At 42.4% G+C, this 133,474-nt stretch overlaps 6 protein-coding genes and 5 long non-coding RNA genes across 22 annotated transcripts; 4 read left to right on the top strand and 7 right to left on the bottom strand.

Annotated features, from left to right (window-relative positions):
- The first annotated feature begins 18,119 nt into the window (after positions 1-18,119).
- LOC115577068 (uncharacterized) lies at positions 18,120-21,313 on the top strand. The gene is made up of 3 exons (XR_003983018.1): positions 18,120-18,282; positions 19,034-19,147; positions 21,257-21,313. It is a non-coding gene; the product is annotated as an uncharacterized LOC115577068 (long non-coding RNA).
- Positions 21,314-32,629: 11,316 nt separating this feature from the next.
- Positions 32,630-35,223, bottom strand: LOC115577060 (uncharacterized). Its single transcript, XR_003983004.1, has 4 exons — positions 35,081-35,223; positions 34,218-34,504; positions 33,798-34,137; positions 32,630-33,666 (listed from the first exon to the last, which is right to left on the bottom strand). It is a non-coding gene; the product is annotated as an uncharacterized LOC115577060 (long non-coding RNA).
- Positions 35,224-35,775: 552 nt separating this feature from the next.
- On the bottom strand, positions 35,776-43,045 carry LOC115577035 (kynureninase-like). Of its 2 annotated transcripts, none has more exons than XM_030409813.1 (14): positions 42,853-43,045; positions 41,068-41,262; positions 40,852-40,972; positions 40,676-40,758; positions 39,598-39,659; positions 39,419-39,490; positions 39,100-39,174; positions 38,613-38,759; positions 38,300-38,398; positions 38,144-38,217; positions 37,993-38,045; positions 37,761-37,846; positions 36,968-37,198; positions 35,776-36,881 (listed from the first exon to the last, which is right to left on the bottom strand). In XM_030409813.1, the coding sequence occupies exons 2-14, from the start codon at positions 41,234-41,236 to the stop codon at positions 36,765-36,767; spliced, it is 1,389 nt and encodes a 462-aa protein (XP_030265673.1). In that variant the 5' UTR covers positions 41,237-41,262; positions 42,853-43,045; the 3' UTR covers positions 35,776-36,764. The 2 variants fall into 2 exon arrangements, with proteins under 2 accessions (XP_030265673.1, XP_030265672.1); XM_030409812.1 differs by having other exon boundaries at positions 41,068-41,280; positions 42,853-43,027.
- A 3,150-nt stretch (positions 43,046-46,195) lies between these two features.
- LOC115577063 (uncharacterized) lies at positions 46,196-64,707 on the bottom strand. Its single transcript, XR_003983009.1, has 4 exons — positions 64,589-64,707; positions 64,055-64,189; positions 57,657-57,825; positions 46,196-47,026 (listed from the first exon to the last, which is right to left on the bottom strand). It is a non-coding gene; the product is annotated as an uncharacterized LOC115577063 (long non-coding RNA).
- LOC115577009 (von Willebrand factor D and EGF domain-containing protein) lies at positions 48,956-76,454 on the top strand. 3 transcript variants are annotated; one of them, XM_030409757.1, is made up of 33 exons: positions 48,956-49,146; positions 54,396-54,580; positions 54,779-55,007; positions 55,330-55,395; positions 55,884-56,116; positions 57,449-57,538; positions 57,677-57,818; positions 58,490-58,707; positions 59,882-59,955; positions 60,711-60,987; positions 61,164-61,366; positions 61,454-62,352; positions 62,728-62,864; positions 62,950-63,111; positions 63,196-63,300; positions 64,087-64,201; positions 65,345-65,613; positions 66,120-66,339; positions 66,542-66,679; positions 69,627-70,103; positions 70,410-70,580; positions 71,331-71,689; positions 71,774-72,269; positions 72,384-72,479; positions 72,562-72,657; positions 72,779-72,874; positions 72,973-73,068; positions 73,155-73,250; positions 73,336-73,431; positions 73,698-73,793; positions 74,994-75,089; positions 75,168-75,265; positions 75,786-76,454. In XM_030409757.1, exons 1-33 carry the CDS (start codon positions 49,065-49,067, stop codon positions 75,804-75,806), a joined length of 6,234 nt encoding a protein of 2,077 aa, XP_030265617.1. In that variant the 5' UTR covers positions 48,956-49,064; the 3' UTR covers positions 75,807-76,454. The 3 variants fall into 3 exon arrangements, with proteins under 3 accessions (XP_030265617.1, XP_030265618.1, XP_030265616.1); XM_030409758.1 differs by having other exon boundaries at positions 69,624-70,103; positions 71,777-72,269; XM_030409756.1 differs by having other exon boundaries at positions 69,624-70,103.
- On the bottom strand, positions 65,542-78,975 carry LOC115577065 (uncharacterized). Of its 3 annotated transcripts, none has more exons than XR_003983014.1 (8): positions 78,368-78,975; positions 77,015-77,974; positions 74,138-74,235; positions 68,559-69,536; positions 66,417-66,552; positions 66,201-66,332; positions 65,778-65,875; positions 65,542-65,677 (listed from the first exon to the last, which is right to left on the bottom strand). It is a non-coding gene; the product is annotated as an uncharacterized LOC115577065 (long non-coding RNA). The 3 variants fall into 3 exon arrangements; XR_003983015.1 differs by lacking the exons at positions 77,015-77,974; positions 78,368-78,975 and adding exons at positions 74,649-74,873; positions 74,969-75,059 and having other exon boundaries at positions 68,559-68,836; XR_003983013.1 differs by lacking the exons at positions 77,015-77,974; positions 78,368-78,975 and adding an exon at positions 74,969-75,059 and having other exon boundaries at positions 68,559-68,836; positions 74,138-74,873.
- A 36-nt stretch (positions 78,976-79,011) lies between these two features.
- Positions 79,012-81,238, top strand: LOC115577052 (transcription factor 15). The gene is made up of 2 exons (XM_030409842.1): positions 79,012-79,782; positions 80,548-81,238. The coding sequence occupies exons 1-2, from the start codon at positions 79,090-79,092 to the stop codon at positions 80,581-80,583; spliced, it is 729 nt and encodes a 242-aa protein (XP_030265702.1). The 5' UTR covers positions 79,012-79,089; the 3' UTR covers positions 80,584-81,238.
- A 2,015-nt stretch (positions 81,239-83,253) lies between these two features.
- Positions 83,254-91,208, bottom strand: LOC115577039 (basic leucine zipper and W2 domain-containing protein 1-A). Of its 2 annotated transcripts, XM_030409819.1 has the most exons (12): positions 91,075-91,208; positions 89,882-89,955; positions 89,600-89,776; positions 89,128-89,222; positions 88,931-88,996; positions 88,158-88,293; positions 87,580-87,689; positions 87,326-87,496; positions 86,709-86,855; positions 84,708-84,846; positions 84,165-84,287; positions 83,254-83,977 (listed from the first exon to the last, which is right to left on the bottom strand). In XM_030409819.1, the coding sequence occupies exons 2-12, from the start codon at positions 89,943-89,945 to the stop codon at positions 83,946-83,948; spliced, it is 1,260 nt and encodes a 419-aa protein (XP_030265679.1). In that variant the 5' UTR covers positions 89,946-89,955; positions 91,075-91,208; the 3' UTR covers positions 83,254-83,945. The 2 variants fall into 2 exon arrangements, with proteins under 2 accessions (XP_030265679.1, XP_030265680.1); XM_030409820.1 differs by lacking the exons at positions 83,254-83,977; positions 84,165-84,287 and adding an exon at positions 84,595-84,617.
- A 455-nt stretch (positions 91,209-91,663) lies between these two features.
- On the bottom strand, positions 91,664-106,363 carry LOC115577012 (aldehyde oxidase 1-like). Of its 3 annotated transcripts, XM_030409767.1 has the most exons (36): positions 106,235-106,319; positions 105,616-105,679; positions 104,234-104,291; positions 104,015-104,111; positions 102,880-102,988; positions 102,616-102,742; positions 102,433-102,494; positions 102,104-102,181; positions 101,337-101,417; positions 101,112-101,256; positions 100,399-100,491; positions 100,167-100,318; positions 99,914-100,007; positions 99,719-99,828; positions 99,294-99,478; positions 98,852-99,014; positions 98,701-98,778; positions 98,452-98,621; positions 98,250-98,376; positions 97,797-97,919; positions 97,570-97,666; positions 97,366-97,490; positions 97,124-97,257; positions 96,928-97,015; positions 96,426-96,512; positions 96,138-96,329; positions 94,020-94,247; positions 93,843-93,938; positions 93,605-93,733; positions 93,441-93,515; positions 93,301-93,353; positions 93,109-93,223; positions 92,954-93,019; positions 92,582-92,770; positions 92,340-92,507; positions 91,664-92,096 (listed from the first exon to the last, which is right to left on the bottom strand). In XM_030409767.1, exons 3-36 carry the CDS (start codon positions 104,259-104,261, stop codon positions 92,046-92,048), a joined length of 3,915 nt encoding a protein of 1,304 aa, XP_030265627.1. In that variant the 5' UTR covers positions 104,262-104,291; positions 105,616-105,679; positions 106,235-106,319; the 3' UTR covers positions 91,664-92,045. The 3 variants fall into 3 exon arrangements, with proteins under 3 accessions (XP_030265627.1, XP_030265625.1, XP_030265626.1); XM_030409765.1 differs by lacking the exon at positions 105,616-105,679 and having other exon boundaries at positions 106,235-106,363; XM_030409766.1 differs by lacking the exon at positions 105,616-105,679 and having other exon boundaries at positions 98,250-98,373; positions 106,235-106,363.
- A 2,725-nt stretch (positions 106,364-109,088) lies between these two features.
- Positions 109,089-111,346, top strand: LOC115577064 (uncharacterized). Of its 3 annotated transcripts, none has more exons than XR_003983012.1 (4): positions 109,089-109,355; positions 109,450-109,863; positions 110,371-110,518; positions 110,669-111,346. It is a non-coding gene; the product is annotated as an uncharacterized LOC115577064 (long non-coding RNA). The 3 variants fall into 3 exon arrangements; XR_003983011.1 differs by having other exon boundaries at positions 109,450-110,518; positions 110,669-110,857; positions 111,016-111,346; XR_003983010.1 differs by having other exon boundaries at positions 109,450-110,518.
- A 2,756-nt stretch (positions 111,347-114,102) lies between these two features.
- On the bottom strand, positions 114,103-126,245 carry LOC115577014 (aldehyde oxidase 1-like). Of its 2 annotated transcripts, none has more exons than XM_030409768.1 (35): positions 126,146-126,245; positions 124,879-124,936; positions 124,660-124,756; positions 123,542-123,650; positions 123,279-123,405; positions 123,096-123,157; positions 122,766-122,843; positions 122,066-122,146; positions 121,841-121,985; positions 121,142-121,234; positions 120,910-121,061; positions 120,657-120,750; positions 120,462-120,571; positions 120,037-120,221; positions 119,596-119,758; positions 119,445-119,522; positions 119,196-119,365; positions 118,992-119,118; positions 118,500-118,622; positions 118,275-118,371; positions 118,071-118,195; positions 117,829-117,962; positions 117,633-117,720; positions 117,101-117,187; positions 116,829-117,020; positions 116,530-116,757; positions 116,354-116,449; positions 116,049-116,177; positions 115,886-115,960; positions 115,746-115,798; positions 115,553-115,667; positions 115,398-115,463; positions 115,028-115,216; positions 114,775-114,942; positions 114,103-114,518 (listed from the first exon to the last, which is right to left on the bottom strand). In XM_030409768.1, the coding sequence occupies exons 1-35, from the start codon at positions 126,197-126,199 to the stop codon at positions 114,468-114,470; spliced, it is 3,999 nt and encodes a 1,332-aa protein (XP_030265628.1). In that variant the 5' UTR covers positions 126,200-126,245; the 3' UTR covers positions 114,103-114,467. The 2 variants fall into 2 exon arrangements, with proteins under 2 accessions (XP_030265628.1, XP_030265629.1); XM_030409769.1 differs by having other exon boundaries at positions 118,992-119,115.
- Between the last annotated feature and the right edge of the window lie 7,229 nt (positions 126,246-133,474).

Genomic DNA, 133,474 nt, shown 5'->3' with positions numbered 1-133,474 from the left:
AATAGTGACAATCATTGTGTTTCTCTAAGTAGCCGGTTTTAGACAGAGCACCAAGCCGCCAATTTGCACGTCCTTTTGGCGGTTCGGTCCGCAGTTTTAGACAGAGGGCGGCAAATTGGGGGTCTGTTTTGGTCCTCCGATTTTCCGCCTCGGAGGGTACACTTATTTCTGCCTCGCCCCTTATGTGAAAACGAGGCGGAAATGTGCCGGCCTCTGCGTGAGGTGGGCAGAGGTTTCGATGACCTGCACTGTAGTGTGACCCACAGCCAGGGAGTTTTAAAACCAGGTAACAGCTGATCACAGCAGTCAGTCCATCATTTCATCCGCGGACATTAAGATGAGCAACTGGACAGCCGCTGAGATCCAGGAGATGCTAGCGTCTCCTTGGTCTCTGTAGCTGTTTAGTTGTGTTCGCTTGTTGTTGTGTCCGCAAACTAAGACTGGTCGCTACTTTCAAATTAAAAGCCCCCCGCTAAGAAACCAGGGGCCGTATTTATCAAGCGTCTTAGAGTGCCATTTTACACTTAAGTCCTGAGAATTTGTGAAATTTAGTCCTACTCTCAAACTTAAGAATAAAAGCTATTTATCAACTTTCTTAAGTCTAAGAATCACTACTACTCTCCCAGATATTTAAGAGACCTCCAGAGGTGTCCTAAGTGGTTAGGAGTTGCCAGCAGGGGATGGCACTGAGGCGAGATTGATGCCCGTTGCCTCACACGAAGTGCTTGCGCCTGGCTGCACCGCGTCAAAGCACAGGGAGAGTGCGCGTCAGAGATGCCCGGGGACACAGGAGACTCTCTTAATGCATCTCGATCCAAACTGAAACATAAAGAATATGGCTGAAATATCAGAAATGCTTCTATTGTTGTTATGGTTAAAACTTGAACAAACACACATTTTAGACATTTACTGAACAGTGGCCTGGCAATTATCCAACAACAATTACGCACGTATCTCTCTCATCAAAACACACCAAGGAGCAAGCGCAATATCCCTAGAGTTGTAACAGGAATAATTTGTGAACTCACCCTTTTGAAAGCAACTCGAGCTTCATCGCAGCTGGATCCTGGCCGCCGTCCAACACGGAGATGCTGGGGTTATCTTCTCCAAGTATGCGCTGCACAACTTCTGCAACTGCGCTCAAGTCTTTGCCAGGTGGTCCTCCACCTGCATAAGAATATAAAAATGAATTAATTAGATATGAGCGAATAGGGTGGCATGCAAGCAAATGAAAAAGAAGCACTACATACCAGTGCGCATGGAGCAGGCCGTGAAAGCTGCGAGAGAACGTTATACCACTTTTTCTCGCAGTCAGCTGGTGACAGATGGCTGAAGGCTTGAGAAGTGTATAGTTGATTCCCTATGTCTTCCCATGCCTGTTTTTTATCGTGGCTGGTAAGCGTTGGGCTGAACTTGCCTTTAATGATGAGCTTCCTTTCCTCAACTAGCTCCACTAAGAACAGTATCTCCTCCTCTCGCCAATTGCGTTTTCTTTTTGATTCCATGTTGATTTCTGTATGTGGTTGCAGTAGGCTAGTATATATAGAGCCACCCACACCAGTTTCAAGTTAGTTGCCTAATTAATTAACGAAAGAAAAGGAAACATGTATTTTTGATTATTTGCCAATATGTTTTGTATTATTTTGTAGATTATTGTCAAAATATACACTCCCATTGTCCACTTAAATATTTCTAAAATATTTCTTTATTCTTAGACAAGGGATTCCCTTCCGTGATTGGTCATTTCTATGGACACAGAAGTGACGTCACCTAAAATTCCGTTTACGGCACATAGTAATGTCGTAATTCAGCTCTGAGAGTGACACTTAAGATTCAGTCCTACACTTCGCTGAAAGTGTGAGTAAGACGCTTGATAACTAACTTTTAAGTGCAGCTTTCAGCGAAGAATTTTTTTACTCATAAGTCAGCTCTTAGCAGGGTTCTTAGGAGTAATTCTAAGAAGCTTGATAAATACGGCCCCAGTTCTTAACTCCAATGGGGTGCAATGTAAAGCTCTTATTTTGAAGACAAATACGTTGTCAACCGTTCACAGCCAAATTCGAGCTTCATGTCACGTCACATGTTTATGCCTACCTCAGAGGCGGCTTTTGGAGAAGGAGAAATATTACGTCTTGGTTTTAGAAAGACAGGCCGACACATTGCCTCCCTTACCCTGGAGCAAATGTGTCGCCTTTTCTATCTAAAAAGGGCTAGTGTTTTGTGGCTGTTAAGTCTGGCTGTATTTTCAGGACGTTTGTTGGATTTGAATCTGGTCCGTTAAACTAAAAAGCTGTGAGAAAAGTCTGAATTAGTGGCTCCACTTGTTACAGACCAGTTTTAAAGTCCAACAGCAGCGACGGACCGAAGAGCCCAAGACCAAATAATCCACACAGAACCGACAAGCTGCAGAGTCGACGGCTCAGTGAGCTGAAGAAGTTCTGTGAAGTTCTGATGTTGTGGGTTCAAGTCTGGAGTCAGAACCAGTAAGAAAGGAAGGACGAGTATCTGATGACGTCGCTTCCACTGTTTCACACACTTACTTTGTCGTCAAAAGAAGTGAAATGCTCAAAGAAAGTGATTCATTTAAGACTGATTCATCAGCTCAGGATGGTGAAGTGATGCTGTGAAGTCTGGAGGGTGTGGGTTCAATCCCTGGGTAGTTCAGTTGATTTTAAACCTGATGTCCTCAAGAATAAAAAAAGGACAGACGTATTCAGGCCCAAATGTGTTTGTTAAGAGTGGTACAATCCCACCCACAATCCTTTGCTGCCATAAATAAAGAGCTGCCACACAGTAAAAGTAGTCAGTACAACAGCACAACTTCAGCAAACCTGTTTCGTTAACACGTATGAACGTATTGATTTGTTATTTGATCAGCACACATGAGATCAGATCAGATGATTGAACAGATGTCAGGAGAGATGAAGAACCACAGACCTTCCTTCCATCACACAAACACTCAAACTATTCACATTAAATCATTTGGAAAAATGCAACAAACCACAAATAACAAAATTAAACAATAAACAGAACAACTGATGAATCAATAGACAATAATCCAAAAACAACATGGAGGGCATTAAAACATCACAGTTACATATTAATGTGTGTGTATATGAATCATCACTGACGTCCGTTTGTTTGAGACGGTTAATTGCATCATTAGTTGAAGCTCACTGGTGCTGAGTTCTGACTGTGTAATAATAATAATAAACTTTATTCATACAGCAGTTTTCACAGTTAAAAAGGGTTTTACAAGGTTGAAACGTGATTAAAACATGTCAGAGTTGAGGCAGATAACATATATAAATAATACAATAAATAAAGAGCAATGTGGATGATAAAAAAACAGATGAGACACGTTGAAATAAAGCATTGTGGTGGCAGCATTAATAAAAGACTTCCTGCTGATTTAAAAGATGTCAGTGATTGTGTCGCCTCAGAACACCAATGAACATTTCCCTCATTTGATTCCAGGACGACAAACAGTGAAATCTATGCAGTGAAATGTAACAGACTGAGATATATACAGACTGAACAGTGTGATATGAGCTCACTGGATACACAACAGCTGTGGTTTCTTTTCACCAGCAGAGGGCGGCAACGTCCTCCAACTCCAGCAGAATAATGCTGAATAAAGAGCCAGAAAACTCAGAAAGTGCTGAGAAATACTTAAAGCTGAGGCTTCACACCAATATATGATTTCTACTATAATAAACTTTATTTAAACACAGAGTTTACAAAGTGCTCTGACAGTCAAGCAAAATCAAGCACATTAAAGAATAACAGTCAAAGCAAAAGGAATAGATGAGATAAAACAGGTAAAATCACATAAAAGAAAAAAAATAAGAAAAAATTGATGCAAATAAAGAGATAAATAAAAGGATGAGACCAATAAAGGACGATAAGAAGACGACATCACATCACAGGAATTAAGAGCAGATTAAGAAATTTAGAGCAGCGTTGGGACCAGCAGATTAAGTCGTTCATTGTGAATTTCAAAATGGACTCTGAAATGAATTCCCAGCATTCCCCAGTCTTCACACCGGTGATTTAATGAAAATTGGATCCTATTGTTTATCACAACTAATGATTATCACTGATAATCCTGAATTATTATTGAAAGATAACTGTAACCCCAAATTTCCTATCAAATTTACTCGACGCACTACATATGGTGCCCTGTGTGTGGCAGTGTACTGCTGGCAATCATGAGTAATTGTAATTTTTTTTCATCAATCAAATGTATAACCCATTTGATTAACCAAAATCTTTTAGGTTATTAACTGCCACTTTGAGCCATTTGCTATTGCTGCTATTGATCCCAGTTGAAGGCCCTCTGTAGAAATTTCAAGAATCTCAATTCAGAATTTGAATATCCCGTGCCTTTCATTCAGGCCTCAGTGAGAAGTAGAGCCACAGGGTGCTACCCGCCCTGTGAACAGACGTTTTGTACTTAGTTGTTACTACCACGTGTTTCAGACCGAGTCAACTTTAAGAGACAATCCTCTGACTGTTACTTCCCTGCATTCCAGTCAGTGCATGTACCCCCTTAAGCAGTGTTGGGCATGTTACTTTAAAAAAGTAATTAGTTATAGTTACTTGGTACTTGTCCCAAAAAGTAACTGAGTTAGTATCGGAATTAGTCCACTATAAAAGTAACTAGTTACCAGGAAAAGTAACTATTGTGTTACTTTTATTTCTTGCCCCTTTTGAGCTCGGCATTCATTTTAGCGTACTCGGCATCTATGTATTTAGAAAATGTCTTTCTTGCATGGCGGACCGGCACCTGCTTTCCCCGGTATTTCACCAATGAGGGCTCTGAAGGAGTCTGATTCAACTGTTGATAGCTGGAGCATGTTCTCAACAACATACCTGCCTATTATTGAATTCAGCTCAGTCTGTGTCACAAGTTTTTGTGAAGCTGGAGCAGAAAAATCCAGTTTTAGCTGCTTGGACAGCTGGTGTGTGCATGTGTTGTTTGTGTGTATACCGAACACTGCCTCTGATTGGCTTACGAACTCTCACTTTAGCTTAGAGAGCCAATCATAATCACTTATGCGGTTGTTTCGCCCCTCCTTCCTCTCTCACTAAAGCGGCAGCATCCGTGGCTGAGAGCCGAGTCGGAAGACATGATTCAATGAGTAGCTTCAGTTTGTAACGCGACACATTTAATTGTCAGTGACGGTAACGGCGTTGTAATGATGGAAATAGTAATTAGTTAGATTACCCATTACTGAAAAAAAGTAACGCTGTTAGTAACGCTGTTTATTCTAACGCTGTTATTCCCATCACTGCCCTTAAGTGAAGGCCTGCACACTGTCTGGTTAGGCTAGTGTACTTCCCAAGCTAAGCTACAGAGTGTCTGCAAAACCTACACCATTGCTAATCACATTGATTTTTGTTTAGAAGACTTGTTTAACAATAGAGAGCCCCTTTGTAGAGCAAATTATTTCTTCCCTGGCACAGAGTGTAAAACCTGGCTGCCCTGAAGTCATTAACAGGTTACTTCTCAGTGAATGCAATGAAGAGATAGAGTTCCTACTTAAGGACAGGTGCGATGCGCAGACCACATCCACAGGCCAGTTGTTTAGATGTTTGCTTCTTATCTTCCACAGGCAAACCAGGTTTGCTGTTGAGAGGAAATAAGCCTGAGAACAGGAAGTAGCACTCCTTCAAGCGCATAATTGTAGTCTCCTCCATGAAGTTCAGATGGCTTATCAGAAAGCCATGCGCTATTTGCATGACCTGCATTCAGCACTTAGATCTTTGCTCACAAATGAAGGAGTTGTAAAGGCTTTGGTCAGAATGTGTTTCCCCACCACCGTCGTTGAGTCAATGTGATTCTGGTTCCTCTGGTTCACACTCCTACCTTGGTTGACTCCCTCTCCACTCAGACGATGTGAACAGTTCCTGACTGACCTCCTTACCCCGAATTTCCACTGGATACTTGTCCGCTGCATTATGGCTCCGATCTGGTTTTATTTCGCCGTCCAGCAATCCGCAACGGTTGCGTTTTGAGTCCGCCACGGTGCAGTACGGCAGACAGCTGGCGTTGCGAGGCCTAGAAGTTCCTGCGATAATCACATGATCACTTACGACTGCAGGTCTGTGTTATTAAAAACAACAACACGAAGTGCAGAATAGCTTGTGTTTGTCTCTTTTTTGAGATTTGTTTGATTTCAACACAGAGTGTTTTATTTTGAAAAGTAACCGGATGTTATATTGTTATTTCGGTGCTTGACTTCCTGTCTGCTCTGTGCTAAATTCAGCTGAATTGCTGCGTCGTGCTCCAGCATCCGCCAGAAATAGAAGTCCTGCGTACCTGTGCCGGAGGGCTCCGGACTGCCGGAGCTGGGACGAAGTATTTAGTGAATTCAATGTCATAATTATATTGTTTATATGGATTTTCTTTTTCTTTGTGTAACTTCTGTTCTTGATGTTCTGTTCATGATTCATGCTTAGCCGAGATAGAGATTAAGCCATGCCCAGCTGATTACTGAACTGCCCAGATGTTACCAATGTTAATGAACTGACAGATGAAAACTATGGATTATGCAAGTTGATTTGTGCTCTCAAGATCACATGTGAAGCAACATCCTGAGATCTAAGGGGGGATTTGTGGATTTAAAAAATGTGACTGACAAGGTGGTCAAAGTTCCAGCTCTTTTCTTCTCTCTCCTCTCCACCTTGTTCCCTATGAGGGTCCCTGCCATCACATTTTTTTTTTTTCATCCAGGAGTCTTCTGGGCCCAACAGCTGCTGAGAGCTGCCAGATGCATATTCAGACTTAGATAAGTATTTTCTTAAAACAAACGAAACACGTAGAAGCCGTGAGATTCTGACCAGTTTAGTGTAGAAACAACATTTGTTTCAAAAAATCTCCTCAGAATGAGTTTTTGTCCTGAAACCAGACAGAAGAAGGCAGTTCGCTGTTTAAAATCAGGGAAAAATAGTCTCAATATTATTGATTCATTTGAAGATTTGTGATGAAAATAAAATGTTATTGTCCTGTGGGAATGAAACGGTTTTGGATTCAGGTATCAGCAGTGTTGGGGAGTAACGAATTACATGTAACGACGTTACGTAATTTAATTACAAAATGTATGTAATTGTAATCCGTTACATTACTGGGAGAAAATATGTAATTAAATTACAGTTGCTTTTGGAAATTTCAATGATTACAACTTAAGTTACATTTGAAAAATCGCCGCAAAAGCTCGGATTTATCAAATAGTTTTTCGCCCCCCTGGATTCATGTTTGTTTTTAGTTATTTTCATATCAACATCCTCCTGCCAAAACTGACGCTTGTGATTGGCTCTCTCTGGTCATGTGCCATTCGACTCAACCGACAAACCGCACGGCGGCAGTCAGACTCAGCAGCAACAGTGTCGGCGGCGCACAAGATGTTCCTGGGCTGGAAATACAAAAAACACTTCATACAGACAGAAGCCAGGCTTCCCTGTATTACAAAGGTGGCTCTCTTTTAACCCGGCTAGATCACCATGGTAACTTATGCTTAGCTCATAACCTGGTCCCGACCAGGTTCTGTTCAGAGTTTAATCATAAAATCGGCTATAAAAGCGCCGCTGTTTCACTATTTAACTCATTTACAACTGGCGTCACCTTTACTTTGAAAGTCCAGTGGAGCTGGATCAGAACGGAGCATTTGTGCGGGGGGAGAGATCGTGCTGATCCGCTGCTGTTTACTTTCTCTCTGAGCGTCTCCGCCTACAGATGTTCAGCTGAGGGGATACGCTGCTCAGCTGTTGATCCGACTCGCCTCAGGAGGTCATTTATTAGGCTGTAGCCTATTTACTTTATATACAGTCAGTCACCACTGAAAGAAGTTGTGCGCTCGCAGCAGGACAGATAATTTAACTTAACGTGGCCATGAATACATTCATTGTTTCGCCTGTTATGTGTTGCCCAAACGCAAATCTTGAGTAGTCTACTGTGTTTTCTCACATTTAAAAAGGTCTTTGTACAGAGACAACATGAGATTTGCTTGTAGCTACAGCACCTAAAAAACCCACTGTAACCTATTTTCATACGCACACCAGCCTCGCTTTCAATAAAACACACACTGGCATTTTATAATTGCGATCAGTGAAATATATGAAAACAATATAAAACACAGTTTAAAACAACAGTTGTTGTGGCTCTAAAGCTTCATATTTAAAAGCAGCTCAATGTAGAGCTGTCAGAAATTAAAATCAGCCTCCTCTTGTCATATTTGCAGCAACACTGTTGCTTCAGGCTGTGATCAGGCTTTTTTGTATCGCTCATACTCTCTCCATTAAAACAACCTGCTCCTCTTGGCTGAAATCAGCCCGTTGTCGCTCCATTTAGTGAGGAAGTGAGCCTCCTTCAGTACAGGCCTAAGGTCAGACTCATAATATATGGTTAAACCTTTGAACTGAAAGGTTAATCACACTATAGGTCTTAAAATGTGAAAATGGTTAGCAGTTGAGAGATTTCATTCAAAATTAAGAAAAGTAATCATAATGTAATCAAATGTAATTAGTTACATTACTTTGAGAAAGTAATTGAAATAGTTACACTACTATTACATTTTCAACAGGGTAACTTGTAATTGTAACCAACTACATTTCCAAAGTAATCTTCCCAACACTGTGTATCAGTGTACGGATCAGAACATATCAGGATGTGAGAGGGGATCCTCTTCACCTGAGGTGTTAACAGGAAGGTAGAGAGGATGAAAATAGAACAGAATAGAATTACTTTAATGATCCCAGACTGGGAAATTATTTTTGTTAGGGTCAAAAAGACACCATCAACACAAACATCACAGGATCATTGTTTTGGGAAAGGCTTGTGAGCAACTGTCATGAAGTATGTAACCAGTGTTCTGTTGTATAGAAGTCCAGACACTCTGTGGTTCTTCTCTCTGTGCTGCAGGTCTGAAAGAGTTCTGATTCATCACAGCCAGCCTGAAACTCTTCAGAGAATCAGCAACTCTCAAGGACTGTTTTATATACTAGAGGGTTCACCCTGTTATAAGTCAGTGTCACAGTGGTTTTGAAGCTGTTATCTGAAGGTAAAGCAGTGACATGATGTTACTTTAAGGCCTGAACTGCTTTCACACACAAAGCAGCCTGGAAACTGCCTGGTCTTTGAGCCAAGATGGCTGCCTGTGTGAGCAAGCAAAGAGAAGCTGTGGTTTGTCCTGGTGCTTTGAATGATGACACTGTGATCAGAAGGTGAGTTCAGTCTGATCTGAGGTCTGTTGTGTTTCACAACAGTCAGGACTGTTATTGATGTGGAGGGGAAGGCAGCACTGGGTTGAGCACTAGGACCCAGCAGGCATCAGGGCGTGTACACAGTGTGAGAGCTCACCTGGGCTCCTCCTCCTGTGATGAAGCTCACCTGAGAGACCGTCAGCAGCTGAGGACGGACTGTGTTTACTCTCACCTGCTGCTTTCAGTCCTTTAAAGGTAAGATATGATTTAACTTTACAATAACATTCAGCTAACAAGCTAACATTCAGCTAACATTCAGCTAACGAGCTAACATTCAGCTATCCAGCTAACATTCAGCTAACATTCAGCTAACGAGCTAACATTCAGCTATCCAGCTAACATTCAGCTAACGAGCTAACATTCAGCTATCCAGCTAACATTCAGCTAACCAGCTAACATTCAGCTAACCAGCTAACATTCAGCTAACCAGCTAACATTCTGAGCAGAGTGAAGAACAACAGTGTTGACGTCCTGTCAAAGACGTCTCTGTGTGTCCGTCCTGTCTCCTAACAGCACTCTGTAGCTCAGAGGTGACAGTCTGACAGCCTGTAGCTTCAGCTGGAGATGGAAAAGCAGCCAGTTCACTACTGAGTCTAATAAGTCAACAACATCAACTCACTAAATGTCAAGAAAGGAAATATTTTGACTCCTATTTTCATTCTAAACAGAAAAATCAAACCGTCTGAACTCAAGTTTGTGTCTCTGACTGAACTGAGATCAGTTTAATCTGCTCGTTAACTCGTCGTCAAACTCACTTCATTCAAACTGGACCTGAACTGAATCACAGTCACAAACACTAACATGTAACTTTACTGTGTGTTTGACGAGGTTCTAGTTAAAAACTCACAAAGTATCTGCAGCACAGCTGAAGGATTTTATAACACAAGTTGTTACCTGAATGTTTCTTCATGACAACTTGTGAGTTGTGTGTGAGTTGTTGTGTAGTGACCTCATAGAAACTAACAGTCAGTTAAAGTGATGTTGGTCTGTAAAAGTCACTAAAGCTGCTTTGTTGAACCAAAGTACGAACAACTGAACATGTATTTGACCTTTACACTCTCATTAAACACACAAGTCATCAGATTTCACTGATATGATTCATACGATGTGGTTAATGTGTAACTCTAACAGCCTCTTCGGGCGGCGCCGGTCCAAAGTCTCATTCACTGTGATGGTTGTGGTGCAGACAGTCGTGTCCGTGTGAACCTCCAGCTGAAGGTAATGTAACACATTTAAAAACTTTGACTGGTTAACAAACATCATCCTCCATGTTGAGAGGAGAACGGTGGAGGAAGAGCAGAGGTGGAGTTAGTTTGTCGTCAGTAGTTGATTTGGAGGCAGCAGGAAGCTACATTCAGAGGACGGAGAGCAGATGAAAGCTTTTATTTTGTAATGAAAGAATCTAAATGTGTGTCACTAAATGAGCTGTCAGAGCTGTGAACACTCCTCCAACAGGAAGTGTCGCCTCGTTCTGTCTCTGTCCACTGAAATGTGATCAATAATCAGATCAAACACATTTACTCTGTTTTACATCAAGGGACACGCTTTTATTTTGAAAGTAACTAAGTACATTTACTCCAGTACTGTAGCTGAAGTATTTCTGCTCCGTTATACTTTTCCTGCGCTTCATCTCAGAGGAGAGATTTGACTTTTTACTGCATTTAGTTTAAATAAATGAAATGTGAGTGTTGAACACTGAAGGAGCTCAGAGTGAAGAAACACTTCAGCTGACTCCAGATCAGTCGTACAGTCGTATCACAGACAGAGAGGAGACGTTCTCAACAGGCTGCTGCCTCGTCAGTTTGTCTCAAGTTAAAGTTTAACAGCCGCGCTGCATTCAGCTTCTTATCAAGACTCAACGTTCAGCTTTATTGTCTTTATGACACAGACAGAGATTAAATGAACTGTTGAGTCTCTGATGAACGAGTTGATTTGGAGGATCATTCAGAACAGAACTGAAACTTGTTGAACTGACTGAATATTAAAGAAACTGAAGCTTCCTGTCAGATTCAGTCTGTCTGACTGCAGGGATCCTGCAACAATTCTCATCAATATTTCTGAGTTTCTTTAACATTCATCAGATTTATCACATTTATTTTAACATGTCAGATTTATTGAACATGTTTTTTAAAGTGCAGTCTTCTTAACAAACTGCAACATCTTCATTTTTTAATTACATCAGTAATTACCCATCGTCACTACTTCAGCACGTTTATGAGCAGCAGTGAACCAGCATGTACTTTAAAAGCTTCAATACAAATCTGGATATTAATGAATCACCAACACTGAAGAAGAAATAAACTCCATGTTGAGTTAAGTCAACAACATAAACTCACTAAATGTCAAGAAAGGAAATATTTTGACTCCTATTTTCATTCTAAACAGAAAAATCCAACCGTCTGCACTGAAGTTTGTGTCTCTGACTGAACTGAGATCAGTTTAATCTGCTCGTTAACTCGTCGTCAAACTCACTTCATTCAAACTGGACCTGAACTGAATCACAGTCACAAACACTAACATGTAACTTTACTGTGTGTTTGACGAGGTTCTAGTTAAAAACTCACAAAGTATCTGCAGCACAGCTGAAGGATTTTATAACACAAGTTGTTACCTGAATGTTTCTTCATGACAACTTGTGAGTTGTGTGTGAGTTGTTGTGTAGTGACCTCATAGAAACTAACAGTCAGTTAAAGTGATGTTGGTCTGTAAAAGTCACTAAAGCTGCTTTGTTGAACCAAAGTAACAACAACTGAACATGTATTTGACCTTTACACTCTCATTAAACACACAAGTCATCAGATTTCACTGATATGATTCATACGATGTGGTTAATGTGTAACTCTAACAGCCTCTTCAGCAGCGCCGGTCCAAAGTCTCATTCACTGTGATGGTTGTGGTGCAGACAGTCGTGTCCGTGTGAACCTCCAGCTGAAGGTAATGTAACACATTTAAAATGTTTGACTGGTTAACAAACATGATCCTCCATGTTGAGAGGAGAACGGTGGAGGAAGAGCAGAGGTGGAGTTAGTTGGTTGTCAGTAGTTGATGTGGAGACAGCAGGAAGCAGCATTCAGAGGACGGAGAGCAGATGAAAGCTTTTATTTTGTAATGAAAGAATCTAAATGTGTGTCACTAAATGAGCTGTCAGAGCTGTGAACACTCCTCCAACAGGAAGTGTCGCCTCTTTCTGTCTCTGTCCACTGAAATGTGATCAATAATCAGATCAAACACATTTACTCTGTTTTACATCAAGGGACACGCTTTTATTTTGAAAGTAACTAAGTACATTTACTCCAGTACTGTAGCTGAAGTATTTCTGCTCCGTTGTACTTTTCCTGCGCTTCATCTCAGAGGAGAGATTTGACTTTTTACTGCATTTAGTTTAAATAAATGAAATGTGAGTGTTGAACACTGAAGGAGCTCAGAGTGAAGAAACACTTCAGCTGACTCCAGATCAGTCGTACAGTCGTATCACAGACAGAGAGGAGACGTTCTCAACATGTTGCTGCCTCGTCAGTTTGTCTCAAGTTAAAGTTTAACAGCCGCGCTGCATTCAGCTTCTTATCAAGACTCAACGTTCAGCTTTATTGTCTTTATGACACAGACAGAGATTAAATGAACCGTTGAGTCTCTGATGAACGAGTTGATTTGGAGGATCATTCAGAACAGAACTGAAACTTGTTGAACTGACTGAATATTAAAGAAACTGAAGCTTCCTGTCAGATTCAGTCTGTGTCTGACTGCAGGGATCCTGCAACAATTCTCATCAATATTTCTGAGTTTCTTTAACATTCATCAGATTTATCACATTTATTTTAACATGTCAGATTTATTGAACGTTTTTTAAAGTGCAGTCTTCTTAACAAACTGCAACATCATCATTTATTAATTACATTAGTAATTACCCATCGTCACTACTTCAGCACGTTTATGAGCAGCAGTGAACCAGCATGTACTTTAAAAGCTTCAATACAAATCTGAATATTAATGAATCACCAACACTGAAGAAGAAATAAACTCCATGTTGAGTTAAGTCAACAACATCAACTCACTAAATGTCAAGAAAGGAAATATTTTGACTCTTATTTTCATTCTAAACAGAAAAATCCAACTGTCTGAACTGAAGTTTGTGTCTCTGACTGAACTGAGATCAGTTTAATCTGCTCGTTAACTCGTCGTCAAACTCACTTCATTCAAACTGGACCTGAACTGAATCACAGTCACAAATACTAACATGTAACTTTACTGTGTGTTTGACGAGGTTCTAGTTAAAAACTCACAAAGTATCTGCAGCACAGCTGAAGGATTTTATAACACAAGTTGTTACCTGAATGTTTCTTCATGACAACTTGTGAGTTGTGTGTGAGTTGTTGTGTAGTGACCTCATAGAAACTAACAGTCAGTTAAAGTGATGTTGGACTGTAAAAGTCACTAAAGCTGCTTTGTTGAACCAAAGTAACAACAACTGAACATGTATTTGACCTTCACACTCTCATTAAACACACAAGTCATCAGATTTCACTGATATGATTCATGTTTAACAGTCATCTCAACTCACAAAGCATCTGCAGTGCAGCTGAAGGATTTTACATGGTCCATCAGTTTAATACTAGCTTTTACTTGTATTTTCTTTTTTCATAAAAAAACAAGAAACAAGTGAAGAAACAACAGTGTTGTTTTTGAGTCTTTGAATCGACCATCACTGTGAAAACAACTAAAGTCAGAACTGAAGTCGTGCCAACAAACCAAGTCGACCTGTTTGTTATCTTGTCATCAGATATGGAGGACAGAGAACATGAAACTATTCCAGCCTCTCTCTTTGTTTAAACACTTCCTGAAACTGTCACTCAAACACAAACTGAGAACAGGTCGCCATTTTGTTTGAACTCCACAAAAGTTCTTTCTCATGAAAACTGATTCTTTCCATCAAACTTTCCACACAGCTGTCATATAAATATGTGACAGCATCATTTAGACTCTGGTGTGATGGATTTAAACAGCAACATCTAAATACTTGTGTCTTCATGAGGTCATCATGTCACATATTCACCTGTATAAAACCTGAGCTGCTGTTTTATTGTCACAGTCACTGTAGGTTTGTTGTGTCTCTGAATAGGTTTAACTGTGATGGTACGTACAGTAGAAAGACTGTTGTCATGTTGTTGTACAGTAACTGTACTGACAGTTTTCTGTCAGACTGAGTCTCTTCATGTTTACTGTGATTGAATCAGTTTTTCCTCGTGTGCTTTGAGTCGATCTTCACTGTGAAAACAACCAAAGTTAAAACTGAACTGGTGTCAACAAACCAAGTCGACCTGTTTGTTCACATGAAGGTTTGTTAACTTGTCATCAGTTGTGAAACGCAGGAAAACCAGATTTCATTCTCGGCTCTGATGCAGCATGTAATCTGTAATTGTACGATTCTGGAAAAAATGTGAATCACATTTTTTTGCTTAGAATTGAGTTCACAATTCTCTGGCACGATTTTTTTCACAAAATGTTTATTGCACTGATGTACTTGAAAAAAAACAAAAACACATTGTAGTATGCCTCTGCTAAAGCAATGTTTTTTTTGTTTTGTTGAAGTTCTATCATTGGATGAGAAATTATTTTTACAAAAGACTGACGAGAGAGAAGCTGCAGGCTGGAACATGAACTGATGTTTACTGCTCACTGTCATGGTGCTTCTTCCTCTTCTGGTGACCAGATGTTCCTGATGAGATCAGAGGACGAAGCAAAGCATCCATCAGAGTTTGAAACAGTCACACCTGCATTCACACGAGGGGAAGACCTGTTGTATCATTTCTGGGCCCAACACAACTTGAATAGTCAGAATGCAGCGACGTTATTGGATCGCTGTGGGAATGTAGCCGGTGAAATAGGGTTAGAATTAGTTAGTTGGTCAGTGTGTGAACACAGAGTGGTTGTCACTGTGCAGCTCCACTTACTGATGACTGAAGCAGCTTCTCCTGCCTGAAAACGTTGCTGTGTTACAATGTGTTGGGCTCGTTGTGGGTCGTGCTGCAGCATCACAGTTGCCAAGTCCGCTTATTATAAGCGACTTTGGGCTTGTTTTTCTGTAAAGTCGCTCATAAATATTGGTATTCGCGGGTTGCGGGTTGTCAGTCACACGCCTCTCTGACTGCGTGTTTCCTCCTCACAGTTTAGTTTCACTTTCTCTGACAGTCGTGGCGCAGATAGTTTTCTCCGTCTGAACCTCCAGCTGAAGGTAATGTAATGAATCTGACATGTTCGACTCGCTAACACAAGCTCTACTTTTCATTGTTACACCGGAAACAGCACAAAAACTGAAGCTCGGTTGTTGATTTCTCAACGAACTCGTTTAAGTTTAAACTCGGGACGACGGAGGAGAAACAACTGCCGATAAGAATATCCACCATTTTGTGTCGATACATGCGGAGTGTAGCAGGTTAAATAATAAAGTATAATAAAGTAGAAGTGGAGTTAGTTGGTCAGTGTGTGAACACAGAGTGGTTGTCACTGTGTAGCTCCACTTACTGATGACTGAAGGCAGCTTCTCCTGCCTGAATCAGCCTGTGGAGGAGGCCGAGACGAGCCGCCGCTCTCCCGCTGTCTGACGCACTAAACGCGGCTTGAGAGCAGCTGTTCGCCTGGATGCGGGAGCTGGAGATGCTGAGGGGGCTGCAGCACCCCCTAAAACGAGGCTGTAACATAGGCCGAATTTACAAGAAGGCCCGAATCATTAAGAATGTGTCATTAACAGCGTTTCAAACAGTTTATAAAGGTTTTCTGAACTTAACAAGTCTGGGGATTTCCTGTCCCTCCTCCTCTCCCTGCTGCTGTTGACTGTAGCTGATGTGACTTTAACATGTTGGTGTTCTGGTTCTTGTTCAGTATCATTAGATACATGTTATCCTGGAAATTCAAATGAGTTCCCACCATTTATGGAATTTGAGTTGTGCCAAAAGAAACAAACAAATTCTTAAATGTCAAACAAAAACAGGCCTAGGAATTTGAGAGGTTATAAAACTAATTTCAAAAATAAAACTTACAACTTGTAATCAAATAATGTGTCAGATAGTGTAAAGTATTGTTCTTTGACTCCTCTAATAAAGCATTATTTAGTTTATGTTCCCTCTGCTTCTCTCTCCGCTCAGCTCTGCTTCTCTCTGCAGCTCTGTCTCGTTTGCGCTCCCTGACTGTCTGTTTGCAGTTTGGGCACAAACCTCTTGGGTGGGCGGGCTTTATCAGCAGAGCGTTCTCATTGGCTGATTAGTTTTTAACTGACACAGCTCAGTACCTATGTGTAGGCAGCTGCAGAGACCCTGGCTTTAAAGTGGAGAGAAGGAGAAGAAGGTGACGACGACAGTGAAGAACAATAACAATCCACAACATGAAAAACTAATGAGATGGAAGTAGTTATTACATATATTGTTCTTCATTGTCGTCATCATCTTCTTCTCTCCGTTTTAAAGCCAGGGTCGTTCAGCGCACCAGCTGCCTGCACATAGGTACTGAGCTGTGTCAGTCAAAAACAATCAGCCAATGAGAAGGCTCTGCTGATAAAGCCCGCCCAAAACGACAAACAAGGTGTCAGAGAGAAGCAGAGGGAACATAAACTAAATAATGCTTTATTAGAGGAGTTAAAGAACAATACTTTACACTATCTGACACATTATTTGATTACAAGTTATAACTTTTATTTTTTAAATTAGTTTTATGTTCTCTCAAATTCCTGTTTTTTTTTTTGACATTCAAGAATTTTTGTTTGTTTCTTTTGGCACAAATCTAATTCCATGACCATTTATAATGACGTCATCATATAGACTGAGCCCTCAGCATCAACAGTCTCTTCTTTATGTCACTTTGACCTGAAATGTGAACAATAATCAAACACATTTCCCCTGAATTAGTCTTTTAGTGTTTTCTGGAAGCTTTATCCGGAGGAGCCGTCTTATTTTGGAAGGATCTGACTCACTTTGAAAGTAACTAAGTACATTATCTGAGTACTGTGCTGAAGTACAACCTGGAAGTTCTTGAACTCTAGTTGAGTGTTTGTGCTCCTTCACAGTTACTGAGCTGAATCTCAGCCCTCTGAGATGCTGAACGTTTAACTTCTCTACATGTTGTTGTGAATATGACAGAGAATCCTGACAGACAGATGTGTGACGGCGCCCTCATGAGGTGACAGTTTCTCGTCTTGGGAATAAAAAACATACATTCAGATTTTACGGACCTGGGCGTAAAATAATGTTTGTATTGAGCCGTTTAATGTTTAATATTTAACATTTAGATTTAGATTTTTTATTTTGATTTAACATTGACATTATATTTTTTACAAGAGAATTAAATATCACAACGTTCACTGTGATATTGTAAATCTGGTCAAAAGTCACATAAAAACATTTACATGATTTTTATTAATTTTTTTTACGTGGTTTGTTGTTAAATGTCGCAAAACGTTGCTGTTTATTTTAACATGCGCAACTTTACAATGTGTTGGGCTCATTGTGGGTCGGGTTAGGGTGCGCAGGTGGTCGAGTGGTTAGAGCGCATGCCATATAAAGCAGCCGACCCCAGTTCCATTCCGGCCGGAGGTCCTTTGCTGCATGTCACATCCCCCTCTCTCTCTCCCATATTTCCTATCTGTCTGCTGCTTAATAAAGGTGTCTATGCCATAAAAAATAAATATATAAAAAAAAAAAAAATGTTAGAAGAAGAAGTCTACTTTCACACATTTTGTCCTTCAAGAGTGTTTCTGACCCAAAGGCTGATTTCAGTTGATGTGCAGATGAATGATTTGTGTTTCCTCTCCAGGTAAAAGTGTGTGTGTGAGTTGAGCAGCATGAATCAGGGTGAGGACAGAGAGGAGGGAGGCCCTCCCTCTAACACCACTGGACCTGGACCTGAAGGTGGACCTGGACTTGGACCTGGACCTGGACCTGGGGCCGGGCCCAGCTGTGTGTCCTTCAAAAGTGGCTGGTCAAATGAGCATCCCATTGATTTTAAAGGACAACCAGCTGCTGCTGTAAAGAGGTGAGCTGTTAATAACATTAATATGTGACTGATTCATATTTTAATTGTGGAGAAAGATGTTTTTTGAAACCTGATGTTTATTTTCAGCTTCGTTCTTCTTCACTTAAATTTATATTCTCACTTTAGAAAGCTGCCCAATAGAACCATGGTTTGGATTCCACCAGATACGTATCCGTTGTGTTACGGGTCAGATCCGGTTTTGCAGTGCCGCAGTTATAGGTATATATGTTATTAAAACAACAACACGACGTGTTCCCGACTGAAGGATTGGTAGAAGAGCTTGTGTTTGTCTCTTTATTGAGATTTGTGTACTAGCGTCAACACGGGGTGTTTTATTTTGAAAAGTAACCTGATGTTATATTGTTGTTTCGGGGCGTGACTTCCTGTGTGCATGGTGCTAAATTCAACTGAATTGCTGCGTAGAAGTCCTGCGTCTCTGTTTCGGAGGGCTTCGGGCTGCCGGAGCAGATACGCAGCGCAGCGTACCTGCTGGAAGAGCCGTCACACAGCGGACACGTATCTGGTGGAAGCTCAGGAGTTTCTTTTGCCATTGCTCACTGAAGGTGAAACATTCTCCTTCCGCGCTCGGAACAACTTTAGGACCTTCCCCTCTTCACACACATCGGCCTGCCACCAGTGATTCTAGATTCTTTGATTTGCTCATTCAGCGTGCCAGTGTAAAAAAAACAAAAAAAAAAACACCGGCAGATTCAGTCAAACATCTCTGGTGGTCTTCTTCTCTGTCCAACAGGAGACCAGCTTCTACTGGACCTGGACCTGAGCCCAGCTGTGTGTCCCTCAAGAGTGACTGGTCAAATGAGCATCCCATTGATTTTAAAGGACAACCACCTCCTGCTGTAAAGATGTGAGCTGTTAATAACATTAATATGTGACTGATTCATGTTTTAACTGTGGAGAAAGATGTTTTTTGAAACCTGATGTTTATTTTCAGCTTCGTTCTTCTTCACTTAAATGTATCTTCTCACTTTAGAAAGCTGCCCAATAGAACCAGTCTTCAACTCTTCATTTCACTTTATTGAATTAGTTTGGTCCAATATTCTCTGAAGGTTTATTCCTGATGTTTTCTACTAATTTATGGACAGAAGCTTCTGTGTCTGAAGTAGGGATGCACCGTGCACTTTGTGTATCTGTCAATACCCGATATCAATCCGATACCATTGTTGAATTAATAATAACCTGTATACCTTCCACCATGTGGAAGAGACTAAAGGCAGCAGACTTTCTTCAGACAAAATAATCAAACAGTTACCAAACGTAGTAAACATGTAAAAAAAAAAAAAAATAGCAGCAGAGCCAACTACAGAAGCCCATGGGGAGCGGCTGAGCAAGTTAAAGAGAAAAATGCCTTTCTATCCTCACGTGTTGTTTCACTTTCCACTTCCTCCCTTTGTTTGTTTTCCCGCTCTTTTTCTGTGTCTCATGAGTTCATCACAGCAGGACGACTGTGCACAAAGGGAACAATTACTTTTAACCTCTTCATCATGTTTGACTTCATGTAGTGTTTGTTTGTGAAACGTGCAGTAAAACAGTTTGTAGTTGTTATTCTCACTTTGATTCAGTTGACCGCAGCTCAGTCTCAGTCTTTGACATTATGTGTTAGCAGCCGACTCCTCCTGTCTTTTCTTAAAGTGCCCTCAACTGTTAAATCAGCTGCTGTAGTTGATCTGAAGTTCACAGACTTTCCATTCAAACACCTGTTCGCAGCGAGCGTCCATGTTTTTTTTTTTCCAATCAGATCCACTGGGAAGCTTTTAGATTGGAAGTTGTGAATACTGACCTCCGGCTTGTAAAGGAACGCACCATGAAGCCAGTGTTTTCTCCTCAGTGTTCTCTGTTGCGTCTGTTTTGCTCCTGTGTTTCCTGCAAGTCTCACCTGTTCTGACTGATTTGCCCTTTGGACTTTTCTCTGCCTTCCTTTGTTGTTTGCCTTTTCTGTTTTCTAACTGCCTGTGTCTGTATGTGCATTTGTTCCCTCACCATTTAAAATGAGATAAGATGAACATTTATTGATCCCCCGTAGGAGAAATTAAATTTGGCACAACAGGAGAGAAAATAATCTGTGTTGCTACAAGTAGCAGTGTGAGGTAGGAGTTGACTAAGATAAAAATAAACTAAAAATATGTCCAGGATGTTATAAACTCCTGATCCTGGTCCTCTGTCATCCATCCCTGTTGATTAAGGTGACCAGATTTCTGAAATGAAAATCGGTGACATTTTCAGTGCAGTGGTCAAAATTCAAAATTCATCCCTGCTGATGTTCAGACAGACCTCCAGTTAGCAGCCTTAGCCGAACTAGAACCAGACCTCTAGCTGCCCACCTCCAGTCCTGCTGCTTCACAGGCATCAAGCCTCAGTCCTGTTAAACAGTCTCTTGCTCCGTTCACCAGCCACTGGTCTCTGGTGCACTCTCCAGCCTTGCCTGCTGAGGGCTTCAGCCCTTTGTGCCATCTTGTTGCCCTACTGACCTCCTCCGGCCTTTGCCTCAGCTTCCTTTTCAGCCAATGTCCACCCCGAGGCCTTGCACCTAAAAATACACAGTTAGTCGTTGTGGCGATTATCACCCAAAAGCAACAAAAGAAAAAGTTGATAATTAACTTTAAACTCACACAAATCAGTCAAATTAAATATCAAAATCAAGTTTATTGAGACTCTTCACCACTTTGCACTGGACAGTTAGCATCCAGCTAGCTTGTGTTAGCTGTGTGTTGCTGTCCACAGTATTAAACGGGTCAAGAGCTGGAGGGACTAAACCAGACAAGCTGCTGAACCGACTCAGTAAACTGACTGACTGTTGATTCACAGTGGGATCAGCAGTACGACCAACACTGTGATGTCAGAGGAAACCATCTGATTCAATGATGTCATCAACACTTTAACTCAAAGGACCTTCAGCTTGTGTTTGTCTCTGAGTGGACAGACACAATGTGACTGATTCTTCATGATTCCTCCACAGAGTGGACCAGGAGAACTCAGAGGTTCCCAGAGGTCCGTCTGTCCAGCAGCATCAGACACACCTGGACTCCATATTTATGGTCTGTACATGAACAACAACTACTTTTACATCCAGTCTGTTCACAATAATCTCCATGCTGCACTTTACAGACCAGTGGTGAATCTGTCCAACATGAATCTGATGTTTGGCTCCATGATGTTAAATGTTGTCATTCACATAATATTCTGTTTCAGCTGCTGGAGGAGAACATTGTGACTTTTGTGAAGAACGAGTTGAAGAAGGTCCAGAAGGTTCTGAGTTCAGATTACCCAGAAAGCTACCCAGAGAGTCAGAGGGAGGATGAGGAGGATGAAGAGCAGAGGAGGAGCAGCAGAGAGGCATTTCTGAAGATCACACTTCACTTCCTGAGGAGAATGAAGCAGGAGGAGCTGGCTGACTGTCTGCAGAGCAGTAAGAGGATTTCTCTAAAGATTTAACATGATGGATCAATGAGACATTTACTGAAGTCTGATGATGATCAATCTGTTTATATATACAATCTTTAGAGGAAGGAAATTGTGTTATTGTCTTTATAAATAACTTGATGATCTTTTTTGTTGTGTGTTCATTTAGAACATCTTGCTGCAGTTTGTCAGCGTAAACTTAAATCTAACCTCCAGAAAAAGTTCCAGTGTGTGTTTGAGGGGATCGCTAAAGCAGGAAACCCAACCCTTCTGAATCAGATCTACACAGAGCTCTACATCACAGAGTGGGGGACTGCAGAGGTCAATGATGAACATGAGGTCAGACAGATTGAAGCAGCATCCAGGAAACCACACAGACCAGAAACACCAATCAGACAGGAAGACATCTTTAAAACCTCACCTGGAAGAGATGAACCAATCAGAACAGTGATGACAAAGGGAGTGGCTGGCATCGGGAAAACAGTCTTAACACAGAAGTTCACTCTGGACTGGGCTGAAGACAAAGCCAACCAGGACATACAGTTCACATTTCCATTCACTTGCAGAGAGCTGAATGTGCTGAAAGAGAAAAAGTTCAGCTTGGTGGAACTTGTTCATCACTTCTTCACTGAAACCAAAGAAATCTGCAGCTTTGAAGAGTTCCAGGTTGTGTTCATCTTTGATGGTCTGGATGAGTGTCGACTTCCTCTGGACTTCCACAACACTAAAATCCTGACTGATGTTAGAGAGTCCACCTCAGTGGATGTGCTGCTGACAAACCTCATCAGGGGAAACCTGCTTCCCTCTGCTCACCTCTGGATAACCACACGACCTGCAGCAGCCAATCAGATCCCTCCTTGGTGTGTTGACATGGTGACAGAGGTCAGAGGGTTCGCTGACCCACAGAAGGAGGAGTACTTCAAGAAGAGATTCAGAGAGGAGGAGCAGGCCAGCAGAATCATCTCCCACATCAAGACATCACAAAGCCTCCACATCATGTGCCACATCCCAGTCTTCTGCTGGATCACTGCTACAGTTCTGCAGGATGTGTCGAAGACCAGAGAGGGAGTAGAGCTGCCCAAGACCCTGACTGACATGTACATCCACTTCCTGGTGGTTCAGGCCAAAGTGAAGAAGGTCAAGTATGATGGAGGAGCTGAGACAGATCCACACTGGACTCCAGAGAGCAGGAAGATGATTGAGTCTCTGGGAAATCTGGCTTTTGAGCAGCTGCAGAAAGGAAACCTGATCTTCTATGAATCAGACCTGACAGAGTGTGACATCGATATCAGAGCAGCCTCAGTGTACTCAGGAGTGTTCACACAGATCTTTAAACAGGAGAGTGGACTGTACCAGGACAAGGTGTTCTGCTTCATCCATCTGAGTGTTCAGGAGTTTCTGGCTGCTCTTCATGTCCATCTGACGTTCATCAACTCTGGAGTCAATCTGCTGGTAGATGAAGAGCAGTCAACATCCTGGTGGTCTGACGCCTTTGGAGGAAGAACAACAAGTTTCTACCAGAGTGCTGTGGACGAGGCCCTACAGAGTCCAAATGGACACCTGGACTTGTTCCTCCGCTTCCTCCTCGGTCTTTCACTGCAGACCAATCAGAATCTCCTCCGAGGTCTGCAGACACAGACAGGAAGTAGCTCAAAAACCAATCAGAAAACAGTAAAGTACATGAAAAAGAAGATCAGTGAGAATCTGTCTCCAGAGAGAAGCATCAATCTGTTTTACTGTCTGAATGAACTGAACGATCATTCTCTAGTGGAGGAGATCCAACAGTACCTGAGATCAGGACGTCTCTCCACATGTAAATTGTCTCCTGCTCAGTGGTCAGCTCTGGTCTTCATCTTACTGTCATCAGAAAAAGATCTGGATGTGTTTGACCTGAAGAAATACTCTGCTTCAGAGGAGGCTCTTCTGAGGCTGCTACCAGTGGTCAAAGCCTCCAACAAAGTTCTGTAAGTGTGGAGAAGTTTCTTCAGAATGCAGTAAATGTGCTGTTATTGACTCAAATAAAATTCATATTTTGTTGTTCTGCTTATTATTCTTTATCCAGACTGAGTGGCTGTAACCTCTCAGAGAGAAGCTGTGAAGTTCTGTCCTCAGTTCTCAGCTCCCAGTCCTCTAGTCTGAGAGAGCTGGACCTGAGTAACAACAACCTGCAGGATTCTGGAATGAAGCATCTGTCTGTTGGACTGGAGAGTCCACACTGTGTCCTTGAAACTCTCAGGTCAGGATTCATTATTTTATTTTATTTTAAATGTGCTTTTATTGACCCAAATAAAAAATTTTTTTTTTTCATTATTCTTTGTCAAGACTGAGTGTCTTTAACCTCTCAGAAAGAAACCATGCTACTTATTATTGTTTAATGTCTGTTTAATCCAGATTTAGTTTTGATGATTGTTCATATCTCTGACATATTAGAGTAAAACAGAAAGCAAGTTTACATGTGCTACAATGATATTATGAAAACTGTATCACCTAATGTCTTTTTTACTGTTCACGCTCCAGACTTGGTGTCTGTAACCTCTCAGAGAGAAGCTGTGAAGCTCTGTCCTCAGTTCTCAGCTCCCAGTTCTGTAGTCTGAGAGAGCTGGACCTGAGTAACAACAACCTGCAGGATTCAGGAGTGAAGCGACTTTCTGCTGAACTGAAGAGTCCACACTGTGTCCTTGAAACTCTCAGGTCAGGATTCATTATTTTATTTCATTATTTCATCTAAGAAGTACTCATGTACAATTGGAGCTGGTCTTGACCCAAAATGGTAAAAAGAATATATATCATATGCCAGAGGATAACGGGGGATGAGGAGAATGGAGGGATGGTTTCATTCCACCTCTGATCCTCCAACAGAGGTGAGATGACATCTGTATGGACAGGAGTGTGATGTTCTGATAGTGTTCACAGTCCGACAACTTAACAGATCCTTCGCTCATCAAAGTAACAATACAAAATCAATGACACCCCTAATCTGTATATACATTTTAAAAATGTGGGTCAGTCAGTCTATTCTGCACTTTAATCCTGATTTGGATGTTTCAGGCTGTCAGGCTGTTTGATCACAGAGGAAGGCTGTACTTCTCTGGCCTCAGCTCTGGACTCCAACCCCTCCCATCTGAGAGAGCTGGACCTGAGCTACAATCATCCAGAAGACTCAGGAGTGAAGCAGCTTTGTGCTCGACTGGAGGATCCAGGCTGGAGACTGGACACTCTCAGGTATGAAGAGTCCTGCTGCAGCCACAGACAGTCAGTGTGAGACTCTATATCTGTATTGTAGATGGTTCAGTGTCGGGAGGTCTGCTTCGGTGACTCCACCTCCAGTTGTTCAGTTCAGTTCTGGAGAAAAGGCAGCATAGCTTGAAGCCAAGAATTACAATTATACAAAAAGTAGTTCCGACCAAGCAATCTGATTGGTCAACAAGACATTTTGACCGTGCTCAAATCAGCATGACAGCACGCCTGACTCATTACTCAAAATATTACTCCACCAAGTCTGTGTGTCCATCTCCATGGCAACATAGTAACTGTCAGAGCTGGGGCAAAAAAAATAAAAAGTACGGCTTGAAATTCAAACTTTCTGCCGTAAAATATACAGAGGAAAAGCCGGGAGAAGCAGCCGCTAGACGTTTCTCTGTCGACCCCGAGAGTGAGAGACTGGCGGTAAAATAAAACGGATCTGTCCGAGGAGGACAGCAACAGGGCCAGGCTGCCTGCTGGAGGGAGGAAGAAGGCTAGAGAGGAGCCTGAGATAAACATGCGGGAATTAGTTATCAGCAAACGGCCACGCCACAAGAGAGTGTCCCACAAAATGATCAGGGTGATGGTGAAACAAATGTACGCCACAGTGAGTGACAGCAGAGATGAGAAGTTTGCAGCGAGTGCTGGTCGGCTGAATCGTTTCCTCGCCGCACCAACTTCACTTGCAGAAGACAACTGTTGCCCAGCAGGATGCCGGAGAATTCACCGAGAAGCTGGAGAAGTTTGTGACATTTTCATCCCGGATTTTTTAGAGGAAGGAATTAAATGTCTGTCCCAAATTGCCGTCTGGTCGCGGTGAAAACGTTTTATAAAAACTATAAAAGAAAAAAAAAAATCAACATCTTTGCTATAACTAGGGGTGCACTGATCCGATATTAAGATCGGATATCGGCCCCAATATTGACAGTTTTTGTTTTTTTTTCTCCGTCGCAGCACATCCTACGTCATTCTTCAGCGTTAGTGTGTCGCCTGCTGGGAGAGCGCAAGTTGTTGTTTGACCAACTCTTGATTAGTTTATTCTCAGGTTCGGCTGCTATGTTTTATTTTGTATTCCTGTTTGCAGGACGTTACACTTACTCACGTCACATTTCTCGCTGATTAGCTAGTAGCCTCACCGATCAGCTGTTAGCCTAGCAACGCTAACTTTCAAACCGACGTACTCAATACTCTATGGGCTGTCCAGCGTTGCTCCGTTGGTCCTCCCTCCACCACCACCTCAGGGTTATTCACCGCCGGGCTGCTTTGCCTCCTCCTCTGCTGCTTTGTCTCCCCGGCTCGCAGCGATGCTGGATGATCGCCCCCGCTGTGTGCACGGAGCCTCCAGACGCTAGTTTGTACACGGACGGTGCTGCTGACTTCGGTGCTAGTTTTCCCTCTGTGCTGACTGACAGGCGCTACATTCATTCTTTGTTTTGTTTGTTCCACTTTGTTACGTGTGTCCTTGGGTACCCTGACAGATGCTATATAAATTAAATGTATTTTTATTATTATTATTATTATTAATGTTACACATGTTTACAATGTTCGGTAACTGTAATGTAATGGTAACTGATTATTTGTCTTAGTTAGGAAAGTCTGGTGCCTTTAGTCCCTTTCACATGGTGGAAGGTATACAGTTTATTATTAATTCAACAACGGTATCGGATCAGTAACAGGTATCGGCCGATACGCTCAGTCCAGGTATCGGGATTGGATCGGAAAAAACTGGATCAGTGCATCTCTAGTTATAACTTGAGCGATAAAAATAAGCCTTTTCTGTTTATCTGTGCAGTACTGATTTAGTTTGGGAAAAACAGGAGAGTTTTGACACAAACACTAAAGTTACACCAACAAGAGGTTTGTGTGTGTTCTCAGATGTTGTGGTCCTCTTTCACACACACCAACATCCTGTGGCTCACTCTCAGTGTGTGAGGAGAGTGGCAGAGGTGAAGAGGTTCAGGGAGAACAGGGAGAAGCAGCCTGATGGACAGATTGTGTTTCTGTGTATGAGAGTCATGTCATGTCCATGTTTGCATGCTGAAAGAGGATGTGCTGCTCTGACCCCCCTCCTCCTTTCAGGGTGGAGCCTGCTGGAGTCCGATGGTTGACACCAGGTCTGAGGAAGTGTGAGTGTCTTTTTACTGTCATTCATCAAAACACTGTGACATCACTCATTCACATCTGTGATGTCATCATCACACTGATGATGACACATTAATAACTGCAGCTGTGTTGTGTCTTTTTCTCTCCATCAGATTCCTGTGAGCTCACAGTCGACACAAACACAGTCGACAGAAACATCAAACTGTCTGACAACAACAGGAAGATGACACGTGTGGAGGAGGATCAGTCATATCCTGATCATCCAGAGAGGTTTGAGTCCTTCTGGCCTCAGCTGCTGTGTAGAACTGGTCTGACTGGTCGCTGTTACTGGGAGGTTGAGTGGAGAGGAAGAGTTTCTATATCAGTGAGTTACAGAAGAATCAGAAGGAAAGGAGGCAGTGAAGACTGTGTGTTTGGATACAATGATCAGTCCTGGAGTCTGTGGTGCTCTGATGATGGTCGTTACTCTGTCTGGCACAATAACAGACAAACATACATCTCCTCCTCCTCCTCCTCCTCCTCCTCCTCCTCCTCCTCCTCCTCCTCCTCTGGTAGAGTAGCAGTGTATGTGGACTGTCCTGCTGGCACTCTGTCCTTCTACAGAGTCTCCTCTGACTCACTGATCCACCTCCACACCTTCAACACCACATTCACTGAACCTCTTTATCCTGGATTTGGACTCTACAGCTCTGGTTCTGTTTCCTCAGTGCGTCTGTGTGGTGTTTAGTGTGCAGAGTCTCCTCCTGTCACAGAAACATTGTCAGTGCTGAACAGTTGAGTCTGTACAGGATCACAGTCACATCAATCTTTCAGCTTCTTGGAATAAATTCATCAGTCAACTTTGTACAAAATGATTCAAAGTGATTGAAAAGATTCTTCATTTCCATTTGAAACTTCTTCTTCCATTAAATTGTGGATTAAATTGCGTTGACTTGTACTTTCTGTCATGTGTTGTTTTGAATTCTGGCTCTTGTTCCAATAAAATCCACAACTATTAGTGAAATGTAAGAAAGAGAAAACATTGAGTCGTCTGCAGCTTTAATTGTAAAGAATCATTGTGAACAAAGTTGTAAATGGACAGTAAAATCTGATCAAATGTACTCGACACTCCACCTGAAACACTCTGACTTATTTCATGTGTTTCTAATGATGAAACTAAAAGTTTGATGGTGTTGGTTAACACATGTAATTCTGTCCGTAGTGACAGAGTCAGAAACTGCACAACATCTCTTCATTTCTGTCTGATTATTCTATGAGAAGAAAACACATTTGAATGACAATCATTGTGTTTCTCTCAGTGTTTTGTGGCTGTTGAAGTCCGGCTGTATTTTCAGGACATTTGTTGGATTTGAATCTGGTCCGTCAAACTAAACAGCTGTGAGAAAAGTCTTTCTCTGTCTGAGCCGGTTGGCTGAAGATGTTTGGAAGTCTGAGAGCCGGATGAAATACTGAAACACTTTCACACATCACAAACTAAACTGTCCTCATGAAGTTTTGAAACAAGTGCTGAAGAGATTTGAGCTCATGTTTGATGCTTCTGAACGTTGATGTTCAGAGCAAAGAGTCTAAAACTTGTACAAATTGTTCCTTTTTGTCTCAATCTGACTTTGTTTGTGAAACGATCAGCTGACGAGTTTATAATCAGACTGAAAGATGTCGCACAGCATCACTGAAATGTTTCTCCTCTGATAAAGTAGCTCAATATAAAAGTCTACTTGTGTCCTCATCATGTTGTCTGTCAGTGTGTCCAGCGGAAACTGTAAATAATTCATATTGTTTTCATGCTATATTAAAGGAACCAGAACATATGAAGTGACATGTAGTGTGTTGATTTGAGATGTGGACCTCCAGAACCTCGTCAGATTGTCCCGACACATTTTAGATGCTTCCTGTGGTCGTTAACAATCATTTACAACAGTTTGACAGCGTTTTGCAGACTGAGTGTCACAGAGACAGTGAGGTTTATACTGAAGCAGTCTGTAAGAGGATGACGTCATTATTCTACAGACGTCACACTGTGACATCACTGTGACATCACTGTGACATCAGGACTTACTGCACAGTGAGAAGTTAAAGTCCTCAGTGTTTCTGTTGTGAACTGAATGTTTGTGAACTTTTGAACACTCACACAAAACATGACATCTGAAGACCAACAAGTAATCGATTACTTTAGACAGTAACTATAAGTGAATGTAATCTTGTTCAACAGGAATTCACAGGAAGCAGCTCGATTGACAAACACAGAAGATCAGCTGAAGATTTCATTCAGCGTGTTATTGATCTAAACATGTCACATGTTACAAAGACACTAAACAGGAACAATATAGGCTCCTTCTTTGTCCCCGTGGAGAAAGTCCCCAGACTCCCTTAACAAATGTGTCAGTTTAGTGAGTTGCTGAGTTGGAGACACTTTATAAAGTGTGTGAAACTCTGTCTCTGACTCATTCTGCATTATTTGGACCTTGTTGATAATTCAGCAGATGTTCTACATGAAGAATGTTTTCCTGTGTGTCCGAGTGATGTTGGTGTTCAGCAGGAGGTGACAGATGTTGACACCGGGTCTGAGCCGCCTCTCGCTCCTGTCATTACAAACCAAGCCGCCATTTCTACAAATTCTCCACTTTTATTGACGTCTTCCTTTAATTCATCTGAATACTTATATTCAATACTTCACTTTCTCACAAGATCCCAGAAACACACACCAATATTTTTCTCCTTGATGCAGTTTGAACAGAACAAATGTGTGATAACACAACTGTGACGTCAACACACACACACACACACACACACACACACACACACACACACGTGAACACATTCCAGTGTGTCCTCTTCCTCCATCTTCTTCTTCGTTGGTGTCCATGCTGTCTCTCTGCAGAGCACCAACAGACCCAACACATGTCTGCAGGGGCAGAGCGCCCTCTGGTGGCTGCACACACACACTGCATCTCTGTGTGGAGAGTCACAAAGCCCTCTGGTTTCTATCACAGCAGCTAAATCACACAGACAAATATATTGTGTCTACAAGCACAATGTGACTGACAGCTTGACACACCTGCAGCAGGTAGCTCAGTGTGCTGGAGGACTGGCAGGAAGTTGTGACACTGTGACTTCAGTCCTGGAGTCAGTCTGAGCTTTGAACACAGCTCTTCAAATAAAAGTAGTTCAAGTCATTTTTAAAACACGATGTCCAAAACAAAGAGTGAAATCTTCTTAGAAACAGAATTATATCTCCAACAAATTAGCTCAGGGAGATAAAGTGATGCTGTGAAGACTTTGTAGGTTTGATTCTTGATTAGTTTTCGAGTGTTGAGTTTCAAACTTCGAAATGTGAAAGAAACAAAGAACATCAGTGAGGTCCAGTAGCTCAGGCTGATAAAGCTCCTCATCAATAGTCTTGAGGTTATGGGTTCAAGAAAAGAATCTGATTTTCTTACTTCATAGATTTCAAAGCTTTATTGTCATTTAGTTTTCCCAACAAAAGTAGTACAACAAAAATGAGTTTACTTTTCTCCAGGATCAACAACACAAACACAAACACAATAAACACACAGTCAGTTTTGAATGCTGCTGTTTCCACCTTTCAGAAACAGGTGAGCATCATCAAAGATTGTATAGTCTTAGGGTTGACTTTCACTCTAAAGACAACCCTAAGACTATACAATCTTTGATGATGCTCACCTCTATCTAAAAGGTGGAACCCTTTTAGAAACAGGTGTGCATCGGATCTGAAGTGCTGAGGATGTGAGATTCATACTTTTGAAGCTGAACACAGAGAAAAAGTCTCAAAACCTCCAAGAAACACATTAGAAGACTCACTGATCAGGTAGTTCAGGATATTTGGGAATTTCTTTCAGTTTTTCATGATGTGGGTTTGATCCTCACTCAAACCTTTGACTTTGGAGTCTGTTATCAAAAAGAAGAAGTGAAAAGCCCTCATGAAGGTGAATTATCTCAGTGCAAATAGCTCAGTGAGTAAGATGATGAAGCAGCAGTTCTGAGGTTATGAGTTCAAGCCCTGGTGAAGCTGAGGTTTTTGCTGATTTGTCCTCTCAAAAAGGCCCAAAAAATGCTATAAAGCTCAAAACACCCTGATGGACCAGCTGAGATTTGATCCCTGAACCTCAGAACAGCAGCAGCATCTCATCTTACTCAGCTATTTTGCTACACAATAAACTCACTTCACAGTATATATAACACCAATAAATGTGCAGGAGAGCAATAATTTGGTTTTCACAACATAAAGATTGTCAGAGGATCAATCCCACAACCTCCCAGTCTGAAGGCAGCAGTGTAACAAACATTTACAAGCATGAAAACATCATTTCAGCCGTCGACCTTAAATTCTGCTTCTAGTGGTTCTTTGCTCCCAATCCAAACACGTCCTCACATAAATCAGTCTGGTGAAACATTCAGCAGCTGAAGCTCGACCTCCACACTTCACTGTTCGCACAGTTATAGTTCATGATCCTGGTTCAAGAAACCTTTGTGATACTAAATTTGGATACTTTTGTTCATAAACTCCACATTAAATTCTGTCACAGCCAAATAATTATTTGTTGTCCAAAAAGTCTTTGCAGGAGTGAAACAAGCATCAGAGCTTCTGTGTTTTTTGTTTTGTTGGTTTGTCACTAAGATTACACAAAAACTGTTAAACAGATTTACATGAAACTTGGCTGGAGGACGAGTTTTGGTCCACAATTGAACCAGGTAACTTTTGGTGTGGATCTTGATAAAGTGACAGATCCAGTCAATTTTTTTCTCACTTACTTCAACATTGCGATTTTTGACTTTCTTGTCAATAAATACATAAATAATTAGATTGATAAAAAAGAAAAGTTTGAATCTTTATTTCACAATACATTACTGTGTAGAAATGAAAACATGTAGCAACATAAATGTTGAGACAAATAATTGTTTTCATCATTTATTTATTCTGTCCAGATTATCAGTATTGAAATATTCATTCATAGATGCATTTTTTCCCCAAATCAAAATATTTTCTACAAAAAAAGCTTATTTTTTCCACCTGTGCCCATTTTTTTGTTGGTTTGTTACCAGGATTACACAAAAACTACTGAACAGATTTTTATGAAACTTGGCTGGAGGATGAGTTCTGGCCCACAATAGAACCAGTTAACTTTTGGTGTGGATCTGGAAAAAGTGACGTATCCAGGATTTTTTATTTTTTTTCACTTTTGTGATAAAGTTTACAAAACATACCTTGGCCTTGAGTGCATTCCGGTTGTTGTTGTTGTTTCTAATAATGTTATCAAATTTTATTATATATATATGTATATATACTGTATTATACATACATATTTCATTTTGAAAAATTCTTCTTTTGTCCTCCATTTTGCACATAATTCAAATCACATCACTTGGTTCAGATTTAAGTTATGTATAATTCATGCGGTCTTTCTGGGGGAATACTTTGTAGTCATTTGTATTAAACCCACAGTAAGATGTCTGAAATTCTACCACTAGATGGAAACATTGAAATGCATCAACAACCAGCCTCTCTTGTTGTACGCTGATGAGATTATATAAATCCAGTTTCAACATAAAGCAGTGAGGAACAAAGTCATCTTTAATTCAGTGTGTTTTATTAAAATCCACTCATTCAGTCGATCACAGTAACAAAAGTGTTGGGATTTTGTGAAATGTGAAAAAACACAAATATTACAAACAGAGGGTGCTACATTATGCCATGTGCAACTGTGAAATATCCCCCCTGAAAAAACACTTAACAGTTTTTTTCCACCTTAAATCCAGAAGATACAAAGTAAAAGCAGTGCAAACGTCAGTAAACAGAACGTGAAAATATCACTAAGTTTATACATTGTGCAACAAGAACAGATCCCCCTAGGTCAATTTTAAAGTGTTCATATGCAGAAAAGTCTGTGGTGAGACAATTTTGTAAACACATTCAAACATTTTCCTTTTGGTCAAGATTCACATTTAAAATTCAATAATATTGCATCAATACATATTTACAATGTATGCACACTTAATAGTTAAGATTTGTACACGAATACTTTAACGTCTTGTAAAAATTACACCAAATGTGCCCAAAAATCGAACAGGGACTGATTACATGTTTTTTTTAGCAGCATCGTTAACGCTTGTTGCCAGAAGGGAAAAAACACCTGATTAGTCAAAAAACATTTTATTCAAAATAATAAATATATAAGATAGATAAATACAGTATTGTGAAGGCGCGTATCATACAAACTGGCAGCCCTCTTCAGCAGGTTATTATTACTGGTAGCCTAAAGACAGTGGTTTTATTGCACAAGAGCAACAGGGAGCGACTCCCCGTTGGCACGGACCAAACTCACACAAATCCAGAAAGAATAAACTAAACGACACACCTTCCCCCGAAGAAACTCTGCATAGAATCGGATTGACGACATGTGAAGACCACCTCAACTGTTTGAGCTATTCTATGCAGGATCTCAGATTTAAGGTGAAGTTAACAGTTTACTTTTTGGTCAAAGAACTTTTTGTTCCACGTTGAGGTGTAGTGAGTCACCCGGGTCTCGTCAGGAGCAGCCGTCTCTCCAGGTGCTATCACAAAGAGCACTGAGGGTGGACCATCTCTTTGGAGGAGTTGGTAAACTGAGGACAACAAGAAGAGATTGGTCAAAGTTTAGTGGCCAAGACTCAGGATGGAACCAACCCACACCGGCTGCTATACAAGAGCTGATGTTGCCATTTAAAGACACATTCTGTAAAAGCAAACGTGTTACCTTCGTATTGGTTGGGCCGCCTTGCTGCGAGGGGTGGAGATTGGTGTGCCAACAAAGGAGGCGGGGCGGGGCAGGCCGCTGCGGGGCGTGGCCGGGGTTGACGTGGGCGTCCCTCCACCTCCAGGTGGTTTACTGAGCATTGGGATCCCGCTGCCCAACCCGTTGTTACCCCCAGCAGTGCCGCCGCTGCTCAGAAACTGGAGGCTGGTGGAGGTCGGCATGGAGGCCGAGCCCTTGATTGTGGGGCTGACGTAGGTGGTGGCCTTTAACCTTTGGCGTGACGAGGTGGTGAAGTTTCCGACACTCTGGACCCTGTTCTGCAGCTGTCCGGGGGAGGGGACTGAGAGCGAGAAGAACATCAGTGACCCTTCTGCTGAAAAATACTTTGATTGAATTATTAGAGGGGAGTAGGTGTCTTACTGGAGGACTGCAGTCGAGTCAGCCCGCTGGACCAATCAAAACTCTGGCTGGAGTCAGAACCAGTAAGAAAGGAAGGACGAGTATCTGATGACGTCGCGTCCACTGTTTAAAGTTGTGAGTTCAAATCCTTGAGGTTTTCACACAATTATTTTGTGGTCAAAAGAAGTGAAATGCTCAAAGAAAGTGACTCATTTAAGACTGATTCATCAGCTCAGGATGGTGAAGTGATGCTGTGAAGTCTGGAGGTTGTGGGTTCAATCCCTGGGTAGTTCAGCTGATTTTTAAACCTGATGTCCACAAGAATAAAAAAAGGTCAAACTTATTCAGGCCCATATCTGTTTGTTTAGAATAAAGAGTGGTAGAAATACCCACAATCCTTTGCTGCAGTAAATAAAGAGCTGCCACACAGTTAAAGTAGTCAGTACAACAGCACAACTTCAGCAAACCTGTTTCTTCAACACGTATGAATGTATTGATTTGTTATTGAATCAGCACACACATCAGATCAGATGAGATGATTGAAAACACGACACATGATCACTGAAATGTTTCTCCTCTGCTAAAGTAGCTGAATATAACATGCTGCTTGTATCATCATTGTGTTGTCTCTGTCAGTGTGCTGGTGGAAAGTAATTGAGTACTTTTACTACAATTAGTCATCAAATGAATTTCTGAATATGTGTCCAGGAGAAATAGCAAACAATTAATGTCAAGTCCTCCTCTTGTTCAACTTGGAAACCCATTTAACACAAAATCAATGAAGTTAATGCTGCAATGTGTTCCTTAACCAATCTACAACATAAACTCGAACATATTAAGCAGCATTTCAAACACCATGAAAGTAAATAAAACATTTCACCGACATCTTTGGACTGAACCTGTGAGTGAACTTGGAGCGTCTTCTCTCTGAAGTGTGTTTGTCTGAATGACTGAGAACCTCCATGTCTTCACAGGTGCTCCACATCACCGGCAGTGACTGATCAGGTGACAAGCAGCCAGTTTGCTGCTGCTGGTGCACTCTGGGAAGTGTGGTTCTTTGAGACGCATTCCTGAGATTCAGCTCAACAATTAATATTGTTTCCATGCTATATTAAAGGAACCAGAACACATGAACTGACATGTAGTGTGTTGATTTGAGATGTGGACCTCCAGAACCTCGTCAGATTGTCCCGACACATTTTAGATGCTTCCTGTGGTCGTTAACAATCATTTACAACAGTTTGACAACGTTTTGCAGACTTATGAAGCATTACCACATTCAAATATATAAAATGTTTGTAACATGTGGTCCAGGGTTACCTCAAGGCAAAATGGCCGTCCATCAAACAGGAAGTGGGAGACTTCAATTTGATTCATACTCAGGGGAACCCAGATTGTACCAAGTGGGATAGAGTACAAACTTTACATGGTTTGAATCATTTATTGAGCTTTATGAGCATTTTTCAGCCTTGAGAGTACTAATATGTATATTTAGTCAATAATACTTAGAAACTGTAAAGTTTGGTTCCAGGACTTATACTTGTGGTGGAGTAATCAAGCTATCGTTCCTTCAAACAGCTCAAATATCTTCAGTTTATTACACAATATTCAGTCGCTGCTTCATAAAAACTCTCATCGTTTGGACTTTTGACATTTTCACTGACTTACAGCAGAACTTCTCCTCCACAGACATCACATTTGGCTACGTCTACTTCCTTCATTAGCTTCGCGGGACACCAGGAGATCATTCAGACATTAAACATCTTACAAACATCCGGACGTGAAACGTAACGAAAAGGTTAGCGTGTTAGCCACCAGAAGTACACATACATACTTCCACACTTAAAACAAGTTATTACTTACATAACATCGAGATAACAGTAGAAAAACACCATGTGGTTTATACAAGTAGTCTAGGAAGTACTGTAATGTTAAATACTCATGAGACTGTTATTGTTCAGATGTTTCATTTTATTCTGTACGTTCTGAGTGTTGATGTGAACAGTTGTGTTTAAAAGATGTGTGTTAAATTAGCACAAGTTTTATTCCAACACTTAACTTAAAGGGATATTCCGATTAATCCATCTTCTAACACACCAAGTGAGAACCCCCCCCCTCAAGAGATCAAGCTTTTCTGACCGCTAGCTTATGTAGTTTTAGCAACCTAAGAAAAGAGGATAACAATACACTGCAGTCTTCAGCAACAGTACAAACAGGGTCCCAGCACATAGTTGGAGGCATCAAACATCTGCATCGGTAATCGACTCGCAGGACTTCCCCACAACGACCAAGCTGCTGCAGGAGAGTGGTGAGCTGTGTTCTCTTTTCAGTAGAAATCCGGCAAAGCTAGCAGATGGTCAGAAAACTGGTCTTACTCTGTGTCTTGATGTGTTAGACCACGACCTCAGGTGGGCAGCAGGTGAGGGAACAGAGGTGATGGTTGTTTTTCAAGTACAAGATCAGAAGAACAAATATGTGTCCAGGTCACATTAAAACAATCTGGTAAATACTGAGCATAACTGAGAATAAAGCTGTTCTGGACTGGTCTGAGTTTACAGCTGTCACTCATCAGCTGCTGGCGGCGAGCGCGTGTCCCAGCGTTTCCACAAATCGATGGACGTCGCTGAAGGAGTTGTAGAGCGGCACCGGAGCGATACGCAGCACGCTGGGCTCCCTCATGTCACACTGAACAACAGGAAGTCACAGAGTTACTGTTAGAGATCATGAACAGGGAAACAATAATGAGATTTCTTTATTGAGGATCTACTCACAGCGACGCCCCTCTTCTCCAGCTCCTGGAAGACCTTCTGGATGTGGATGGAGAAGCAGAGTGAGAGCTGGCAGCCTCTCTGCTGAGGGTCGGAGGGCGTGATGATGCTGACGTGAGGTTTGTGAGGCTGCGCCGGGTCTTTGGTGTAATACTGTTGGATCAGGTACTCCAGGTAACCCGTCAGCAGGACGGACTTCCTGCGCAGCGCCTGCATACTGGTCATGTTGAACACCTGGAAGAATGAGATTCAACTGAGGTGAAGATAATGAAGTTAATTATATATATTTTTGTTGTTGTTTGTTTTTTTCCATTTCTTCGTTTTTTGTTTCTTTTTTCCCAGATAAATATTTTTTTCTTATGGAAGATTTAAAAAAAAAAAAAAAAATGTTTTCTTGAAAAAATAAAATGTTTTTGAAAAAAAAGTTATATTTTTTGGGGAGAAAAAAAAATGTATCCGGGAAAAAATAATTTATTTTCAAAAATGGAAAATATTGGAATGATTTTTTTGACCTGTAGAGTAAAAACATTAGATAATTATTACTCTGTGATTTGATCATTCCTGCACAAAAATGTTCAAATCCATTAAATTCTAAAAAAGGCATTGGTGAAGATCTGGATCTTGATTGTTGAACATTTTGGAGATTCTCTTCACAGACAAAACTACATTATCATGCCTGTTGAAAGTTCCGATTTTATGTGCAATATTCTTATTATTTCAATAAAGAAATAACTATATTAAAGAACATCGCTCATGTTGGGGAAGTTCTTTCATTAAAGCATTACGTCTGCAGTACCTCCAGACTGGCCTGCAGGGGGCAGACCAGCAGGATGGGCTGGTTGGACAGTCTGAAGCCGCTCACTCCGGGCTGCAGGTCCAACACTGAGAGCACAACAAATAAACACTGTTAACAACACAAAACAGCTGAGACTTTAGTTTCTGTGTTAATACACAAATGTGGCAGCTGTAATATACTATGAGACCACAAGATGGCAGCAAACAGCAGCTTTAAACTGATTTCTGCTCACCGTTGCTCATCTGGAAGCGAGTGTCCAGGTTGTGTCCCCACCATCCCATCAGCCTGAAGAACATACAGGATGTTAACATGATGAAAGCAGCTCGATCAGAAATGAAAAACAAACCTGAAACTTTAAACATTTAGAAGAAAAAAGCTCTCACGCAGGTTTGATGGTGTCTTTGTGTTTCTCGTGGATAAATGCAGCGCCGAGACCTCCAGCCCCTGAGTTCAGATACTGAGAGCAGACAGTCGTACCTGATCAGTATACCTGAACTCTCATATGAATGACATGTGGAGGACTCTTCCTGTCAGCTCACCTTGTAGGAGCACCAGCAGGCGAAGTCCACCCCCCAGTCGTGCAGCTTCAGCTGGGCGTTTCCTGCAGCGTGGGCGCAATCAAACCCCACGTAACAACCCTGACGCACAACAAGGAAAATAATTACTTTTTACAACAATAAGACTTTCCATAATGTCTTTGTAAACCAAAATAAACATGTTGGCAAAAAGTTGCATCCTATCTGTGAGCTGATAATCTTGATGTCGGAGAAGTTACTGTGATCTTGTTTTTCTCTGTTGATGAAGAAGTGATTATATTTAACCCTCGGTGGTATTTGCACGTCTTCCTGTTACCTTCCTCTGGCCGGCCTCAGTGATGGCGGCCATGTTGAACAGCTGGCCGGTGTAATACTGAACTCCACTGAGCATCACCACGGCGATGGACTCGCCCTCCTTCTCGATGACCTCCAGGATGTCCTCCGTTCTCAGAGTCTCTTCTCCCTGAACAGATCGGACAGTTTCTGGTTTGTTTCCTGTGAAGTTTCACTTTCCCTTCTCAGTTACTGAACATGCAAATGTAAACGTTAAAGTCTGTTTTACTTCAGGTGATCCATTTTCTAAGTCTGAATAGTTTTCTCTCCTGTGTTTATGACTTGAGAATGAGTCACAGAGGTGAAAGTTCAGAAGAATTCATTTTTCACATTTGAAACCGAGACATCAGACTTAGAAAAAGTCTTCACTTTCCTCCCTCAGGGCTTTATAGGGCACAATATTAGCTCGGATGCTAATGCTAGCTCACAGCAAAACAACCAAACTGTGTGTGAACTGTTTGCTCCTGTACCGGTCTGGCTTTCAGCAGCAACATGCTCTGCTGAGGGTCGAATCCTCGCAGCTGGATCTGAGACTCGACGGCGTACTGAGGACAGGAGAGAAGACAGGAGTCAGGTTCATTTGTTGTTTCTGTGTTGGACCACCAGCTTTTAACATCCGGTGACCTTTGAGATTCACGCTTTTTATCTGAGCTGGAGTCAAAGTGCAGCAGCATGACAACCAAGAAGTAAAAAGAGGATTTGTGGCTCAAGAATTCCAGCAGTAAAGGAAGGATTTCATAGAAACTGGGTGTTTTATGTGTCTGTTCAAACATGTGTAGGTTAACTCACGTGGTCTGAAGGAAAGGCTTTGTCTTCCAGGAGGATTTTGTGGCGAGCTGCCGTTGGTTTGTAGAAGGAAAGCTGCAGAATAAAGACAAAAACTGTCATTTTGAGTCTTTTTTAACGTCTGTTTTTCTTCTAGTTGTGTTTTCTTCTTCTGAATGCTGACAGAGGTGTTTGTCTCTCACCATCAGGAGGTGTAAATTAACTGTCAGGCCGTTCATCAGTGCCACCTCCTCAGTTTTAGCTCCTGTAATGAAAAGAGAACAACGTTTCATTTCATACATAAGAGATTTTCTCAGGGATCACTGAGGATCGGCTGATATTTAGACGAATCAACAATCTAATTTATCTTTAAAGCCGTACATGCTGGATCCGTCTGGTGAAATCTTGTTATTATGTAACATTTTTAATAAATCAAAGCAAATGTGATGGAAGAAGTTCAAATGTAAAGACCTGTTTGTTTAAAGACCCTTCATGTGGACTTTGGACGCTACAAAAAGTGCAGTGACCCAAACAAGCAGCTTCAATGGCATTACATCAACACTGAGTGGACATCTGGATTCATGTGTTCAGGTGTTTTGTGTTCAGCTCCGTTTGATTTTTTACAAGGTTTTATTGCAAAACTCATTCTCCGGAATAAATGTTAGCAAAGCACATTTCTGCAGAACCACAGACAAGTTCAAATGAGTGTTTCTTTATGTTTAGATTTTACATTTGTCTTGGTTCTCTCCTGTTGTGACGCTGTGCTGATGCTCTGGTAAGGTTTAGGCACAAAAATGACTCGGTTAGGGTCAGAAAAACTTCATGGTTTGGCTTAAAATATCTGTCACAAAAACATCTGGAGATGGAAAACAGCTGGTTTTGTCGCCACTAAAAAACAGGTGGAAATGTCACAGACTCGAACTATGGTCTCCCAGCCTTGAAATATCATGGCTTGGTGTAAAATAGTTGTTTCGGGTGCCAGAAAACGCCTGAAGATTGTTCATCCTCCCTTGAGAAATAGTTGTTTTTTCGTCACCACAGAAAACACCTGATGATGGTTGTACTTCCTGGGAAGAATAGTCAGTTGTGGTCACTGAAAGTGGCTGGAAACATCCCCACAGATTTGGACTGCGGCCGCCTATTAAGCACTCTTAAAATGTCATTGTTTGGCTTAAAATATTAGTTTTGGTTGCATGAAAAACCCTGAGATAGTCCATCCTCCGATGAAAATAGTTGGCAAATGTAAACAGCTGGAGATGTTTAAAGTACAGCGTCTCTTACCGACAACATTAGCCATGAGTTCCTCTATGTTGTTCTCGGCCCAGGCCCAGGGTCGAGAGCCCCCCGTGTGACCGTGGACGCCCCTGCAACAGAGTTGATGTCACACATTGTAACTGAACACTCGCCTCATATTGAAGCCCCTTTGATAAACGATGAATTTAAGAGTGGACACGTACGTTTTGGCCCACTTCTCCAGCTCCTCTTCCAGGTACTGCCGGGCCTTTTTGGGCTGAAGTCCCAGAGAGTTCCCCACCAGGTAGATGCATTCTTTGGTGCCATCGACCAGCGAAGGATCAGCTGTGGAGACATTAAACTAATGCTAATTATTTTCATAGGCTTAAATGATTAAGCTGCTACTGAACGTTGATATGCAATCAGCACTATTCACTCACAGGGAGGCAGGTCTGCTATCTTGGGCACCAGGAAGTGCTCCCTGAGATGTCTCAGTTTGTCGTGTTTGTCGAGGTATGCGGCCACGTCTGCAGAGGTCGGACTGCAGCCCAGCTCGGCTGAAATCCGCCTCAAAGTTTCTGTCACTGACGAGCCGTCAAACGGGTCCATCGCTGTGAGACTGGGAGGCTGCTGGCCTGCAGAGAGACAACATGCTACACTTTTTATAAGTTCAACATTCAAATTCAGCCCAGTTAGTTACGTGTCTTTGGGGCAACTGAGCCTGATATTTTTGAGACGTCAGGAATTTTAGGAGTCAACAAAATCTGATATTTTTAATAAGCCTGCTGTACTTTTGCAGCTGTCTTTAGGAAACAAAACCAGATATCTTTAACGAGATGTCAGCCATCTTTCAGTCATCAGAACTGGGGGTCATTTTAACAACAGGTCAGGACTTTTACAGCCTTCTTCAGGGCAACAAACCAAATATTCCTAAAGAGAAGTCACGACTTTTTGCAGCCGTCTCGAGTCAATTAAAAAAGGCTATTTTAAACATGACATTTGGACATTATGCCTCGGTCTTTAGGGCAACAAAACCTTTTAAAACATTTTAACAACATGTCCGGGCTTTCGGCAGCCGTCTTTGCATAAACAACACACATTATTGTTAACGAGATGTGGGCAGGGGCGGTTCTAGGGAGGGGCCAACAGGGGCCAGTGCCCCCGTAACTCCGAGTCTGGACCTCCCTGTGGCCCCCCTGACAGGGAGTCTGTATAAATAATACAATGACAGATTTCTTGCAATGATTTTGTTTTGATGGGAAAGGCAGAAATAAAGTGTCTCAGCAGTTTACTTCACAATCAAAATTGCTGAAATTGTAAACACTGTTTTGTCTGAATGAGAGATTTATCTTTTTTTCCGGGTTGTATGTGCCCCCTAACAAAAAAGCCGGCCCCAACCTGGCCCCCCTATTAAAACTGGTCTAGAACCCCCACTGGATGTGGGGACGTGTTGCATCACAGGTTTGCAGTTTTTCCCTGGACAAGAAATCCTCAATTAAACATCATATTCAATCAAAACTTCTTGTAAAATGGCCACAAAGTATTTTGGACTTTTTCTCTCTCCACTGAAATAAGAACTTAACTTTTCAGGAACTGAGAAAACAGGCACATGCACATTTGGACGAGGATCAGATCATCTTTTCCTGTCTTGAATTCCCCTTTTACTCGCCTTCATCAAACTGCCCTGGCACCCGTTCAGCAGCTCGGCTCTTAACTCGGATCACATTACACCTGTTTCAGCCTCACTGAGAAGCCTAACAGTTAAAGTTCTGAACTGATTTTTAAAGATTCATTCAGTTTTATACACGGCACCGCATGTTGTGACTGACCGGCCTCCCAGATCATCCAAACATGTGAGTCATCAGCATTAATCTGCTGATGTGACAGTTTTTACTCGTCTTTTCGCAAAATACAGTTTTAAAATCTTCTACTGAAATATGAAAGATTGGAGTTGCAGCAAAACACATAAAACCTGCACATGCAAATGACACATTTCAAGAATTATCTGTGTTTGTTTGTTAGATTTTTATGTGCACATTTGGATCTATATCTCACTGAACATGCTGTACATTCTATATAAAGACACAGAGTTTTACTCATCCACACTGATCACAGTCCAGTTTTTACACAATCAAATGAAAATTCTTTGTTTACCATCAACATGTCTGACTCGTCATTCAAGCTTGTTCATTCTGTTAAACATTTTACCAAATGACAGAACTCACGGTGTGTAGATGAGCTTCCTCTCCGCAGTCAGCTGCTGGACTGAGTGACTCTGGATTTGTTCTTTAACCTCTCTGATAACTCGCTCAGGTTAATCATTGTTCTGACGAACAAAGCTCCAGATAAAGACAGAGAGGAACATGTCAGTCTGGCTGATTCCTGATCTGTGGTTCTGTGCTGCAGGCAGAAGAGAGAAACTTCCTCAATTCTCATAGTTTCTCTTTAGTCTGACAATGTAAAGGTGGAGTGTGAAGTTCCACATGTTGTGAAGAAAACACACCCGGACAGACACGTGAATCATCTGCTGATCTAACAGAATCCACTCGTCCGGTTCATCGGTTACATGTCCACAGGTGACACTGTGTACCTTTAACTCCCTGCAGCCACTAGTGGAAATTATTATTTAATGCCAAATGGTTTAGCTGTTAGCCAGACTGACCTTTCACGTTTAAAGTATGACACCCACCACCTTTAAAGGAACAGTTCACCCAAAAAGGTAAAATCCAGTCATCACCTCCTCCCCGATAGAAAGTCAGGTGAAGTGTTCGTAGCCCACCAAACACTTCTGGTTCATCTGCTAAACATCTGAAGCAGCTGGGGAACAAAATGTCTCCATACTGGTGCAACCCGAGGCTATGGAAGCCCAGATACCACAAACTGATGTGGCAAGTTGTTTACATCCTTTTCAAAAAGCTGAATTCTAAAATAACATCTCTTCATCTCGGAGAGCGCTGCCTTGAACTTTCACTTTAAGCTACTTGTCAAAACAGACCAGTTAGTGTACTGAATTAAACAACAGTGTGCTTAATGCTCATTAATGTCACTTTTGTGAGATGAAGAGTGTGTTATCTTTATCTCACTGTACAGGCAGTGCCAGTTTTAAGGTTAAATCTGATGTGTTCAGCTGAATAAAGGTCAGTTTATTTAGTGTTCACTTGTTTAGACTTAGTTTGTTTGTTAAGTCTGCATTTTCTTCAAATATCCACTAGATGGCAGCAAAGTGCAGTCAGTCCAGAAGTTAACAGATTCAGCTTTATGTACTGACAGCAAATCCATGCAGGAATATGTAGAAATGTCTCATTATATAATAGAGATCAATAATTGTATGATAGGATTTTATGTTTAATGGACTGTAATTGTTTTTTGTTTCATTGTGTGAAAATGATCCACTATTGATGCCTTTAATTTGAAGAATAATACTTATATACTAAATACTAAATATGTATATTATTTACACAACTGTATATTTTATTTGGTTTGAGTCTAAATCTGAAGACATCTCGTCTGAGAAACGGTTACAATATTCTCATAATCTGACTTTAAAGACTGGGATTTGTCAGATAAAGAACTTAGATTCAGTCTTTGGCTAAAATGGTTGATTGATCGATATACATTTTGAGCATTGTTTTTCTCACCTTCTTCTCCTCCTCCTGCTCTTCTTTTTCTTCTTCTTCTTCTGCCTCATTGTTCGTCTTCACAGCTCGCAGCTCCTCCTTCCATCCACACCGCATCCAACTGTGATGGAACATAAAATAATACAAACATTAAAGTCCATTAAAGACTCAAAGGACTTTAATGTTGTGATGAGAGCCAGTCAGAGGCGAGTAACAAGGTGCTGAGGTGTTTTTAATCACCCGTTTGGATCAAGACAGATTGTTAACCTGACATTACCTCAGTGACACCTCACTATTTGGGAAATGTCTCATGATCAACCTCGACAGAGTGAGAAAAACCCAAAGCTGAAGGTTCAGAGGTGGTACTGTACTCTGACCCGCAGTACGGAGGTGTAACCAGCACTCAGTGAGGCCCGGCAGCCTGTGTTTGGACTCAAAGCGAGGCCAGAACCTTCTGTCAGACACCGTCTCTGGAGAACCTCCTGAATCGACACCATGACTGAGATACTTCGCTGTATCTTCAGGAGATTTTAAAGAGGATCCGAGGAGGTGCCCTGAGGAACACCTTCAACACAACAACACAACACAATGTTTTAAAGAAAGTTAAACAGCATGAAGACTGTATAAAAATCTGATACTTAACACTTAATTTCTTCTCTACTTACTTAAACCTGTATTTTCTGTAAAGCAGGTTGTTTTCCATTTCTAAATGTGGGTTAAACTCTGCACACAGACCTCTGCAGAGGCCTCATCTGTTCATTATCTCTTCATGTGACTAAAAACAGTTTGTGACTGAGATGATTTCACTGCGGGGGGAAGTGAGAGCCCGCAGAGCTGAAACAGAGAAGGTCGGCCTCCCGACTGAAGAGTAAATATCAGGTGCTGGAGGCCGCTGAGACAAAGACACATACCTTTCCACTAAATAAAAGACCTGAGAGGAGCAGCAGGTGTTCTGCCTTTTCATTCAGACTTCAGCGCTGTGAGAAAGTCTCAGAGCTTCGTTAGATGTCTGAACTGAACTGATGGTTTTTAAATGTTGTGCTTCACGTTCAGGCATTTAAAATTTTAGAAATGTTGTTTCTTAAACTCTTTTTGAAATGCTAAAATAAAATGTCTTTTAAAGTTCCTGCAAACCACTAAAAATGTGCAGATTTATATTTGACTTGTTTCACACTTAACATATAAACATTTATACAATATAACTTTCCAATTAAGAGGTATATGAGCCGACTTTCATGTCACAATGATGAGACGATAATCAAGAAGGCTGTGAAGCCAGTGACAACTGTTTAAGACTGGGTTTAAACATTTGTGAGATGTTTTTAACCAGACGTCAGGACGGTTCACAGATGTTCTCACAGCAACAGAATCAAGTATTGATGTTTGATGTTTTGTACATGATGTTCTAGATCTTGTGCCTGAATCTAATCAGAGCACAAAAAACAAACAATAAACTGAGAATTGAACATAAAGAAAATGTAAAATGCCTCCAAGTGTTTCCATTTGTAGCAGCTGTAAACACTTCACTGGTTTAAATATACCGAAACTTTTACAGAAAAGTTGCTGGATGCCACATTTAAGCGATCAAGTCATTTCTCATGTTAGACAACTTTCTTCAGTTCAGCAACATTTCCATAAAATTGCAATAAAAACAAACATGAAGAGCACTGACTGTGAAACAAGTGCCAGTAGTTTTTGATCTCATTGGCTTCAACAACAGAAAGTCCGACCCAGTAAGTATTCTCAGATTTCTCTCTGATCCCGACCAACTACCTTTCTCTCACATACTAAAAGCTGATTGGTTCACACTTGAGGTTGACCCGGCAGTGACCTGTTTCAACAGGACATACATCACCTTAAGAGCAGTAATGATGCCAATTCATTTTCCCTATTAACCAAAAATGAAACTTATCAGTAGTTCACTGGATCGGACATGTTTGGGTACATTTGGTTTTTTTTTACATCCACACTTTTCTTAGCAGCTGGTTGTGATGCAATCAAAACCTCCTGACCAGCTACATGACCTGTCCTGGCTGTCGAACACTTTTCAACCATCTTTTCCAAATGTTTCCTGTCATCTAACTACATAAATATACTTATTAAACAAAACCTTAAGCCCCAGGGCGGTAAAAAGCAGTGACACACTAAAAACAGCACATATTTATTAAGTGTCGCTTCTGTTCAAGCTGACTTCCACCACCTAGATTGGTCATGAGACAACAATTTAGTTTTCTTTAGCGTAGATGTTGTACCATTCCCTCACTTATATGTATTTTTTTATTATGATAATTGGAAAAATCTTGTTTGTCAGCTTTTGGCTTCAACAGTGACTCAGATAAACTGTAAAAATCAAGGCAACATCGCCCTAAAACAACCAGAGACATTAAACGTATCAACAAGAAAGCAAATATTGGTTTCTTTGTAACATAATTCACGACACAGGGGCCAGAAACTACAACCTCTCTCTTCCCTGTCGTCCTCCTCACTGCTCCTACATTCAAACCCCAATTTGTCCTGTAGCTCTCGGCCTTTCCACACCTGTCCTGCATGTGCACCACCCACATTACCTCCTGAAACCCTCCCAGGTTCACTTCAGACTGCAGCAGCGGCGGTGGTGGTAGTGGTGATGGTGGTGGTGGAGGTGGAGGTGGTTTTGGCTCGTCTCTGATCAGGACACATTATCTGCCGTCTGCTTTGATGTTTGTTCCCTGAGAAACGACACGGGGGGAAGTTTCAGTCCGGCCTCCTGAGCGCTTCCAGATGTCACACATCCTTTTCTTTACTGTGAGAAAAACAAGGCAGGAACATACAAGAGGCATGTCAGCGAATGCCCACAAACATCTTGCAGCCATATTGTTGCTGCACTATTAAAAAAACCACAAGTCGTTTTTAACACGTCTGTGTCGTTTGCCTTTCAGAGCACCAGTGTTATCTTCTTTAAAACGCCGGTTTTTAACCACATGTAGAATCTATTCATGTTTTCTTTACATGTTGTGTTCGAACACGGCTCAGATATCTGACGTCCGGATGTCTTTAGAATGGCATGTCATTTTTTAAGAGTGCAGTCGGATTGCTTTGATTATGTCAGCTTGTCTTAGAGACGCTACAACGAGCTCATTTGTAGTTATTGCTTCCAGCTCTTGTGGAGAGCAGATATTTCTAAAATGCTCCACGTTTGTTTTGGGGAAAACCATCTTGACCTGAAAATGGTCGTTCGGCTGTAAACTGTAAACTCAGAGGGCAGGGGGACGGGGTCAAAGGTCAATCCGCTTGACCTAGAGGGCGCTTCTTATTGAGTTTCCCTGAAGGTCACGTCTAAGGTGAGAAGGTTGGTTTTTACAACATGACCGTGAAGCTGGAGGAGAAACATGTATAGTTTAAAGACACATATGGACGAGGGATTGTTGCTTTTATCCACATTATGTTATGTTGTGCTGTGTTATTTAATGTTATTTTGTAATGTTAGTTTATCCTCTAACACTGTATTAAAAGGCAGTATTAGATAATTACAGAATTTAGTGGAATTAACTCAATTTTTCTAGTTAACTTAACAAACATATACAAGTTTTAGTTGTTTCACGTTGATTAAACTTAAAGTTTATAGGCTATTTTTAAATTTTCAGACACTTCTTAACTTAAATACATCTTTTAACCTGAAGTCATTTGACTTTAAATGATGAGTTGGATGAATTAAATGTACACGAGTTCAATCAACTCATAGAAACACATCATCAGCATATTGCAGTGTGCCTTGTTTAAGACGCAAAACTCCCGAGAACATATTTTTTATATAGTTTAAAGAAAAAACATGTTAAAAAAAGCATGCTGCTTGTCTTCAACACATTTTGAAAGAAGTCAAGGATCTTTTTTTTTTACAATAACAAAAAAGCTAACATGCTAATAACATGATAACAATAATTATTTAATTCCTTCTTTAGTTTATCAAACTGTTACACTTTTTTTATTAACATGATGTTTTTGGAGCAGCAGCTGTTTCTTGAAATTAAGATTCGACATTTAAAAATTCAAACTTACTTTTCAACCTAAATTAGGTTAACTCAGACATTAATGGCTTTAATTGAACTTAAAAACAGATGAAGTAATTTTAATAGATAAATACAAATTATGAAAATGAAAAAATAGTTTTAAAAACATTAAATACAAATATGTGATGATCTTGAATGAAGCCTGTCCTGCACTGTTAGTTAAACTCCTCTCATGAGCATCCTCTTATCCTCGTGTTCCTCCGTCATAAAGCCTGACTGGACCGGACCGGACCGGACTTCCTGCACAGCTGCTGTCATGCTGTGAGTGTATATAAGCCGCAGACATACAGCTGCGTGTGTAGACACAACGCAGTGATGTGTGAAGTCTGCGGCACCGTTGTCTGGACTGTAGGTTCGAGTCCGGCGTGAGAGTCTGATTCTGGACCAGGTTTCGAGGTGTGCTGGTCCACTGGTTCTGGAGGAGTCAGAGAGCTGGCTGCGGATAAAGAGGAGTTTGGATCTGTGGATTCTCAGGATTATGAGCTGTTTATTTCCAGTTGCAGCTCTGATCAGGATCATTCTCGATCTGAACCCACGTGGTTCTGATGGTTCTGGCTCGTGAGGACCCACCTCCAGGCAGAGCCTCCTCGCTGCCTCCTCCCTCCTCCCTCCTCCTCTTCTGACGCGCTGCGCTCTCACAGCTCGCAGTCTCGTTTCAGCCTCTTTCCTCTAATTACCAAACAGTTTGCGCCACTTTCCCACCGAACTCTCAATGGGACCCGACGACTGAAGCCGACCTGCTGCCTCTCTTCACCCCCCGGAGGAGCCGCAGACATGGACCGCTGCGCGTTTGGTTCTGGGTTTTTACGCATCGCCTTGCTTTGGGTCGTGCAGTTTGGAGCGTTTGCGCAAAATGGTAAGTGGATTATAAACTTCTACACAGCTCAACATCCTGCAGCTGGCGTGCAGAACACAAAACCACCTCATGATTAGAGGCTTTTAGATAAATACACGTTTTTTTTAATGATTAATTCGTTGAATATAAAACAGATCAGAGGAACATCTTCCCTGTGACATGCAGCAGATTTGCGGGTTTTGGCCTGTGAGGCTGCATTCCGATCACTCAGCAGGTCCAGCAGAGGTTAGATGGACCTTCAGAGACAGACAGAACAAACCTGCAGCCACATTCAGAGGACGAAAGCACTCTGAGACACAACTCAAAGACAGATGGAATGAATCTGCCAGCTGTTGATTTAAACACATTCTGATTGCTCTGAAAGTTCCTTAATTGATGCATCAGCTCTTTATAAATCATTAATTATCACTCCTGGAGTTCTGCATGTGAACTGAACTCAATTAGAGCTACAAATGACTGAAGATACAGATGATTAAATGCTTCGGAAACAATAAAAACAGTCTCAGAAACAGAATCTGAGAGAAATCCTCCAGCTTTAATTGAAACAAGACAACAACACTGAGTTGTGGTGACAACACAACACAACACTTGTTGCTCAATGTAAGACTTCTCCAGTCATGCTGTCGTCTCTGCGCCAGAGCTGACATCAAACATGTGTGACAAATATAAAAATGCACAAAATGCATCAGATCTCAGATGTGAGCTGTTTTATTCACTGATGTGAACCAAGGCAAATGTTCAGAGCCTCTCTCAATAAAATTTGGGATATAAATATTGGCACATTTTGCAGTGACAGCTATAAACCTCCTTAAACCTCCCATGAAGTCACTTTACTGCACGGCTGCTGCCTCAAAACCAGAGGTGGAGAAAGTCCACGCAGTCTTTTAGAAGTTCACATACTGATTCCACTTATTTGCTCAACTAAAAGTAATAAAGTTCAGGCTCTGGAATGTGCTCAAAGTATCAAACTCATATCAATATAACCAGAAGACTGATGAAACTGCAGCCTCTTCGATAATATTTAGATTATTTGTGCAGCCGTAAATAAAGTTGTTGTCTTGAGCTCTTCTTACGTCAGCTCAAAGTCACTGACAGTATGAAATAAAGTGAAGAAACAGCAATGAAGTTATTGAATCATTAAATTCAGATTTCATTGTTATAAATACACAGAATTTTTATGAATCACTGAATAAATGTGTTTTTTTATGACAATTATTTAAAACATAATGGTGAGGAGCTCCGATCGGAGGGACCAGTGATGAATCTTTGCTTCAGGCCCCAAAACACTGTAGAAAAAACACTTTCTGTTCACGAGTGAATTAATACTAACACATATTTATTATGAATAATTGAAGCAGTTTAAAGGTGAGATATTTAACATTAAGACCACTCTGTCTGCTGTTCTCTGCTACAAGCCAAGAAAAAAGTTATACCTCATTGTCTTACATTAAATCTTATTTATATACCTGTTGATAAAAATCTAAAATGTTCTGTTTATTCAGTTCTTCTTGGTTTTTCTACAATGGTCTCAAACATTGATATTTTTGACGTTATTGCATTGAAGTTAGAAATTCCAGTTTTGTGACAACAGTGTGGATGAAAGTAGAGCCAGACTGATACATTGTCAGTCCGATACTGGCCATTAATAAAAACTTTATTTTAGAGATTATAATGCAGGAATTTGAACTTTAGACGATGATGTTTATAGTTAAACTGTAAAATAGTGTTTGGTTTGGTGACCACATGTTGGAGGTCACTGTGAATGAAATGTGTTTATATCAGCTGATTCTTCCACTCCCTGATATCGGCATCGGCCCAACGAGTCGAGCATCAGTCAGACTCGAGCTGAAAGTGTTGAAGGACAGTTCATGTCTTAGTTAAAGGTCCTCTTTGTAAGAAAAGTTATCAACTTATCAAATACTGACGCTTTGGGATGGCAGCCAATGTGTAATACAATCCAAAGGCTTCAGTATTGGACGAGCTGGGAATAAGACTGAAAACAGACCTTTAGATTCAAACTAGAAGAAAAAAGTGGTGATTCTATGATTTTAAGATATGTAAATATCTGACACAAGAAGAAATCAATAGTTGTTTGGTCTGTAAACTGTCAGAAACGGGTGAAAAATGTCCTCAAATGTCTTGTTTCGTCCACAAGCAAAGATATTCAGTTTACTGTCACAGAGGAAAGAAACAAGAAACAAACATCTCAGAGTTTATTCTACTTGAGTGTAACTAAAGCTGTCGTCTCAGTCCGTCCAACATGCCACCCTGTCTTCCCTCTCGCTCATATCTTCGTCTCCAGGACGTCCAACGACACATCAAAGCTCGCGGTCGTAAAACTTTAAGGCAGCCCGTCGTAAAAACAACCGCTGTGGGTCGGCAGAGCTCTGCAGCCAGAATACCAGGCATTTCTGTGCCAGAACAAACTCAACTCCTGTAACTGGAGGAGACGCATTGTCACACAAAATTCAAACGGTATTGGTTCAACGGGCTGAAAGACGTGCGTGAAAACCAGCAACAATCTTAAATTCTTCACCTCGAACCTCACTGACCTCCTTTATCAATGAAACGTCATGTGACACCAAACATCGTTCAGACCCGCTGGACTGTATCGTTCAGTCCAGACAAGCTACTGAAGTTCACTGCAACCCCAAACATCTGCAGACATATTGTATTTGACTACCTGAATCAATAACAGCTGCTTGGAAAGTGTTTTTTCTGATTTTGGAAGCATTTAAGTCCGACTGTGAATCAAAAATGTAACATTTCTGGATCTCAATGTTGTTTCCTCAAATATCTGGTACTTGATTCAGTTCTCTGACTAAAAAGTGGGACAGAATTGAGTTGTTTTGTTGATTCCATCTACAATCTTTGTCTGTGGTACCGTGAAAAAAAGAAAACACATCTTCTGGAAACTTGAGGGCAGACGTTCCAGAGACATTCTGAGTGTAAGAGGGAAAATTCAGTCTTGATGTCGGGGTTACAGACAAAGGTCAAGTGGTCGTCCTCTGGGGGACGTAAATCTCTGACCACGATTTCACGGCAATCCATCTGATGATGAGATATTTCAGTCTGGACCAAAAGGGGTCAAAGCGACTACTGTATGTGAACCCTTTCAGTTAATTGATTCTCCCGTGTCCTTGTCTTTTATTTAATCATCCATGTGCTTCTTTTTCCTCTCGTGCAGACTTTTATTTGAGAGTTTGCTCAGTATGAATGCTGCTTTTTCACTTGTCAACAATGAAAAGCTGGAAAGAAATTATATATTTTGATTTAAACGCGTGTGTGTCAAATGTTATCTACCATAAAAAACGTATTTATTGTTGATAATAAGTCCGTAACCAGAGTCATGTTCACACCACGCTATTTCAAATGTGTTTATTTCCTGATAACTTGGCGGATTCCCTGCAGAGTTCCTGCACATCCGGGCTGCTAAGGGGCCTCCCTCCCAGTGGGATCTCCTCCCGCCCAGGGGGGGGCGCTTCATTAGCTCACCCCCTCCCCGTCAGCTCTGTAAACTCATTAAGCCGCCAATTGGAGCAGTTTAGCCAGCAGCCAAAGTCTCACCGATTGTCCTCCTGCCTGAAAAACCTGGCTGTTTGGACAACCTGTGACCTCCAGTGTTGTCAGCGGAGCTTCCAGACGAGGTATAAACAAAAGCGTTTGCTTTCAAAGGGCTGTCAACGTGAAGACAAGCCTGTAAGACGCTGTTTAGGTTTGGGATCACTGGCAGTAACTTCGCCCCGTCCATTCAAGGCTGGAGACATCCTAAATACCCAGAATGTTTGTCCTCCCTGATGTGGCTTTACTCAGCCGCCACAATCAAACTCAAACAGGAGGAGGGGAACTGGTTTTGTCCCTTGGAATTGAAAGAACAGCTTGTTCTCGTTGTCTGGCTTCTGTTGACGACTTCGACCCATTTCACTTCACAGGTTTGAAGCTTTTGAGTGGAAAACTACACGTTCTGCTTCAAATGACTCCCCCGGTTGGTTTCAGCCTCCAGCTGCAGGCGCTGTTCACCGGCCTGTCATGCGCCATCGGCTTTAGCGTCCTTTCCCGAGTGTGGAGAGGCGAGAGGCTCGCAGGAATGTCTGTTATTCTTAGTAATTTAGATAACCTCCGGGGGTGAAATGATCCCTCCTGCTCACCTCCTCAACGCCTCCCGGCAGTTCAAAGAGCAAATGGTACACATCATTTTGTCACCTCTTCTCTGCCACCACTTGTCATTTGCTTTGATAATGAGCGGTAATTTCTACGACACATGAGTTGTTTTTGGTCCGTCTGTCAGTCAAACAGACACTTCTTCCTCGTCTGATCTTCTGTCAGTCGGATGCTTCATCTACCTCCGTCATCGTTAATACCCTGTCTGATGATGATAGTGTTGTGTAACCCACAACAATGCAAACTTGTTAAATGTTGCCTCTTTCACTTTAATGACATAATGGCACGCAGCGGTGGTGGTTTCATTTTATTTTCAGTGGTCAGTGTCTTTTATTTGTTGCTGTTAGAACAGATATAAAACTTTGTTACTAAAGCAGATCATTAACAGCTGTTGAGTTTATGTTTAAATGGAAACAATAAGTCCAGCAGAGCAACGATTAACCTCAGTTTGATAAAATACTTCACTTATTATCTTCTCTGGAGTCTCGTGGACTCTTCAATAGATGTTTACGTTGGGGTATAATTTACGATCTCTACCCATATATCATCCGGCCAAAGATAAAATTAAGACTAAGATTGTTTAAACTGCTATTCTCAAGACCAACAATAAACTTTCACGCTCCAGTTTAAATAAATCCTTTTACCCACAGCATGCTGACAGAGATAAGACTTCTTGGTCAAGCCAAGGACACTCAGACGTTTCCCATGACAGCCTGAGCTGCTTTTGTTTGGTCTATCTTTGTCGTGTCTGTCCTCTCTGTACAGAACCAAACAGCCGGACTCCGTCAAAGATAAAAACATGACTCTGGGGTAAACTCGCTCATCTGATCGCGGCCTGAGAGTCTTGAGTTTTCATTTCCTCTTCATTAAACTGACACATCTGGAACTCAAGAAGAGAAAAAGAGAGGAAGAGATTGATATTTCATTAAAGGCGAGCTTCCAAAAAAGTTTTCTACCGTGGAGAAAAAGAGCCACAGTAACACTTAGTGTCTGTTTCTCAGTCTAGAACAATCTGTTCTTCCTTTTTCACTTTTTTTGAACTTTAACAGAAAAACATCTGCTGAATGTCGTCTTTCTCCTCCTCTCAGCTCCAGAGTGTTACCCAGGAGGCCACCGGACTCTGCGTAGTCCCTATCGCAGCGTGGACTTTGACTCCACAGAGATCCAGAACACGGCCATCCAGGACCTGATCTGTGACCACTCGCTGTCGCCGGGCTGGTACAGATTCTGGATCAACAACAAGCCGGCAGAGATGCCGACCACCTGCGTTGAGGTGAGTCAGAGTTCGGCCAGAAAACTCTCTCCCGTCTCTCTCGTGTCTCCAGTCTCTTGCCAAAAAAAATCATCGTCTGCGAGTGCAATCATCCCGCATGCAGCAGATTGGTTTAATAAGCAGCTTCGGTCCAGGTGGAGGGTGTAATAACCCCCTCGCTGCAGGTAATGACTGTTTCTATCGACGCCCCTCCTGCAGATGAACCGCTGTGGTACTCAGGCTCCGGTGTGGCTCTCGCTGAAGGACGCCTCCCTGCCGCGACCCGGCGAGGTCCGCCAGCTCTCGGCCTGCGCCACCTGGCAGTTCTTCCACGGCAGCGCCAAGGACTGCTGCCTCTTCAGGATCCCCGTCACGGTGCGGCACTGCGGCGAGTTCATGGTCTACTACCTGCAGCCCACGCAGGGGTGCATGGGATACTGCGCTAAAGGTGAACGTGATGCTAGTCTCAGCAAAGGTCAAAGTTGTATATTGCACTCCACTAATATTTACAAAATCTGGAATATATGCTGGCCTTTATAACTCAAACACTTCAGATCCAGACACATAAAAAACATTTTTGATAAGACACATAAGAAGCACGTAAATATAATACATGTTCTTTTTTTGGGAAAATCCGATAGATGAACCCTAATTTTCTGTTGGTCAAAGTGAAAAGAAAGGTTGTTTTAGTTCCTTCTAAAGAGCCCAGTTTGGAAGTTATCTAACCTAACTTAGTTTTGAGAAGAAGTCTGATAAATTTCATGTTTCAGTTGCTGCAGATTTGGGACCCAGACTCTGTCCGCCAGGCGAGGTGGAAGTCAACGGGCGGTGCAAAGGTGAGACTTCCTGAGGCTCGTCCTGCATGTGGAGAAGTGATCCATTGTCAGGATTGTTTGGGATATTTTTGCACTTTTAACATCATTGTTTTTGTTCTTAACTCTCCTTCAAAGATAGATAGATAGATAGATAGAATTACTTTAATGATCCCAGACTGGGAAATTATTTAATTCTCTTGTGTCTCCAGGTCTGCAAATATCCGCACTGAAAAATCCATCTTTTGGTGAATTCCTCCCAGCTTGTTGTGATTCAGCAGATGTAGTTTACTCAGTTGTTATTGCAAAAAAGCTATATTATAATGTAGATTTGTTGTGAAGTGAAGAAGTGTAAGAAAATGAGAGTGAAAGATGTCCATCATAGTCTCTTCAAATTGCTTGTTTTGTTGATCATCAATATTTAATCCAATAAACTCTAATTTATTCCAGAACTAAACATTTAATCGATGTTGTTTAAGATCACTTCTTCAATCCCCTGTCTGTGCTTTCAGCTGCCGTCCCGTCCCTGCCGTCCCGACCAGTGATCACCCCGGAGCTCATCGGCCAAAGCGTCCACCTGAGGTGCTCCTTCATCCCGCCGCCGTGGAGCCAGACGCTGGGCTTCCAAGTGGTTTGGGCCAGACACATCGGCCACAGCATGAAGGCTGAGATCAAGCAGGACTCCACGCTGAAGCCCTTCTCCGTGGTGGAGATGGATGGTCTTCACTTCAGGCTCGGAGAGACGGTAATTCCTGCCAGACCTGAGAGTGCAGAAAGTTTCAGGGAGCACATGTGGAGGGTTTGACCCCTCCAGCGGGCAGCGTAAGCCTTGGATCACACTGACCTCTTTTTGGCTGGGTTCAGACTTACAAAGCAAAGGCAGAGAGGTAACATGTGTCGTATCCCGTTAAGGGAAAGCAAGAGGAGGGCGGGGAAGTTAAATCAGTTGCAGGTTGGGAAAGCCTCGCTGCACATGCTTCTGGTTTAAAACTCTCCATTCAAATCAAATCTGCACAGTGAATTCTAGCGACGTTGTATTTACATGGACTGATGCAAATACACACAATAAAGTTGTTGTTTTACAAAGTTTTCTCAACACTTCCACAGTGGAGTTACCTGTTCATGGGCTGTTTCATTTTGATTACACAGATTTGGGGTTTAATGTAACGTATAAATCGCTCTAAGAAGGAGGATTAGCGTCCTCTTGCCACAAATTCGGATTGGATTGAAGAATCTTGTGCTGCTGACCAATAACAAGAAAAATTGAAGATGCTGGTGTTCATCAGGCTGAATTATTTGCAGGGAAAGATGGAAGAAATCTGAAGAAATCACAGAAATATGACAGTTGATGGAAAACGACAGCGAACAGAAGGGAAAATGCTCCAAAAATCCACAGTTTGGCAAAGTTTCCTCAGTCATTGGTTATTAGTGACGTTGCTTTTGTATCTCTGTGGTAAACTTGAAACATTAAGAGTAATAACAGTTTCCTGCACAGCCTTATTCCCAAATAACCAGAACCCAGAGGCTGCTGACGGCGCTCATTTCCTGGAGAAATTATCAGTTGCCAGGAAACATTAAGTAATTAGATTTTTTAACATGATGCTTTTCGAACCTGAGGTGAAGTCACCCCGCCCCAGCTGCGGACCATCGCGCTGCCATATTTGGACACCGGGGTTGTATTCGCTGTGTCTGGAACGTGTTGCAGAGGGCCGTCGTTAACACGTGTTGATGTAGCAGCTGAGTCGGGTCAGAGGTCGTCTTCATGTTTCTAACCGTGAGAGTGAGTCAAATGTTGGAGCTGCGCTGTGAGCTACATGTTTGGATGAATCACAAACACAGCGTCTGTCGGACATCGTTAGTCTTTCTCAAGACTAACAAGCACAATTTTAGAGTCTCTGTCACTTGGAATTAGAATCAGAAAATGGTCATGATAGGTTTTGTAAAGCTTCAAAATAGATAGTAGAAGAAGTTTAAAACCCCAGTTAGAGATTGTGTTTTAAAGACTGTATCACACCTTTATCTTTCACTTCTCTTGCACTTATGTCATTTTAAGGATTAAGTGATGTTTTTATTACAGTTCTCCTGCAGTGTGTCGACTTTCAGAGTCAACTCCAGCCACAGCAGATCTCCTCCAAAAGAGAGCGAGAGTTTCTATGCTGGATTGAAGGTAAACGTTCCTGTTAAGTTTTGTTTTGCAGGTTTTAATTTGTAATTAGTTCAAGTTTTCCCCTTTAGAAACATTAAAATGTTTGTAATTACCTTTCCTTCCTGTTCACCAAACTCACCAAACTCTCTTCTTCTTCAGTTTTCTCCAGACTCGCTCCACATAGCCGAGAACAGTAAGGAGCACCAGGTGACCGTCCACAGCACGGTGCCCATCCCCTGCTACGACCCCGACCACGGCCACCAGTGTGGAGTCCCTCTGGCTCTGAGCGTCCACGACCCAGGTCAGACCTGCAGGGAAACAGGAGTCATCAACCTCGTCTTCTCTTTTCTATAAAGACGGTTGATACACATTAACCATCATGTTAATCTTAAACTGAGTGGATTAGGGCAACATTTTTTTTTCAGAAACCTTGGATATATCTTTTTATCACTCCATAAATCAGACTGTCAACGGCCAAAAATAAATTTTCACCATGTTTTTAGGTATAAAATGTTCTACAAGTCAAGCTGTGGTTCATATATGAACAAAGCCCCCAGTGAAAACCTTCAGGATATAGGGAGGAATAAGACTGTAAAGTTTAGGGTATGTAAGTGCTGCTGAAGTAAAGATTTCTGGCTCAGAGTCTGAGAAAAAAACAACTTGTTCGGTAAAATGATGTTTTATCTGTATCATCACTGGACAATGATATTCAAAACACAAATTAGAGAAACTGAAAATTGAGACGTCTTAAGATCATTTTAATGCTGTCATCCCTGAGAAATCCAAATGTCATCGCATGAAACGAGATCAGAGAAGACTCCTATTTCATGCAGAAAACTCTTTGGCTCTTCTTCTCTGCTCCGACTTGCCCTGTATCACATCAAAGCCAGCTCAGAAAGACATTATTACAGTTCTGCAGGCAGCTGTGCATCGTCCGTTAACACTAACGTAGTCCTGTGTTGACGTCCACAGACAGTCTTGGACATGAGGCCTCTAACGTGGCGCTGTCCGCCTGCCAGGTGGAGCTCCAGCCTAATGCCTGCAGTGACGGCAGCTGTGGCCGGGCGGCGTTTTTTGTCACAGCTGTCACCGATTTCACACGAGACGGGAACCGACCGAGTCTGATCGGTGTTTTGCCGGGACACAGCGCACCAAGACTCTGGAGAAACTACATCCCAACGTCCCTGAAAGTGAGTTCTTTGGATGTTCAAGGATAAACATGAATAAATCTGATGTTTTCTCACTAGCAAGGAGTGATTGATTGATTTGATTCTCATTTCTGATGATTATATTTTACTTTAAATCTGTGCTGTCAATGCAGAAGTTCATTGGATTTGATGTGAGACATCGCAAGTGTAGAGAAAAGTGTCCCTTGAGGGCGGTTCAAGAGATCCTTCAGGGTTTTCCAGGAGTTCATCAAGAAGTTCAAGTTATTCTTGAGGGTGTTCTACGGATCATTAAGGGATCCTGGTGCAGGTTTTAGTGGCCCCCCAGAGATTCCTACATCCAAGATGGGCTTCCAGTTGTCTTTGATGGAGATTCATGACACTTAAAGAGATTTCAACATCCAAATTGCAGTGAAATTGTCCTTTTTGTGAGTTGAAGAGATCCTTGAGGGATGTCCCCACAATGGGGATCAGGGAGTACTCCCAAGAGATTCCTGTCATCCTTGAGAGGCTTCCAGTTGTCTTTGATGAGGACTTTGAAGAGAAAATTGGACCATTTATGGACCTTGAATCCTCTTTCATAGTGTTGGAGAAACTGAAGAAGCTTTAGGAACTCATTCTATGAGTTCATCAGTGAATAGAAGAGGTCTTTGTGGTACTAGAGATCCTTTTGGATGTTATAAAAGTAATTTGGTGCCATGGATCCTTGATATTACGGTCCTTTTGCATGCAAACTGCATCGGAGATGGTCCTGGAAAGGTATCATGAATAAGTTAAGAAGGTACCAAGGTTAAAAATATAAATGAAGTTTGAAGTAAAAGCAGAGCGATATAATTATGTAAACATATCTGTAATCAGAGAGTATTAAAAAGATGGCTGTAATTGCAGGTTTCTCTGTCATACTGTTGACATATACACAGTGCTCTTTAAAATGAAGGGGAGGGTTCAGGTTGAGGACCAGAAGTGTGGCTTTGACATGATGTTTAAAGAGAGCTGCTCAGTGTTGTCATTACTTGCATCCATACAAGCTTTTACGTTACGTAATACATGATGTCAGCCCTCCAGACATTGTGTCTCTGAGGAGCCTCTTGCAGAGGATCTTTCCCATCTGTGTTTAGTGAAAACATCAAAGCCAAAGGTCGGAGGGTCAACGGGTGGAGCCCCCCTAATCTTTGCTCTCCTGACTTCTTGCCCTCAGGTCACGGTCCAGGACGTTCCCACTTCCATCTGCTACTCTCTGACTGACCCACATGTAATTACCCTGGACGGCAGGTAATATACCTCCTAATCGGTTCCCAGCAGAGGCCAAATGTTAGTTTGAGCTTCAGTTTGGCATTAAAACACAGGAGTGTTACGATTCTACACATCCACGATTCAATTTAATTCTCAGTTTAAGTAATTTTTCCACACTGACGGCTCTACCATTGTACCAAACTATCATATCTGGATTTGTAAAGATCATCGAATTGGTTTTATTTCCTGAAAACTGTCATTTACATTTTCAAAATCTTCTTTAAACACTAGAATGGCATTCAGTAAAGTACACACCTCCACCAAGCACCAGCAGTCCCCATAAATTTGTGCAAAGCCTGATTAGACATAAAATGAAATGCAGTATATTTGAATCTGCTTGGTCTGTCTCGTTATCTGGATCTGCACCAAAAGTTTGGGGTTTATTCTGCGACCCAACTTCCATCCGAGGTTTGTGGAAACCTGTTTAGTAGTTTTTGTGTAATCTTGCTAACAAACCAACCAACCAACAAACGGACACTAGTGAAAACATAACCTCCTTGGTGGTGGTAAAGATGGGCACACTTACAATTTTGACCAGAACCTGTTGTCTTTTTGCAGGTTATGAGCTATACCATTGAGCTAGCTGTTGTTTTTGAAATTGTTCTTGATTTTGATGATCAAAATTGAAAGCTTATATCCATCAGTTTTTAACATGAAATCAAAATCGTGACACTCCTATTAAAACACAAGATGAACTCAGATATTGCCATATTTTGATATCCTTCTGTCAACAGGCGGTATGAAAACCACCAGACTGGCAGCTTCGTCCTTTACCGGAGCCTCGTCAGGGACTTTGAGGTCCACTCTCGCCAGTGGGACTGCGGCAGCCGACACTACGCCGTCGCCTGCAACTGTGGTGTTGCTGTGCGTGAGGGAAACGACATTGCTGTTTTCGACATGTGCAATGGTCAGCCTCAGGAAACCAGGCCACAGCTTACCCTGAAGAACGCAGGTGACAGGGAGGGCAGTCGGGTCAGGGTTCTGGAGTCCCACCAGGGGAAGAAGGTCACCGTAGGTATCCGAACATTTTGACACTGGTATAGATTTGTTTGGAAAATCTTTACAAGCTGTTTGCATGAATCATACTTGCATGAGGCATCTTGGAAGGATATTTGATCAAGAATGCAAAGAATTTGCATCAGGAGTTTTTGTTAACTAGCTATTGGATTGTGACTCTCCTCTTGTAGTTGATCTTTCCCTCCGGGGCCTTTGTTAGGGCTGATGTTGGCGATTGGGGGATGAGTCTGTCCATCCGTGCGCCCAGCGTTGACTTCAGTAACACGCAAGGCCTCTGCGGCACTTTTGACCGCAATGGAAACAACGACTTCCTTGGCTCTGATGGAGTCTCCTTTGCACCCGATGACCTGCACCGCTTCATAGAGGCCTGGAGGTCAGTCCACAGCAGCAATTAGTGTTTTTGTTTTTGCTGTAAATTCATGACTGATACTTGATTTTTGTTCCTTTCGGTGTGTGCTAGGATAGCTCCAGGTGAGAGTTTATTTGACAAGACACCTGATGGGACAGTGGAGGAGTTCAGGAGGCCTTTCTGTCAGTGCCAGAAAGGATACAGCACTTCTCATCACAGTGGCAGAGGGTTAAGGGACTCGTATAATCCTTCCGCTCACTCCGACTGCATAGCGTACAATAATGTGGATTACACATCTGTGTTCCCTTTTATGGATACAACAGTGGAATACATCAAGAGTCCAGAGACAGAGGAAAGCATCCTGGATATGTCTGACTTTAACAGTCATCCTCTGGAGAGGAGGCACCTTCAGCTTCACAGCGAGAATAATAAAAACAGTGAACTGGACAGTGAGTTCCAGGAGGATCTTCTGCTGTCTGTTGACAGGCCAAAGAGACAGGCATTGTTTGAATTCCAGCCTGTCTTTGCTGCTCAGAGCCTCAGCCAGGCCGATCTGGAGAGCCTTGCCTACTTCTTCCCAGAGGATCACTTGGCGGAAGCCCGTCCAGAGGTGCAACCTCAGTGGCCCACGCCAAGTGGCCTCACCTCGGCCAAAGCTCTGGAGGTGTGCCAGATATCTCTGGCCAACTCCACCGTTGGTGCAGTGTGCCGAGGGCTGCTGGGACGCCGCCTGGACGAGGCGGTAGATCTCTGCATTTTGGACCTTCAGCTCAAAGACGACTTGGGCTGGGAGGAGGCGCTGCTGCCATACCTGGAGAACGAGTGTGAGAGGAGGCTGTTGGAAAACCGGACCCAGAGAGCGCTGGAGGTGGGTGGGCAGCAAGGAGCATCCAGGGAGGTGGTGACAGCGCTGCGCTGTCCCAACTTTTGCAACGGAAATGGAGAGTGCACAGAGTGGGGCTGCCAGTGCTATCCCGGCTACAGCTTCTACGACTGCAGCCTGGCCATCAGTAAGTATCCGGAGACAGATGTTCCCAACTTTAATGGATTTAGCAGATTATTAAATGATTTTACTGTGCTCAAACTACCCTGTCTAACCCTGTCTATAATCATCCTCAGTATGGTGTATCTATGTTTTCCTGAGGTGAATCCAGAATAAAGCTATGAAATGATCAGGACAAGGTTCATGGAGTCAATTTCAGAAAAAGTAGCCCATCAACACAGATTAACACCCTTAGTCCAACAGCTGTGCAGTGAACAAGAGCTGTTAATGTTATTACCTTCTACCTTGGTCCATGAACTCATCCATCATTCTTGAATGTGGAGCGTTCTTTTGATCAGCTTGTAATGTACTCATGAACAAACAACCATCTGTCATCCAATAGGCCAGCCAGTAGAGATAACAGACTTGGAGAACGGTGGACTGTGCGACATTCGAGCCTTCAATTGTCGCAACATTCGAGTCTTCGGCCTCGGCTTCATCGACTCTTCCGACCTCAGCTGCTACGCCACCAGACTCAAGGTGAGGAAAGTCAAAAGTACAGCTGTTTTTTTTCTCTCTCTCTCTCTGTTCTTTGTCTCTTAACTGTGTTGATCTGCCTCCACAGTTCATGAACGGAGTTTGGGTTCCAGGGGAGAAACAGAGAACTAAAGCCACCTTCCTCAGCTCGAAGGCTTTGGACTGTGCTGTTCCATCCCTGAGCAACACAGCCGTCAACACAGAAGACTTCATGATGGATGACAAACCATATGCACGCTGGGAGATCAAGGTCTCTAAAGAGTCTTTCAGTGTTTGATTTTGTTTATCTCCATTTTTAGAAGTGTTTTTCAGTGTCAGCTCCCTTCTGTTCCAGGTGACCAACGATGGCTCCCAGTACAGCCAGGCCAAGGTGCTGACGATCTACGATGGCGTTTGCCAGGTCTGCGAGGCATCGCGCTCAGGACTCTGTAAGTTAAAGGTAACTCACCAATAAAACCACCCAACAAAATTACCCATGAGGGTGTTTTCTGATCTGTAGGAGGAGGACAAATACATTTTACGCTTTAATACTCTTTTTTGCCTAGAAAGAGTTCTTAACTGAAATCATCCGGAAGTATCCAATGAGTATATTATTTTTATTATTATTACATACTTCACCTTTAAGTGATTAAAATGATGTGTTGGAGGAGGAAAAGATCCTCGTCATGGTAAGAAGAAACCAACAAACTGTTGTTTGATGAGTCAGACAGAGTCAGTTTTTTCTTTGTGATCAAACTCTGCAGTGTTTGAAATCTGATTGCAGGAGACAGATGTGGTTCAGTGGGTGTTTAGTGGAAAAGTGTGGGGAAACGTTTTATATCCTCTGTTAGAGCTGCAATCTACACTCTGAACAACTTGTAGCTGTCGGATGACTAATCCAGAGTCGACAGCTGGCAAAAAAAAAAGGTACAGAGGGGGTTTGTTGTTACTGGAACAGCTTTTTATGGGCCTGGAGACAGGACAACATGTAACCTTACAAAAAGGTTTAGCTCACTAAATTGAATTAACTTCTGCAGAGATGGAGCAGACGGTGTATTTAAAGCTGATTTCCTGATACTTACCTGACACCCCAAGAGAACACCACACAAGGAAAACAAACAGCTGGGAAATAAATGTGTTTCGTACGGTTGTAAAGCTACTTCGACATGTCAACAATCTGAAACAACACTGTAAATATGAGTACACAAACAAACCTTCTCGTCTTTGTTGTGTCCCCGGTTGCCAGGAGAGGACATGTAACATCGACGGGATGTGTTTCACAGAGGGAGACTCCAATCCCAGCAGCCCCTGCCTCCTCTGTGACCCAGACACCTCCAAATTCATCTGGTCTGTCAACCAAGGTACAAACAACATATTACGTATCTCATCTTATGGAAAGAGAAGCTTTTTCAAGACACAAACATCTTCAAAATAATGAGATAACCTGCCCTACACTTTGAATTAAAAAGTACACATTTGCTTTACAATCTAAAGATAAAAATATGTGGACAAGTGTGTCCTGTACTCTTTCTGTGTACTTTTCTGTGTATTTTCATGGTTTCATCTTGACCTTTTAGTTTCAATGCAGAGGAATGTTTTAATCTTAAAGGAAACATTTGCCAACATATCAACATTCAGCGAACATCTGGTGGAAATGCTGATTAAGACACATGGTTTTGGACCAACAATCATATGTGTCTGAGTGATCAGAGGTGTTTGTGATGAAGAACAGTTAAAACAGTATTTACCTCACAGTGGAATTGGTCTGTTAGTGTGCTAGCTGTCCAACTGTGGTCCTGTTTGTCACCATCAGCAGATCAAAGGAGCGGATGTTTAAGTTTCCCAGCATGCCCTGACCTGTCGCTTAACCACTGTGAGAGAGAGCAGAGGGGGTAAATCACATGGCTGGTTACCACAGCTACACAGAATGACAATCATCCTTACTTACACTCAAGAAACCACGAGTCAGTTGTAACAAGCCTGGTTGATTTATGTTGGATGCAAGTTGGAAGATCTCAGCACAATGCCAGACTTTTTACTTACTTCTAGACAGTTAGGTTTTGGAATTCAGTAATCAAAATAATCCTCTTAATCAGCAAGTGTTCTCTTGTCGGTAACTTAACATATGACTATCATGCTGAGCAGGTGTTTCCTGGGATTATCATTACTTTCTTCCGATTAAACATCTGTGGGGGAAGCGTGATCTCAGTAGTGGATGCTACATGATCCTGTTGAAATGGCCTTTGAGAGCTCCACTTGGAAAGACAAGCTGGAAAGCCCTCGAGCCATGGACATGTGTGTTTACAATGATACTTCCAGCCTGGAGGTGTGTTTTTGCCAACTTGTTAAGAGTTTATTTCAGGACAGGAAGTGGAGTCTGTCACCAAAACACAAAGACATGTAGTTCTAGATTTAAGAGTAAATAAGAAGGTGGGAAAACAGGAGCAAGTGTTGTTCCCTGCAAAGCTCTTGGTATCAATTCACTGGTACTTTCCTCTCTTCAGTCAACGAGCCGCCGGCCTTCCACCGACCACAAAGCGACCTGCGGACATTTGCCGGGGAGAATTTCGTCTTCCAGTTTGCCGCATCAGACCCGGAGGGTTCGGCGCTCCTCTTCCAGCTGGAGGAGGGCCCGAAGGAGGCTGTCCTCTCCCCTGCCGGCCTCCTCATCTGGAGGGTCCCATTGCTTCCTGAGGAGGGACGACAATCGAGCAGCTCCTTCCGCTTCATGCTGTCCGACGAGTGCAACGCCCAGAGCACCATCACCGTGGAGGTAGAGTAGAAGGAGAGTGCAGGGCAGATAAAGTAAAAGTATTCTTTTACAGCCAATTAGGTTCCTGTGAGGGAAATGAAATCCTCTGAGCAACAGTAATTCAATCAGTGAACCGCAGAAATCTATTCAGTGAACAGCAGTTAGTAAAAACAGCAGTAACTTACTCAGTGAACAGCAGTCATTAAGTCAGGCAGTCGCAGCCAAACTGGACCTGCAGAACTTTATCTCCACCTGACCGCCACACTTTTCTTCTGCTCTCACACTGATCAGAGGGAACGGTACAGGAAGCTCAAGGATTTATGGGAAATGTGGTGTGAATTTAACATTACATTAACACTCACAGCACAGTGCTGCTCGCATATGTGGGCGGCTAAATACTGGCACCAGCAGGAGCTTATGAATTATATATCTGTATCCCTGTTCATTTGAATATGTTAAATATCAAACATGAAGCAATTAATAAATATATGCCTCAGCAGCGTCTCTGTCTTCCATCTGTGATACAGATCGATGTGGTGCCATGTGGGTGTCAGCATGGAGGTTCATGTGTCACGGACGTCAACTTCCCTGCTGGCAGTGGGAAGTACCTGTGTGTCTGTCCCGAGGGGAAGCAGGGCGACCTCTGCGACGAGGACGTGGACGAGTGTCTGTCAGCTCCATGCTCGGTCGGAAAGTGCTTTAACACAGCCAGCGGGTACAGGTGCGAGTGTCCTGCAGGGCTGAGAGGTAAGATTTAATAAAAGTCCTTCAAATCCATCTGCCGCATTTCACAGAAAATACAGCTCTTGATATAGAAAACTCACAAGAAGAAGATTCAGTTTGCCTCTGTCTGGATCATCTGGCCTCACATGTTTCCAGGTGTAGCAGATTAATATCAGTTATGCTTTATGATCGCAGAACCCGTTTCCTGTGTGCGTGTTTTTGGCAGGTATAACGTGCCTGGAAGATATCAATGAGTGTGAAAGAAAGCCGTGCTTCCAAGGAGTCCAGTGCTTCAACAGCTTTGGCTCTTATGGCTGCGGCCCGTGCCCTAAAGGCATGGTGGGGGATGGGACGACATGTACAGGTGAGCATGAGCACGCTGTGCATGTGTAAGGTGTATGTGCCTCAAAGCTGCCAAGACAGTTCTGCTAAGATGACACTTCATGATGTAAAACCAGAGCAGTTGTGTTGAACAGACAGTGTCATACTTCCCAGAAGTCACTGTGCAGAGAAAAACAAAAACCTAAATACCTTAAATACCTACAAAGTATGGACTTTTGCACATTCTTTGCAGATATCCAGTAAAAGATTTGTTAAATCTGGCGTCCAGTCGTGAGATCTGAAAGCCAAAGACCATAAAACAGCCTGATCACTACATCATGTGGATGAAATGATAACTTTTTTAACCCTCCACAGGTTTCTGAGAAGATCAAAAATGATCAGATTCAGTAAAATTACACTGTAAAATCGTAAAAAATAAGGGAGATGTTGCATTCAGCTTTTGATCAAAAGTACATTTTCAGAGTTTTACTTGATCATAGGACATTAACATTTATATATTGCAATAAAATATTCATTATTTAAAACTATTGAAATCACTTATTTTCTTGGGGCTAATACAGAAATAAATCAGCCAGGTTGCTGTTGTGTTTTCTTTCTTTCTTTCTTTTTGGATTTGACAAAAAGTATCAACATAAGACTTGTGCAATAATGGAAATTCCTATTTAAAATACACTGTACACATTCAAGACTACCTGAACATGATGACATAGCTCCTCTCCCCAAACCTGGATCTCATTAACAGCCATGAGTTTATCAGATACTGCTGTTCTTTGGAATTGTGAGTTCTTAGCTCTCACATAATAAAAAATCTACCATCGTATATGATCATCTGTTGGAGGTTGTGATGTTGGCTCTAAAATTCATCTGTGATTATTTCCATGCAACTCCAAATACATTTGAAGATTAGCGAGTAGATCTCTTTGGATCAGAGCATCAGCTAACTGCCCAGAATGTGAAGGTGAATTTGTTCATCGCAGTCAAGCGTCTCTAAGGAACACTCAGCAGGGATGCGGTGCTTGTGCTGAATGGAAACCAGATGGCTGATGGCAGCTGATACCACTGCCTCCCTCCATGTGCTCACTTTGTGGAGCGGCGAACGCTAACTGGAGTTAATGCTTTGAAAACACTGACGCTGTGGGAGGAAAACCTGCTTCCTGCCGAGCTTAATGGTTCAGTTGTGTATATGCGCGCGTATGGATATAAAATCCACACAGTAAATAGTAATAGTTGTAATACTGAAACGCCTGAGATTCATAAAAGTGCCAGCTCCTGTGTTCAGTGTGAAGCAGCTGCAGGCACGCAACAGTCTGACAGAATCTGAAGAAAAGGCTGAATAAATTACAGACTTTCTCTCTCAGTGGGTTGGTTGGTTGGTTGGTGGGTTAGTTTGTGGATTGGTTGGTTGGTCAGCAGGACTACACAAAACCTGAAAAGACCTCATTCACCGTTGGTGCGATTTGGATAAAGAGAAAGATCGATGAATTTCTTCCCACTTGTTTTAACATTATGAGATGGGACATTTGTCAAAAGCTTTAAGATGTTGACTCACTTCATAGAATTCATTTTGAGTCGAGCAGGTCTATTTTAAGTTCCTAATAAATAGCTTTAAAAAAAACCTTGGTTGAATAGCATTTGCAAGTCATCATCAGTGTTTGCTTTTACATGAGGACCTTCGACATCAGCAGAGTTGAGGCTTTCTCACAATTCCATTGTTGTCCTTCGAGTAAACAAAGAATGTCAAAGCCTGGCATCTCAGCAGCTGAAAATCAAATCAAGTTGTCTGCCTCAAGACAGTATTATCCCTAATGGAAGAATTGGCTCACAGAAAAGCACATAGCTTGAATTACTGTCAGTTATACAATGTTTGTCATTCTCATGGAACTTTGTAAAAGGATACTCACGAGGACAGAACCTTGGATTTCGTCATCCGCTTTGTTTAACTGCTTATTCATTAGTCCTCTGATCTTCTCGCTCAAAGGGAATTTAGTTTGACTTATTTGACCCCCTCTCTCAGTTCAATGCAAAAGATACACAACTTTGTGTGTCAGGGGCCAACAGGAGCTGCACCGGGGTCACACCGTGAAGTCCTTAAATCTTAAATGTTCTGGATGCAAAGCAGGCTGTGGGTTTTCCTCTTCTCTTGTGGTCTTTTTTCTGCTGTTCCCTGTTGAGATCAGGCCTGCGATCAAAAGCAGACAAGTCATGTAACACAGAGAGATCAAGACAACTTGATTTATTTCCAGTACAGCCCTTAATCACAAGCAAGCGTCTCGAACTGAAGACAGAAAAGACGACGAAGAGAGAAGAAAACCTGAATTAGAATCAGTATATGAAGGATCACAGTAAGAACAGAAGTGTAATCCATGTGCTATAAAGATGATGGTAATTACATGACAATACACAGAACATATCTCTACAAATAAATCCAGAGGAAAGAAACTGTTTAAAAACTTTCACTTGACGTTTGACAAATCAATCCGGCGTAAGTAACTTCAGCTCTAAATAAGTCTAAACAGATGAGTCGTGATGTCGAAACTTGAAAAGTTTCATAATGTAATCTGCTTCGGTTGAATTAGAGTCAGAGCAAGAAATGCACAGTTGGCCGCGCTAACGCAGGATAAATCAGATTCAGGTTGCAGTCATGTCTGCAGTCTGTCGACATGAATCACTGAGTGTTTCCTGCTTCGCTCGCAGCTTGTAAATGTGTTGATAGGCTGTGAGTGGTAATCATGCCTCGTTGAGATCTTTACACAAACTGGTTCCAAAGTCTCGTCTCTTGCTGGGCGTCTGTCTCATAAAAAAATAACCTTCTGAACCTTCCAGGTGACCGTCTTCCATCATTTACCTCTTCGCAGTTGGTTTATTTCAGAGTGGGTGATCTAGAAATTCAATAGGAAGCAAAAGAATCAGATAAAGTCGTCCAATATATATATAAAAAAGAATAATCTGTGTCTTTCATCCTACAGCAGTCATCAGGCCAGTCCCCATCTCTCCCACATCTGCTCCTCGTACAACTGTCTACAAGATACCAGATGTTCTGCTGCTGCCACCCAAAATGAAGCCAGACACTTTCCGGAAGACCTCAAGTGGTAGTTCCCCGCAGACGAGGGCTGAGGTGGAGAAGCCGATTCCGAGGATTGATCCAATCCAATTAAGACCTAAGACCACCACTTTGAGGAGGATTCCAGGAATAAGCCAGAGCCCAGTACTCTTTACGACGGAAACTAACAGGAGCATCACAGCAGTTACATCAATTGTTTCCCAAGCAAAGACCGATGTTTTGAGACCGAACCATGGAATCAAACCTGACCCATCCACAGGCGTTTTAAAGAACATCTCAGGAGTAAGACAGGACCAAGTCAGGCCTGATCCACCAAAAATCATCGACACTATTGCCAAGACATCCACTGTAACCCTGCCTTTGGGAAATGGCAAACCAGCTCCAGGTAAGCACAACATTTCAAACCATCTCTAGCAACCTTTACTGGGTTGTAAGTGTACCTGATGAGCCTATTTCAAGCTCCATTATATCTGTACACAGCTGTAGTACCTAGGGAAACCTAGGATGGAGGAGGTGATTCTTTAGAAAGATAGTTAACTGTTGTGTCTTGGTAACCAAAACATCAGTGTTTGACGATCTGGGAATGTGACTCAACAACATGTTTTCACTCCCAACTCGTCAAATACAGCTGCTTGATCAGTGACTTGAGTTTCAAAAGATGATGGTTCTCATTATAGTTTGTGTCTCTCAGGATCAGGTCAGGCTTTGGCGGTGAATGTCTCGGCTACATGTGCCAGCAGACCCTGCTTCCCCGGTGTTCAGTGCATCAACCGCAGGCCGCCACATGTCGGTTACGTCTGTGGACGTTGCCCACCTGGCCTTTATGGCAACGGACGTGTCTGCATGAAGAACGCTAAAGCAGGTAAGGACTTAAGAAAAGGCTCCAAAACTTTTCATTGCCCCTCTAAATACTGGAGATCTATGGAAGAGTACTTGACTGCCTAAAGAGACTTTTATAGATAGAATTACTTTAATGATTCTTTAATGACTGTAATTATGTGTGATTGTTGGGGATCAAAAACATTGTGGGCTACTTTAAAGATCTTCAAATTTGTTGTTATGATGGTTTCCCTGTTGTTGTTTTATTTTTATGTGTTTTTCTTGGTGGAAGGAATGGCATTTATTGCAGCCGATAAATCAGTGCTTAGAAACCAGAGTACCACCATTGGTACTTTGCTTTTTGACTCGCTGCCCAGCCGCAAAGTTGTGTCTGAGTTTGTTTAATGTTATTTTCTCATGAAAGGAGAGGGGGGTCCTAACGACACAGAGGAGACAGTTTCATTCCAACTCTGATCCCTTTACTGTAGATCGTGTCTGGGACAAAGTGTTTATGCAGATGAGTCACGCAGACTTGTAACAAGACAGGAATCATTTATAGTGCTTCATTGATTTAGTGGCTGTAAATTTTCTCTTCAGATTGTATTCATCTAAGGTCTGGTTGCACGCTCTTCTTCAGCAAGATGGCATTATTTAAACTGATTCCTTTCCCAAGCCCGGAAAGAATAGACCCAATAAAGTTATGAAGTATAAAATGCGCCATAGTCCTAGAAGTAGTCTGTAACTTTGGGTCGATTTGTCTAAGGCACTGATGTCACCTCCTGTCTTCTCTCAGCATCCAATCACCTTCCACAGCAGCAGACAGTCGTTAAAACCAGCCGATCCGCTCATGGAAGCAGCAGCAAAGTCTCCCAGCTCCACCTGCCCAACCTTCCCACCAGGCACGGCGTCAAACACCTGTCCCTGTCTGTCACCAGAGCCAACCGGGATAACACACCACAGCAGGTTCCCGCCTCAGGGAGGGGAGGCGGTACAGGGAGGAGAGAGGCGGTCACTGCTTCAAGGGATTTTCCAAGAACGTCAATCAGTGCAAATACTTACGTCACCCGCCAAAGTGTAAACCTCAGGACATATGCCAGATCTAGCACGACTTTCTCCAGAGAGTTTACAGTTCCCCATGTGACAGTCTACAAGGTGAGTTCACCATTTCTGTTCTGTGTGTCAGGTAGACATCAAATCATCTTCCTTCCTTCCTTTCACTCTACGATTATCTTCCAGCAGTCTGAACGACCGTCAGCTGGCACCACACCTTCCAAAGTAACACCGTCCAGTCCTCACCTCTCCACTCAGTCTGCCAAACACACAACCCAGCCCCAGCTTCGCCATCTGGCATCCACTCAGTCCAAACCCTGGACCCCTCCAAGACTGGCCCTCCCTCTGACAGCCGCCCTCACCGCTCTGTCCTACTCGCTGTCTGAGTCAGAGTTCTCTGCAGATGGCGACGAGGCTGATCCTGGATCTGAAGGGCCAAAGATTGTGCAGGCAGTCCCAGCTTTGACCTTCACAACGCCTGGCAAGACCGTCTACAGCAGCCCCCTGCTGCAAAGAACTACCTCATTCCAGCCAGTGGATAGGAGTGACACGACGGTGCATGTGACGACCTGCGCCGACCGGCCATGTTTTCCTGGTGTCCTGTGCGAGCCAGCGATGGACGGTGGTTACCGCTGTGGGAGGTGTCCAGTAGGATACACTGGAGACGGACGGGCATGTCGAGGTAAGGATTAATTTAATTAATGCATCTTATTATCACATATTAAGCCCTTAACTGCCCTATGGTCTTCTGTTAATGGTACCAGCAGGTTTAACAGTACAAATGTCTGTTTTCAAGCTGTTTGCAGACACACGTGTGGCAGGAACATGGAGTGTGCTGCGCCAAATACATGCCGCTGCAAACCAGGATACACTGGATTTGACTGTCTGACAGGTAAACAAATAAACATCTTGCATTAATTCTTTCAGTCATTATCTTTCTCTATGTATTCATTTGTTTTTCTTTTCTTTCTTAGCAATCTGTGAACCAAATTGTATGAACGGCGGTGATTGCATTGCTCCGGGTGTGTGTCAGTGTCTCAAAGGTTTTCATGGAGAAACCTGCCAGGAAGGTAAAGCTCGCCTCCTTTGTCCCAGTTAATCCAGTCAGATGTCTATGAGGTGTTTAATGACAATGATGGCTAATGAATCAACGATAACAGATGTAGAACTAACTGAAATGTATCTCTGCAGCTCTGTGCAGGTTACCGTGTGAAAATGGAGGCACTTGTGTTGGACTCCAGACTTGTTCTTGTCCTTACGGGTTTGTCGGACCTCGATGTGAGACCAGTGAGTTCACATTTCACCTTTTTTTTCGTCATTTACTGGAAGAAAATGTGATTGCTTTCTTCATGATCGTGATGAATATTGTTTTTTGTGGACTGCAGTGGTGTGTAGCCGTCACTGTCACAACGGAGGCCAGTGTGTGTCTCCAGACGAGTGTTTGTGTCCGCCGGGCTGGACCGGACCGTCCTGTGAGACCGGTGAGTGTGGTCTGGATTTCATCATTCATGAGTGTTTTGGAGTTTTTGACCTCTGAATGCTGACAATCTCGTCTGTCCTCCTTCAGCTCTCTGCTCTTCCGTGTGCCTGAATGGAGGTTCGTGTGTTCGGCAGAATACTTGTGAGTGTCCTCACGGTTTCTACGGTGCCCAGTGTCAGAATGGTAAATCTACAACTTCAGACTCCCATCCATCAGTAAGTAAAACATCCATTCAAGCATTCATTGAGTTATTCGTATCCTCCTCCAGCTGTGTGCAGTCCTCCCTGTAAGAACGGCGGTCTGTGCATGAGGAACAACGTCTGCTCCTGTCTGCAGGGATACACCGGGAGGCGATGCGAGAAAAGTCAGTCGTTCTTTTCTTTGAATTTCTTTGTTCCTTCTGTGGCGTTACCTCAATCACAATCCTTTCCTTCATCCTGCTCTTGATTTCTGCTTTCTCACATCTTGCTTGAACTTTTTTACTTCGGCATCAAGCTGTCCGTCTTCTTCATCCTTGGCTTTCTTCTTCTCCACACATCCTTGCCCTCCTTCTCTTCTTCATTATTGCTTAATTAGCATACTTGGAAAAACTCTCCTACAATTTCCCTCTCTCTTTCTGTCTGTCTGCAGGTGTGTGTGAGCCCATGTGTATGAACGGCGGCAGGTGTGTCGGTCCAGATATTTGCGACTGTCCATCGGGTTGGCGAGGACAGAGATGTGACAAACGTAAGTGCTTTGATTCAAGAATCAGAACCGAATCATCATCCTCAAGGCCACCTTGTTGGATCCGATCAGTGTGAACAGCTGAAAACATCTGCTTTCCTTCCTGCTCTAACATACAAAGTCACATCACCTAAACTCTACACCAGTGAATGTTCAAAAAGAAGATTGCTTGTTTGTAAGCCCAAGAGAAAATGACCCCACTTGATTTATTACCTCAGTAAACAGTTTTTTAATGTGTTTATGATCTCAATCTTTAGTTTAAACTCTTCTTCAACACTTTATGATGTTCAGTTTGTTAATGAAAGTCCCATTTAGGGTAAATAGACGATAAAGTAGAGCGTGCCTACCTTGTAAAAAGTTGCAATGTATCCTCCGGTTCTCAGACCCTCTTTACTAAACATAGTCACCTTTGGTTCCAAAAGCAAGCGAAGCAAGATGGTGATTGCTGAAATGCCAAATTAAGAATTAATTACTACAGATTGCTGCCTCGATTAAAAAAACACATTGATGATGATTGATGCTTGATAGAGAACAGAACTGGAACAGCAGCCTCAAGAGTCAAGATCAGAAGCTTTGTAGGATCCCAACAACTTTTATTCTGTCTCTGCTTCTGAGCTAGCGTCAATTTTATGTTGCTTACAATAAATTCATATATTAACCAAAGTCAAGTAAATTGTTGCTACAGTGCTTCATTGGTATGCTGACGTGAGATCTGCTTGTCAGTGAGGTGATGTGAAGCGTGGAGACAGAAGCGAGAGTTTCTACATGATCTAAAATCTTCACATGGTTCACCGTTCAGTAAACCTCAGCCCCACATGGATTAAATATAAAAACCTGAGTCAGGAGAGGAGGTTTGACCTTTCAGTCAGACGAGCATAGAAGATTGCAGAGCTTTTCATCTCTGTAGAGCTCAAACTGAGGCAGAAACAGGCTCGGTGACACAGTCCAGCCTCTCCAGTCTCTGCTGACGGATGCTTCCACAAAGGCGCCTCCCATATGGAAACCATCAGCTGTAATGTCTGCAGTGTTTCATGGGGCTGACCTTCGCACTTCTCAGCAAGACGCTGCTGAAGAAACAGTTACCTAAAAGACACCCAGACACCAGGGAAGAGAGGATTAACGGCAGATAATCGTTCTCTGTTGGAGCTTCCCTTCAACAGTTGACAGCTGTCACTCACCGGCTCGCTTGCTTCTGTCTCTCAGCCAGCTGTCTGCAGAAGTGTCTAAATGGAGGCGAGTGTGTTGGTTCGAACACCTGCCACTGTGCTCCAGGGTGGCAAGGCATGTTGTGTCAGATCCGTGAGTATCCCAACAAAATACACAAAACGGTTGGCAGACGTTTGCTCTCTTGGCTGATTCAATCATTTGTTTCCTCAGCTCTCTGTGAACAGAAGTGTCTCTACGGCAGTCGATGTGTCCGACCGAACGTCTGCGCCTGCCGGAACGGATTCTCAGGTTCTCTTTGCTCCCGAAGGGTAAGAACAGCTGATCATGGAGCGTTAGTTTAAAGCAAGGAAGGTGTCTTTCCTTGCTTGTCGAGTCGTCAGGATCGTTTGGATGTTAAAAAAAAAGAAGAGAAAAGTTGTGAAATGTGACTTAGTCGTTAGCGGCTTTTGGAGGGAACGCACAGAGTTATTATTCAGTTCTTTTCTCTGCTGCATGTTTCCCAGCTGCTCTGAGATTCATACATGTGCCGGTCAGAAGACTCGCGCATGAAGAAAAACTGGAAACACGTGAAAATGCGTCCAATCTCATGAACTGACTGCTTACAGATGATCAGATGATGATGATGTATTGAGGTGCAGCGAACAAAAGCTGGGCCCAAAAAATGTGGAGGGAAAGTTTGCAGTAATCAAAGCAAAACGAGTGAAGCTGTGCAAACATGCTTCAGACTGAGCCTGGTGGTGCATCAGCAGGATCAGTGGATTGGTTGACATCATGTTGTGTTTTCTCATCCGTCGCTCGTTATAACTCTTTATATTCTTGCTTTTCCAGCTTCCTGTCGCTCGAGGCTGAGACGCCGCGTTACAACCGGCAAACACCAGACGGTTGGAGCTCAATCAGCACCGCAGAAACCTTCAGGTGATCCAGAGCCATCAGCACAGAACATCGTCAGAAAACAAGGGCGTGTTTCATCTCTGCGCCTCCAGTTAGGGCCTGTCGCAGCAAAAAAACCACCGGAAGCTGCAGGAAAATGTATGTTTTTATAACGTCCATCCAACAAAAGCTACAGCAGCTGTTGCTGGGTAGAATTGGAGAAATGCATGAATGGAATGTAAACAAGGCCACTTTGAAGCTAACAGTTTCCCCCTGCTTCCAGTCTTTGTGCTAAGCTAAGCCAACGATAAAACATTATCAAAGAGGAGTACAAAGACGTGTCGCCATTTTCTCCAACGTCTTATTTTTGACCAAAGTCCAACTTGCGGTTCTCGATCAGGATCGTTTGTCGAGCAGCTTCCACGTTCAGGCCGGACAGAGTTTTCACTGTAAATGCCATCGAACCCCCAAACCTCTGTACAAGTATTTATTTATTTGGTTGTTTTATATTGTCGTATATATTTCTTGCTGTATATATCTTAATCACTGTGTAATCGATGTTATTTCTTATTAAAGCTTGTTTATTGGTCGTTTTGTAAGAAAACTAATAAAGATCCGTTTAAGGTGTTGATGCCTTCAGGTTCCTTCGACTGGCAGCTTAAATAGTTTATTATCTACAAACAAAAGGTCTGAATTTATCATGTTATAGTATGAAAATGTTTAATTAGATTGGGTTAGTTCAAAATACTTAAAGCTTCTATGTTAGACAATATTTTAGATGTAAATTTGAAGGTTTGTTTTGCTTCTTCAGAGTCGAATCAGGACAACAAGGAATTTTAAAAAGTCCCAGTTTAAATCACAACAATATTTTTTGACTCTTGAGGTCGTCAGTGTGTCTGATTAGATGATTACTGATTGACATGTGGAGAAAGTTATCCTTCAAAATGTTCCCATCAATCACATTTAAAAAGCAAAGGCTGGATATCAGATCCTGTTGATCCCTTTGTAAGTATATTTACTCGTAATTTTGATGCTTAAATACATTTAATATCAGATATTTCAAGACTTTTACTCAAGAAGAATTCACATGGACGACTTTCAATGTTAACAAAGTCATATTTTACATTATTCAGCACCTGAGTAAATGTACTTAGTTACATTTCACCAGGACATACTGTGGTGTTTACCTTCAGTGTCTACAGATGGTTTGAAGCACCACATCTGTCTCTCTGTACCCATAATCCCTTGTTAACAGCCGTTCATGGAGCTGAAGACCTCCAACATGGCCGCCAGAGGAAGCGCCACATCACCTGAAAGCACAGATTGGATAAAAGATGACGATGAAGCAGCCACATCATCTGTATTTCATGATTTTACTTCCCTGATGATCCTTCAGGTTCGGTTAGTCGTCGTCAGCGAAGCATTTGACTTTGCTGCGAGGGGCCAGACAAGTTCACGGCCAGCGGGTCGGGGCCGGGGGGGCGGCGAGGAAATGAGGATTAAAAGATTAATGAGGCCGCATTAGATCCGCACCAATTAGGATTCCTGTCTCCACAGAGCTGGTTGACTTTTACCAGGGGATTAGGATGAAGCTGGACGCTCGGCTGAGACGCAGCAGGAGCCACAAGCTTCAGTCTGATGAGATCTGCTGCCGTCACTCTGAAGCCTGTGAGGCGGACGCTCCAACATAAAATCAGCGCTTTATCATTCTCTTACATTTAAAGTCTTTTGACTTCAACGAATGATTTAATATCTCATGTTTTAGTTGCTTACTGACTGTATAAGACTTCTGGAAGTGTTTACTGCCCTCTGCTGGCTGCAGACATACAAACTGTTTATTAAATCCAAAGATCAACAAGTTTAATCTTCTCTTTAAACTGATTTCAAGTTCCTGATGTGATTGGAACAAAAATTGACGACCTGTCTGGAAGTTTCCTCTGAGCTTTCACGGCGACACACGCTCACAGATATTTATATCCACCCCCCCAAAGATGGCACTGGACAAGGTGGAGCAGGAGGGGAGGGGGCTGAGTGCGTCCGTCCTGGTGGGCACAGACAGACCAGGACGGGACCGGTGGGTCCACCTGGACTCTTCACTCAATGGACGCGCCGAGCCGCCGGCCAAGGCAGCAAAGTTATCCTCCACCCTGGAGCCAACAGGCAGGACACATGCAAACACACACACTTGTTATGAGTAACCAGAAGAGTCCAACAGGACGTATCATTGATTTCATTCAGGTTAAATAAACTCTGTTTCACTGGTGCTGCATCCTGATTGGCTGCAGTAACTGACAGAAAAGTGAAATCTGTCCAATTACACCAGACTGCAGCCAATCAACACTGCTCATGCTGACGAGAATTCCCTCCAAAGTTTCAGCCAGAACAAATCTTGGCAATTTAAGTTTCTGTAAATCACAAATATGTTGAAACGTTTCATTTGTTTTTGTTGGAACTTTACAGGTTTTTTTGTTTAATTTCAAAATGTATGTTGTGACATCACTACGCTTACAGTCTGGTTAGGGTTCAGGCATAAAACCCACCACATAGTTCAGGTTGTGGAAGAGATGTTTGGGCTGATAATTCCCATCTTGTTGCCACAAACACGTCTGCAAATGGTCCAAGCGTCTAGTAAACAACATCCGGTTTGGCTCTTAAACACGGCTGGATAAAGGTCCCGACATCTCATCAGAAATATACAGTTTCATTACCAAAACATTGGCGACATCGCTTAAAATATATTTGGTTTTATTGCCACAAACGCGACTCAAAAAGGTTGTGATGTCTCATCAAGAATATCTAGTTTTGTCGCCAGCTGGAAAATATGATGTCACATTAAAAATATCAGCAGTATGATGTTGTAGTCCAGACTGAGAGTTGTTCTGCAAACACATCCAAAACTGTAATGGTTTAACTGAACTACAATTTAAATGTAATTTAAAATTAATCTGTTCTTGAGCTGTGTGCAGTTCAGGTGCTCCTGTTGTTGTTTGTTCTTTCAGGTTCGGTCCAGTTGTTGTCACGTGACCTTGTGTCATGTATAAGCTAGTTATTCATCCTTTAACACTGACTATCACCCTTCAGAGGTGTGGACCAGGGCGGTATCGGCCTTGACCCATATCGGTCGATCCTAATTTAAACCTGTTTCCTCCAGACCACAACAGGTGCCCCTCCTCCCTCCTCCCTCCCTTTACGCTCCACCTGTCTTGCCTTCTCCGCGGCGGGCTGGCGACCCAGAAAGCAGCCGTCATTCATTAGAAATGGTATGCCGTACGCCGGGGGGCCGGACGGCACAAACCCCCTCGGTCACCGGATCGGCGGCAGCTGCTCGGCCCCCCGGTGCTATTTTCACCTTCAGGATAAAGTGATGTGCAGCCGCCGCCCGCCCGCACGGCCCCAGCAGCTCCAGTCAGACCCGAGACGAGCCAGGATGAAGTCCACTGGCCCCGAGCGCAGCGCGCAGCCCGACGGCTTCGCCTCCGACCTGGACGACCTGGACAGCGGCAGCGACAGCTCGGACGGGAAGTCCACCGGCGGCTGCAGCCCGCGCATAGAGCCGGAGGAGCCGGCTGGAGGTGGCGTCCGAACCGGGGCGCCGAGACGCAGGAGGAGGCGGAGACGGTCCGGGAGGGACGCGCGTCTCTCCGGGGTGAGTCAGCAGAGACAGGCGGCCAACGCGCGGGAGCGGGACCGCACGCACAGCGTGAACACGGCCTTCACGGCGCTCCGCACGCTCATCCCCACCGAGCCGGCCGACAGGAAGCTGTCCAAGATCGAGACGCTGCGCCTGGCCTCCAGCTACATCTCACACCTGGCCAACGTGCTGCTGCTGGGGGACGACTGCCGGGACGGACAGCCCTGTCTCCGCTACCAGAGCATCCTGCACGGGCCCGCGGCGCTCAGCGCGGCCTCTCTCAGACCCATCTGCACCTTCTGCCTCAGCAACCAGAGGAAGCTGGTGAGTGGACACCGCACCAGAGTCAGATACATCTAGAGAGAGCGCCTTCTTGTCACTTTTACGCACAACCAGGACGCAATATCTGTGCCAAAACCTCTCCACCCGCCATGACGCGCGCACTGCGCAGGCCTGATGCTCTTTTAATTGATAAAAGAGTTTGTACTGGTTGAAATGATGCTGCAGAGGTGTTTGGGTCGCGTTCAGTGGCAGCTGTCTCTCCTGTGATTGACAACACACAATGAAAACAAGCTGTGGTGCCTTCAGAGGTTTAAAATAACTGAAAATGTGACCTCAGTTGGAGATTATTGTTGTTCTGCACGCTCCAGAACTGAGACTGGTTTGTTAGAGGAGGACAGGCTGCTGACTTGCTCATAATTAATCATAAATTAGCTTTAAATGTACTTTATTTCAAGGCCTAAAGTAGAAAATGAGTTTGGATTTGGAGCTTCCAAACTGGATTAAAATGAACAAAAAAGCTGTAAACAATCAACATGTAGATGATGTGATCCATGTGAGGTGATTGGAGCTGTGGCCCGGTGTTTACAGTGGCTGATGGTGTTTGTTCAGACAGTTTGCAGCTTTTAATAGCGACTAGAAAAACTGGCACAGGATCAGTAATATTATGTCACGATTACCTTCAACATGCAGGCCTGTTTCCTCTCCTTACATTAACACATTATGATCAAATAGTCCAATAAACAACAAAAGTGTTGCCTTCACTGAACTGATTTTGTGGTAAAAAGGACCGTTTGTTTGCCTCCACAGCTCAGAGATGGAGGGAAACACTCGGCTGCTGTGTGAGGCGACGAGGACAGACGAGTCCTCCTTGATGTTTACATGCAGATGAAATTCTCCTGGAGGACTTTGTAAATACACATCAACATATTTATTTTTGGAATTAGACTAGAGCACAGAACAAACACTGAGAAGCACTTTCTGTCCACGTTGGTGTGCTTCTGAACCTCTGTGTTTTGGTTGCGCTGTAACCTGAGCCAATGTGTAAAGTTGCACCTGACGGGGGCTATTTCGGTCCCACAACTACCCCCCACCACCCCGAGCACAGGTCCTAAAAAAAAAGTTGCCGCGTCCAGTCACATGAAGGAAACTGAAGAGCAGCGATTGCAGCGGTTGCTGTCAGTTGAGTGGAGCGAACGCTGCCTTCAAGTGCTGTCGGAAATGTCGTAATTATCCAGGGGCACGCTAGGTGATCGATCGCCTCCAACTTAGTGGTCGACAGCAGGAACTGCAACAACACACTCAACCTTATCGTCACGGTTATACGAAGAGAGCGACCGCCGCCAAAAAAATAAGTTCTGACAATCTTTGAATTCAGACGTATTTTTCCTCAGAATTCTGACTTTTTTTGCAGAATTCCAACTCTTTATTTTGACTTTTCACAGAATAACATTTTTTTCTGGAAAATCTGACTTTTTCTTTTCAATTCAGAATTTATAGTAGAACTCCAACTTTATTATGACTTTTAATGGAATTCCGACATTATCAAAATTCTGACTTTTTTCTTAGAATTCAGACTTTTTGCAAACGTTTAAAAAAAAAAAAAAAAAAATTCTCCAAATTCCAATTCTTTTTGCAGAATTACATTTTCATTTTATTTATTCATTTATTTTGCAGAATTCCACCCCTTTGAAGAAATAAAATTGTTTTCCTGAAAATTCTTACTTTTTTCAATTACGACTTTTTAGTAGAATTCTGGAGATAAATTAGAATTCCGACTTTTTGCAGAATACAACTTTTTTAAATGTTACGTTGACTTTTCACGGAAATCCGTCAATTTTCAGAAAAGTTCTGACTTTTTTCATAGAATTTTGACTTTTTGCAGGATTCCGACTATCTCAAAATTAGGTCTTTTACTTGGAATTCTGACTTTTCTTACTTAATTCTCACAATTCTGATTTTGAATTAAGAATTCTGACTGAATCTCAATTCAAGTTTAGGTCGAATTCTGAGCTTCAGAGTTTAAAGTCAAAATTTTGAGGCAAATTTTAGACAACTAATCGCAAAAAAAAAGGCAACGGAAAGACACGATTAGACAAGAATTTGCCAGCGATAGCTCAAAGTTCAACATTTCTTTAATGCGAGTAAAACATTGGCACAAAATGTGCGGCCTTAAATCCAAATTAAGTTTTAACATGTCACCAGTAAGTAGGGGATAAAATGGGGAGTTTTGGTGCTTTGACAAAATGCTTAAAGAAATACTATGCAACTTTGACAGTGATTGAAAGTCTTGATGGGTTGTTGGTTTATAGCGTCAGACCTGATTTTAGCACGTCACCCGATGTAACCTTAGATTGGAAAGTCAAAACACTTTATATTTGTCCTCACCAGGAGGTTTTTCCGTATACAGGCTCTTTATCACCGTGTTATTCCTGCACAGGGCAAACTAACTTTATATAACAGCAAACACTTTCAAATACACTGAAGCCCCTTTTCTGCCAACATAGACCCCGAAAGGTTGGTACAAACATGTGATATGTATAAAAATGATCTGCAAAGGACAAGAACTGAACCTGTAAAATGTGTTTGACATCAATTAACTGGATATATTGAGGTTTACAATCCTAATTTAAGAGAATAATCAACCTCCAAGCTTTTACCTAAATATGATTTGCTCCCACTCCGGCCCCGTCTCGATCTTTCAGCTGAAGTGTTAGGATAACTATCTTTGCAGTGTGGTTAAATGTTTACTTTTGCATTGTTGCACAATCTGTTATCACTTTAAAAAGACACAAACTGTGATGTTTTGTGTGCACATGAATGTGGGATGCCCCGACATGCAAAGTGCATTAGATTACCTTTTGTACAAATTTAAAATACAAATGTAATCATTGAAAAATCAACCGGATCCCTCGATATTTATTATACAGCACATATGGGAAATGTTGCACACTACCTCAAGCCTCTGTATGAAATATGAAGGCCTACCTCTAAATCTAATGTGTGACACGACTGTATAAAAACGTACTTGAATACCTGACAACTGTGTCCTTTGCACATCGCAAATACTGAGAAGCTGCTTGAAGAAAAATGTATTTTTGTACAATAAAAAATGAGAATATCAAGCTGTTTGTTTATTGTCTGCAAATATATTTGTAACATATCTAAGAAAAACCCACTTCTGATCCAATCTTTACCGTAACGAAACAAAAATAACTTCTAACGATGCAGCAGCGGCTCTGGAAGAAGCAACTGAAGTTAGTATACTCCGTTTTTAACTCGTTAGACGCAGATGAGAGCAATGATCTTCACTTTTAAAATGGTTGAAAAAGCCACTGAAATTGCCTCTACCATCTCTGGTGCCACACATGGAAAATCATTTATAAGTTATTCAATATAAGCTTATAAAAAGTTAAACTTTTAGTGTCGCAGTTCACGTGTCAGTCTCACAGATTAGGCGTTCGGCTGAGTGCAGTTACAGTATGTAGCTCCACACAAAAAACAAAAACACAGTGGAAGCATTTCAATAATCTTTATTCCATAAAAAAGTCAATCGGTTTATATCAGATTAAAGAAAGTAGAAACCAATAATAATCAGTTAGCTGGCGAGGCATATTACAGGGGGCGTGTCCTCTGACGGACCAACAGAGCGACCTCAACACGCCGTACAGGTTTACCCAAAAGTCAAGAAAGAGGCAGAGTTTAAGACCCAACAGGAGCCAAAACATGAGCCGGGCCAAATAAAAACTTAAAGGGGAGATTTAAGAAAAAAAAAAGAAAAACTTTTGCAAAATCGCATTAGTATTCGTCGGCCTCGTAGTCGCATGGCAAAAATGCGAAATCCTGGTTCAGATTCATTCAAAGCAGCGGCCATCGAGATCCCATGGAATGTTTTGTATCCAAATTACTGAAGGCGTTACAACAATGATAGTACCAAAAAAAAAAGGGGAGTATTCATCGTTTTCCACGTCGAGCCGCGACATCAAAACACGTTACGAGTTTAAAGGACTGAGCCCTTTTTCATTTTGTTAAAATAACGTTCAAATGTGTTGGAGTGGTGGAAGAGAGTGCGTCTCAGGGTAAAGAAGTAACAGGAGGTAGAAGAGAAAAAAGGGGAGGAAAAAAAAGACTTGTACTGCTCCTGCTGCTACTTAGAAAAAAATAATAAAAAGGGAGAAAAAAAGAAAGCTCATCTGGCGGTGGAGGATTTAGTCCGTCTCCTCTTCGTCCGATTCAGACTCTGCAGAGAGAAGAAAGAGTGTTTTCAAAACCATTTCACTCAAAGTCATCGACTGGTTAGCTTACACATAAACCTAAAACATTTTTGGAAACAAGTCCGACTCCAATAAAAGGCTGAATTTCATCATGATCACACATTTTCTGCTGCTGCAAGTCAAATATCTTGAGAAGCGGTTTGTTTTTCTTACCTTCTTCTGCATTTTTCAGCCACTCGACAAATTTCTTCATCTGCTCGAGGAAAACGCTCCGCCCCTTGGAGAGGTGGGCATCAGAGTACCACTTCAGAATGGCCTCTTCGCTTAATACATCCGCTGTGAGGAGGAAGAGAAGAGCGTCAGGACGACAAACATTACAGCTAAAAGTGCCTGAAATGTGCCTTTTTAAAAAAGGATCACTTAAAGAAAAACGGTTAACTGATGCTTGGTGGGAAGTTCTGCTTCTTACTTTTACTTTTCTTAAAAACAAAAAGCTAAAGTTTACGTCTTTTCAGAGGGTTTTTAGTGCACCAATCAGAAGCAGCTTGCAAGAGTTCAAGTTAAAAATGACACCAAGCATTAGGAGGTACAACATTTTAAGGTCAAGAAATGTTGAAAAATGACCTCATACTTGTCAGCGTTAAAAGTGAACGGATTTTCATAAACCTAAAACAAAACGAGACAAACTGTCAGTGGATGGTTTACGTATTTAATCACTGGGCAGCTGAACGTTCCTCTGCGGGACGAGACACCAACCTTTGTAGAGGAGCACCGCGATCTTCTGAAAGGAGTTCATGAAGTGGATGTTGTCGTAGCAGTACTCCTGGATCTTCAGCAGCAGACTGAGCTCGGACAGACCCTGGGAGGTGAAGGCTTTCAGCAGGAGGCTGTATTGCTGCAGAAACCAGAGAGAACATGAAGGCATGTTATTCTAGTTTCCAAGTTCTATTTAGTTTTTGATTAAATCTAGTTTCAGGGTTGATTTCACAAGATCAACCTTTAATGTTGCCATTTCCTGTAGATGTGTCTGGGACAAGATTTGTAAACCTCTTTGCTGAGGATAACGTTATTAATCTTTGTCTTCAGAAAAAGGACACTATATAAAATCTGACAATTTATTGTATTAAATTCTCTTGTCACCAAACTGCAGGTTTTTATAAAGCGTTACGCTGACAATACTGTCCTTTATCTTTGGGTTAGTGTTGAGAAAACGGGACATTGCACATAGACTTCGTCAACATACGTACAGTTATCACTGAGTTTAATGCTGCATCATCTCTGCAAGTGCAGGTAGATATAAAAGTGCATTTGAACTCAGCGTGTAATATCTGAAATCGATACACAAAAAGGCACCAAAGGTTGTTGAAAACTAAAATTTCTGTTTTTCGCCCTCATGTTCCTATGAAATGCATCTTTACATATGACAGATTTTAATCACAAATCTCAAAACACTTGATTCAAATCTTTTTATTTATTGTGCAGCCGCTCAGAGTTCTCTGAACAACTTAAACATCATTCTACCCAGAATTTCTTCAACATCCAAGCAATATTTGGATCTGATTTCAATCAAATCAAAAACTTGAGAATCAGACGTGTCGTTCGATGAAACCTTTTCGTTTTGTAATTTGATTGTATTATAACTATAATAACCTCACAGTTATGGGAGGACAATCATATTTTTTAAGCAGAGACAGCTGGTTTAAGTTCCTCTTCACATCTTTGAGAATGTTGTTGTTCCCGTCCGTCTGCGTTCACGCCCTCCATGATCACACCAACAGTACACACTGTTTTTATCAACTTCACACAAACAGAGCTGTACTCCACTTCTGCAGAGTGAGACAGGCCTAAATAAAACCAGTGATGCAACGCTTCCTCTTAAATTCACAGACATGTTGAGCAGCGCTCAGGCTCCAACAGGTCGTGATTCCTTAGAACAGCTACAGGAGACGAGAGCGAGCCAAGAGGACTCAGAACAATCATCTGATTGTTCAATTTCTATACCAACTGTTCACACCAGAGCTCGTACAGCTTTACAACTATATAACAACTTTACATTTGTTCTATTCATGTTGCATAGAGTTCATATGGTCCTGCAGCCCTGTGTTGTATATGACTCATCACCTTGAACCTCTATAGAGTAAATTCAAGCACGTTAAAGAACTTAAGTCTTTGTATTTTGCAATTGCATTTATAGAAACAGTTTAGATTTGACGATAAAGACTAACGCAGCAGGAAGCTTTAGATGGAGAGGCAGCAACAGAATGAACCTGCTGGTACCTGCCTTTATTTATATACACTGCACTTGAATTTGCTTTATTCCAGCTCTGCTATTGTGTTTCAGGTCGTTTCTCCTCTCAAGTTTATTCTGTTCTTTGTTGCTTAATGTTTCCGTTGACCTGCCTCTATGTTTTAAAAGTGCAATATAAATAAAGCCAACCTGCCTGAACAACACCTGAGCTCATGCTTTTCTAATTTGCAATTTCCCACATTAAGAAGACCAATCCCACTCTGTCAACCATCCCAAACACTTCTGGGTTTTTTGCAGGTTTTTTGTGTCTTTTTACCAAGTTGAAAAATTCTAACTTGACTTCATCCCAACAGAATATTGAACACTACACTTGCTGAAGAAAACACCGACAAACATTTTAAGTCTTGAATCCAAACATTTTCCTACGTGTCAGAACCTGCAGCCTCCGAGGCAAACTTCACAAGTTCTTGCCTGAACCTTAAGAACAATCAGCTCCCAGTGCTGCTTACCTTCAAGTGTTTGATGGCTTGTTCGGTCACCAGCTCTTCCTTCTTGTTCCACTCCACGCAGCCCATCAAGCTGGACCAGATGATGCTGATCATGGCCTGCTCAGAGAGGTTGGCCTTCTTCATCTCCTCTTTGGTGAAGGCGATAATCTGAACCGACAGGGAGGAAACAGCTGGGTTAGAGTTTATTATCAGACACTAAAACGCTGCATTCACAGTCTGGAATGTGGGTCGCTTTAAGATGGTTACTGTCACGCCGCCATTACAAACGCTTCATGTGCATTCAACTTCTTGACTCATTGTGCAGCCGCCTTTGTTATTGTAGTGTTTGGTAGATATCGTCTGGTGTGATGGACAGAGTGATGCAATGTGGCAGAGAGGGAAAGTGTCAGTAATGAGGAAGTCTGTTACAAAAGAGGAACAATGGTGACAGTCAGACGTTCACCTGCTCCGACAGATCAACAAACCAGATGGTGACGGCACAGAGAACATCGTTATCAGACTCAACTAAATGAGAACACCACTTGCTTTGTTGTCACACTCTTACAGGTGTATTTGCACCTTATCCAGACAAACTGCACTGTAAACTAGTCTGTAATACGCGTGCTCAGCAGCCTCACCTCCTTCTGAGGGTCCCCGCGGGACATCTGCTCCTGGAGCTCCTTCTGCAGCTCCTTGCGGGCGCCGATGGATTGCTGGTTGCGCGCGAAGTCGGACAGCTCCTTCAGCCCGGCGTCGGTGAAGTACTTAGAAAAATGCTCGCAGCTCCGTTTGTTGGCAGGAAAGAGTTCCTGTTGGGCCGAGACATTAACGGTTAGTACACACACTATCTGATGATTTCTCCAGACGTCTTGGATCATAACGGCTCTTTTACCATCAGGCGGTTGTCCATGCCAACTTTGCGGAGACTGGCAGCAACTGAGTTGATGTCCTTCTCATTGATCCATGACTTGAACAGTTTGACAGCGAAGGCTGCAGATACTCCTGAACAGAAACCACAAGACAAATTCAGTTTCTGGTGTACTCTCACTGAATCCATCGTTAAAACAAACCCACTACAAGAAACTTAAACTGCTTCATGAGACAGTCTCAACTTCATACTGATGCCTCTACATGACCTACATAAGGAAACTAGACCATTAGAGAGAACACTGGCTATTTCTATATGGTTATTCCTGAGGTCTGTTCGTTGGATAAGTCATAAAATTAGAACTTGTCTTATGGCGCAGTGCTGAGGATGAACTGACACCGACACATTTACTTCTCTTCCTCATTATCATCTTTTGTTCACAGACGCTGCCACAATAAAACAATTAAACAAAGTTCTTTGTAGGGGCTTTAAATGAGACATTAATGAACTATAAAAACAACCACAACAATTCCATTCACTTCATCCAAAATCCATCAACTTTTAGGGACTAGCATTAATGTTTTGGGACGTTTCCTCCTCACCCTCCTTGACGAGGTTCTCGTTGTAGAGGCTGTTCAGGATTGAGGCTGATATGTTGCCGTTGGCCAGCAGGATGCCGGTCAGCATGGCCAGTTTGTTGCGCTCAGACTCAGTGAATCCCTTTAGAAACAGCAGCAACTGCAGACGAGAGGAAAAACAAAACACACAGATTTGTTGTGTGTACAAGTTACACTGGTTAGTTTACGATCAAGGTCAAACTGTGTAAAGTCCTGCAGGTGCGGCTTCTTTATTGTCATGTAGCCGGCAAATAAATCTGCTGTATGTTATTGCTTTCCCACATTACGACAAGACTTTTATTAACACTTCAACTGCCGATAGACAAAACCTGCCACAACAACCTGAGAACTGTTGATTCAATATCTGAATGTTTCATATCATTAAACTGAAAGCAAATATGCACATTCTTATTTAAGTCTATGATAGTGAACAGATTCCAACAACATTTGTAAGGTGTTAAAACAGTTGTTGTGGAAAATATCCGCCAGTCACAGCTCCATTTTCTGACAACCTGTACCGTCTCACTTCACACCTTTAATTTTACAGTTTTTCCTCTATAACACGAGCAGCTGCACTCTAATTTAATATCTGTGAAATGACTGTCAAACTTGAATTATTGCCAAACTGCCAAGTAAGGGACAAACTGTGTGCCACATTAAAATGACACACACCCACCTGAGAGACATTTCCAAACAGCACAACAACATTGTGAGCTCAGTCTGAACATGATGTTCTGGCAACATTTCTGAACGCTCACCTTCTTGATCTCCTCTTCGAAACCTTTCTCCAGGTACTTGTAACGCCTGATCAGCTTGTTAAAAACCTGTTATGGTGGAGAAAAGAATGATTTGTAAAAGGTTTGTCTGTCTCCCCGCACATCTGCATTTAAATATTATTAAATGGATCGACGACTGCAGATATTTCGTTAAAACAGTAACTGGGCTCGTGTTCTACCTGAGCATATGCTTGCATCGTCTCAAGGTCTTCTTGTGCCGTGAAGAGGCAGAACTCGGTGCGGGTCATGTCGTCAGACAGAGTCCCGCCTGGGGCTGCAGGACAGGAAATAAAAAACACAAGTCAAAAAAGGGACTTCCTGTGTTAACAACACGGATAGTCTACTTCCTGTGCACATCACATTTATATAAATGAGTTTCCATCGACCTCTTAACCCTCAAAAGGCCAAGAACAATTTTCGGGACGCCTGGTTTCCCTCCCCTTTCTAGTAGTCAGCATCAAGTGCCACACATTTAAAGACCAACACTTTAAGATTTGTTTCATCAAAGAATAATCATTCTACAATACTTAACATGTCTGTACTCTTATTTGATCTACTTTTCCAGGTTATTTTCTAATCTTTTCAGGATTTACAGACTCCAGGGAAAAGAGTGAAAGTCAAACATTTAATGTGTGCTTCAACACAACTCACCCAGCATGCCGCCGGCCACCAGGATGTCAAAGAGTGTCTCTGCATACCGGCGGTAGTCAAGCTTGGCGCCAGAGGCATCAAGGAACTTCGCGACCGCTTCCAAATCAGTGCCAGTTTGATTCAAGCCTTGTACGATACTTTCTTGAAACTGAGTAGGGTCAAATCTCTCCTTTTCATCTGTTGGGGAGGAAAAAAAGAAAGAGCGCACACATGTCATGAATTAGGAGATAGTCCGATACGAAAAGCAGAACGCATGCAAAGCAGAAAAAGATGCACACAAACCTCTTTTCCTCGTTTTGAAACGCTGGCCTGTTAGCGTTGGCTTTTGCTGCTTTTGATTATTCATAAAAGACACCCTGAAATGGATAAAACACAGACGGTTAATGTTTGCTCTGGCGGCGTGTCGACACAAGAGTGAAAACCTCACAGCGCTCCCTTTAATTATATTGGTATTGTCAGGTTTTGGGTGTAACTCGGGTGAGCGCCAGGTCTCTGTCATGAGTGCTTTGGCTGTAAATGATTCTTACATAACTCCAGTTTGACAATAGAGTTTAACTCCTGTGGCTTAATGTGCATCTTTAGCTTTAGAAAAGGATAAAAGAAAAAAAAAAAAAGGTGATTTAGAGGCGCACCATTTCATTTAGGAGTTTGTCACCCTTTCTAAATTACTAAGCTGTTGTGCCAATTGTATTTATTTTAATGAACTGCCAACAATATATATTAAATAAAAATACATTTACACACAATACAGTCAGTCTCATGTACATGTGGCATAAACATTACCATTACAAGAATCAAATGATTTTCAAACTCATATTTCCAAATATCAGGATGGTATTTTTATAATTAACTACACAATAGCAACAGACAAAAGACAAAACGAGGTGTTACAATGGATCTGGATCGTGTAATTAATCGGGGAAATCAAAGAGTTTTAACGTGCATTAAAAGTGCGACACTCACGGAAAAAAATATTAAGAGTGAATTGTTGAGGAGTGAGAGATAAAAATAAACTTGAGTACCGAGATTTCCCACAGCTACAGCTGGCTAATTGTAGGTTAGCGTTGGCTAACTTCGGCCCTCACCATGCGCCGAGCCAGAGCTGGCTAGCCCGGCCTAGCCTTTAATCGGGCTAACCACTTTTATTTAACTTCAAATACACAACTTAACCACTATAATCCACCATGACGTGTTCATCTGATCTTAAACACAACTTTCTGTCGAAATGTCACCACACACTTTGAGTTCACATCGAGTCAATCCTCCTGTATGCGAGCTAGCTACAACGAGGCTACAGCTAAGTTAGCTTAGCCCAACCGGAGAAAAACCAAAACTCGCCCTACATCGGCGCCCATGATGGCGATGTTCCCGACTAAAATACGTTTTTTGACACAAACCAACCCGACACAATGGCGTCTTTGGGAGGAAGGCGAGGTGTGTGACAGCACAGAGAAGGTGGAAATACAGGTACTCACCGAAATTAATGCAGATAAAAAACGGTTGTTAACCAGGGGAATCTAAGCAAGTGACGAGAGTCTCAGTGGCCCAAACAAAAAGACCTTCACGTCAGAACTTCCGCAGGCTCCGCCCTCTGCGCATGCGCGATTTAACGGGGATTTCCGCTCCACAAAGACGGAAAAAAAGAAAAAGTAATTTCAAATAATTATTTTTTATTTTTAATTATTGCGTATTTAAAGTTATTTTATACACGTTTTTTCCGCATTAAAATTTCATAAATATATTAATATTTTTTCCAGTTGATTTGATGCATTTCAGCATGATTTAATATGCAATAAAGGCAATTTCATTCAATTATTTTGTAAAAAAACAGGGTTATAAATGCATACATTAAATGCATTTAATTCTATTTCTATTCATGTTACTCAACATTAGTTGGGGATATGAAGATATGAGCGCATGAAACCAAAATCTGTAACTAATTTATAGTATTGAGTATCCACAAAGACAGGAAAAAAGCCAAAAATCATATATACGTTATATTATTGTAGTATCACAAGACAGAGTAACATGTGGACACTTTCAACTTAAATAATATTAAGTAAAGATATTTGGAAACGTTTTTAATCCAGAGTATTTGGTGTAACATGACACCTTTTTATACAAAGAAAGTAAATACATGGTACATGTTGTGGTTGTTGCTGCAGCACACAAAGAGAGAGAACTGGGTGAAGTGTTGTTCTGTTTATATTAGTGCTCATGCTGCATTCATTTCATATCATACATTGTTAAAAATCAGAATCAGAATCAGAATTCCTTTATTTGTCCCAAAAAGGGGAAAATTTCTTCATCTGGAGAAGACGTGAAGTGTATTTGGTTTGTATCAGAAAATTAGCTGCATCGTTTAATCATTACTGGTTACGTTGATTTCACAGTCAGTGTAGGTTTTGATTTGATTACATTTAAAATGAACAAACAGATTTCGGTGTTAGATGTTTAATGCCCATGGTTTGAAAGATCCTGGTTTGCTCACTGGAATCTGGAAATAAAACAGGACGAGAAAGAGAAATAAATACATTTATGGTGAACGCTCGGCCAGGAGTCAAAAGCTACAACGGTTGTTTCAAATTTAGCTTGTTTATTCTCAGACAAAACATTATGGAAAGATTCAAAAATCAGGTTATAAAGATGGAAGTTTTGTGTGGTAACTCCCTCTGTATGTAACCTATATCAGTTTTCTGATTAACTGATCAATATTGATTCTTTATTAAAAGTCATCTACCTTCTTCGTGAACGGGGAGGAACAAGCCAGGCAGGCTCTCTCCGGCGTTGCGGGGCTGTCCAGAGAAAACGGGCCGACTAAACCCGAATCTGAGCGAGCTGCAGCCACGGCGTCTTTGATGGCGAAGAACACGGTGCTGCCCAGGAAGAGGATGGGTTCTCCGATACCCTGCAGAACCGGGCATGGTATTCATTAGGTAAAGAATTGTTTTAGAAAGATCATCTAGGCATTGTGACTTCTACCTTCGAGGAGTAGATGGCGTGGGGGTTGTGGGAGTCGGGCAGCAGATAAACGTTGAAGTGAAGTGGCACGTCGCACACCGCAGGGATCTTATACTGGGACGGACCTCGAGTGTACAGGAGCCCGGAGGGGGAAAACTTCAACTCCTCCAGAGTGTAGAGACCCAAACCCTGCATGAACGCTCCTTCAATCTGACAGAGGGAGCACAGAAACAACTGTAATGTAAAGACAAGAGGAAGGAAGAAAGGAAGGAAGACTCCTTCATAGGAACCTTCCTAACATGTTCCAGCTGCACATCTGAACTTTTAACTTATTGGGTTTCTGTTAAATAAGCCGTCAATCAAAACCAGAATTTATTCTTCTTCCGGACTCACCTGGCCGATGTCCACTGAGGGGTTCACACTCCTGCCGATGTCGACCACAATGTCCGTCCTCAATGTCTACGAGAAACAAACAAACCAAAAAAGGTTCAGTGAGTCTGTTGGGAGTTAAAATAAAAGATGTTTAGTTGAAGCGGTTCAGTTCTGACCCGGTAGTCTCCAGTGAGGCAGTCCAGCTCCACCTCACAGCAACACGTTGCGTATGTGAAGTAAGCGTAAGGTTGCCCCTCCATCTTGTCCCAGTCCATGTAAAGATCTGGACCCCTGAGGACAAATAGGAAGCTGTTACCGTCTCTTTATCAATAAACACGTTCAATCGGACTTGTTGATTCGGGTCGCACCTATAGAACCCGGTCGCTGACAGGCTGATCTTCTCAAAGTATGCTGCATCGATCTGGAGACAGAAGAAAGACATAGATTTGTCTTTTCCCGCAGCGGTCACAGAGAATCTGTAACTGATCTTTTCTTAGAAAAATCATACCCAGCTCTCCCATGATCCTTTTGGGTTCTTCTGCCTGATTGGCTCCAGTCGCTGGTACAGAGTCATGCAGGCGTTCTGAATAAAAGAAAGATGTAAATGATATATTAAGTCCTCAGATTAAACTGTTCCCTGCAGTAGAAGCTGTGTAACAAACAGGACTTGACCTTGACTGCCATGCCGTTGGCGTCGGTACCGAAGGAGGCTGCGGAGGGGCAGGTGTTGGGAACAGTGTTGGTGCTGGTTTCACTGATGTAGATCTTCGAGGTCGGGATGTGAAGCTCCCGACTCGCCACCTGACAGAAAACAAACCCTGAGCTGAGTATGTCGAACCGAGTATGTCGAGAGGAAGAAAAAAAATCCCCTGAATCTGAACCTCAGGAGTTAATGCAAACGTTACAGTACCTGTTGCATCTTAGTGTGGACGCCCTGACCCATCTCAGTCCCGCCATGAGTGACCAGAACTGATCCGTCCTTGTAGATGTGAACCAGAGCGCCAGCCTGTTCCACACACAGACAAACAGTCAGTTAAGAAAATAAGGTAACGGCCGTAATAACCAGTTCAGAAAGACTCAGGCAGACCTGATTTAAGAAGCTCTCTGCGAATGCGATCCCATATTTGATGGGGAGGATGGCCATGCCCCTCTTCTTCCAGCGGTTCTGCTGGTTGAACTGGTCGACAGCTTTGCGGCGGGCGCTGAAGTCGGACTTGACTTTACACTCGTCCCAGCAGCGCACCATGTTCTCGGGGCAGAACTCCATCTTGTAGTGGGTGATTGACGACCCCTTGTACATGTTGATCTCCCGAATCTGAGGAAGGAATCAGGATTTAGTTGTACTGAAACAGGAGGTTCTCTTATTTTCCATCCATCCATCCATCCATTTTCACTTATCCGGGGCCGGGTCGCGGGGGCAGCTGTCTGAGCAGGGACGCCCAGACTTCCCTCACCCCGGACACTTCCTCTAGCTCCTCAGGGAGGATCCCAAGGCGTTCCCAGGCCAGCCGAGTGACATAGTCACTCCAGCGTGTCCTGGGTCTTACTTGGGATCTCCTCCCGGTGGGACATGCCAGGAACACCTCCCGAGGGAGGCGTCCTGGGGCATCCGATATAGATGCCCGAGCCACCTCAGCTGGCTCCTCTCGATGTGAAGGAGCAGCGGCTCTACTCCGAGCTCCTCCCGGGTGACAGAGCTCCTCACCCTATCTCTAAGGGAGCGCCCCACCACCCTGCGGAGGAAACTAATTTCGGCCGCTTGTATCTGGGATCTTATTCTTTCGGTCACGACCCAAAGTTCATGGCCATGGGTGAGGGTCGGAACGTAGATTGACCGGTAAATCGAGAGCTTCGCCTTTCGGCTCAGCTGTCTCTTCACCATGACAGACCGATACAACGACGCATTACTGCGGCCGCTGCACCAATCCGCCTGTCAATCTCACGCTCCATCCTGCCCTTACTCGTGAACAAGACCCCAAGATACTTGAACTCCTCCACTTGAGGCAAGAACTCTCCCCAACCCGGAGGGAGCAAGCCACCTTTTTCCGCTCGAGAACCATGGCCTCAGACTTGGAGGTGCTGATTCTCATCCCAGCTGCTTCACACTCGGCTGCAAACTGCCCCAGGACATGCTGGAGGTCCCGGCTCGACGGAGCTAACAAGACAACATCATCCGCAAAAAGCAGAGATGGAATCCAGTGGCTCCCGAACCAGACCCCCTCCGGCCCCTGACTGCGTCTGGAAATTCTGTCCATAAAAATAATGAACAGAACCGGTGACAAAGGGCAGCCCTGCTGGAGTCCAACATGCACCGGGAACAGGTCTGACTTACTGCTGGCAATGCGAACCAAGCTCCTGCTTCGTACAAGGGCTGTACAGCCCTTAACAGAGGGCCTCCGACCCCGTACTCCCGGAGCACCTCCCACAGGATGCCATGAGGGACACGGTCGAATGCTTTCTCCAAGTCCACAAAACACATGTGGACTGGTTGGGCAAACTCCCATGGACCTCTTGAGCACCCTGCGGAGGGTATAGAGCTGGTCCAGTGTTCCATGGCCAGGACGAAAACCACATTATTCCTCCTGAATCTGAGGTTCGACTATCGGCTGAATTCTCCTCTCCAGTACCCTGGAATAGACTTTCCCAGGGAGGCTGAGGAGTGTGATCCCCCGATAGTTGGAACACACCCTCCGGTCCCCCTTTTTGAATAGAGGGACCACCACCCCGGTCTGCCAGTCCAGAGGCACTGTCCCTGACTGCCACGTGATGCTGCAGAGACGTGTCAGCCAAGACAGCCCGACAACATCCAGAGACTTGAGTTACTCAGGGCGGATCTCATCCACCCCCGGTGCTTTGCCACCGAGGAGCTTCCCAACTACCTCAGTGACTTCAGCTTGGGTGATGAATGAATCCACCTCTGAGTCCCCAGCCTCTGCTTCCTCTATGGAAGGCGTGTCAGTGGGATTGAGGAGATCCTCGAAATATTCCTTCCACCGCCCGACGATATCCCCAGTCGAGGTCAACAGCTCCCCACCTCCACCGTAAACAGTGTTGGTGGTGGGCTGCTTCCCCCTCCTGAGGCGCCGGATGGTTTGCCAGAATTTCCTCGAGGCCGACCGGTAGTCCTCCTCCATGGCCTCCCCGAACTTTTGCGGAAGCAAAAACTTGGGTCTGGTTCTCTTATTTTGATATTCATCATGTGGACCTCGTCTGCATGGCGTCCCAGCAGCACGGCCACGTCGTTGATCATGTTCTCCATGATCATGATGCTCTGCGGCACGCCGAAGCCCCTAAAGGCGGTGTTGGAGGGCAGGTTGGTCCTGCAGGCGGCACCACGACCGTGCAGGTTGGGGATGTTGTAGGCATTGTCCATGTGGAGCAGAATCTTTTCTATGACCTGCAAGAATAACAAAATCGATGATTACGTCCTTTTATTTCTTTGTCCTGTCATCATGTCGCCTTCAGAGCAACAAGTGAAGCCGCTTTTACAAACCAGAGTCGACTCATCGACAGTGTTGCCAGCGTTGGTGTAGTACTGAATGTCTGCAGCCACGATCCTTCCATCCTTCATGAAACCCACCTGAAAACAAAGAGCAACAGTTTGTGGCTTTGGAACCCTTAAAATGAAGCACAGTCTGAATACGTAGGTACGGCGTCAGCAGTTCAAACAAAGAGTGACGCAGTATTTCCTTCTCAGCTTGTTAAGCTTACAGGACTTTTAGAGGTTTGTTGGAAACTAAAAGCATCAACCATTTCACAAAAGAAGCAAAAGAAGCAAAGAGAGAAGCCAGAATAACTGAGGAGGTCTGGTTTTAAGTGGTGGTCTCGTTTTATTCACGTTAGCGAGATATGTGTGTACACCAAGTTATCAACATGCGACTAGGGCTCGTTGGTTTAGACTTTTTATTATTCCTCCATTGTGTTTTTGTTTGTTATTCTTATGTTTCTGTGAAAAGCAGGTTCAAGATCAAGTGAGGTGTCTGATTGTGTTGTACTTTGTATCTTCCCAGGACGGGGTGACGAGCTCCTGTCATCAGCATGTCGTCGCCTCGCTCCAGCACGAAGCGCACTGCACGACTGGTCCTGAGTGGAAAACATTAAACAATTAAAATAAAGGGAGAAAAAAAGATTTTCTGACAAGAAATCACTGATCCTGCTTTTTGTCTTGAAAGTTCTTTTCCTGCGACTCACTTCTGCGCAGCCACAGCTGTAATGCTGGCCAGGATGGAGGTTTTAGTGACCTTGCCGCCGAAAGCTCCGCCTATCCTTTTGACGTGACAGGTGACTCTGTTGGACGGGATGTTCAACGTCTCTGCAATCGCATCCTGCAGTCGGGAAAACAAGACGCGGTAAACAACAATCCTTCCATTTGATTCCTCTCTCAGCTTCACCAACAGTCTAAAAATAAATAAAGTTAATCAAAACATCCGTACCTGAGTCAACGTCGGCCACTGAGTGGAGACGTAGGCATTGAACTCTGTCTCCTCTCCGACAGGAACGATCAGCATGCTTTGGGTCTCCATGTAGAAATGCTCCTGACCGCCCATTCGAATCTCTCCTGGGTAAACAAACACAACACCTCGAGTTAAAACACAAACAGCCAAACCTTCCGAGGAAAACTGAGCACAAACATTTACCTTCATGAAGCTGATCGACAGTCTTGAAGGCTTCGGTCACGTTTCCTCTCCAGATCACCCGCCGAGGCTCAAAGAAGGACGACTTCTCGATGGCGTCCTGACACACACAGAGACAACAAACACAAAAACGAGCTGTGATGTAAAATTAGAAGGTGATGTGAACAAAACGCAACACAAACAAGATATGATGTCGTGCTGCATCTGTAGAAAAAACTGTGTCCTGTCACCTCTGTGGTAAAAACCGGGTTGGGCAGGTCTTCATAGCTGATCTTCACAGCCGCTGCTCCTCGCTTGGCGTGCACCCTCGTGTCAGCGACCACCGCACAGATCATCTGACCAACGCACGACACCTGCAGACAACAGAGATGATCACAAGGACGCATTTATCTAAACTTTAAGGAATCACTAAGATTTCATTACAGAAATTAATGAAATGTGTTATTTTTCTTTATTATCTCGTACCCTTCAAAATCAAACCCATGGACACACCGTGAAGTTTTGGCGACCCCTTGTGGGTATAAATGTCAAAAGCAGTTGTGAATATTTCATCCTGTAACATTTTATAACATATCTCTTGGTATGTTTGTAACTCAGATCTGTTAGATTAACTGTTACATACGATCCATCATGAATGTACACTTACGTACACACACACACACACACACACACACACTCTCTACCTGGCTCTCAGCGAGCAGCTCCTCATCATAACCAAATATCGTTCGGACTTTCTTCCCGGGAATATCTTTAGCCGTGATGACATCAACAACACCGGGGAGCCGCAGAGCCTCGCTCACATCCAGACTTCTGTTGGACCAGAGACACGTTTAGAACCAAGTGAAGATCACTGAGCGAGACAAACATCGTTCACATTCTCCTCACGTGATTTTAGCGTGCGCTCGAGCGCTGGTGACCACAGTCATGAAGAGCTCCCCGTCTGTTTTGGGGATGTCGTCACAGTACACGGCCTCTCCTGTGGCCTGGCTGATGGCAGAGCGATGCATGATGGGACGCCCAACCGGGTCATGGGCACTCTGGTCCTTTGCCACATGCTGATGAAGAAGAAGATGCAGTCGGTTAATTACTCTAAATGTGGGACAACACAACTTTGACTGAGGGATGTGTTCAGACCTGGAACTCCTGAAGGCTGAGCTGGATGTCTCTGGGTAAAGGACGGATCCTCTCAGGAAGCTCATCTTTAATCACATTCTGCAAACAGAAACTCTTTAAAATCCTCCAGCACGTCAGCCAAAATACTTACAGAAATAGTTCCTTGTCTTACCATTTCTCTGAGCTTCTGCAGGACCTCCAGGTTGAATTTGAAGAGGAGGCTGAGAGTCAAAGAGCGACGAAACTCCACTTTTCCTCCAGGAGCCGAAGGAGGGAGGTCCAGCTCATCCAGGAGGACGTCGTAGGCCCGGCTTAGGGTCTCGTCATCCCAGGGCCTGAAAGAGACACAAGATGATTTCTAGCTTCAATTTACCGAGGCTAAGAGAACAGGAAGACATGACGGATTGAGAGAAGAGATGTGAAAGCAGGAATAATCACGACAGAAAGGTCAGAAAGAAGAAAGTAAGGAAGTGAAGAAACTAAGAAGCCAGATAAGAAAAGGTTAAGAGAGGTAATGAAGCAGAAGAAAGGAAAATAAAGAAGTAAAACAAAGAAAAAAGGAAACATAGGAAAGAAGAAAAAGAAAGAATAACTAAAATATTGAAGCGTCTCACTTCGAGACGATGGCAGCGCAGGTTTTCGCGGCACTGACGGTGGTCGGTCCCATTCCTCCGTAGTAAATACTGACTTCCTGAACAACTCTGGATCGCTCGGAGAAGAACACTCTCATCCCAGTTGTCACTGTGGCGAAGGCGGCCTCCTTCCTCGGAGCCTGACGGAGAGCTCCTACAAACTCCCCCTGCAGGACAGACGATGAGTTATCCATCGCTGGCTGTTGTCAACAAAGACGAGCCACACAGGAAGTAACAGTATATTTGGAGTAAAGGTTAACATCTCCTGATTTTATCTGAGCGGCTTGTTAAGATCATTGGTTTTAATCTATTTCATCTGTTCAGAACTTTGTACTTTATTGCTCTGTCAATAAAGTTTATTGTATTATGACTGTAAGGAGGAGAACAATCAGAAGGTGTATCTGCACCTCTCTGGTGAAGGGAATAAAAACAGACACAATGATTTCCTCCGGCTTCAGGACGGTTTTCCCAAAGCTCACGAAGAAGTCTTGATTCAGATGAACTTCTCGTCTTCCTCCTGGTGGATTCAGAGAAGACTGCTCGTTAAATTTAAACACCTCTGATGTGAATCTTCAGCAGATCCTCAATTTAACTCTACTCACCGTTGGAGACGACGCTCACTTTGCAGTTCCCGGCAGCCAAAACAGGGTTCAGGTCTGAGTTTGGGTACGCGCTCATGATGTTTCCTCCAAGAGACTAAAGATGCAAAATAAATCAAATGAATGAATTCACATGATTTTAGTTCTGGGATTTCTTCTAGATTCTTGTGGATCTATGAACTGTTACAGTAGAGCAGAAATAAATCAGTAAAGACTGTTAAAATACATGAATTTGTAAAGGCTGACGTCAACGTACAGCAACGTTACGGATCTGCTGGCTTCCCAGGTTCCTCAGCTGTCGGATCAACGCTCTGAACAGTTCCGTCTTCTCTTTCGGAAACTGAGGAGCCAGCTTCTCCAGCAGAGACTGAACCTCGGACAGATTGCAGCCCGCTCCGACCCAAACACCTGCAGGGACGCAAGAGAAGCTGTGAAACTCTGCCTTAAAAATCAGGACAAACAGAAAACTACAGAGGGAGGTTACAGACCCTGTGCCGTATGAGTGACGTCGAACAGCTCCACGACTCTGGTCGGAGAGATAATCAGAGGATGCAGGACACCTTTAAACTTTATATCTGGACCTTCAACACAGATACAGAGAGCAGAGTCTCAATACAACGACAACACATCCATAATATAACCAGAAAACATCATTTCAAGTTCATCCATCATTTCTCAATACCACACGAGGTCCAGTTTATAAAAACTATTGTTACAGAAGCCCTGAGAGGCAAGTGAGAGTTTCCTTTTTCTAATCTGTGATAACAAATCAAAGTTTGTTGTTGTAATTCTCAATTCAGCCACCAGGTGAATTCTCATTTCCCCATCATGCACTCTAAACACATGACAGGAGCGTTGCATACCTTGTGTTTACTTTTTCTCACACTTGTAAAATTGAAATGAAATAAAATAAAATGTATCACTAGGTTTTTTTCTCCACTTGCATCTCAGGACTTTCAAACCTTCTTGCTTGTCCAAAAAGTTGTATGTTAGTCACAGTGATCTTCCAAGATGCAGATAAATGTTTTTTTTAATGTTAATCATCGTGCAAAAGGTATTATCAAAACCTTTAAAACATGCAGACCTGCTGAATATCAGCTGCTGCAACCAGAGAACACGTTTGGTCACACTGAACATGTGATGAGACTCCTGCTTCTCTGTAGAAAAACACTTTGTGAATGAAGCGGGTCTGATTTCTCACCTACGTTGGTGTTTCCCATCACCAGCGGAGCTTTAGGGTTGCTGCTCTTCAGCTGAACCAGCTCGTCCAGGGAGGTCGGGGAAACCCAGCTCGTCCTCTCCCCATAAAAAGTGAGTGTCTTCGGGTTTGACGACTCCGCCATCAGCTGTGGACAATTTTTGCATCAAGTTAACGTGAGTTTACACTGCGAGCAGAGGTGGATAAAGTTAACTCAGCCTGACTTACGATCAGCTCAGGAGGGAAGATGAGCTCCTGGGTCGGGTCCAGAGGCAGAAACTCGTCCTTGTTGAACAGCTGAGGCTTCTCCTGGATTCACCACGGCAGGATTATAAAAAGGAGAGCAGAGCAAGACGGGAAAATCCCGTGTTCAGATGGGAGCTGCAGATAATATCAATCATTTTTAATTTAGATATTGAATTAGTCTCTTTTTGTCTTTATTAAAAACAACTCAGACTATTTTAATCTCTCTTGATATAAAAATAATTTTGCCGATGAGCAAACACTTGAAAATAGGCAGAAACCTCAAAGCAGAACCGGACTCGACCGTGGGCGACCATCTTCCAGTCGGGTTCATAGATTACACCTTCTTAGATTAAATTGTAAATGTCCTTTTTAAGCAATTCCCAATATCTCCCCCAGTTACTGTTAAACTGGACCTCTGACAGGAGAAAGAAAGAGGAAGAAATTAAAGACTGAGGCTGCAAACTGAATTGCCCTGTGGGGATAAATAAAGTTGTTTGAATTGAATTGAATTGAGAAATTAAAGAAAAAAGAAAAGGGTAAAAATAAAACACAAAACTAAAAAAATGGAAGGACAAAATAACACAGCGACAGAGAAATTAAAAAAAGAAAAGACATGAAAACAATAAAAAATGAAAATGAACTGCAATGAAAAGTTTATGGAGATACAAGCAAGGAACTAATTAGATAAAGATAGAAGACAATAAATAACACAAAGAGCAACTAAAACCCAGATAATCAGTTGAACTCACGTGATCCTGTTCATCAGTCTCGTCCTTCACGTCCAGGCAACAGTCTCCACCTCCGTTGGTTTGGCAGCAGTTGGCCTCCTGGTTCAAGTCACACGAGCGTCACACCACATATAACAATTACATTCATCACATTTTCTGAACTCGTGGCATCATTTTCTGCTTTATCTATTTATACCAGGAGGGTTCTTCTGTTAAAGCCTTTTAATGTTCTCCTCCCCACAGTTTCTGCTCTGCTATCAGATTTTAAGACTTGTGTAGTGTGACGCTCACAAACAAATGAAGTTATGGTCTCTGATCTGATGTCATGGTTTTACAGCTGAGCTTTGTACCTGGCAGAAGGTCCTGCAGCCGTCAACAATGGGTCGATATCCAGTACATCGACACAGGTTACCTGAAAAGCAACATTGTGTGTTAGGAGCGTCTGCGTCTCTTATTTCTCGTCGTAACATGCCTTTAAATACTGAAGTGGCTTCCTTTGTGACAGATTTTAAAGCAGAAACAATAGAACGAACCGGCCAGAGCCTGTGTGATGTCGTCCATGCTGGGCTGAGGCTTGTTCCTCAGCAGAGCGTACATGGACATCACCATTCCTGGAGTGCAGAAGCCACACTGGGAGCCGTGAGCCTTCGCTATCCGCTCCTACCATCAAACAGACACAGCGTCAAACAGTTTAGGTTCATGAAATATCTTTGAAACCAACAGTGTTTTTGACTTGATGTCTCTCGCCTCCAGCTGTACAAACTGTATTGCTGAGATGAGTGACGAGTGACACTCACCTGCACAGGGTGGATCCTGGTCTTGGTGCTGCCGATACCCTCCACCGTGGTCACGGCGGCTCCGTGGAGCTGGCAGATCGGCAGGAGGCAGGCGTTGACTGCGTAATGTCTGACGGTGTGGTGAAGGTGAAGGATAAATCTTAGAATCAGTCCAGCCTAGAATCAGACTGCAACGGCTGCGACGCAATCTGACTGTGAAAGTACGTCCACTAAATTGTCTGACACCGTATCACTCTCCTCACAGCAACCACACTCCATTGAAAAAAACTGAAATTTTGCCTCAAACTTCATTCGGACTCCACAGAACTGTTCAACCAAATTAACCCTTAATTCAAAAACTTAAACGTGAAAATATGGGGAGAAACGACAAATAATGCTACTGATGCTACTTCTACCAGCGTCTATCAATCTGTTGATTATTTTCCTGATTAATCGATTAGCTGTTTGGCCTTTGAAATGACAGAAATTTTGTGAAAAAGGTCGATGAAGATGACGTCCTCAAACGTCTTAAAGGAGGTAAGAAACCAGAAATTGAGGAGAAAGTTATACCTATTATCAAAATAGTTGTAGATTAATGTGATAGTTGACATTTAATCCTTTCATAGTTGCAGCTCTACTTACAGTTTACCTTTACGAGAAGCATTAATATTACTTCTACAGCTGCAAATACAACATTTATTACAACCACTGCAGCTTCTTTTTGGTACAACTGCGACTACTTTCTGTATCTAAGCGTAGATCACTGCTACATTTACTACCAAAACAGCAGCTTCTTTTACATGAGTGAAAAAAAAGAAAAAGGGGGAAAGCAGAATGAAAGAAGCTACTATTCAGCATGTAGTTCCTGTCCAGCATTTGTTTGTCATTTGGATGTTTGTGAGATTATCTCATCCTCTGCTGCAGCACAATGAAGGACTGAGACAGATGTTGAACTGGTTTTTGGCACCAGGAAGGAAGAAATTCTCTTAACTCTCAGCTGTGGATGTCGACAAACCCCATTCAGACTCCCTCTTGTTCCCTTAAAATCTAATAATTGTTAATAAAATGGCCACACTGTCAAAAATACTCATGTGATTGCGTCCCAGCCAATCAGAGAAGAGCTGCTGGGGTCATGGGGTTTTGTCTTGCAGGATACATGATGGTTTTGGTGGCGGGTTGGTAGCGCGACACCATGACGGTGCACGCCCCGCAGCCTCCACCGCCGCAGCCATACTTGGTTCCGGTTAACCTCACTGAAGATGCAGTCAAGGAATTAACCAGTCGAGCGCTGAAACCTGCAGGTGAAGCTCGTCAAATACAATCAATCAAACAAAAACACATGTGTAAAAGAATCTGAAGCGTATGTGAAGGATACGCTTCTCTCTGAGGAAGGACAGCAGCATGGTTTCAGGGTCTGCATGGTTCTCTGTTACCTGAGTTAACAGAAGGAGAAAACGTCAAAACTTTCCTGAGCTGGAAATGAAGTTCAGTCACAGAAAGCAACTAATAACTAATAATCAAGGTGTGAAAGATGAAAAAGGCGGAGAGGGGATATAAAAAATATCAGGGAATATCAAGCAATCAGCTCTTTCTAATGCCAAAAGTGTACATTGGATTAGAACTACCTCACAAGTTGGTAAAGATTAAATATAAAAGACTGACTGTAATAAATAAAGTTAGCACAAAGCTACGCTATTATTTCTTTCGTCTCTCCTGTTACTAACCACAAATTAAATAGTCACACCCAAATCACACACAGGCATTATCAAACTATGTTCTGTGTGATTAAATTAATAATCTTTGTAATAGTTGCTCACATGCTGTATTATTCCAGCTGTTATCACGACACGAGTCATTTAGCTTATAAGTTGTGATAGCAGAAAGATGTTTTACAGGACCGACAAAATAATAATTTTCAAATGCGTTACTGTGGCTCCGATTCAGCTAGTAATCTGCAAAATAACTATCAATCAATCAACCGATTTATTATCTAAAGTACAAAATCACCATGGTACATGGTCTCAATACACTTTACAATAAAATCAAGTACAATAATAACAGACAATAGTAAAACACCAGAAGAAAATGAACTAGTAACTAAAGTTTTCAAACAAATGTAGTTTAGTAAAAGTATTGTATTTGCCTCTGAAATGTAGTGCAGTATGAAGTAGCAGAAAATGGGAAAACCAAAGTAAAGTACAAGTAACTAACTAAAGAGTAACTCTCGTCCAAGAGGCATCTGCAGTTCTAAACAACTGGAGGGGAGTCGTACGCTTTCAAACCATGTGTGGGAGAGTGTCCTTACAGAGTGTGAGAGTGTCCTTACATGGTGTGGGAGTGTCCTTACATAGTGTGTGAGTGTCCTTACATAGTGTGTGAGTGTCCTTGAATAGTGTGTGAGTGCCCTTACATAGTATGGGAGTGTCCTTACATAGTGTGTGAGTGTCCTTACATAGTGTGTGAGTGTCCTTACATAGTGCGAGAGTGTCCTTATATAGTGTGTGAGTGTCCTTACATAGTGCGAGAGTGTCCTTATATAGTGTGTGAGTGTCCTTACATAGTGTGAGAGTCTTTCCACAGGGTGGGCGTGTCATTACATGGTGTGGGAGTGTCCTTACATAGTGTGTGAGTGTCCTTACATAGTGTGAGAGTCTTTCCACAGGGTGGGCATGTCGTCACATAGTGTGAGAGTGTCCTTACACAGTGTGAGAGTGTCCTTACATAGTGTGGGAGTGTCCTTACATAGTGTGTCCTTACATAGTATGGGAGTGTCCTTACAGAGCCATTGAGAACAGGTGTCAGCTACGTGTCCATAAAGTACCTAAAAAAATTGTATTTAAGCGCAGTACTTGAGTATATGTACTTAGTTACATCCCACCCCTGCATCACTGCATATCTTACAATAAAGAAATAAATCTAAACATGGTGAAGTTTTAATAAAAACAATTGAATTTAATAATTTAAATGTTTTTCTTTTTGTTGAGGCTCTCATGTAAAGTTGATCAATGTCAGACAAAATGGCCCCTCATATCATTATTGATCCTTTGGAGCCTGATTTCGTTTAGATCCGTTTACAGCAAAATGCATGAATCTGACCGGGCACAGATTTAGGTATAACACCTGTCGTCGCCTTGACGTTACTTTAAGACAGTTTTCGTTTCATTTAATCGACTATTTTAAGTTCCCAAACTCCTGAAACCCTTTATGAGTTACAAAAAGGAACTTTTATCACTTGTGGAGACGTTTGTGCAGCCGAAAACACAACAGTGAAAACGTAACGGTCATATTTATGACGGAGGTTAGCAAAAACAAACTACAAGCTAAAAGTCGCCAACATACAACAAGAGAAACTGTGTAATTTAAAAGTCAAACGCACCCTTTTGCCGTTGATAAAGAAGCACAAAGTATCTCCTTCCTTCCCTGAAGACATCTTTCAAGTCTGTGACAACTTTCGCTAGGAAAAAGGTCAAGTTTATCTAAATCTATGGGACTTCCGCTAGCTGATATTTTCAAAATAAAAGACTATTTAAAAAATACGTTTCTGTACCTGTTAAGGGCAACTACACCAATTTTACACATTAAAATGTGTTTACAGGTCTCTCAGAGGACTGCAACACATCTTTAAAAAAGCTGAAGTATTATTAAGCCTTTTGTGGCTCCAGAGGAAGCTGCATGCAATCTGAGAAATTGCCTCCAATGTTGTTACACAGTGGCAGAGTTGTATTGTAGGTAATGTAGGCGTACATTGTTGACAGTTTAAAAACAATTTGTTACACTCAACAAAGTGGAACCAGAGATATCACCTCTTTAATTTCACCCATTCTTCTTCTTTTTTTCAAACCTGGAGCCTACATTACCCACAATGCAACTTAACCACTGAGTGACATCACTGGAGGCAGTTTATTCGATGTGTTTATTTGTTCAGTTGTTATGGTTGGTCCTCTTATGTTTTTATTTTTTTTAAATCATATTGTCTGATGTTTTTATGAATGTCATGTCATGTCATGTTTTAATTTTAACTATCTTTGTTTAGTGTTGTGACCCTTTTTATATAAACCTTTCCAAATATGTTATACAATAAATCCTAGAAATATGATCCAGACAGTTTTCTCTGCAGAACTCCACAGTATAAACAAATTAATTAAATATAAATAACATAACAATGACTTCTGAATCACGTTGATTGACGCCACTGTGTAGTATTTTAGAATACACATGAGTTTCATGATGTATCTAACAGGATTATAGCGTCGTGGATTCTTGTGATCAGGTGCTTTTATTTTAGAAGGATCGTCAGCTCATTTCCTGTCCCACACTGCTGCCTCCAGCACACTTGATCTGTGCAGTTTGTCTGTGAACCAGAGACCTTTCACCTTGTTTGGCCTGAAAGACTAAAACAAACATTAACCACAGTTTTCAGAGTCAGATCTGAAGACTGTCATGTCACAATATCCTGGTTGGTCTTTTTGTGGGTTTAATGTTTGTATCTCTTGTTTTTAATCACACACAACACTGTGTTTGTCTTTGATTGGTCGATGATCTCTGAGCCTTTTTATACAACACGTTGTATTTTATAATAATTGACCTGAACTTTGGCAGTAAAAGACACATCTGTGTCAAAGTTATCTATGTGTTGTCTAAACTTATAAATATATCAAATATTAAGCCAGACTTATCTAAACAAACAGCGTCCTTTAACACTGTATTATACAATTACAGGCTAGTTTTATTTCTTATTCGTTAATCAAAAGAAGCACAAAGATATTTACAGTAAGTTTCATGATAATGCCATGAGATATTTTCCTCTTGATTAAAGTGAACACACTGTCTGCTTGAACTGATACAGCTGTAATCACAATATCACAAATTGTCTGATATTAAGAGTTGTTGAGTGAGAAGAACTTAAGAAACCTTGTGAAACGGCTACAAAAGTCGCCAGACTCCCTCTAAAAAATGCTCAATTTTGACAAGTGTCCCACATTTAACAAATGTTTAAAATACTATCTGCACACATTTTTAACTATGTCGACCTACTTGTTAATTCGTCAAGGGTTATACGCAAAGACAATGTAACCAGACTCCCTTAACAAATGGTCTGATTTTAAGAGTTGTCCACCGAGGATAAACTTTATTAGACTTTGTGAGATGGCTATGACAAGTTCTAAATCATTGGTGCCTTCTTGTAAATTCGGCTTTTAAATGCAAAACATTAGAGTGTTTCTTTCCTTGTAAAACGTGTCAGTTTCCACCAGCCTACATTAAACAGTAACTACTGTAATATGAGCTACTTCTAAGTCATGTTGAATATAAAAGCAGCTTTGTTATAAGATCAGTTCAGGGCTGGATGAAGAGTCAGAGCTGTCAGACTGAGAGCGCAGAGAGATTCACCACAAGAGGGAGCTAAAGGGCAGCAGAGCAGAGGAGAAGCACCAGAAGACACAAAAACATACTTTAATAAATGTCTTTGACCTGTTTCACACTGTTTTCTGTCATTTTCCTCGTTTATATTTTCTTTTTATGTGTGATTTGATTTGGAAAGTGCTCCATGAATTATCATCGGGGGGTTAAAAGCTTCTTTTTTTCTCCTTTTTGTTCATTTTCTTAATCTTTGTATGTTTAAAAATGATCCTCATCTGTATTTACCCAGAGCTGCTGTTGGATATTAAAGGGCAAATTCAGCTGACAATAGGAATTCAGTCCTTATCTATTCAGCTCCGTGCTGATGGAGAGTCAGGTGAAGTGATACGTACGTCATTGTGTCATTACGCATTGATTTAACCTTATAATTTCTAAAACATTAAAATGATTTTATTATCATACTACATTTCAAAACCACATTCATTCCAATATTCTTTTTAAAAATTGTATCAAAAAATAAATAAATAAATTAAAAAACTCTGAAGGCCAAGGGCCCCTTGGCTCTGGGGCCCTGGCACATGCCCTCTTTTCCAAAGCGGCAATCCGTGTATGTCTTGTTTTATTACTAACGGACTGTGAGCTGTTGTCGGACGACGTGCTGTGAGTATGTGAGTGTTCGTTTAATTGGACACGAAGCAGGTTCGGCTAAGCTAGCTAGCAGGAGCTTAGCTAGCTAGCAGGAGCTTAGCTAGCTTGCAGGAGCTTAGCTAGCAGGAGCTTAGCTAGCTAGCAGGAGCTTAGCTAGCTAGCAGGAGCTTAGCTAGCTAGCAGGAGCTTAGCTAGCTAGCAGGAGCTTAGCTAGCTAGCAGGAGCTTAGCTAGCTAGCAGGAGCTATGCTAGCGGCACGGCCACTGTCGAGAGGAGGCCTGCGCTGACGGGAGGTGCTTTGCCGGGTCGCCACGGACAGTGTCGCCGACGAGGTCCATTCTCTGCCGCAGAGAGACACGGAGGTTTATCGCTGCGAGCATTTTGTTCTCACAGACTAACCTCGCCTCATAACGAGGCCGCGACCTCCCATTAGCTTGGAGCTATGTCTCCAAGTCCAGATTTACACGATGCCGATAATGACGCCATCGTGTGTAAGTAACGTTTACTGTTTTCTCCAATTGTTTAATTTTACTGTGACTCACGTTTTTTTTTTATTCATACCACTCTCATTTAATTGTTTTCCAGCTGTCTGTAAGACATTACGAGACAGTACGCAGGAGCTTCAGGTACAAACAACAGATCTTCCATCGCAGGCTGAAGCTGTGATTCATCTAATAGTGCACAACTAATGCAGTAAGTAGGATAAAGGCAATCACATCACGAATTCCTTCCACATGAAGGACATTTCAGTCATAATAATATTGTGAATAAAAGCCCGTAGTTTCACATATGTCTTGGGGGTTTGATTAAATAATGAAATATATTACAAAACGAGGTGAATTGGTTTAGTCTTCACTCTTGGTTGACGGTGTTGGGAGGGGTCACGTGTTGATTCCCGAGTGTCAAAAAAACAAATGGATAAGAAGAGGACACAGCCATCAGGTGCCCAGTTCAGGAAAAAGAGAAAACAAGAAGAGGAGAAACGAGCAAAAGATAAAGGTATGGAGCCATGTCAAATACTCAAGTGTGACCATGCATGTAATGAGATGAAATGACGTTAATTAGTATAAGTTAGGCTAACTCGTATGTTTGTTAGCCTCTTGCTACACTGCTGGCTAAAATAGTAGATGACGACAGCATCCGTTTTCAGTCCAACTGAATATCAAACATTATATCTAATTATTAATGTGTATGTAATACTACATGACTAGCTCACATATTGTTTGTTAAACATCACGTCAGGTCCTGTGCTGCTCAGTAAAGTGAATTATCAATTCTGTAAGCTAATTCAAAAGAGTCATATTGTACAGATATTTCGTTATGTAGCTTTCTGAGTCATTTTGAGTGTCATGTATATAATAAGCCATCAACCAAGGAGCTGGTGTTTTGTTTTCTATTCACTGGTTTCCTATTCTAAAAGTTGGATACATTATGCTTAATAACAGGTTTATTTAATTGTGCCATTCCTGCATTGATCATTTATGTTGTATTTTAATGTGAATGCAGGGGACTTTTAAAAATATTTTGGAGCACCCTCTGCCACTAGCCGGGATGAGGAGCCATCTACCTCTACAGCCACACACGTCTCCACAAATGCTGCCTGATCCTGAGGATGAAGACACATTTACCTCTACTTCTCCCCAGCAAAACTCACGTGAGTTTGTGTGCACGTGTGTGTGTTTGTATCCCTGCAAAGCATTTTGCAGACAGTTATAATGTTATTATCACTGGGTATGTGTTATGTTCTGCACTATAGATGCTGTGAATAATGTGTGTATACTAATGCCCTTGTGCTCTCCATTAGAAATGCCTGAAACAGAATCGCCTCCTGAGGATGAGCCTCTGTGCACTGACCTGCTAACTGGCCTTCTGTTCTGACTGTGAGAATTCAGACACAACTGGTTTCCAGGGGACCAAGTCAGGTAATATCTGACTTTGTATTCCCTAGAAATGACAGTGACGGAAGAAGTTGCCACCATCAACTTCGCTGGAGGTGAGGTTCACCCAGGGTGTCATGAAAGCTAGGACCGCCACTGTAGATTAGATCCGTTTTTGGTCAATGTGACTATTTTTCAGGTGCATTAATAGATGTGTTGTATCTATACGCAGTGCATCATGCAATACTGATTGTCTTTATTGATGTTTTTACAGCTCCTGGAAGTGAGACAGAGTGCTAGCTGAGGATGAGGTGGACCTTTGGAAGTGCGCCGCCATACACCTGATGTCTGTGGGGGAAGACGGCGGGTGTCTGAATGGAGCCAGGAGCTCACCGAGCTCTGTGCCACACTGCAGTCGAGATTAGAGGCGATTCCGAAGTACAGGGCAACGTACCACAGACATCTGCAAAACGGACCGAATTCAGACAGAAGGCCGGCAGTTACCTACAGCTCCGAGGCGGCAGACAGACACTTCCTGGTGCTGTAGGATTTTGGGCTTCTCGTGAGCTTCCCGTTGTTGTGTGGGCAGATTATGCTTTGTACATGTTGTGTGTTTGCGTTTGTGCTAATAAAGCTCTTTCTATGAATAAACTTCCTGGCAAATGTTCCTTTCCTCAATAAATTCATTTATGTCTTGATGATATCATAAATAGATATAAATGTAAAAAAAAAAAAATATATATATATATATATATATAGATATATATATACAGAATCAGAAATACTTCAATAATCCCAGGGGGAAATTATTTTTTGTTACAAACTTTTATATAACAATATATAAAAGATCAAATGTACAGTTTAAATAATGTGCAAAAAGTGCAAACAAAACCAAAAAAAGAAGAATGATTGTCCGTATTTTTGCTTGAGTCAGGTTACAGAAGGGGGGTTATCTGACTATCTAGGGAGGCGTTATAGAGTTTAATGACCACAGGCAGGAATGATTTCCTGTGGCGCTCAGTGGTGCATCTGGGTGAGAGGAGTCTTCCACTGAATGTGCTCATCTGCTGGGCCAGTGTGTCATAGAGAAGGTGTTTGACATTATCCAAGATGGACTTAAGCTTGGACAGCATCCTCCTCTCTGCCACAGTCGTCAGAGTGTCCAGCTCCTCCCCCACGACATCGCCGGCCCTTCTGATCAGTTTGTTCAGTCAATTGTTATCTGCGACCTTCAGCCCACTGCCCCAACATGTGACAGCGAAGAAGATCACACTGGCCACAACAGACTCGTAGAACATCCTCAGCATCGTCCGGCAGATGTTAAAGCACCTCAGCCTCCTTAGGAAAAAGAGTCGACTTTGGCCTTTTTTATAGACCGCCTCAGTGTTTCTAGTGCAGTCCAACTTATTAACTTATTAAAGTACACCCCCAGGTACTTGTACTCCTCAACAGTGTCCACAGGGACACCCTGGATGGAAACAGGGGTCACTGGTGTTTTCGCCCTCCTCAGATCCACTATGAGCTCCTTTGTCTTTGTCACGTTGAGCTGCAGGGGATTCAGTTCACACCAAGTGACAAAGTTACCCACAACAGTCCTGTATTCATTCTCATCACCCTTCTCGATGCAGCCAACTATTGCTGAATCATCAGAAAACTTCTGAAGGTGGCAAGACTGAGTGCAATATTTGAAGTCAGAGGTGTATAGGGTGAAGAGGAAGGGAGAGAGGACAGTCCCCTGGGGGGCCACAGTGTTGCTGACCACCCTGTCAGACACACAGTTCTGTAGGCGTACGTACTGTGGTCTGCCCATCAGGTAATTAACAATCGAGGACACAATGGGGGCATCAACCTGCATGGCAGCCATCTTCTCACCAAGTAGAGCTGGACGGATGGTGTTGAAAGCACTGGAGAAGTCAAAGAAGATGACTCTCACAGTGCTGGCCGGCTTGTCCAGATGAGTGTAGACTCTGTTCAGCGGGTAGATGATGCCATCCTCAACTTCCAGGCGGGGCTGGTAGGCAAACTGTAGTGGATCAGTGAAGGGCCTGACCATAGGCCTTAGCTGCTCCAGGATGAGCCTCTCCAGGGTCTTCATGATGTGAGATGTCAGGGCCACCGGCCTGTAGTCCTGAGGGCCGCTAGGACGCGGCGTCTTTGGCACAGGAACAAGGTAATAAAGGCAATTTCATTTAATTATTTTTTTTAAAAACGGGGTTATAAATGCATGCATTACATTAAATTGATTCTATTTCTATTTATGTTACTCAACATTAGTTGGGGATATGAAGATATGAGTGCATGAAACACCAAAATATCCCAAAATCTGTAACTAATTTATAATATTGAGTATCCACAAAGACAGAAAAAAAGCCAAAAGTCATATATGTTATATTATTGTAGTATCACAAGATAGAGTATAGGGCTTTGACTCTGATCTTCGTTATTCGAATATCATTCGAATATTTACAAAAATAAAGATATTCGAACGAATATTAGGCAGCCCTTAATATTCGAACATGTTATGGGCATTATTTTTTGTAAATGTGTTTGCTTGTAAACGTTTCCAATTCAGATTCCGAGCCTTTTTCCCGCCTGGTGAAGTTGTGAATCGCGAGCTCATTAGCAAGGCTATTATTGGTCATCTGGGCTCCTGTAGGTGAGGTTAGCATCCTGGTTAGCGCCTATTTTGTATACCAGAACAATGGCCGCGCCGACGCCTACAACAACTACGCCTGAGGAGTTTGAAATCTACACTCCAGACCATCTGTAAAAGCAACGTGTGGCGCTACTTTGAGTTCCCAAAGGAACAGGGAAAAATCACGACTAAGGACAAAGTGCTATATAAAATATATAGGACCAAACTCACATACCACGCGACGACCAGCAACTTGAGACCTGTCAACACTACATCCCGGCAAGCTGGAAGAGGAGGAGGGACTGTCTTTTCATAAAAGTAAAAAAAAAACATTGTTTTTCTTCTGAAAACATCATTGCCTGCCTATTGACATTGACTGATACACTGCCCTCTGGTGGACAGAACATATAGGGCTTAAGTTTGATACCAATATAGGTCTTACTGAAGGCATTTAATGGTCAAAATATTATGAATAAATATTTGAATATATTCGAATATTAATATTAATAAACAAACAAACTTCGAATATGATTTTTGGCCAAAAGTCAAAGCCCTAATAGAGTAACATGTGGACACTTTCAACTTAAATAATATTAAGTAAAGATATTTGTAAACATTTTTTAATCTAGAGTATTTAGTGTAACATGAGGCCTTTTTATACAAAGAAAGTAAATACATGGTACATTTTGTGGTTGTTGCTGCAGCACACAAAGAGAGAGAACTGGGTGAAGTGTTGTTCTGTTTATTTTATTGCTCATGCTGCATTCATTTCATATCATACATTGTTAAATTTGTCCCAAAAATTGGGTAATTTCTTCATCAAAAGAAGACATGTGAGGGCAGGAGAAGACATGTAAAGACACGTGAAGACAGGGGAAGATGTGAAGGCAGGAAAAGACGTGAGGGCAGGAGAAGACATGTGAAGACGGGGGAAGACATGTGAAGACATGTGCAATACAACAAAATTCAAGTGTATTAGGTTTGTATCAGAAAATTAGCTGCATCGTTTAATCATTACTGGTTATGTTGATTTCACAGTCAGTGTAGGTTTTGATTTGATTACATTTAAAATGAACAAACAGATTTCGGTGTTAGATGTTTAATGCCCATGGTTTGAAAGATCCTGGTTTGCTCACTGGAATCTGGAAATAAAACAGGACAAGAAAGAGAAATAAATACATTTATGGTGAACACTCGGCCAGGAGTAACGAGCTACAATGGTTGATTCAAATTTAGCTTGTTTATTCTCAGACGAAACATTACGGAAAGATTAAAAAATCAGGTTATAAATTGAGGAATTATAGATGGAAGTTTTGTGTGGTAACTCCCTCTGTATGTAACCTATATCAGTTTTCTGATTAACTGATCAATATTGATTATTTATTAAAAGTCATCTACCTTCTTCGTGAACGGGGAGGAACAAGCCAGACAGGCTCTCTCCGGCGTTGCGGGGCTGTCCAGAGAAAACGGGCCGACTAAACCCGAATCTGAGCGAGCTGCAGCCACGGCGTCTTTGATGGCGAAGAACACGGAGCTGCCCAGGAAGACGATGGGTTCTCCGATACCCTGCAGAACCGGGCATGGTATTCATTAGGTAAAAAAAAACTGTAAACTGTTTTTGAAAGAGCATCTAGGCATTGTGACTTCTGACCTTGGAGGAGTAGATGGCATGGGGGTTGTCGGAGTCAGGCAGCAGATAAACATTGAAGCGAAGTGGAGTGTCGCACACCGCAGGGATCTTATACTGGGACGGACCTCGAGTGTACAGGAGCCCGAAGGGGGAAAACTTCAACTCCTCAAGAGTGTAGAGACCCAAACCTTGCATAAACGCTCCTTCAATCTGACAGAGGGAGGACAGAAAGCAACTGTAAAGACAAGACAAGAGGAAGGAAGGAAGGAGGGAAGACTCCTCCTAGGAACCTTCCTAACATGTTACAGCTGCATCTGAACCTTTAACTTATTGGGTTTCTGGTAAATAAGAAGTCAATTAAAACCAGAATTAATTCTTCTTCTGGACTCACCTGGCCGATGTCCACTGAGGGGTTCACACTCCTGCCGATGTCGACCATGAGGTCTGTCCTCACCGTCTACGGGAAACAAACAAACCCAAAAAGGTTCAGTTAGTCTGTAGAGAGTTAAAATAAGAGACTTTGAGTCGTAGCAGTTCCATTCTGACCCGGTAGTCTCCAGTGAGGCAGTCCAGCTCCACCTCACAGCAACAAGTTCCGTATGTGAAGTAAGCGTAAGGTTGCCCCTCCATCTTGTCCCAGTCCATGTAAAGATCTGGACCCCTGAGGACAAACAGGAAGCTGTTACCGTCACTTTATCAATAAACACGTTCAATCGGACTTGACTGATCCGGGTCGTACCCGTGGTACCCGGTCGCTGACAGGCTGATCTTCTCAAAGTACGCTGCATCGATCTGGAGACAGAATAAAGACATAGATTTGTCTTTTCCCGCAGCGATCACAGAGAATCTGTAACTGATCTTTTCTTATAAAAATCATACCCAGCTCTCCCATGATCCTTTGGGGTCCTTCTGCCTGATTGGCTCCAGTCTCTGGTACAGAGTCATGCAGGCGTTCTGAATAAAAAAAGATGTAGATGATATATTAAGTCCTCAGATTAAACTGTTACCTGCAGTAGAAGCTGTGTAACAAACAGGACTTGACCTTGACTGCCATGCCGTTGGCGTCGGTACCAAAGGAGGCTGCGGTGGGGCAGGTGTTGGGAACAGTGTTGGTGCTGGTTTCACTGATGTAGATCTTTGAGGTCGGGATGTGAAGCTCTCGACTCGCCACCTGACAGCAAACAAACCCTGAGCTGAGTACGAGCAAAGTTTTATGTATTTATATTATCGTGTCATGTTGGTGGATTCCTTCATTGGAATCCACCAACATCACAGAGCAAGAAAAAACATCACCTGAATCATCCGACTCATCGAGACAAACCTCAGGAGACGCAAACGTCAGAGTACCTGTTGTATTTTAGTGTGGATGCCCTGACCCATCTCCGTCCCGCCATGAGTGACCAGAACCGACCCATCCTTGTAGATGTGAACCAGAGCTCCGCCCTGTTACACACACGGATAAAAGTCAGTTAAGAAAATAAGGTAACTGCCGCAATAACCAGTTCAGAAAGACTCCCACAGACCTGATTAAATTGGCCCTCTGCGAATGCGATCCCATATTTGATGGGGAGGATGGCCATGCCCCTCTTCTTCCAGCGGTTCTGCTGGTTAAACTGGTCGACAGCTTTGCGGCGGTTGCTGAAGTCGGACTTGACTTTACACTCGTTCCAGCAGCGCAGCATGTTCTCAGGGCTGAACTCCATCTTGTAGTGGGTGACTGACGGCCCCTTGTACATGTTGATCTCCCGAATCTGAAGAGGCAATCAGGATTTAGTTGTACTGAAACAGCAGTTTCTCTTATTTTGATATTCATCATGTGGACCTCGTCTGCAGGGCGTCCCAGCAGCACGGCCACGTCGTTGATCATGTTCTCCATGATCATGATGCCCTGCGGCACGCCGAAGCCCCTGAAGGAAGTGTTGGAGGGCAGGTTGGTCCTGCAGGCGGCACCACGACCGTGCAGGTTGGGGATGTTGTAGGCATTGTCCATGTGGAGCAGAATCTTTTCTACGATCTGCAAGAAGAACAAAATCGATAATTACGTCCTTTTTAATTCTTGCCTTCAGAGTAACAACTGAAGCCGCTTTTACAAACCATAAGCGACTCATCGATAGTGTGGCCAGCATTGGAGTAGTACTGAATGTCTGCAGCCACGATCCTTCCATCCTTCATGAAACCCACCTGAAAACAAACACAAACAATTTGATCATATAAATATCTTATAACAACATGTTTGTGGCTTTGGAACCATCAAACTGAAGCACTGTCTGATTACGTAGGTACGGTGTTAGCTTTCCAACATAGAGTGATGCAGTACTTCCTTCCCAGTTTGTTAAGTTTAAAGGACTTTTAGAGGTTTGTTGGAAACTAAAAGCATCAACCATTTCACAAAAGAAGCAACAGAAGCAAAGAGAGAAGCCAGAATAACTGAGGAGGTCTGGTTTTAAGTGGTGGTCTCGTTTTATTCACGTTAGCGAGATATGTGTGTACACCAAGTTATCAACATGCGACTAGGGCTCGTCGGTTTAGACTTTTTATTATTCCTCCATAGTGTTTTTGTTTGTTTTTCTTGTGTTTCCGTAAAATTCTAGGTCAAGATCAAGTGAGGTGTCTGAGTGTGTTGTACTTTGTATCTTCCCAGGACGGGGTGACGAGCTCCTGTGATCAGCATGTCGTCGCCTCGCTCCAGTACGAAGCGCACTGGACGACTGGTCCTGAGCGGAAGATGTTAAACAATTAAAATTAAGGGGAAAAAAATTATTTTCTGATCATAAATCTCTGATCCTGCTTTTTGTCTTGAAAGTTCTTTTCCTGCGACTCACTTCTGTGCAGCCACAGCTGTAACACTGGCCAGTAAGGGGGTTTTAGTGACCTTCCCGCCGAAACCTCCGCCTATCCTTTTGACGTGACAGGTGACTCTGTTGGACGGGATGTTCAACGTCTCGGCAATTGCCTCCTGCAGTCGGGAAAACAAGACACAGCAAACAACAATCCTTCCATTTGATTCCTCTTTTAGCTTCACCAACAGTCTAAAAATAAATAAATGTAATCAAAACATCCGTACCTGAGTCAACGTCGGCCACTGAGAAGAGGCGTAAACTTTGAACTCTGTCTCCTCTCCGACAGGAATGACCAGCATGCTTTGGGTCTCCATGTAGAAATGCTCCTGACCGGCCAATCGAATCTCTCCTGGGTAAACAAACACAACACCTCGAGTTAAAACACAAACAGCCAAACCTTCCGAGGAAAACTGAGCACAAACATTTACCTTCATGAAGCTGATCGACAGTCTTGAAGGCTTCGGTCACGTTTCCTCTCCAGATCACCCGCCGAGGCTCAAAGAAGGACGACTTCTCGATGGCGTCCTGACACACACAGAGACAACAAACACAAAAATGAGCTGTGATGTAAAATTAGAAGGTGATGTGAACAAAACGCAGCACAAACAAGATATGATGTCGTGCTGCATCTGTAGAAAAACTGCGTCCTTCACCTCTGCGGTAAAAACTGGGTCGGGCAGGTCTTCATAGCTGATCTTCACAGCTGCTGCTCCTCGCTTGGCGTGCACCCTCGTGTCAGCGACCACCGCACAGATCATCTGACCAACGCACGACACCTGCAGACAACAGAGATGATCACAAAGACGCATTTATCTAAACTTTAAGGAATCACTAAGATTTCTTTACAGAAATTAATGAAATGTGTTACTTTTCTTTTTTATCTCATACCCTTCAAAATCAAACCCGTGGACACACCGTGAAGTTTTGGCGACCCCTTGTGGGTATAAATGTCAAAAGCAGTTGTGAATATTTCATCCTGAAACATTTTATAACATATCTCTTGGTATTTTTATAACTCAGATCTGTTAAATTAACTGTTTCATACGATACATCATGTATGTACACTTACGCACACAAACACACAGGCAAGGATAACACAAACATTAAGGTGCACACACACACACACGCACACACACACTCTCTACCTGGCTCTCAGCGAGCAGCTCCTCATCATAACCAAATTCCGTTCGGACGTTCTTCCCGGGAATATCTTTGGCCGTGATGACATCGACGACGCCGGGGAGCCGCAGAGCCTCGCTCACATCCAGACTTCTGTTGGACGAGAGACACGTTTAGAACCACAAGTGAAGATCACTGAGCGAGACAAACATCGTTCACATTCTCCTCACGTGATTTTAGCGTGCGCTCGAGCGCTGGTGACCACAGTCATGAAGAGCTCCCCGTCTGTTTTGGGGATGTCGTCACAGTACACGGCCTCGCCTGTGGCCTGGCTGATGGCAGAGCGATGCATGATGGGACGCCCCACCGGGTCATGGGCACTCTGGTCCTTTGACACATGCTGATGAAAAAGAAGATGCAGTCGGTTAATTACTCCAAATGTGGGACAACACAACTTTGACTGAGGGATGTGTTCAGACCTGGAACTCCTGCAGGCTGAGCTGGATGTCTCTGGGTAAAGGACGGATCCTCTCAGGAAGCTCATCTTTAATCACATTCTGCAAACAGAAACTCTTTAAAATCCTCCAGCACGTCAGCCAAAATACTTACAGAAATAGTTCCTTGTCTTACCATTTCTCTGAGCTTCTGCAGGACCTCCAGGTTGAATTTGAAGAGGAGGCTGAGAGTCAAAGAGCGACGAAACTCCACTTTTCCTCCAGGAGCCGAAGGAGGGAGGTCCAGCTCATCCAGGAGGACGTCGTAGGCCCGGCTTAGGGTCTCGTCATCCCAGGGCCTGAAAGAGACACAAGATGATTTCTAGCTTCAATTAACCGAGGTTAAGAGAACAGGAAGACATGACGGATTGAGAGAAGAGAGGTGAAAACAGGAACAATTGTGACCGAAAGGTCAGAAAGAAGAAAGTAAAGAAGCAAAAAAACTAAGAAACAGTCATGAAAAGGTTAAGAGAGGTAATGAAGCAGAAGAAAGGAAAATAAAGAAGTAAAACTAAGAAAAAAGGAAACATAGGAAAGAAGGAAAAGAAAGAATAACTAAAATATTGAAGCGTCTCACTTCGAGACGATGGCAGCGCAGGTTTTCGCGGCACTGACGGTGGTCGGTCCCATTCCTCCGTAGTAAATACTGACTTCCTGAACAACTCTGGATCGCTCGGAGAAGAACACTCTCATCCCAGTTGTCACTGTAGCGAAGGCGGCCTCCTTCCTCGGAGCCTGACGGAGAGCTCCTACAAACTCCCCCTGCAGGACAGACGATGAGTTATCCATCGCTGGCTGTCGTCAACAAAGACGAGCCACACAGGAAGTAACAGTATACCTGGAGTAAAGGTTAACATCTCCTGATTTTATCTGAGCGGCTTGTTAAGATCATTGGTTTTAATCTATTTCATCTGTTCAGAACTTTGTACTTTATTGCTCTGTTAATAAAGTTTATTGTATTATGACTGTAAGGAGGAGAACAATCAGAAGGTGTATCTGCACCTCTCTGGTGAAGGGAATAAAGACAGACACAATGATTTCCTCTGGCTTCAGGACGGTTTTCCCAAAGCTCACGAAGAAGTCTTGATTCAGATGAACTTCTCGTCTTCCTCCTGGTGGATTCAGAGAAGACTGCTCGTTAAATTTAAACACCTCTGATGTGAATCTGCAGCAGATCCTCAATTTAACTCTACTCACCGTTGGAGACGACGCTCACTTTGCAGTTCCCGGCAGCCAAAACAGGGTTCAGGTCTGAGTTTGGGTACGCGCTCATGATGTTTCCTCCAAGAGACTAAAGATGCAAAATAAATCAAATGAATGAATTCACATGATTTTAGTTCTGGGATTTCTTCTAGATTCTTGTGGATCTATGAACTGTTACAGTAGAGCAGAAATAAATCAGTAAAGACTGTTAAAATACATGAATTTGTAAAGGCTGACGTCAACGTACAGCAACGTTACGGATCTGCTGGCTTCCCAGGTTCCTCAGCTGTCGGATCAACGCTCTGAACAGTTCCGTCTTCTCTTTCGGAAACTGAGGAGCCAGCTTCTCCAGCAGAGACTGAACCTCGGACAGATTGCAGCCCGCTCCGACCCAAACACCTGCAGGGACGCAAGAGAAGCTGTGAAACTCTACCTTAAAAATCAGGACAAACAGAAAACTACAGAGAGAGGTTACAGACCCTGTGCCGTATGAGTGACGTCGAACAGCTCCACGACTCTGGTCGGAGAGATAATCAGAGGATGCAGGACACCTTTGAACTTTATATCTGGACCTTCAACACAGATACAGAGAGCAGAGTCTCAATACGACGACAACACATCCATAATATAACCAGAAAACATCATTTCAAGTTCATCCATCATTTCTCAATACCACACGAGGTCCAGTTTATAAAAACTATTGTTACAGAAGCCCTGAGAGGCAAGTGAGAGTTTCCTTTTTCTAATCTGTGAAAACAAATCAAAGTTTGTTGTTGTAATTCTCAATTCAGCCACCAGGTGAGTTCTCATTTCCCCATCATGCTCTCTAAACACATGACAGGAGCGTTACATACCTTGTGTTTACTTTTTCTCACCTGTTCTCTGCAAAAAAACACTTGTAAAATTGAAATGAAATAAAATAAAATGTATCACTAGGTTTTTTTCTCACTTGCATCTCAGGACTTTCAAACCTTCTTGTTTGTCCAAAAAGTTGTATGTTAGTCACAGTGATCTTCCAAGATGCAGATAAATGTTTTTTTAATGTTAATAACCATGCAGACCTGCTGAATATCAGCTGCTGCAACCAGAGAACACGTTTGGTCACACTGAACATGTGATGAGACTCCTGCTTCTCTGTAGAAAAACACTTTGTGAATGAAGCGGGTCTGATTTCTCACCTACGTTGGTGTTTCCCATCACCAGCGGAGCTTTAGGGTTGCTGCTCTTCAGCTGAACCAGCTCGTCCAGGGAGGTCGGGGAAACCCAGCTCGTCCTCTCCCCATAAAAAGTGAGTGTCTTCAGGTTCGACGACTCCGCCATCAGCTGTGGACAATTTTTGCATCAAGTTAACGTGAGTTTACACTGCGAGCAGAGGTGGATAAAGTTAACTCAGCCTGACTTACGATCAGCTCAGGAGGGAAGATGAGCTCCTGGGTCGGGTCCAGAGGCAGAAACTCGTCCTTGTTGAACAGCTGAGGCTTCTCCTGGATTCACCACGGCAGGATTATAAAAAGGAGAGCAGAGCAAGACGGGAAAATCCCGTGTTCAGATGGGAGCTGCAGTTAATATCAATCATTTCTAATTTAGATATTGAATTAGTCTCTTTTTGTCTTTATTAAAAACAACTCAGACTATTTTAATCTCTCTTGATATAAAAATAATCCCTGTTAAAGTTTATCTTTAACCTTGATTAATTTATTCACAGTGACGCAACATTTCGCTGATGAGCAACAGGCAGAAACCTCGAAGCAGAACCGGACTCTGAACTTTTTAGATTCAATTGTAAATTTCCTTTTTAAGCAATTCCCAATATCTCCCCCAGTTACTGTTAAACTGGACCTCTGAGAAGAGAGAAAGAGAAAGAAATTAAAGAAAATAGAAAAGGGTAAAAAATAAAACACAAAACTAAAAAGATGGAAGGACAAAATAATGCAGCAACACAGAAATTAAAAAAGGGGACAATAAATATTAAAACAATAAAAAATAAAAATGAACTGCAATGAAAAGTTTATAGAGATACAAGCAAGGAACTAATTAGATAAAGATAGAAGACAATAAATAACACAAAGAGCAACTAAAACCCAGATAATCAGTTGAACTCACGTGATCCTGTTCATCAGTCTCGTCCTTCACGTCCAGGCAACAGTCTCCACCTCCGTTGGTTTGGCAGCAGTTGGCCTCCTGGTTCAAGTCACACGAGCGTCACACCACATTTAACAATTACATTTATCACATTTTCTGAACTCGTGGCATCATTTTCTGCTTTATCTATTTATACCAGGAGGGTTCTTCTGTTAAAGCCTTTCTGATGTTCTCTTCCCCACAGTTTCTGCTCTGCTATCAGATTTTAAGACTTGTGTAGTGTGACGCTCACAAACAAATGAAGTTATGGTCTCTGATCTGATGTCATGGTTTTACAGCTGAGCTTTGTACCTGGCAGAAGGTCCTGCAGCCGTCAACAATGGGTCGATATCCAGTACATCGACACAGGTTACCTGAAAAGCAACATTGTGTGTTAGGAGCGTCTGCGTCTCTTATTTCTCGTCGTAACATGCCTTTAAATACTGAAGTGGCTTCCTTTGTGACAGATTTTAAAGCAGAAACAAGAGAACGAACCGGCCAGAGCCTGTGTGATGTCGTCCATGCTGGGCTGAGGCTTGTTCCTCAGCAGAGCGTACATGGACATCACCATTCCTGGAGTGCAGAAGCCACACTGGGAGCCGTGAGCCTTCGCTATCCGCTCCTACCATCAAACAGACACAGCGTCCACAGTTTAGGTTCATGAAATATCTTTGAAACCAACAGTGTTTTTGACTTGATGTCTCTCGCCTCCAGCTGTACAAACTGTATTGCTGAGATGAGTGACGAGCGACACTCACCTGCACAGGGTGGATCCTAGTCTTGGTGCTGCCGATACCCTCCACCGTGGTCACGGCGGCTCCGTGGAGCTGGCAGATCGGCAGGAGGCAGGCGTTGACTGCGTAATGTCTGACGGTGTGGTGAAGGTGAAGGATAAATCTTAGAATCAGTCCAGCCTAGAATCAGACTGCAACGGCTGCGACGCAATCTGACTGTGAAAGTACGTCCACTAAATTGTCTGACACCATCCTGCAAAGTATCCGTGCAGATATAAACATTTTTTGGTAGAGGGTCACCGTGAAAGATACTTCATTCAGACTTGACAGAAAACTCATAACGGTTCAATCAAATTAACCCTTAATTCAAAGAGTTAAACAGGAAAATATGGGGAGAAACAACAAATAATGCTACTGATACTCCTCCCAGTGTCTATCAATCTGTTGATTATTTTCTTGATTATCAGAAATTTGGTGGAAAATGTTAATGAAGATGACATCCTCAAACTTCTCAGAGGAGGAAAGAAACCAGAAATTGAGGAGAAAGTTATACCTATTATCAAATTAGTTGTAGATTAATTTGCTTGTTGACATTTGATCCTTTCATAGTTGCAGCTCTACATACAGTTTGCCTTTACCAGAAGCATCAATATTACTTCTACAGCTGCAAATACAACATTTATTACAACCAATGCAGCTTCTTTATGGTACAACTGCGACTACTTTCTGTATCTAAGCGTAGATCACTGCAACATTTACCACCAAAACAACATCTTCTTTTACATAAGTGAGAAAATGAAAAAGGGGGAAAGCAGAATGAAAGAAGCTACTATTCAGCATGTAGTTCCTGTCCAGCATTTGTTTTTCATTCAGATGTGTGTTTGTGAGATTATCTCGTCCTTTGCTGCAGCACAGTGAAGGACTGAGACAGATGTTGAACTGGTTTTTGGCACCAGGAAGGAAGAAATTCCCTTAACTCTCAGCTGTGGATGTCGACAAACCCCATTCAGACTCCCTCTTGTTCCCTTAAAATCTAATAATTGTTAATAAAATGGCCACACTGTCAAAAATACTCATGTGATTGAGTCCCAGCCAATCAGAGAAGAGCTGCAGGGGTCATGGGGTTTTGTCTTGCAGGATACATGATGGTTTTGGTGGCGGGTTGGTAGCGCGACACCATGACGGTGCACGCCCCGCAGCCTCCACCGCCGCAGCCATACTTGGTTCCGGTTAACCTCACTGAAGATGCAGTCAAGGAATTAACCAGTCGAGCGCTGAAACCTGCAGGTGGAGCTCATCAAATACAATCAATCAAACAAAAACACATGTGTAAAAGAATCTGAAGCGTATGTGAAGGATACGCTTCTCTCTGAGGAAGGACAGCAGCATGGTTTCAGGGTCTGCATGGTTCTCTGTTACCTGAGTTAACAGAAGGAGAAAACGTCAAAACTTTCCTGAGCTGGAAATGAAGTTCAGTCACAGAAAGCGACTAATAACTGATAATCAAGGTGTGAAAGATGAAAAAGGCGGAGAGGGGATATAAAAAATATCAGGGAATATCAAGCAATCAGCTCTTTCTAATGCCAAAAGTGTACATTGGATTAAAACTACCTCACAAGTTGGTAAAGTTTAAATATAAAAGACTGACTGTAATAAATAAAGTTAGCACAAAGCTACGCTATTATTTGTTTTGTCACACCCAAATCAGACACAGGCATTATCAAACTATGTTCTGTGTGATTAAATTAATAACCTTTGTAATAGTTGCTCACATGCTGTATTATTCCGGCTGTTATCACGAAAGGTGACTCATTTAGTTTATTAGGTAGTAGAAAGATGTTTTATAGGACCGACAAAATAATAATTTCAAAATAAGTTACTGTGGCTCTGATGCAGCTGGTACTCTGCAAAGTAACTGGTAACTAAAGTTTTCAAACAAATGTAGTGGAGTAAAAGTATTGTATTTGCCTCTAGAATGTAGTTTGGTGGAAATACGAAGTAGCAGAAAATGGGAAAACCAAGGTAAAGTATAACCAACTCTAGCTAGTGTGAGAGTGTCCTTACACAGTGTGTGAGAGTCCTAAATGTTAAAGTACCTTAACATTTTTATTCAAGCACAGCACTTGAGTATATGTACTTAGTTACATCCCAGCACTGCATCAGTGCATATCTTACAATAAAGAAATACATCCATATATGGTTAAGTTTTAATATGAACGACTGAATTTAATAAATAAAATGGTGACTTTTTTTGTTTTGGCTAAGTTGATCAATGTCAGACAAAATGGCCCCTCATATTGTTAATGACCCTTTGGAGCCTGATTTCGTTTACACTCTTTTACAGCCAATAAAGCCTGAATCTGACCGGGCACAGACTTAGGTGTAACACCTGTCGTCGCCTTGACGCTACTTTAAACCAGTTGTCATTCAATTTAATCGACCATTTTAGGTTCCAAAAACTCCTGACACCCTTTATGAGTTAAAAAGAGCAACTATAATCACTAGTGGAGACGTTTGTGTAGCTAAAAACACAACAGTAATTATGACCGAGGTTAGCAAAAACAAACTACAGCTAAAACTTGCCAACATACAACAGAAGAAACTGTGTAAATTAAAAGTTAAACGCACCTTTTTCCCGTTGATAAAGCAGCACAACGTATCTCCTTCCTTCCCTGAAGACATCTTTCAGGTGTGAGACAACTTTCGCAAGGAAAATGGTCAAGTTTGTCCAAATCTACGGCACTTCCGCCGGTCATTATTTTCATAATAAAAGACTCGTTCTGAACTGTACATTTAAAGGGCAACTCCGTTTTAATCAAATCAAAATAACATGTCCTACGACGATAATTTGTTTCATTTTGCAAACCGTCAGATTTTCTAAAAACTCGTCACTTTGTATCTGAGATATAAATGAGTTTCGTGATGTATGTAACAGGATTTAAGCATGGTGGATTCTTGTGAACAGGTGCTTTTACTATAGAAGAATCATCAGTTTATTTCCTGTCCCACACTGCATCAGACTTGATCCGTGCAGGTTGCCTGTGAACCACAAACCTTTCACCTTGTGTGACCTGAGAGACTGAAACAAACATTAACCACATTTTTGAGCATCATACCTGAAGACTGTCATGTCACAATATCCTGGTTGGTCTTTTTGTGGGTTTAATGTTTGTATCTCTTGTTTTTAATCACACACAACAATGTGTTTGTCTTTGATTGGTCGATGATCTCTGCAGCCTTTTTTATAACAAGTTGTATTTTATAATAATTAACCTGAACTCTGTTTGACAGGAAAAGACTCATCTGTGTCAAGGTCGACTACGTGTTATCGAAAATGATAAATAAATAAAATATTAAGCCCTTAAGATCAGACTTATCTAAACAAACAGCGTCCTTTAACACTGTATTATACAATAACAGGCTAGTTTTATTTAATATTTGTCAATCAAAAGAAGAACAAGGATATTTACAGCAAGTTTCATGATAATGCGATGAGATATTTTGCTCTTGATTAAAGTGAGCACACGTTCTGTTTGAACTGATCCAACTATTGAACTAGTAACCACAATATCACCGCACCCGCTTCTAATCATCTCATCTTAACTTGTTGAGTGAGAAGAAACTTAAGAAAATCTTGTGAAACGCCTGCAAAAGTCACCAGACTCCCTTTAAAAAACACTCAATTTCGATGTCTGTCGCACTGGGACACATTTAATAAATGTTTTAAAATGCTGTCTACACATATTCTTAACTATTTGGACCTACTTGTAAATTTGGCAAAGTTTTATACACAAAGACACTGTAAGCAGACTCCCTTAACAAATCATCTGATTTTAAGAGTAGTCAACTGAGGATAAACTTTATAGACTTTGTGAAATGGCTACGACAAGTTCTAAATCATTGGTGCCTTCTTGTAAATTCGGCTTTAAAACGCAAAACATTATGATGTTTCTTTCCTTGTAAATCGTGTCAGCCTATGTTAAACAGTAACTACTATAATATGAGAAACAGAAATCACAAGACTCCCTTAAAAAAAACACTCAATTCTGAGACTTGTGACAGTAGGAGTGCCTCTATAATGCCGTCTAAAACAGATCCTTAATTATTTGGACCTACTCGTTAATTCGGCAAATGTTACAAATAAAGACAATAAAGAGTGTGAACTTTGACCTCCAGTCCATTTTCAGCGTTTACTGATTATCTTGAATATAAAAGACTTGAGAGGATGAGAGGAAAAAGTCAGAGCTGTCAGACTGAGAGCGCAGGACACGAGATTCACCACAAGAGGGAGCTAAAGGGCAGCAGGGGGGTTGAAAGCTTCTCTTTTTCTCCTTTTTGTTCATGTTCTTATTTTTCTGAGTCTAAAATGATCCTCATCTGTATCTACCCAGAGCTACTGTTGGATATTAAAGGGTAAGTTCAACTGAAAATAGGAATTCAGTCCTCATCTATTCAGCTCCGTGCTGATGGAGAGTCAGGTGAAGTTGTGTAGTCCACAGAACATCTCTGGAGCTTCACAGCAAAAAAGAGTTAAAACCTTCTTCTAAACAACTGAAGTAACTGGAGAATTATTTGGGAAATAACAATACAAAAAACATCAATTAAACTTTGCCGAATTAGTGATTAAAACATCCTGTTTGCAGTGTACCTGTGGATATAAACGCTACTGTCACCAGATTACTTTCATACTGATGAAAACTTAAAAATATTAATTTCCTAAGGGAAGTTCTGCACATGTAAGGAGGGTCTTTTTTTTCCCCAAGCATTTCTAAGTGGATTTACAGACTCATCATTCCAAAATGAACATCATGAAGATGAAGCAGCTGCTTAAAACATCCATTATGAAACCAAAACGAAATAAAGTTTGGGTTATTTTATCTATGATGTTAAAAAAAAGAACATTTAAACTCAGGACCCACCATAGGAATCAATAAAGTATTAATCATAAAATCTCTCTTCCTCTTTAAATTTCCCATCTGATTAAAAAAAAAAAAAGATTCTCCTGGCAGCCAATCATAAAGTCCGGAGGCCAGGAGACAGACTGATATCAGAGAAAGTGAAGTATTGAATATAAGTATTCAGATGAATTAAAGGAAGATGTCAATAAAAGCTGGAGAATGTGTAGAAATGGCGGCTTGGTTTTGTAATTAAAGGAGTGAGAGGCGGCTCAGACCCGGTGTCAACATCTGTCACCTCCTGCTGAACACCAACATCACTCGGACACACAGGAAAACATTCTTCATGTAGAACATCTGCTGAATTTACAGCAAGGTCCAAATAATGCAGAATGAGTCAGAGACAGAGTTTCACACACTTTATAAAGTGTCTCCAACTCAACAACTCACTAAACTGACACATTTGTTAAGGGAGTCTGGGGACTTTCTCCACGGGGACAAAGAAGGAGCCTATATTGTTCCTGTTTAGTGTCTTTGTAACATGTGACATGTTTAGATCAAAAACATGTTTCTTCTTTCATAAATGGAGTGTAAATGGTGAAATTAGTGTAAACAGTGTGTTAAAATAATTCTGCGATAATTTAGAACTGGAGGAAGGAGATCGGAGTCAGCTCAAGGTTCAAACAAGGTTTTAATCTTGTACAAGAAGAGCATTCACAGAGCAACACGCAGGTCTGTTACAAAGTGAAGACTCAATATCTGAAGAGAAAAGCATGGTATATATCAGTCTTTGTGGGTGTGTTTTCGCTCAATTAGTTCCTAATTTATGACCTGCACTTAAAGGAATACTCCACAGAGAAGGAAGTGATAAGCTCCAGTGGTCACTCAATACCAGACATAGGTAATAAAACGGCCTAAAACAAGGTCACAGGTTACAGGTCATGTTAAACAGTTACATTGAACATTCCTGTGTAAGACTTCAGTTCACATCTCTCTTCACGAAGTACACAATTCCATCACACAGTGTGTTCAAACAGCTGATCAATGTTGGCAGGTAAGACTTTAGCACTTTAGACACAGAAGCAGACAGGCTGGTACAGACATGCTGCCACAAACTGACACTTTTTACAAGGAGACAAACAACTTCAGCTGAAAGATTTGATGCTGAATTTACAACAAGGACACAATGAGTTACAATTTGTCACACACACAGTTTTATAATGTTTATAAAGTTTGTTTTAACTCAACAACTCACTAAATCTAGTGTTTTTTAAAGGGAGTCTGGTGACAGAGAAGTCGCCTATATTGTTCCTGTTTAGTGTCTTTGTAACCTGTGACATGTTCAGATCATTAACACGCTGAATGAAATCTTCAGCTTCTCTTTTCTGTTTGTCAGTCGAGCTGCTTCCTGTAAATTCCTGTTGAACAATATTACATTCACTGACAGTTACTTTCTAAAGTAATAAATTACTTGTTGGTCTTCAGATGTCGTGTTTTGTCTGAGTGTTCAAAAGTTCACAAACATTCAGTTCACAACAGAAACACTGAGGACTTCTCACTGTGCAGTAAGTCCTGATGTCACAGTGATGTCACAGTGTGACGTCTGTAGAATAATGACATCATCCTCTTACAGACTGCTTCAGTATAAACCTCACTGTCTCTGTGACACTCAGTCTGCAAAATGTCAAACTGTTGTAAATGATTGTTAACGACCACAGGAAGCATCTAAAATGTATCGGGACAATCTGACGAGGTTCTGGAGGTCCACATCTCAAATCAACACACTACATTGACATGACATGACAGAAAACATGATGAGGACACAAGCAGACTTTTTTATTGAGCTACTTTAGCAGAGGAGAAACATTTCAGTGATGCTGTGCAACATTGTGACAAAGATGTTGTCACTAACGGACAGCACCTGGTAAAACACTCACACCTGGTTATCAGCAAACACGCACGCACGCGCGCACACACACACATTCTTCCCTCTGTATTTGTAGTGAGTGCACGCACTGCAATAAATTAGTTTCAATCCCCATTTACAAGTTCATAATATTTCAATAATTTAATACAAAAGACACATTAGTTCATTAGTTTAATTGGTCTGTTTGGATCTCAATACTTTGTTAAATTGGATACCAATCTTTGAGTTTGTCCTTTCACAGCTTCAGGGTGTGAACCAGAGCTGAACATGAGTGCTTCCTTTATAGGAGGGAGGGGGGAGCAGACTCAGGTGTGATGATTGTGAGACATGTTTGATTGAGTGAGAGGTAAATTGTGTTTATTGTTAAAACTACATAATTCATTAATGAGATGTCAGTGTGATGGTCAAGTATATTGGCATGGATTAAATTAAAGTACATGAATTACAGGAATGGTGAATTCTGGTGTTAACATGTGGGTTAATTGACTGAGAACAGTTGGTTAGTCTGGAGGGAGGGGCTGAGCTTTCAGTCTGATTATAAACTCGTCAGCTGATCGTTTCACAAAGTCAGATTGAAACAAAAAGGAACAATTTGTACAAGTTTTGGACTCTTTGCTCTGAACATCAACGTTCAGAAGCATCAAACATGAGCTCAAATCTCTTCAGCATCATCAGGACAGTTTAGTTTGTGATCTCTGAAAGTGTTTCAGTATTTCATCCGGCTCTCAGACTTCCAAACATCTTCAGCCAACCGGCTCAGACAGAGAAAGACTTTTCTTACAGCTGTTTAGTTTGACGGACCAGATTCAAATCCAACAAACGTCCTGAAAATACAGCCGGACTTCAACAGCCACAAAACACTGAGAGAAACACAATGATTGTCATTCAAATGTGTTTTCTTCTCATAGAATAATCAGACAGAAATGAAGAGATGTTGTGCAGTTTCTGACTCTGTCACTACGGACAGAATTACATGTGTTAACCAACACCATCAAACTTTTAGTTTCATCATTAGAAACACATGAAACAAGTCAGAGTGTTTCAGGTGGAGTGTCGAGTACATTTGATCAGATTTTACTGTCCATTTACAACTTTGTTCACAATGATTCTTTACAATTAAAGCTGCAGACGACTCAATGTTTTCTCTTTCTTACATTTCACTAATAGTTGTGGATTTTATTGGAACAAGAGCCAGAATTCAAAACAACACATGACAGAAAGTACAAGTCAACGCAATTTAATCCACAATTTAATGGAAGAAGAAGTTTCAAATGGAAATGAAGAATCTTTTCAATCAGTTTGAATCATTTTGTACAAAGTTGCCTGATGAATTTATTCCAAGAAGCTGAAAGATTGATGTGACTGTGATCCTGTACAGACTCAACTGTTCAGCACTGACAATGTTTCTGTGACAGGAGGAGACTCTGCACACTAAACACCACACAGACGCACTGAGGAACCAGGACCAACTGCAAATCCAGGATAAAGAGGTTCAGTGAATGTGGTGTTGAAGGTGTGGAGGTGGATCAGTGAGTCAGAGGAGACTCTGTAGAAGGACAGAGTGCCAGCAGGACAGTCCACATACACTGCTACTCTACCAGAGGAGGAGGGGGAGAGGTCTGTTTCTCTCTGATTGTGCCTGACACAGTAACAATAACCATTAAAGCACCCCAGACTCCAGGACTGATCATTCCCTCCAAACCTACAGTCTTTAAAGTCTCCTTTCCTTCTGATTCTTCTGTAACTCACTGATATAGAAACTCCTCCTCCCCACTCCACCTCCCAGTAACAGCGACCAGTCAGACCAGTTCTACACAGCAGCTGAGGCCACTCAAACCTCTCTGGATGATCAGGATATGACTGATCCTCAAACCCAAGTGTCATCTTCCTGTTGTTGTCAGACAGTTTGATCTCTCTGCTGACTGTGTTTGTGTCGACTGTGAGCTCACAGGAATCTGATGGAGAGAAAAAGACACAACACAGCTGCAGTTATTAATGTGTCATCAGTGTGATGATGACATCACAGATGTGAATGAGTGATGTCACAGTGTTTTGATGAATGACAGTAAAAAGACACTCACACTTCCTCAGACCTGGTGTCAACCATCGGACTCCAGCAGGCTCCACCCTGAAAGGAGGAGGGGGGTCAGAGCAGCACATCCTCTTTCAGCATGCAAACATGGACATGACATGACTCTCATACACAGAAACACAATCTGTCCATCAGGCTGCTTCTCCCTGTTCTCCCTGAACCTCTTCACCTCTGCCACTCTCCTCACACACTGAGAGTGAGCCACAGGATGTTGGTGTGTGTGAAAGAGGACCACAACATCTGAGAACACACACAAACCTCCTGTTGGATTTATCACTTCATCTTTATTTTATTGGATGTTGTTGCTGTTTCCTGTGGGCCACCTTACGCTTGCTGTTTGATCCAATGTCAACTTGTGACCAGGTTTCTATATTAGAGGACTTTTGGATTTGGACGTCAGAACTTTTGAGGTCCGATTCCTGTTTGAAGCTTGGAGGGCTTTTCTGAATCTCAGCTGCACAGTCTGCTTTTTGTTCTTGCTGTGTTTCTGCTGCTTTTTTTTACTGTGCAAGGAAACAAATACAGTTTATACGTAATAAATCAATCAGAAAACATTGGACGTTGGTTCCCGACCTCTGCCACAGAACCAAGTGACAGAGACTCCCAGACTGTTTCCCTCCAGAACCTCACAAGTGTCACTGAAGCTGTCATTACTGTGCGGAAAATAGCTAATGATAGCTTGCGTTAGTTAATCCCTGCTGAAAAAACCAGCATAGACCAGCACTGAAACCAGCACCAAAACACAACATATGCTGCTCTTGGTGGTGACCAGTCACTAGCAAGACCAGCAGTGTTTCTATGCTTTTTTTTTCAGCAGGGATGTTAGCTCCTCACATTAGCTAGCGTTAACTAATGTTAGCTAGCAATAATTTGTCTTAGAACATGATTCAAATCAAGTTTGAAATGATTTGCAAGGAAATGATTGCTATGTTAGCTTGCATTAGCTAATGTTAGCTAGCATTAGCTATTTTTTCACAGGAATGATAGCTAACACTAGCTAATGTTAGCTTGCCTTAGATAACGTTAGCTTGCGTTAGCATTAA

This window comes from Sparus aurata, chromosome 24 (assembly GCF_900880675.1).
Source record: "Sparus aurata chromosome 24, fSpaAur1.1, whole genome shotgun sequence".
In the NCBI taxonomy this organism is placed as follows: Eukaryota; Metazoa; Chordata; class Actinopteri; order Spariformes; family Sparidae; genus Sparus; species Sparus aurata.
The sequence above is the reverse complement of the archived record's forward strand: the minus strand, read 5'-3'. Positions and strand labels throughout refer to the sequence as shown.

Excerpts from the sequence above, each read along its gene's own strand:
- LOC115577014 (XM_030409768.1), bottom strand. The coding sequence starts at position 126,199 with ATGTCTTCAGGGAAGGAAGGAGATACGTTGTGCTGCTTTATCAACGGG. Across the intron at positions 123,158-123,278 it reads CATCACACAGGCTCTGGCCG|GTAACCTGTGTCGATGTACT; the intron begins GTTCGTTCTCTT and ends GTTGCTTTTCAG. Across the intron at positions 117,021-117,100 it reads CTATCGATGAGTCGCTTATG|ATCGTAGAAAAGATTCTGCT; the intron begins GTTTGTAAAAGC and ends TTCTTCTTGCAG.
- LOC115577039 (XM_030409819.1), bottom strand. The coding sequence starts at position 89,945 with ATGAATAATCAAAAGCAGCAAAAGCCAACGCTAACAGGCCAGCGTTTC. Across the intron at positions 88,997-89,127 it reads CGATGCAAGCATATGCTCAG|GTTTTTAACAAGCTGATCAG; the intron begins GTAGAACACGAG and ends CCACCATAACAG. Across the intron at positions 84,288-84,707 it reads CGCGGTGCTCCTCTACAAAG|CGGATGTATTAAGCGAAGAG; the intron begins GTTGGTGTCTCG and ends TCCTCCTCACAG.
- LOC115577035 (XM_030409813.1), bottom strand. The coding sequence starts at position 41,236 with ATGGACCCGTTTGACGGCTCGTCAGTGACAGAAACTTTGAGGCGGATT. Across the intron at positions 40,759-40,851 it reads CTGGAGAAGTGGGCCAAAAC|GGGCGTCCACGGTCACACGG; the intron begins GTACGTGTCCAC and ends ACTCTGTTGCAG. Across the intron at positions 38,399-38,612 it reads CTGAGGCCGGCCAGAGGAAG|GGTTGTTACGTGGGGTTTGA; the intron begins GTAACAGGAAGA and ends GTTGTGCGTCAG.
- LOC115577052 (XM_030409842.1), top strand. The coding sequence starts at position 79,090 with ATGCCGTACGCCGGGGGGCCGGACGGCACAAACCCCCTCGGTCACCGG. Across the intron at positions 79,783-80,547 it reads TCAGCAACCAGAGGAAGCTG|CTCAGAGATGGAGGGAAACA; the intron begins GTGAGTGGACAC and ends TTGCCTCCACAG.
- LOC115577012 (XM_030409765.1), bottom strand. The coding sequence starts at position 106,288 with ATGTCTTCAGGGAAGGAAGGAGATACTTTGTGCTTCTTTATCAACGGC. Across the intron at positions 100,008-100,166 it reads AGCAGATCCGTAACGTTGCT|TCTCTTGGAGGAAACATCAT; the intron begins GTACGTTGACGT and ends TTGCATCTTTAG. Across the intron at positions 92,508-92,581 it reads ACGCCATCTACTCCTCGAAG|GGTATCGGAGAACCCATCCT; the intron begins GTAGAAGTCACA and ends CCGGTTCTGCAG.
- LOC115577009 (XM_030409756.1), top strand. The coding sequence starts at position 49,065 with ATGGACCGCTGCGCGTTTGGTTCTGGGTTTTTACGCATCGCCTTGCTT. Across the intron at positions 75,090-75,167 it reads AGGCATGTTGTGTCAGATCC|CTCTCTGTGAACAGAAGTGT; the intron begins GTGAGTATCCCA and ends TTGTTTCCTCAG. Across the intron at positions 75,266-75,785 it reads GTTCTCTTTGCTCCCGAAGG|CTTCCTGTCGCTCGAGGCTG; the intron begins GTAAGAACAGCT and ends TTGCTTTTCCAG.